The sequence below is a fragment of the Solanum lycopersicum genome, chromosome 2, assembly GCF_036512215.1.
Source record: "Solanum lycopersicum chromosome 2, SLM_r2.1".
Classification (NCBI taxonomy): Eukaryota; Viridiplantae; Streptophyta; class Magnoliopsida; order Solanales; family Solanaceae; genus Solanum; species Solanum lycopersicum.
Window position 1 is genome coordinate 60914138 of NC_090801.1, and position 101920 is coordinate 61016057.

General features: G+C 31.9%; 9 protein-coding genes, 2 long non-coding RNA genes and 3 other non-coding genes across 16 annotated transcripts; 7 read left to right on the forward strand and 7 right to left on the reverse strand.

Moving 5' to 3' along the window:
* Positions 1 to 6254: 6254 nt before the first annotated feature.
* On the reverse strand, positions 6255 to 8993 carry LOC101253044 (uncharacterized). The gene is made up of 2 exons (XM_004232662.5): positions 8480 to 8993; positions 6255 to 8041 (listed from the first exon to the last, which is right to left on the reverse strand). The coding sequence occupies exons 1-2, from the start codon at positions 8798 to 8800 to the stop codon at positions 6461 to 6463; spliced, it is 1902 nt and encodes a 633-aa protein (XP_004232710.1). The 5' UTR covers positions 8801 to 8993; the 3' UTR covers positions 6255 to 6460.
* Positions 7960 to 8865, forward strand: LOC138341824 (uncharacterized). Its single transcript, XR_011214756.1, has 2 exons — positions 7960 to 8099; positions 8391 to 8865. It is a non-coding gene; the product is annotated as an uncharacterized lncRNA (long non-coding RNA).
* A 5953-nt stretch (positions 8994 to 14946) lies between the features above and the next one.
* On the reverse strand, positions 14947 to 16623 carry LOC101253648 (peroxidase 42). Its single transcript, XM_004232664.4, has 4 exons — positions 16262 to 16623; positions 15981 to 16169; positions 15686 to 15851; positions 14947 to 15597 (listed from the first exon to the last, which is right to left on the reverse strand). The coding sequence occupies exons 1-4, from the start codon at positions 16475 to 16477 to the stop codon at positions 15188 to 15190; spliced, it is 981 nt and encodes a 326-aa protein (XP_004232712.1). The 5' UTR covers positions 16478 to 16623; the 3' UTR covers positions 14947 to 15187.
* A 5729-nt stretch (positions 16624 to 22352) lies between these two features.
* Positions 22353 to 24231, forward strand: LOC101253342 (ATP synthase gamma chain, chloroplastic). Its single transcript, XM_004232663.3, has one exon. The coding sequence runs from the start codon at positions 22877 to 22879 to the stop codon at positions 24008 to 24010; it is 1134 nt and encodes a 377-aa protein (XP_004232711.1). The 5' UTR covers positions 22353 to 22876; the 3' UTR covers positions 24011 to 24231.
* A 9202-nt stretch (positions 24232 to 33433) lies between these two features.
* On the forward strand, positions 33434 to 50607 carry LOC100316882 (starch synthase III). Its single transcript, NM_001247694.1, has 16 exons — positions 33434 to 33673; positions 34100 to 34157; positions 34254 to 35789; positions 35934 to 36148; positions 36350 to 36620; positions 37048 to 37223; positions 38216 to 38323; positions 38955 to 39064; positions 39733 to 39838; positions 41083 to 41253; positions 41778 to 41906; positions 45759 to 45941; positions 46348 to 46479; positions 46574 to 46685; positions 47979 to 48102; positions 50230 to 50607. Exons 1-16 carry the CDS (start codon positions 33548 to 33550, stop codon positions 50363 to 50365), a joined length of 3693 nt encoding a protein of 1230 aa, NP_001234623.1. The 5' UTR covers positions 33434 to 33547; the 3' UTR covers positions 50366 to 50607.
* Positions 50608 to 54470: 3863 nt separating this feature from the next.
* Positions 54471 to 54938, forward strand: LOC101252739 (protein S40-1). Its single transcript, XM_069294394.1, has one exon. The coding sequence runs from the start codon at positions 54471 to 54473 to the stop codon at positions 54936 to 54938; it is 468 nt and encodes a 155-aa protein (XP_069150495.1).
* Positions 54939 to 58801: 3863 nt separating this feature from the next.
* Positions 58802 to 58887, reverse strand: MIR171b (microRNA MIR171b). The gene has a single exon (NR_107993.1). It is a non-coding gene; the product is annotated as a microRNA MIR171b (primary transcript).
* A 4872-nt stretch (positions 58888 to 63759) lies between these two features.
* On the forward strand, positions 63760 to 66670 carry LOC101251945 (autophagy-related protein 8C). Of its 2 annotated transcripts, none has more exons than XM_010318288.4 (6): positions 63760 to 64101; positions 64237 to 64298; positions 65299 to 65354; positions 65448 to 65500; positions 66185 to 66303; positions 66376 to 66670. In XM_010318288.4, the coding sequence occupies exons 2-6, from the start codon at positions 64262 to 64264 to the stop codon at positions 66480 to 66482; spliced, it is 372 nt and encodes a 123-aa protein (XP_010316590.1). In that variant the 5' UTR covers positions 63760 to 64101; positions 64237 to 64261; the 3' UTR covers positions 66483 to 66670. The 2 variants fall into 2 exon arrangements, with proteins under 2 accessions (XP_010316590.1, XP_010316591.1); XM_010318289.4 differs by having other exon boundaries at positions 63856 to 64101; positions 64192 to 64298.
* A 441-nt stretch (positions 66671 to 67111) lies between these two features.
* On the reverse strand, positions 67112 to 68117 carry LOC101252247 (uncharacterized). Its single transcript, XR_182478.5, has 2 exons — positions 67637 to 68117; positions 67112 to 67563 (listed from the first exon to the last, which is right to left on the reverse strand). It is a non-coding gene; the product is annotated as an uncharacterized protein (transcript).
* A 583-nt stretch (positions 68118 to 68700) lies between these two features.
* Positions 68701 to 71363, reverse strand: LOC101251642 (uncharacterized). Its single transcript, XM_004232659.5, has 2 exons — positions 69503 to 71363; positions 68701 to 69264 (listed from the first exon to the last, which is right to left on the reverse strand). Exons 1-2 carry the CDS (start codon positions 70889 to 70891, stop codon positions 68896 to 68898), a joined length of 1758 nt encoding a protein of 585 aa, XP_004232707.1. The 5' UTR covers positions 70892 to 71363; the 3' UTR covers positions 68701 to 68895.
* Positions 71364 to 74506: 3143 nt separating this feature from the next.
* On the forward strand, positions 74507 to 74578 carry TRNAG-UCC (transfer RNA glycine (anticodon UCC)). The gene has a single exon. It is a non-coding gene; the product is annotated as a tRNA-Gly (tRNA).
* Positions 74579 to 81417: 6839 nt separating this feature from the next.
* Positions 81418 to 89055, forward strand: LOC101251350 (arogenate dehydratase/prephenate dehydratase 1, chloroplastic). Its single transcript, XM_004232658.5, has 11 exons — positions 81418 to 81964; positions 82925 to 82992; positions 83133 to 83225; positions 83315 to 83515; positions 83736 to 83816; positions 83881 to 83976; positions 85948 to 86025; positions 86099 to 86188; positions 86268 to 86335; positions 88060 to 88141; positions 88635 to 89055. The coding sequence occupies exons 1-11, from the start codon at positions 81676 to 81678 to the stop codon at positions 88689 to 88691; spliced, it is 1203 nt and encodes a 400-aa protein (XP_004232706.1). The 5' UTR covers positions 81418 to 81675; the 3' UTR covers positions 88692 to 89055.
* A 1014-nt stretch (positions 89056 to 90069) lies between these two features.
* LOC101251054 (lactoylglutathione lyase GLX1) lies at positions 90070 to 95273 on the reverse strand. 2 transcript variants are annotated; one of them, XM_004232657.5, is made up of 9 exons: positions 95030 to 95273; positions 94670 to 94794; positions 94469 to 94593; positions 92649 to 92713; positions 92360 to 92572; positions 91207 to 91254; positions 90987 to 91094; positions 90468 to 90620; positions 90070 to 90358 (listed from the first exon to the last, which is right to left on the reverse strand). In XM_004232657.5, exons 2-9 carry the CDS (start codon positions 94786 to 94788, stop codon positions 90308 to 90310), a joined length of 882 nt encoding a protein of 293 aa, XP_004232705.1. In that variant the 5' UTR covers positions 94789 to 94794; positions 95030 to 95273; the 3' UTR covers positions 90070 to 90307. The 2 variants fall into 2 exon arrangements, with proteins under 2 accessions (XP_004232705.1, XP_010316588.1); XM_010318286.4 differs by having other exon boundaries at positions 94670 to 94791; positions 95030 to 95178.
* LOC138341825 (uncharacterized) lies at positions 94009 to 94463 on the reverse strand. The gene is made up of 2 exons (XR_011214757.1): positions 94324 to 94463; positions 94009 to 94249 (listed from the first exon to the last, which is right to left on the reverse strand). It is a non-coding gene; the product is annotated as an uncharacterized lncRNA (long non-coding RNA).
* Positions 95274 to 101920: the final 6647 nt, after the last annotated feature.

The window sequence follows — 101920 nt, forward strand, 5'->3', positions numbered from 1 at the left end:
ACTAAGCTATTAAAATAGAAAATTAATTAACCAACTAAGCTACTGAGATAAACAATTAATAAGACGATTCCAACTAAGGATGTTTCGTTTTGTCAATTTTCTATGTGATTTATGAATATATATATATATAATCTAATATAATAGAGACAGAAAGACAACATTTTGGTTGGCATTTTTTGCACAGAATCTCATGAAATGCTGTTGTAGCTCTCTAGCTAGTAGTGATTCCCATGTGATTATATATATATATATAAGAAAAATGAACATCATTACATGAGTATTTGTCTAACTATTTTTTTTTCGTTTTTTAAAAAAGAAAAAATAATCTTAATTACTTAATTAACACTCTACTAATTGAATCATGTGAATGGTAGACTTGAAAATAAAATAAAAGACTTGTTATTATTCTAAAACATCAAATATTTAAAAATTAATTTGATTTTGCTAATATGGCATACAATATTTGAAACTGATGACTATATAAGTCAATCCATCTTTTATTTAAAGAAAATATGTTATCACTTTATGATATTGTGAAAATTCTATCTTATATTTATCAATCACGATTATTTTTTCATATATAATGAAACATGGTGTAAGATCCACTTTTCATAGTAACTATTATTGTATAATTGGAAATTAAAGAAAGCGCTAAACAGTCAACTTGTTCATCGACCAAGGAGACATTGCTGTCTTTTCAGTTAAAATTAATTAGTACTTTGTATATATTAAATACAAATTAAGCATATCTTTATTGATATTATTTGATGGCTATTATTATTTTATTTGATATAAAGGAGATCTAGACATGAAATGATTGTACTAAGGTTGGATGGTTCATGTTCTATTTTAGGTGTGAAAAGTTGGAATTGCTTATTAATTTAAGAGATTTATTGTACTAGTCTAAATAATTAAAAATTAAGAGGGGCATATTTATATTTATAATTTTGCTGAAGGGTTTTTTGTAATTATATGAGCATATTTCAGGGGTTTGTCAGAGTGTCAGTGAGTCCAGCCAATTCCCGTGTGCCTCTCTGATTCTAGAATCTACGAGACTACGGACACGCGCTTTACCGAAGCGTGTGGGCAATCTCTTTTATCGGATTCTTCTTATTGATTCCATACAAAATTAAATATGAAAATAAATAAATTATGCGCACATTGGTTTGTTGCAACTTTTTAGTAGATTTGTTCGACTAATTATAATTTTTTTTGTTTTAATTTAATCTGTCTAATTTTTAATTTGAGTTAAATTTTTATGAAATAAAAAAATATTATTTAATTTATTGGTTTTATATTAATGGTAAGTAGAATATATATATTATATATTAATCTTGAACAAAAATAATTTAATAAAATTATAGAATTTTTTAAAAAACAAATATTCTTTTTCAGATATCCTATATAGCGAATCAATTAAATTTTTTTAAACATAATAACACATGAGTTATTCTTAGGTTGCACGAAGAAAAACAAAACCTAATCATTTCTATAAGAAAATTTAGAATTGATCAACTTCAATTTATGACTCCGTTCCTAACAATAGTTACACTTCCGTCCCGAATCTATAATATATACCCCGAGTTTGCGCGATTGGCAAAGAGTAATATTGGTACAGTGATATGGTCTACCACCAACTTATATAGCCCTATACCTGCCTACTGTTTGTTCTGAGAAATAAAATCTCAAGGCTCGGTGATATTAGATGTTTTAAACTTATTGTTTTTGACTAAAAATTTAGGGTTTAAATTTTAGAATATAAAAGCGTCTTTATTGAATTTCAAAACTTTATACATGAAATGTATTGTAAGGGGAAAATAAATAAATAAATAAATACGAGAGCAAAGAGAGTCTGGAGCTTAAAAAATATAAAATATTAATAAAAATTTTAAAACGATATATAAAATTTTATATTAATTAAAATGGTAAAGTCGCTGAAATAACAGCGATTTCCTCCGCTGAAAAAAGCAAAATCGTTGCTACTACAACGATTTTTGCAAAATGTAATTTTTGATATAAAAAAATATTTTCAAGAAAATCGCTGCCTAAGCACCGATTTCATTTTTTAATAAAAAACAAAAAAATTCAAGAAAATCGCTTCCTAGGCAACGATTTTCATTTTAAAAAAGAAAATATTTTTTAGGCAGATTTTCTTGAAATTTTTTTATTTTTAAAAAATGTTAATTGCTGCCGTAGTAGTGATTTTGCTTTTTTCGGCGGAGAAAATCGATGTTGTTTTAGCGATTAGTATAAAATTTTATATTCCGTTTTAAAATTTTTGTTAATATTTTATACCTTTAAGGCCGTAGACTCGAATAAAAAAAGGTAAATGAGTAGTCGGAATCAAATAATGTGATGTTTAGCCAAAACAAGGTGAAGATGAGATAAAGAGGAAATGGATATTTATCCAACACAGTAGAGTAGATAAATTAAATTGTAACAAGTAGGCTGGCACTATATATAGGTGGGCTCAAATCTCTAACTCATGATCAATTGTTTTGCATGCCCAACCACCTGCTTCGCCTTCAATTTTGTCCTAGCTATATTACAAGTCTTTTCAAGCGTGATCGAACAACAGGAACAACAATTCAAAATTCATCAAAACAAATAATCACACACCAATTCAACATTTGCAGAGAAGCCAACTGCTAAAATAATTGTTAAAGTCTTTAACAATATTAGTTAATTATCATAAAATTAACTGACAATTACAAAAAAAAATGTTAAATACTATTATAAATAGACATTTTATAACAATTAAGCTATTATAAATAGATTTGTAGAGTGGATCTTATTTTATTTTTAAAAAATTACAAAATCAACTGGAGATACCGGATCTACTTGTGCCCGATCAAGTTGGCTTGTGTATGCATATGCAGTTTTAGCACGTTTTACTTTAGGAACGGATCTATAATATTGAAATATAATTCAGTAATTTTTATTTAGATATTTATGCATATTAAAAATTTTACTTAATATTTTATAAGTTATTTATAATAAATTTAATAACTTATCTCGTCGTAAAACCTAAAAAATATAAATTATTTTTTAAATTTTGAATCTGATCTACTCTTATTCCCCTATCCTCTTTGCATAAGTGATTGTTCCATGACATGAATGCTAGGCTGTACTTTCCCTTTGGATGAATGACAAGTTTCCTCGACCCCATTTCCACTTTGTTAACAATATATATATATATACCTGGGGTTAAATATTTTCTGCATTTTAAATTATGTAAATTTTGATTAATAAATTTTATATAAAATTATTGAATTGGTCTAATCGAATTTAATCAACTTCAATAGTTAATTGAATTAGCAGTTTTTTCTAATATTAGAGAACTAAATATATTTAATAAATAGTACTATAATAATGAAAAATTATATGATCAAACATTATTTCTTAAGTTTTTTCCCAAATATACTTGTGACCAAACGGATCCTAAAATATCCTAGAATAGTTACTGAAATTGTCTCTTCTCATGATTATAAAAATAGATATTATAGACGGTTCAAATTGTGTTTCTTAGCCGCATTAGTTGATGAATATGAATAATATAGTTATATAAATACTAAACTATAGAAGATATTTGAATTGACAGCATAAACAATTAATTAATAAAAGGTAATGGCAGGTTCAAAGATTCCATTTAGATTAATTATTAATCATACGACAATGTCCACTTCATATATAAACCTTAATAAGAATAAATAAATTAAATTAGAGAGAATATTATCCCTTTGCAAATCCGAAAAAAGATTAAAAAGTAATGCTACTTTATTGAGAATATAATCACTCTGTACGTCAGGCTGCATGCCTTCTTTTAAGCTCCACCATTGAATTTGCATTTAAGACATTTACCTAATTATTCTTCCCCTTTTTTTTTTAATAAACTTTAATAAATTTCTATTTTAGTTAATTAGTAGTATTGAAAACGTAATTTTGGTATGCCATTGTCTGAACAAGTTGCAAATAACTACCTCCAATTTGGACAGTGAATCATTTAATATATTAAATTGAAGTTTGATCGAAATGAACACCCAATTGCATTACCATAACAACAATATATGCATAATTTTATGAAAAGTCTTTTTTTCTTTGATGAAATGCATGAAAGATAGACAAAATAATAATTAATACAATGAAATAAATTATATTTGTAATTGTAGCAACGATTACAGTATTGAAACTCAGTAACTACGTATTCTCACTTTATTAATCAAATATAATGTAGTTAATTATTTTAGATAAAAAATTATCGAGTAGAAATACTTTGGATAATAATTAACTTAGGTGGCTAGGGGTTAGAGACGAAGCTAGTGTTAAGTCCCTTTCTATGATTAGGTAAGGGTTTAGATCAAGTTAAATGTGTTTGCCTAATATAGTACGATTAAACAGTACTTACGTAAAGGCATAATGTAGCCCCTCCTGGATTAGCTAGACTTATATATTTTATTTTAATTTTTTATAATAATTGCCACTATATTTTTTTTATTTTTTATTTTACTATTTTTGGTATATTCTGTTAATCACATTGTTCTGCTACAAATCGAAATACTTTTGACCACATTTTAGGTTAATAATAGCTTTTGCACTGCAATCATTCTAGACTTTTTAGAAAGTAATTTAATCCTTAGCTTGTATGTCTGTTAATTGATTTGATGTTTCATCGAATGTGTGTTTGTATCTCTATCATATTGTATAGGACTCTACAAGATGCATTCTACTCAAGTTAGGACTCTACACATTGTGTTCAACTCAGATAACGATTATTTGAAGCTTCTCAATCCTAAACCCTAATGTATGTCTGTAAAAAAGTTATTAAAATTTCTTAAAAGGCATCTTGAAAATTTCATAAAAAAATTAAGATCTCGAATGCTCCACAATGATGGTTTGTTCATAAAGAGAAGTCAAATCTAAATGATCCTAGTTCGTGAAATATGTGGCATCGTCCTAGTTCGAGAAATACTCGGCCCTCGAATCAATGGATAAATCCTAGGAGAGTAGAATTGATGGATCAACAGAATTGTACCCGCTATCTTAATAAAAAAAATTTACGTTTCTTCATATTTTATTTGTATGGTTTATTTATTTTCCATATGTTTAAAATTTATCGTAAACACATATATAGTTCTATTCAAATTTCATTCTGGTTATGATAAATTAGAGAATCTAGGTTCGAATTCATAACTAATTGTCTTGCTTTGTTGGGGCTCGATCCAGACCGTCCACATTCTAGTTTCTTGACATGTTTGAGCCTTCTAATATGATTTTATTCTTGGTTCTTAAAAATTACTTTCATTTCAAACCTCGAATTGTTCGAGAAGACCAGATCCATGAGCCACCTGTAGTTGGTTAGGCTAAGTTTTCCGCTCCACCTCCATCGTCATACTAGGCCCAAGTCACGCCCACCATGGATTATGGCCCAACATGAACTTCAACCTACAAGAGGCCCAACTCACTTCCACCAACTATAATTGTTCAGCACATTTCATAAAACCAAATATTCAAGTAAATGTTAAGTCCACACTGAAAATTTTCCAAACACTACCCTTCAAGTATCAACTGAAAAATCCCAGTTAACTATGGATTTCACGGTTTTCGTGATGAGGAGGTTTAAAAGATTGACAAAAGGATAGTAATGTAGTTGCTATATACTACTTTTTATGCGATATATTTTATTTTTAGAAAGTCAAATAGTTTAAATTTTGATAAAAATATTGCTCATGGAATCTTTCATTTTATAAAAATGAATTACGTAAAAAGTACTATAAATCACAAATATACTGTTTGGTTGTATCTCGATGTTACATAAATTGAGATAAAGAGAGTAATTTTTTCTTTTTCTTCTGACTCAGCAATTCCGCAGTAGGTACTGAAGAGTGTCCCACCTGGATTGTAAATAAATGATATGCTAAATTCAAGTAATCTGAGACATGAAAGATTGGGGCATGGGTGTCACCAGAAAATGATGCAAACAGAAGCAAGAAAAAAAGGTAAAAAACAATCAGCATCCAGCCACACATCATTGTGCTGGTGAATCATCTCAGCAGTCTACAAGAAGATATACTATTACAACATGGATATCTTTTGTGCCCCCACCCTTAAATCATGGGTGGGGACAAAATCCACAGTGAATGAATCATTTTCATTACTTCCATTAGTAAAGGCATCACTAGGATGTTAAGTCCAAGAAATAACTGCAGTAATAATATCGATCGAAGAATAAGATAATGATAGAATGACACATATAATTTTTGAAAATAAAACATATTTCGTGTAATTTTAGGGTGGATACAGTTTAATGATATCTAGAAGTTCATTGAAATACTTAAGAGGCAGCAATGAAGAGACAAAACTGTTACAGCAGCTCTTTACCATGTGAATTCAACTACTAGTTCGTGAGATTCATGAAGTTTATACAATTACCTAAACCAGCAAACTGAAGCCATCCTTCCACCTAATTCAAGTGTTTAAGCACACTGCGCAATTGCGATTTTTGGCTCTGAATTCTAGCTTCCAAAAGCTTGGACTTCAAACCATGCTTCGGTATTCCACGTGGCCATTCAATACATCCTTTCATGGCTCGAGCAGTGTGTGGATTTCTTGGGCCACCTGAGCAGCAGTGATTCACAAAATCTTGGTAGGCTAGTGCTCTTTCAGCTGGTACATTCTCTGAAAAAACAACATCCACATTAGACGTTGATCCATTTGAAAATCTTCCACTATCATCGACCGAGATTGTTTTACAGAAGTCCTCAGTTGACAGTGAGGATCTCCAAAGCTTGCGAAAAGATGATCCTTTCTTCTTTGGTTTTTTGGGTAATACTAAGGAGATGTCACTAGTCTCAAAATCCAGAGAACCAGATTGACCAGTGTTCTGCTCATGATTCACTTTGCCACATAAAAGATATCTGCCCCGGTCAGTACAATTGACAGAATGCTCAGTTTCACCAACAGTATAATTCGAAAACTGACCTTCAACTTGGGTCACTGTTTCTCTACCACTTTCATCTTTGCAACTCTGGTCGTGATCAATAACGCTATTCAAACATTCGCTGCTGGTGGTCATAGCACATGTTTTACTAACCTCAGTACCAACAATTTGAATTGCAGAGGAACGACAAGGAGTACTATAATCAGCGAAGGTATTAGTTCCCAGTTTTGACGCTTCACATATAATAGAACCCTCATTAAGTGTATATATGTCATTTAATATTGGAGAGCTTGAGCAGAACTCCTTTGTTTCTTGGATGTTCAATGAGTCAACAACCTGCTTGACCACTTGCACTTCAATTAAGTCAGTCATGCCCACAGTTACATTGTTAGCTCTCAAAAAGCTCTGAAGTTCTGATATAAGATTACTCATCAGGCAATATTTTTCTTCTAAAAGTAGTTTTGCATCAATCAGCTTCATTTGAACCCGTTCTTCGCGCCAAACCTCAGCCAATTGAAGCATTTTTCTCTCTTCTTCCACTTCCTCCTCAAGTCTGGCACTTTCACGCTTCAATGCTTCAATTTCCGCTCTGTCCTCTTCAATCTCCTTGACTAGCTCATTGCACACATCCTCCAATAACTGTCGAGATTTTCTTTCGTTCTCATAATCATGCATATATTGTCTCGAAGATAACTTTGAATCAGCTAGATCAACCAGCAATTTGGAATTCACAATATCCAACTGTTTAGAGTTTCTTCTTTCTCTTCTCAAATCATCTTTTAAGTGATCAACTATAGCATGCATCTTCTGACATTCTTTTCTCATCCATGAGCTTCTTTCTTCATTCAGCTTCCTCGCAAAGTGTTTGAATTTCTTTCTAAGACGCCTCCTGTCAGCTTCTAGCTCTTGAATGTGAATTCTTGCTCTTATTAGTTCAACTAATTGTAAAGCAGGAGCAAGTGAGGTAGTAGCAGTACGTTGACGTTCATAAAGCTTTACAAGGTTGTTGGAATGATTTACTTCTCTGGACGTTTTGAAGTGGCCAGGATCCCACTTTGTAGCTCCCTCCATCACAGATTTAGGGATTGGTATCCAACAAGGGAGCTAGCAACAACGAAAATAATCATGCAAATGGTCAGAAAGTCTGGATTTTCTTGAAACGGTACAACATATTTAGATATGGTTAGAATTTCAGTTTTGGCTTCCTCGAGATGGTTAAAGGAAACAAGTTTCATTGTCTCTAGATGGTTAACATCTGTGACCTTCCTCCCTTTTCTACTTTACGTAAGTTGATTGTGAATAATTAAACTCACAATTACTAGTAGATCATCCTCACTATTAGGTGATCAATACCCTAGACATGTCTGTTCGGATGCGCTTATAACTTATCACTTATTCTTTGGCTTATAAATAAGTGCTTAAAAGTTTTATTTTCTTGTGCTAAATTATGCAGAATATCCAATTCCTCCCCACCCCCAACAATCAAACAACCTGTGGGAAACAAGAACAAAATATTTAATTCAATCACACCTGAAAACTTACCGGATGAATCGAACCACACTGCCGCTTCATGCCGCCAGAACCGCCACCAGCCGAGTCGAACTCCGCCGCCAAATGCCACAAGCCAGCGGCGAGCTTTCTGGCAGAAACACCCATCTTTGCCCCACCATTAAAAAACTCAAATCCTCTGCATTCCATTTCCATCGAAGGGCTATTAAACTTACTCACCAAGAATTGATTGGCTGAGGCTGATCCACTTCCACCCTTTACCGGAGTTCTTGTTTTCTTCCGGCGGTGGTGCAGCTGGTGATCAGTAGTCAACTGACAATCAATTGAACTAGCAAACCCATCTGTGATCTTCATTTTTTATTTTTTTTTTGTCAACAGAAAACTTTAACCCATTTGGAGTTTGTAGAATTGTAGTGGCTGAGACTTAAGTGTGTATATTTGCATTATGAATGAGTGTGAAACAGGGGAGAGAAGAAAAACAGAGGAGGGTGGTGGGACTTATGGAGTTGAATTTAATAAACATATAAAAAGATTGACAATTCCTATGACTGGGTGTGTGATGTTTTTTGTCCTCATACGCCAACCCCATAATGTTTCAGTTTTCTTCTTAACTTTTTGTGCACGTCTAGTTTTTTTTCAAATTCGTCTCATACGCAAATTGGATTTTTCCTAACTTTGGATACCCAAAAACAAGCTAATAGTATGAATAACTTTTTATTTTTTTAGAAGAAACTAATGAAATATTATAAATAATATACTCTCTTATTCAACAATAATTATCCACACTGTTATAATTTTATTATACGTTGAATATAATAAATATAATATCTTAAATATAAAAATTAATGATAAATTAGCAATTTCTATTTTTTAAACGACATTAATATTTGTCAAAAAATAATCACCTCGACAGGAGCAATTTGTCTTTTGATTAATTTTCTTTTTGATATGTCCTTTTGAATTTTTTTGATAATATTTTACCTTTTAAACTAGAGAAAGTAACTATTTTATAGGAGACATACATAATGTTGTAAGAGATTGATTGAGGCGTAATAAAATGCATCAATAGACTAGAACAAAAAAATAATAGGTCCACCATTATTTTGCGAATAAAATAAGTTAGCGTTTGATAATAGATTTTTAAATATTTTTGATAAATACTATTTAAGTGAAAATTTGGGTGAAATTTTACCATATTTTTGGCCATAGTATTTGGAAAATATATTTCAGTTTATTACAAAAATATGATATATACCCATGAGTTTTAAAATTTTCAAAACTAACCATAAGTTTGTATTACGAGTCAATTGGATCTTTTTTACAACAATAACAAATAGTGTCCATGACACTAGAGCAATTTGTTAATTTTGAGTGAGTGCAACAAGCATTATTTCATATATCGTGAAGTCGACAAAATACATGACTTTGTTATCTTGAGCCGATTATTCATCAATAATCATATTATCATTTCACATTCACCGAATATTTCATCACTAGTTTGAAATTAATGTAAAAAATTATGTAATACAACGTAAGCAACAATTATAGAGGGTGTTTTTGTAAAATAAAAGTTTGGGGTAAACTTTCAACTTTTAAAAAATCCCAAATAATGAGATTTGATACAATATTAGAAAAAATTAGTACTTGAAAATTTGAGATATTTATCAAAAATATTGACCAAGTGTATGAACAAACATTATTTATAAAAAATTTTCCCAAACACACCTTAAAGTTTGAGTGTTTCCATATTCAGAGTGTTTTTTGTAGTAGTAATAATTTTGATGAAAAAAAGAGGACAAATTCCTGTTGGTGCTAATTATCCTCGTTACAAGTTAATGATTCATGCCCCCAAATAGCTAAACGTTTATGATTTTATTCGTTTAAGTTGGTAGGAAACAAAATGATTATTCGTAATAGAACTACTCTTTTCATTTACCTTAAATAGAAAGGAGAAAAAGTGCCCCTTTGGATGCTTAATTTTATGTGTTTTTTGCCTTGAAATACTTTTCAATTTTTAAGGTGCCTGGAAGAAAAGTTAAAAAATGATTTTAAGCCTTTATTTTTAGGGTAATAAGGTTTTAAAATAAGTTAAAAGTCAAAAGTCTATATGCTCTATTCATGACTTATAATTTTGATTTATAAATTTTTTTGTAAGTCCAAAATGGATCACGTGAATATAACACTAATTTGGCAATGTATGTCAATTATGCACATAAAATTGCTCGACCTTTTATTAGTAATACTTGTTTTTATTAATAAAATAAAAAATAAAAATAATTGGCATCCTATAACCGTTATCAATTCTCCATCATTTTAGTTGCTTATAAACACCTCTTCCACCGCTTCTCTTTGTTTTGTTGTCATTAAAATTTGGTACATTTTCGATTGTATATTCATGTATATCTTCCACATATATCATTGTATATATATGTATATATTTTATCTTTTCTTTCATTTTTCCTGTAAAATACTCAACTTGTTATTATGATGTTAATTAATGTCTTCACCCTAATCACGAGAGACGAATCGGAAAGTGCTACAGAGGACTAAGGTACCAGTGTGGTAATTAATGACATTTGGACGTAATACTATGCCAAATGTTATCACCTCTATTGCAATCTGCGTAATACTCTTTTCATAATAAAAATCATTTAAATTTTTTAAAAAAATATTGATTTTTAATCACATAATATCTAAAAATTATTTTTTTTAAAAAAAAAAAAAATTCTTGTAATGGAATAAAATATCAACTTTTAAAGTGAAAGTTATTCGAGGAGAGTAATTATCTCATTCAGAATCAATGTGAAACTTTGACACCCTAAAAAGCCAAGAACTAAACGTCTAAAACGTAGATAATATATTATCGGCCGAAACATCAAATGAAGAAAAAATAAATTAAAAGTAAATCATCTAATTATGACCATAATAAGAAAAAAAATAGGCTGGTTCAATTCCTTGCAGATTGTAGACTTACTAACATGACTTTAGCCCAACTCATCAATATTAATAGGCTTGGACAGATGGGCCCTTTTTAATCTTTTTCTTTTTGGATAATTCACATTTTTATGTGCCTCTTATTACCTAACTCCAACTTCCAAAATACGACTAGCTTGTCATTAATAATGTAAATACACTTAAAAACTGTATATATTATGGTAATGATTAAGTGTGTTTGAGCTTAATTAAGATTTGTTCTATAGTTATAATATAAGAAAATCAACGACCTCATCCACATGGACAGCAAACAGTGTTAAATCTCAAAATGATGAAATACTTCAAGGTTGACACTACTAATCAACTCTTCTTTCTACCAACATGGATTGTGATGCACTGATAAGAGTGTTTCATCCTTAATCAGAAGTCTCGGATTTGAGTCTTGGGAAACTCTTGTTTCTACCAACATGGACTGTGATGCACTGATGGGAGTGTTTCACCCTTAATCAAAAGTCTCAGATTTGAGTCGTGAGAAACTCTTGTTTCTGTTTTTATGCTAACTCTTTCATGATATAATTAAGAAGTCGAACGGATAGTATCCATGGTGCCATCGGACCTTTATTAAACAATTTGGATAAAACTACTAAAGTTAAAAGAGAAACAAGAAAAGTTTGATCAATTTTAATACGAAGATGTTTATCATAGAAGAAAGAGTTTTATCCGCGACAAGTGAAATATGTATGTATTTAATTTGATGATCCAAATTCGAATTCAACAACAAAATATTGGGACCACGTGGAGTGCAATTCATGTCCGTAGTTTGCCCAAATTGTATCTACTTTAGGGATTAGGCGTGTGTCTCTAATTTCTTGATATATAATACCTTTGATATTTTCTTTTATTTCTATTAAAAATAAGAAGAGTAATAGGTCTTATAATAATTATTTTTTGCTAATTCTAAATTTCTTTTGACGTATGTTCTTGGATTGACTCTGTTAATATCATAATTACTTTTTAAAATCACTTTAGATTGGATTATTTCTCTAAATTTTTTTGATACAAAAAATCAGTTATGGTTATGAGCACTTTAAAAACGTTAGGAATTTTATTCTTAAATTTGAGAAGCTAAAAAAAGTTGGAAGTGAAGTTATGAGCACTTTTAAAATGTTAGAGAGTGATACATTTCATTTTTCAAGAGTCAAGCAGTTTAACTTTGATCGAATATTTGCATATGGAGTTTTCAAATATTTTAAAATGAAATTTATATATTTGTAACATAAAAAGTAGGAAAAAGGGTCAAATATACCCCTTAACTTTGATTTATTATCTAAATTTTACCCTCGCTGTTAAAATGAAGTTAATTTTACCCCTCCGGTTACTAATTTCACCAAATTTACCCCCATTAAACAGTTGACCCAATTTTTTTAAAAAAAAAACCCTAATTTCTTATTTTAACCCAATAACCCAACCCCATTTAAAATAGGGAAAATTGTATATAATAGCAAACTAATAACCTAAAATAAATGGAGTAGCTAGGGTTTGTTTTAAATGTCCTCCATAGCAAACGTTAGCCAAAGTTTATCAGGCGTCTCTCTCCCAAAAATCTCGCTCGCCACTCTCCCTCTGCTCGCCTCTCTCCCTTTATACACAGAAGTGTATAAATTCTATTTTTGTTTTGTATAAAGTGAGAGGAAATTGTATATACACATGTAAAAACATATATTTTCGTGTTATACACTTAATTATACAATTTACAAACATTTTACTTCAATTCAATTGTAGACAAACGCAAATTTTATACAAGAGAAAAAGACCAAAGAATTATACAATTGCAGTGAATTATAATTTTCTCTAGCTTTATACAACAGAAGTATATATATATTGTGTTTATGTTTTTGTATAAAACGAGAGAAAAACATATATCTTCTTGCTATACACTTATAATTATGTAGTATACATACATTTTAATTTGATTCAATTGTATGCAAAGCAAATTTTATAAAAATATTGCAGCGAAATAGGCCGCGAATTATAGAATTGTGCATTATACAGTTGCAGTGAAATAGGATAGTGAATTATACAATTGCAGCGAAATAGGCCAGCGAATTATACAATTTAGGCCAGCGAATTATACAATTGTATATGTATAGCGAATTATACAGTTTTATGTTTGCTATGGAGCGCAATTATGTAAACTTTGCTATAGCATACACATCCACATTCTAATCAAAGTAATATAAGTCACAATAATTGATAATTCAAAATGTTAAAAGATTCTATGAAAAAATTACGGTCAAAAATACACTTGTTTAAATCTTGAAATGCGAAAATTGTCACATAAAATGGAACGAAGAAAATAAGTTTTTTTTTTTTTACTTTTAAGAATGTTTGACAAAGTTAAAAATAAGTGTAAAATGACTTTAAAAAATAAGACTCTCACTTTCTTTTTTTTTAAACTAAAAAATTACTTAAATTTAAATTTTACTTTTTAACTTAAAAATTATTTTTTTAAGTTAGTCCAAACGGGTTCTTGCTGGTGTGTTTAGTTGATCTTGATGCTAACTTTAGTTCTATAACTTTAAACAGAAGGCTTTGGATATTTTCAGTGACATCTGTACTATATATCAACTTACTAATAATTAAGGTCCAATAGTAGCTAAATCAAATCAATCTAATCAGAAAGAGGGACCGTCCTACTTAAATTCTAAATCATTTTCATCTAATATATTATATACAATTTTCTTTAATCATTGAGCTTAGGGGATTGAAATGCAAATATAATGTCTTGAAGTTAAAAGTGAAAATTTATAATAACATGAGCTATGTTATTATTATTAGCAAGCAGGAGTTATACTTTTTCTATGTCAAGAAGCAAAATAATCCTTTTGAATATTTCTAGGAAGCTATTTGACCTATAAGGAGAGTACGACTAATTGGCGATTGATAAATTCTAAATATAAAAGTAAGAATTAAATTTTAATACGGATATCAAAAACCAAAACGAAAGATAAGAATCTTGAGAATTGATAACACAAAGAAGTCAACAACAGCAATCTATTTCTTGAATATGATGTTCTTATTTCCAAGCCACCTGTCTGGTTATTTTTGTTAGGTATTAATATAGCCATATTAAGTAGTAGTAGTAGCATTTACCCATCTTCACTCCTATGCAGCATTCATGGCCCTCTTTCTCTTTGTCCGAACCTCAATATATTATCATTATAAATAATTTGTTTTAGCAGCCATGACGTAAGTGATGACATTGCAATTAAAGGAACTTATTTTTACTTTACTTTTAAATTTTGTAAAATGATTTCCATCCAAAAATATGAGGGTCCTAATTTGCTTTTCAACTTTTTTTTTTAATCATTGGATTTTACCTAAAGTTACTGGAATCTTTGATTACACTGCTAAAAATTGAATCGTATAGTCGATTTTACGGAGCGGGTTCATGTACAACATGATTATCGCAAATATATGGGGTCGAGTAGTTTCTTGATCCTCTTAATTACACGAGCCTCTTATCCATTCTCATTGAATCAAAATGTGTACTCTTGCACAGTAAATAGCAACAAATTAACACTTGTTTCATAACTTAAGAGGGTAGCTAAAATAGTGAAATTTTACAAACAGTACATGGAATGTAATGAACATGGTCATGTCCACTACACAAACTTACAACACCAAGAAACTAAAACCATCTTATTCCTACTATCATTTTTCACTGTTCCCTCGCATATAAATACACAAAGGAAGGGGGGGAAAAGTGATAATGAGTACAAGCACATAAGAAAAAGCAGGATTGTTTTAGTGGAGCTTGTTGGCAAGATTACACTGCTTTCTGATCTCACCTTTTGTCCCAGTAAGTGGATTATTCTCAGAAAGAATAGTGATGGCTCTTGCAAATTCCTTGAAGAAATAATTTTGGCTTTTTGCCATTTTCTTTACATATGGCTTAGTCCTCTTGTCCATTGCTAGTTGATGATCAACTAACATTAACCCCTTATTGTCCAATATGTTCCTGTAGTAGTTGTTGTCTAGAACCATGGGCGTGCCTCTGTCATTTCTCACATATTGCACAGCCTTTGGGTCTGGAATTGGATCAGGACACTTCTTGAGCATGTGTGGTACATGCTCTGGGTTCAATTGAGGGTCTACTTCTGGATATAAACGGTGTACCAACTTCACACAGTGTGTTCGACCCACACTGTGTGACCCTGTTCAAACAACACCAGATTAAATATTGTTTAGACCCAAACTATTAACTGAGAGCAATTTTGTTCAATGTCGTGTTGGCTATAGTACCTAGCAAGGCAACAACTCCAGGGGTGTTGATTCCAATGTTAGCAAATCTTTCAAGAACAACACTCATGCTTTCATTGTGATCTGGGAGGTGCTGTTCAAGAATGTCTGCTCTGCTTTTTCTTCCATCTCTTCTTCCAGTTTTGAGAGGAATGTGTGGCCCTCCTAGCTATGTACAAGACACCATTATACATATTAGTACAAGCAATATTTAACTAAACCACTTTTCAGAACCAAATATCTAAGCTTCTCAAAAATACATAAACAAGTCCAGATCTACTACAAAGTAACAACTTACAGCAACAATACCATCTCTACCAGACAACACAAGAATATCAGCACAAGAAACAACACCAGGGCACTCCCTTTCTACAGCTTCTTTAATAGTCTCAATGTATCTGAAATTTCTCATACCAAAACTCCTGTCTGTCTCTTTCTCAGACAGCATCCTCCTTGTTGAGTCCAGCAACAAGGAAGCATCACATGACTGTATTTAAAAATAAAAAAAAAGAACAGTAAATTCAACATCTCCAAAAAGGGTGTCTAAAAATGAAAAGAAAGTTTCATTTTTTTTAGTACCTCAACAAAGCAGTCATGGAATATGTTTCTTAGCCAAGAAAATGCAGTATTCTTGTGGCGTTTGTAGAGAAGTTTGACTTGTTCTTTGATGATTTCTTCAGCTTGAGGGCAAGTGTCCTTGTAATAGTCCATTACAAGGCTAGGATTTTCCTCTGCAAAAACAGAGGCAGCTGAAAACAAGAGAATAGCAAAGAAAAAAAGATGTTTGGTAGCCATTTTACTTTGCTAAATGGTCAGTAGAGGTTGTTCTTTGGATGATCACTTAGATACCTTCTTAAATAATGGGAGAAAGTGCCTAAAATGTCCTCAAAGAAAATGACCTCTTTCTTTCCACTCAAGAATCAAAGTATTGTACACGCGTCGGACCCATGTGCTCTAATATTCATTAATTTATTACATTAATTTATTATGAAATATACATATATATATATATTTATACAAAAATTAAAAGAAATATATATAAAATTAATATAGGACATCTAATGAATAAATAATTTAATTGGTCTGATGGTTCATCTGTTCATGCTTAAAATTCTTTTTGTGTTCGTTAAATCGAAGTCTATAACTTTAAAATTCTAAATTCGCCACTTACTGCTGGTCTCTTATCATTTTGCTTCTCCATAATTAATTTTTTAAGTTGAATTAAATCAATATAATATTATATAAGTATAATTTTACTCATTTATTTTGTAAAAAGAAAAATTTAACATATTATAACTAAAATGTGATGGAGCGAATAGAAATGAATATTCTTCAAAATCATGAAACTCACACTTTATTTCCCATGATATTTTGTATTAATATTCTATTTTCACAAAATGGGATAGAGTTAAGTTTTACTTAAAAATTGTATTGATATATTATTTTTGTTATTAATTTGACTCAAAAAGTATTTTCTAGCGAAAGTTCTTCGATTTTTGAGAGTTAAATTGAACTCAAGAAAATAAATTACTAAAGACTTGTTGAAATTTGTTATTTATTTATAGTTTCTTTTGATGTTGTCTGTTAATTTAATGAACAACTTTCACATATAGCAAATATAAAAATTATGATTGTATATTATAGATATAAATTTCATAATTGCACTTCATAGCAAATTTTATGTTTGCTATGCAATTTTTGATTTATATAATTCACTACAAACATCTAATTTTATAAAAATTGTTCAGCTTTTTAAAATTTATTTATACATCGTAATTTGTATAATAAAAATTGTATTCGTATAATTATAAGTGTATATGACAAAGTATATCTATTTGTATTTGTATATTCACTTTTCTCTCGCTTTATACAAACACAAATACATTTTATATCGAAATATATAAAATGGCTAGTTGATACCAAAAATGACTGATTGTATACTGAATATCTGAATCAAAAAAGGAAGTGTTTACTATAAATTACAATTAAATAAATCATTGCTATAACATTTAATTTAAATTAATAATTTATTATTTTATACCGTTTTCCCTAATTTAATTAGGCTTCACTAAAATATTAATTACGTATTTTTCAAATCGTTTTCCCTGGTTCAATTAGGCTTCAGCTTCACTGAAATACTAATTGCGTATATTGCAAACAAGTCTTGAATTCAACCCAACATTTGATTTAATATTTTTATAATAAAAGCATTAATATATTATATTTTAGATTCTATTGAAGAAAAAAAATTAGATACTGATAATAAAGTCATTTCACTACCCTATAAATTATGGATGATATGCGTACCATTTTTGTCGTCTTCACGGAAGACAGTGCTTGAAAGTAGGAGGAATCGTCACATGATATTGCGGTTAAAGATAAAGAAAAAACATCAAAATCAAAAATGTATATAAACATTGGAATTCTACTGAGTGTTAGTATTCACCGATAAAAATTTGATAAGCATAATTAGATTAAATAATGTTTAAAAAATTTATAAATTTATGTTATGTATAGTGTAAAATAATTTATAGTTGAGATCAATTTAATTATATATTTATTTTAACAATTTTTTATTTTATAAAATTATCAAATAAAATAATTAAATGTGGTTTAGCTAATATTTTCAAGAAAAAAATAAGACTGATGGAAATATACGGATTTCTCGATTTTTTTACTTGTCAAACCTCATACTTGTTTTGGATTTTTTAAATTATTCTAATTTTAAAGAATTTGATACTTTTTGAAGATTCTGATAAATTTATTTTTATAATTATTTGAAAACATCAAAATAAATTTTTTCTTTTGATGTATTATCATGTACTTTAATTGAATTACTATTTAGAACTCAATGATATTTTTAAGTTTGACCTATTTTTATAGATTCTTCGGAATTTGGAGAAAGCATATGTGATATTACTCTTGAAGAAGTTTAACGGGTAAAAAGTCAGGAAGTTTGCATATTCCAGTCAGTCTTTTTTTTCTTCTTGAAAATTTTAGTTTGGTACACTTAATTGCTTTACTTGATAGTTTTAAAAAAAATAAAAAAGTTGACAACTTTGTTATTTTTATTAGCTATTATTATAATGAATATGTAATTTAAATAAATTTCAACCATAAATTATTATATAGTACACATAACATAAATTTATAAGATTATTGAATATTACTTAACCTAATTATACTTAACTAAATCTCTATCCATATTTACCGCCCATGAAATTTCTCTTTCTTTAATTAAATAATTCTAGTCCAATCCTCAAACGTAGCTGAGAAAATTAGATTAAAATTAAAAAGAGTCGCAGAGTTTAATAATTTAAGTATACCAAAATTAGATTAAAATACAAAATTGATGTAAATTCAATATTTTTTGTTCAAATCTAATTTGAAACGAGAAATTGACTAGTGATTTAATCCTTTGCTGGAAAGGAGAAAACAAAGAGGTTGGAATCATATTTGCATGGACACTTGTACGTGAAATTCTAAGTGGCAAGTGCTACTCTCTTTTTCCAAATTGTTTATCATATTACGCTTATTAAAGTAAATTTACTTAATTTTAAAGGTAAATTAGATTACAGTAATTCGATATTTTTTAAAGAAATATTTTAAAACTATATAAAAAATATTATAAATTACAATTTTTTGAATATTAATATGATGAAAAAATATACTTTAAAATATTAGTTAAATTTTTTATAATTTAACTCTAAAAATAAAAATCAAAATAAATAATATCGAACAAAAATATTAGTTAAATTTTTTATAATTTAACTCTAAAATAAAAATCAAAATAAACAATACCGAACAGAACAAAGGAGAAATATATATAAATATATATATGGGGTAGCCCTCATTAATGGTGGTTGACAAGGCTTAATCCATGTGGGGCAATCAATGGGTCATTAAGAAGAAGAAAATAAGTAACTTAGGAAGCACTGTCTTTACTCTTTGATTTATCCAAAAAACGAGACATGCATTATTGACTAGACATTAGCGGGGGACGAGATACGATCAAAATTCGAGAGATATTTTAATTAAATTAAGATTTTATTATCTTATAAATTTTTTTAAATTTTATATATTCCTTTATTTATATATATATTTTGTGATTTTATATAATTAAATTGCGTAAAAAAATATATAAATACACACCAAAAAAATTTACAATACTATAAAAAAGAAAAGATAAAGTACATTAATTTTAAAAAAAATTAATTACGTTAAAATTTTATTAGAGATTAATAGATAAACTATCACGGCTAATTGAAAATGTTGTTGAGTTGAAGTGGATGAGCACCGACGGTGTGATGTGACATGAAAGTGTCCTACATTGCTCGGTGCTCACGCAACGTAGTTGACCCTACTAAATACGATAACAATATTTTATATTTAGATGTTTATTCATTCTATATATATTATTGCTCTTTGTAATTAATTTTTACAATTTCTCATGGACTTGCACTTGCAACAGTTCAATTTATACGACTTTCGAAGTGTGTTTGTAAAAAAAACTGAAGTTCGTCTTGCTACTTTTCAATTATTTTGGAGAAAAAAAATTTGAAATATGTTTGAATTTAATCGAAATTATTGTAACATTTTAAAACGTTGACAGAATCTATTATCCTGAATTATTTAATAGTGTATTTTAAAGGTATATGTGTGTCTAGTGTCTATGTGGAGAAGTTACTAATTATAATGAATGATGTCCATACGAGCATATATAATACTTTAAAATACACTATTAAGTAGTTCAATTGTTCAAAAGAGTAGAAAATTCAGCTCAAAGTTTGAAATTGTTACACTAATTTCCGTTAAAATTTGAATATATTTTTCAGATTTTTTTTTCCATTACTTTATAGAATTTTTAAGCTGGGATTATCCTTCAACTACTCTTGTATATATTGACTATATATATTAAACAACAGCCATAAAAGTGGCTACCTGGTATAAATTTATAAAGATTTACATTAAATATCCATTTTACATGTGTTATTTAAAGCCTAATCATTGTTTGAAGTTTTAAAAACTTGGTCTCAAGAGGGTTGCTTCAGACAGCAACAAAAAAAGTGGTTTTTGCTTCCTTTTTTTTCAAATAAAAGTCGATACTGTTCATTTTCTTTTATTCGAATCGAATTAGATCCTTGAATTTTGATAACATTGAGGAGTTCTCCAATCTGAATTTTAATTGTCCAAGACTAACTTCAAAATTGAAGGATTGGAAGTTTTTCAATTTTAAATATACGAATATGACAATGGTGCTACCAAAGCTAGCTTTAAATCCAAAATGACTAAAGTTTGAACAACACGTGTGATATGTTAATTTCAAATATTTAGATTTGAGTTAATTGACGTGTCAATCCCAACTTCAGACTCGTATGCAAACGATTCTCAACTTCAGTCTCACAATTTTGAGCCTGGTGTAAAGTTAATTATGGGTGTTAAAACCTGAAAAGCTTTATGAAATTGGCCATTTATTTAAATAAGTGTACTAAATACGGTTACTGGGCCCTTTCATGGAGAGCCAATTTCTCATGATGGATTGTTTACATACATAATCGTTTCAATTGGGCCCTTTCTTTTGTGGGCTGGCTTTATAAGAAGCCCAGAAAATTATTTTGTATTTTAAGTACATTTGTTGCGAAAAAGATTTTATTTTGTTTTCCAAAATGTTTTTTATGTATGATGTTCAAGGATATTGGTTTTTTACCGTTATTCCAAATTGGTAAAATAATATTTTCATACTGTACAATTTTTAGTGTTCTAGAGTACAGATTTTGTTTGTACGTTATCCGAACTACTCACGAAATGAAGTCAAATATTGCATAGAGCTAAATATTTACATATTTGAAAATCTCAAACGTTAAAATTTATTTTTAATAACATGAACTTATAGATATAAGAAAGACATGACATATTGACATGTTTAGAGTAGTAGTCCTTTCACATGTGCCAAAAGTAACTCTTCTTTGTAAAAATTAAATTTTCAATCAAACATTAATCATATAAACTAATTTGAAGGAACTAGGAAGTATAATTTAACAATCAATAGCTAAAATGTCACAATTTCTATCTAATACCGTGAAACGTAGAGATATCTAAAAAGTAAATAGGAATACAAGATCTTTTTAAAATAAAAATGGAGTCATTTTCCAGACCTTCACGATACTCATCAGTATAACAAATCAATAAATTAGCCTTTTGATTTAGTTATTTCCTTCGAACTCCTAATCATCATAGTAATCTTGTAACATTATATCCTAAGAAAGCTCAATTATGACATTGAACTAATAGCCATTTACAAAAATTCGACTGCTAAATCACTCTAATTTTATTTCAGTAGGGAAAATAACGAGAGAAATGATCTTTTATAACTATTTACAAATTGAATAGAACTTTTTTTTTCTTCAATTCTTTTCAGATTTCTTACGTGTAAAAATGAAGATCTCTTATAAAATAGATATAAAACTAAAACTAAATTTGTAAAGAATTACAACAATCGCTTCTCAAAAAAAGAAATGAAGAAAAATCTCAGAATCACAAATGAAGTGAGGAATATTCGAACAGAGAAGTCATTCACTTGGGTCACTGTAAGAGACCTTACGCTGATGACCGCAAAAATTCTCATCAATATATCTTTATTTACTAACAAAAGCTTTATTTATGTAATTCCAACTTTGTGAAATTTTGGGCATCTTTACTTACCAACAAAAGCTTTCCAACACATGAACATTTTTCACAAAGAAAATGAAAACATTTACTCTTGAACTACTACATTAACCATTATTTCATTTTTTATCCGTATAAATACCTACTTAATTTTGTCCTCTTAAATAGGACTGATATTTGAATCATAATTTTCACACACTTCACTTCATTGGGTGTATGTCATAAATGAATTAATATATTTTTTAAAAAAATATAAGTAAGAAAATAAAAAAAATCTTACTCTAGGGCAAATCAAAAATTTTTCTTTCATTCACAACCGCAATCTCAACGGTCTAAATCCTTATCCTTAAACCTGATCCGATTGGCCCTTCCCTCCACCTCTCATTCCCTCCTTCTCCCTTCACCCCACACCACCAAAACACCCAAGATTTCCACCATTCTGATAAGAATCCTCAAAACAAAACCCAATCTTTATCCCTCCCACTTCACTCTTTGGAGCAGCCACATTCCTGAGCTAAAAGAAAAAACATGTCTTGTTCAAATTTGACAATGTTGGTGTCCTCAAAACCATCTCTTTCTGAATCCTCTGCCCTTTCTTTCCGCTCTGCTGTCAGCTCTTTTCAGCTTCCTAACCACAACCTATCAGGCCCTTCAAACCCCTCAAGATCATCATCAGTTATCCCTGTCCGATGTGGTCTCCGTGATCTGCGTGATCGAATTGACTCTGTCAAGAACACACAGAAGATTACTGAGGCTATGAAGCTTGTGGCTGCTGCTAAAGTCAGAAGAGCACAAGAAGCTGTTGTGGGTGCGAGGCCTTTCTCTGAGACTTTGGTTGAGGTACTTTACAACATCAATGAGCAGCTCCAGACAGATGACATTGATGTACCACTCACCAAAGTAAGACCTGTCAAGAAAGTGGCGTTGGTGGTTGTCACCGGTGACCGGGGTCTTTGTGGTGGTTTTAACAACTATATCATCAAAAAAGCTGAGGCCAGGATTAGAGATTTGAAAGCTCTTGGCCTTGATTACACTATTATCAGTGTTGGCAAAAAGGGTAATTCTTATTTCCTCCGCAGGCCTTACATCCCTGTAGATAAATTTCTTGAAGGAAGCAATCTGCCCACTGCTAAAGATGCTCAGGCCATTGCTGATGATGTTTTCTCATTTTTCGTGAGTGAAGAGGTTGACAAGGTTGAGCTTCTCTACACAAAGTTTGTGTCTTTAGTGAAATCTGAGCCAGTCATTCACACCCTGCTTCCATTGTCACCAAAGGGAGAGATTTGTGACATCAACGGGAACTGTGTTGATGCAGCTGAAGATGAGTTCTTTAGGTTGACAACAAAGGAAGGGAAATTGACAGTGGAAAGAGATGTCATGAGGACTAAGACAACTGATTTTTCAGCAATCTTGCAATTCGAGCAGGACCCTGTTCAGATTCTTGATGCCTTGCTGCCACTTTACTTGAACAGTCAAATCCTGAGGGCATTGCAGGAGTCATTAGCCAGTGAGCTTGCTTCTAGGATGAGTGCCATGAGCAGTGCAACAGATAATGCATCTGAATTGAAGAAGAATCTATCTAGAGTGTACAACAGACAGCGTCAGGCAAAGATTACCGGAGAAATATTGGAGATTGTTGCTGGAGCAGATGCCTTGGTTTAAGCATATCCCCTGCAATTGTGCTTCTCTGTAGGTACAATAATGAAGTCTAGACAATTTTTATTTTCTGCTTCTCAACCTCGTACAGACTTTGTGCACAAGAAGAGAACCACATTATATTTTGTACACAAGGCCAGACCAAACCTATATTTGTATGTCAATTTTTTTCTGCTATATTTGTAAAACATGAATTATTGAAAGCCTGAAATCTTCAATCCCTCGTATAGCTTTTCTACTTCATAGTGTCAAACTGTATAGACCAGTTAAAGCACTCTTATTATAGTATAGTGTATCCTGTCTTTATAGTTTCACCAAGAAATACATACATAGATTAAATATGGATACACCACAAGTCTAGCAGAATAGACTGATTTCATCAATCACTTTTAGAATCTGGCTTAAGTTTTCATGGATTTTCCTCCTCTAAGTCTTGGTGATAAATCTGCAGCCACTGTAAGATAATCAGCTGCTATGAGATTTGATAGGACGATGAGTCTACATTGCGAACTTCATCTTTGACCTTAGTCTCTTCCATTTATTGGTAGATGATGTAGGAACATTCTCAAGAGAAAGGTTGAATCATGCCAGAGTGATTTCTCTCCCATTTTAAACATTTTATATGTTTAAACGTTTAGAAATGTTCAAAGGTCATCATTGTTCTAGTAAAGCTCAATTTTTTATCCTTCTTCCAAGCTTTTACCTTCAATTGGCATGCAATTGATTTCTTGTGCTGATTATTGTACGAGGGTTATTCTCTGATAACTAAATCCGGAACAGTTATTACTAAGGAAATAAACGTTTGGGAGAGCAGGTGGCTGACTACAATGTATATGCCGATGCTACTACAGCATAGTAATTACTATCTGGATCAACAGAATGTGATCAATGTCAAAAACAGAGTAAGAACTGCCTGGAAATTCAGGCGTGCTGCTCAACTTTCACCACCGTGGAAAACAATGTAATGACTTTCTAATTAGATCTGTGTATCTATATAGAACTAAAGGGGATGGAATCCAACTTCATTAAACTACCACATCTCAAAATTTGCATAAAAGCTAGAATTATCGAAGCCAAGTTATGAAGTTAAGATATAAAAGTAAAATGTGAAAATTCAAACACTGAAACAAACCATTAAATCCTTTCCTCGCAAGGTCATTACACAAGAAAAAGCCTTTAAGGCCAGGGGCAATGAAACCTGTCTTGCCATGTTGCTCCCACACACACACAAGGAGTATGAGGAAATCATTATGCATTACTTCAGTATTAAAGTTTCCTATATAGTGAAAAGATACTTAAGAAAGCTATCTCCAAGGGTAGCTCTAAATGGTTTTCCACAAATTAACAATTGGATAACTTCTAGAGGAATCTACCATAAGTATTTGTACATTGCCTTCTTTACTTAAGCTAGGGGAGTATTAACTAATCACTAATGTTTTTATAGCTGTCTTTATAGTTTGTCAACCAAAGAGAGATCCACTATTATGCCCACATTCTGTTCTCATTTGTGCTCTTCTGAAAATGCTAATATTCCACTATTTTCATCCTTACTTGCATGGCTGAAGATACGAACCGGCATAATTATGAGATCTAAGTGAAGAACAAAATAAAGGTGGGAGAAGGCTCGCATAGGATTAGATGTCAACCTCCATCCATTTCAACTTCTAAATTAACTGAATCGGCAGAAAATTGGAAAACCTAGTGGGAAATTATGTTTGATGAAGAGTATGGCAGAGCATATATTTCTCCTTCGAACTTGCTTCTATGCTCAGATTTATGAATCTAAAGACTTCTATTCCTCAGGTCATATTATCCTGAATTCTTGAAGCACGAAGAGGTTGCAATACTTTGAAGAGAAATCATTCAATAAGAGCATGGTTATATTTGCACAACTTTATCAAGCACCAGAAGTAATCAATATGCATGAAAATGTACATGAATTCACATAACTACCTGATTATAATTATATCAAGTCAACAAAGAATCAACTAATTGTTCATTTTGCCATATTATCCTAGGCAATAAATTCTCCAACAGAGACGCATAGTGACATTAAATGCATTTCCTATCACTACATCCGTTTAACATAAATCAAACTAGTATTAACGAAACATTAAACACAATTAAGAACTGATTATAAGTATGAAACAACACAATCCCCTCTCACAAGAATTCAAATTGGACTCACAGTCAAGTCAATTAGGCATAAACAAAGCATAACATATCATTATATTTATGTTCTAAAAAAAAAACAAATCCAAATCCAAATCTATTCTTCGTCGTAATTCAAGGTAAATACATTACTTACATTCATCAGAAGCCACATAAACTTTACCCACAAATAAAAATAAAACAGGTAATATAAGAAAAAAAGTTCAATTTAAGAAAAACCCTTTGCTGTAGTAGCGGATTATATGGTAACGAGAGACGGGTCATAGAAAATGGGTGCAACTGCACTGAGCTTCTTCCTCTGAAGGCAGCAAGGGCGGTTGCTCTTGATCTTCAAATTAAAGCAAGGAACGCTCTCCATGATTGGTGCTGGCTGTGAAACTCCGATTCCTGAATCGGATGTTTGGTGGTTCATCACAATTAGAGTTTTAGGATTGTTCAGTACTTTTGATTTAGCAGTGATTTTGGAATTCCTGATTTGGGCTAACGCTCCTGGCTTCAGATATGTATAATACGACGGCATTGAAGATCTCAAGTTTCTGCTTCTCATCTTTGATTTCATTTTTTTCTTCTTCTGTATTTGTGGGGAAGAGCGGTTTTGGATTTGGATGAAGAAGGGAAAAGGGGGGGTTTTGAAATAAGGAGGTTGTAAAAGCGGGAAAATGGTGTTAGGCGGGTCACTAATTTTATACCAAAAAAGACCGGCTAAAAGGCGAAAACTTTGTGCCGACATTTTTTGGAATTTGATACTTTAATTTCCATATTTGAATTTATTTTTGAGATAACACTAGATGTGCTGTTTATCTTATTATTTGCATTTAATATTATTTGAATCTACAAAATTTATATTTGAATTATTAAGTCTACTTTTTATAACTATTCAATAAGAAATAAATATTTGAATGTTAAACAATAATAGAATATTATTAAATATTTATTTAAGATTTTTCTTCAAAAGAAAATTACCACTACATTATTCACTTTTAGTGTTATTGCTCACAATTATCCATTACCATCACCCATAATTATCATTATCAACAATTACCATCAATTATTACTACGTATTACTAATTATTTTCACTATTCACTGCTAACCAAAATCACAACAATAGCTATCGAAGTTATTAGCAATTATCCTCAATCATTACTATGTATTATCAGTATTCCTTGCGTATTAGATATTACTATCATTCACCACTACTATTAATTGTCATCACAAATCACCGTCATTAGCCAATACTAACAATCGTCATCACTAATCAACATCATTGTTAATTGATATGCTTGAGAAAATAAAAACAACTTAATTTAGATTTGATTGGTTAGGTTCTAAAATATTTTTTTCTTTAATAAGTAGTTGTTTTCACGTATAAACGTAAAGTTTGTTGTGTCGAACACACAACTTCTTTAGTGGATCTGCAAGTGATATAAAGAATCATTTATTCAGAAAAAAACAAAATGAAGTATATCATAATCATATCTCATCTTTACCCTACCCCCTCCACTCTCTTCATTACCCCTGCCTTGTCATTTACCTAAATTATATGTTATTTCTAGGATATTATTTTTTATTATTCACCGAATAGTCGAAAATAAGCATAACGCTCGTTATCTTTCTGAATTCATAATAGAATGGTATTAGTGCTGACTGATGCCATACAACTCATCTCCAAATGAACCAGAATAACACCACAAAACAGCACATGTTTTCAAAGTCATGTAGAAATAATCGAATCAGCAATAGGTGTATGATTCAAAGAGAATTTTTATGCATTGTGGTTTTTTTTAACACAACTTCGATAGACGAGAGGTGTGAAGCAATCTAGGATTAGATGATACCAGTATGACTTTCCATGGGCCTAAATGTGGGACAGAAGCAGAGTATGGAGATGAACTCCGGTAAGATATTTGATAGTCCATCATAATGGAAGATAAAGAACCCACACCACTAAAGTTATTTAACAGAAGTTGTCAAGCTCAAAAACTTAACTACTCAACTATAAGATTCCTTCCTCACATGGTAATACTAATAAATCAAGTTCCTCCAGCACATGGTAATACTCATAAAACAAGTTCAAAGGCAGGCTTGGGATTTGGGAAGGGGTGAATAGAAAATGACAAATAACTTTCTTAATCTTACTTCTGCAAGAAGCTTTAGAATCCTATGTTAGCTTGTCATTGCTACATCAGGTTGCAATTAAAGCTAACAACCAATACATCTTTTACCTATAATGAAATGGAACAAGAAACATACCAAAATGGGAAGACATTATCAGTTGAAACTTGGGTACTAAACATTTTATGCTTGCTGCAGAATGTTTAATCCATGAAAGCAAAAATGTCACATCTGAATTCTGATCTATGCAAAGACGCAAATCTCTAGAATTTCAGATGAATAAGACCTCCACAATCATAACATTTGTCACTCTATACTCATTAGAGCCAAACAAGATAAAAATCAAGCTAGAAACTGAGAGATTGATCCAATGATCAATGAACTTAACAGCAGATATGGAGGTTCAGAAGAACTTAATATATCATATACATTTTGTCCCCTCAGATATATATTTGGAGCAAAACAGGGCAAACATAAAGGTTTATCCCATTTTTAACTCAGGTTCAGGGTCAGGAACAAGAGAATTGAAATAAACTATGTTGATCTTGATAGATCAACTCTAAGTGAAAGGTAGAAGAGAGTTACTAAGTGACTCCAAGGAACAAGTAAGAATAATCTCCAAAAACTACAATCACCGCAGAGAAACTGAGATCCAGAACAGAGCTTAGAGCCTTTACTAGATGCAAACCACACTATTAATGTTTCAGTGATACCCAAAATGGTATGCAAACGTGTAATTCATGTAGGCAATAAAAATCAACGCTACATACTTGATCATGTAGACATTGATCAGCAGTCAATATACTGAGAACATTAGCAAGATAAGCCATTTCAAGAGAAAACTTACTCTGTAATCTATTAGAAGAAGCAAAATCAGCATACGGTGTGTAGTTATGAGCACAGAGTAACCAAGCTTAATGGGGAAACATAGCTTACTATTGAATATTTACCAAAAGCATTGATTAAACAGAGGTTCCCAACAAGTCTGTCCATTGCCACAAATGCATCAAAATTGCACAACCATAAAGTATTTTCTATACAAAGAAATATCACTTCAATAAATCCAATATCCTTTCATGAAACATAACTCAATACTTGCAATAAAGTAACTGATGAACATTAAATTATGCCAGGTGAAACTCATTCAAGACAGAAAAGATAACTATGTAGATCTCTTTATTCATATGAACTGTATATTTCTACATCTTTTGTTTGTTGAAATGAAAAGAGAATGTACTGCAAACGATCTTCGCCCCACTTACCGACATCAATACTAGGCCCCAAGAAAATAACCAAATTAAAATTTTTGAAGGGGAGAAAGAACTCCCGATCTAACAAAGATACACTTTTTTTTATGTATATTTTTTCACTATAACTTACTAATCTGAAACCCCAATAAGATCAACAGCAGACCGGGGTTGAAACTGGAGGCGTCTCACCCAACTGAAGGATCAAGAATTGGATTCAGTAAAAATGGGCGCAACGGCGCTGAGCTTCTTTCTCTGGATAAACCGAGGCTGGCGAATCCGGATCGATGAATTGAAACAGGGAAGGCTTTCCATGGTTGGTAAAGGAAGGGATGAAGGTACCACCGAAAGGGGTATGTGCTGATAAGATTGAGCATTTTTCAACCTTGATTTAGCCGAGATTTTGGAGTATCTAAGCTGGGCAAGTGCACCTGGTTTCAAGAATGTGTGAAATGATGGGGTTGCAGATCTGGAAGTTCTAGTTCTCATGGAGGATTTCATAGTTTGAGCTGAAAAAACTTTGGATATTCCTATAAACCCTAGAAACAGAAAGAGAAAGAGGAGGACTGTGTTGTTTGGAGATAAGAAAGAGAGGGAGTATATAAGGGTTTAAAATGTGGAAACTGAAAGGCGGGAAGAAAGAATGGTAGGCGGCTATGGCGCCGTTTGGGCTTGGGCTTGGGATGGTAGCTATTACAAGTGTACAAATATAGCCAAATATGGAAGGTTCATTAATGAGAAAATTTGAGGAATAATAACAAATACAATAGTCGTATTAGTATTTTATAGCTATAATTTTGTTATTTACATTTCACTGTCATATTTTATTTGTTATGGCGATTTTAAAATTATACAAAAAAAAATGTAAAACAAAATAAAAATAAATTAACTAGACCCAGTTTTGTATATGACATTTGAAATTTTATTGAAATTGGGTATTATGTATTATGTCATATACAGAATTTTGAAATTGGGTTTTTATCTAACTGAATGTAAATCGATAAAAGGAATATCATATAGTATTTAATTAATAATAGATTTAGTTGGATGATTTTATTGATATAAACAGCTAATTTGATTGATTTTATTGATACAATTTTTTTTAATAATTTTACTAGATAAATTCTCAAAATTGAATAATCTTTTACGTTATTAGCCCAGTATATGTATGTTCTCTTTTTGACTTGTCAATTGTATATGTATAGTAATATATCTGTGAAATTTGTGTATAAATAAAATTTTGTAAATAGTGTATGTATGTGTACTTTGTGTCAGGCTTAACAATTGTATGTGTATACTTATGTATAAGTGAAACATGTATATATATATATATATATATAATCTGCATTAGTAAAACTATATATATTATAACTAAATAATCAAAAAATTTGTATTAATGGAAACTCTATATAATTAAAAAAAATGACTTGAGGAGAGATTTTAGAAGAAATTGAAGAAAGCAGGGAGAGAAAAGATAGCGAAGGAATTTGTAATAAAATAAATCTTATGTTTTTGTATATGTGTGTCCCTAGTTGAATGCCAAAAATTGTGTAACATTTGTTTGTTGCGAAACAAAAATAAATGAAACAATTGTTATATTATTTATTTGATTTAAATGTTTGCTATTATGTAAAATTTGTTGGGCAATTTTCACATATAAATAAAAATTTCATATTTGTATGCTATAGCAAAGTTTGCATAATTGTGCTTCATAACAAACATAGAAACTGTATAATTCACTATACATATACAATTGAATCAAATTGTATAAAACAAAGTGTATAAAACAAGAAAGAGAAAGATACTTGGCAAAGAACTGTATAAAAACGAAATATATAAAACAAATTGTATTATTATAAGTGTATAGAACGATTATATACAATTTGAATCTGTATAAAATGAGAGAGAGAAAGACAAAAGAGACTTGACAAAGAATATACAATTGAATTGTATTGTATAAAACGAGAAAAAGAGAAAGGCAAAAGAAACTGGGCAGGAGAGTATTTTTATTGTATAATTATAAGTGTACAGGACAAAAATATATGTACTTGCATGTGTATATACAATTTTTCTCACGCTTTATACAAACAGAAACACAATTTATATATTTCGCTTCTGTTTGTATAAGTGAGAAAGGCGAGCGAGATCTGAAAGAGGGGAACAAAAATATATATATTTATACAATTTTCTCTGCTTTATACAATTAGAAATAATTTTTATACACGTGTGTTTGTATAAAAAGTGAGAAAGCGAGCGAGAGACTAGAGGAGAGTGGCGAGGGAGATATTTGTTATAGAGCACAATTAAATCAAACCCTAACTACTCCCTTAATTTAAGGTTATTAATTTACTATGATATACAATTTACCCAAAAATATATTTAGTTAAAGTTTGGATTGATTAGATACTAGGTGAATTTGTCCAACCTTCAAATTTCCAAAATATGTGAAAATTTGGAATTCCATCCCACTATGTTGAGATTTCAAAAAGAAGGAAGTTTTTGAACTCCAACAAAATGTGTTAAAATTTTAATTGTAATTTTTAAAAATCCAGCACATTGTAGGATAATATCATGTTATTAGTTAGTAAACATAAAAAAAAGAAAAAACTGTAGATCTTTTTTTGTAGATCTACATAGCGAGGAAATAATATACTACTACTTTCATATTGGTAAAGAAAAAGTAAGGGGAAGAATTCCGTACTTATTTTGCTTTGCCTGCAAATTGCAATAAACTATTTCATTAATATACTTATTTGACTAAATAACAAGAACAAAAAAGCAAACATGATAAAAAGAGCTGTAATTAAGTTTCTGGTCCACTAATTTTGTTATTTTCCTTAACTCAAAGGAAAAAATCTTCAATGTCTTATAGTAATATAAATAAAAATTTGACGTTCTTTTTTTTTTTCCTTTTACAAATCAAAACAATAAAAGGGCTATAGTAGATCTTGATATTGAGGTATTTCAAGAGTGTTGCTACTAGATATAAATGGTGTTTTTTTTTTTTAATTTTGTGAAATAGAATTTATCTTCTATCAATAGTTGAGATCAGATATTTCCTTGTTATTATTAGTTAGAATCTTGAACTATGCAAATTAGAATAAAATTTTTCTTATTTTTAAATGATAAAAATCTAACATTAAATAATATCATGTTTCGCGTAATTAAGGATTATTTTTCAAAACTTTCGCATTGTTCAAAAATAAATTTAGCTTTTTTGCACAATATATAGGAAAATTTAATCCTTCTTTCTAGTTTTGTTTGAATTTTAGAATTCTCTTCTTCCTCCTTTCTCTCTTCTACAATTACTCTGCCACCCATCACCCCTTTTTTTCTCCTTCTTCCTTAAACAGCGCTATGCAATTTTTTATTTTATTTTCCCTCATTTTTTATAATTCCAATCAAATTGAATAAAATAATTTTTTGTTTAACATATAAATTATAATGGTATAGTAGTATATATTATTTTATTAGTATATATAAGTTAAATAAATCCAACTCAAATAAATTTAGACCACTGCTATCACTCTCTAGACTCTCCATACCCAAATTTTGTCACATCCTTTTTTTTTTCTTCTCATTTCCAAGAAAAAAGAGCCTATTATAATTTTAAAAAATCCACGTGTCAATATTTAAATTACCACCGTCTTCATATCCAACCAAAATATCCCAACCGTCCGATTTTACAGGTACAACGTAAGCAAAATAGAGAGCATTACACAGAAACAACATACTTCTGGCTGAAATTTGTAGGACTCCTCCAATTTGTTATCGCAGTTCGTAGAATCTCAATAAAGAGTATTATTCTTGATTTTTTAATAGATTTTTAAAACCCCATTAAAGCAAATACCTATATAATTGCAGCACAGATACAGAGAGAGAGACGTAGTGTGTTGATGAAGGAGAAGAGAGATACTTCACATGGGATGTTGTATTTGATTCTGTGGTGAACAAGAGTTTTATAAAGAACATTCCTTTTTCTTTATTGCTTGGTTCTTGGGTGGGTCAGCCATGGATGTTCCATTGCCACTGCATAGACCATTGAGTTGCACAAGTGTCTCCAATGCAATAACCCACCTCAAGATCAAACCTTTTCTTGGGTTTGTTTCTCATGGAACCACAAGTCTATCAGTACAAGTAAATTTGTCTTCTAATCTTCTCACTGAAAACTGTAGTGTGTGTTGTATCCATTTGCACTAACTTGCGGACACATGTAGTAATTATATTAGCAGTTTTCTTGATTTTGAATTCACCCATGTTTCATACTCCCCAATTTCGATTATAATTCTTGCATATATGGAGTAATTTGAGCTCAAAATGCAATCTTGATTGACATTTTCTTATGGGTATTGGAGCTGCGCATTTTGTGTTTACTTGACATCATCAGTATTTGCATATTTGTTGATTCTTGGTGTATGTTAGTGGTCATGGTTCCAGTTAGTTAACTTAAGGTAATTGTTCTTCAGAGTTATTGATGTTATTGGTATGCCAAGTTTATGGTTTCCACCCTTAAAGCAATTTCGATTGTTGATAGTTCTCTTATACCTAATGCTACTTTTGCAGTCTTCTTCATGGAGGAGGGATGTAATGGTTACTGGGGTTCCATTTCCATTTTGTGCAAGTGAGGGTTCATTCCTATGGTTATTTAGTTGTAAATATTGGTCTATGATTGATGCTTGCTATTTGTCAAACTAACTGGAAAGATTGTATTCTGTAGATTTCTCGGGAAGAAGACGGAGAAAAGTTTCAACTCCTAGGAGTCAACAATCTTCACCTAAGGGGTTTGTGCCAAGGAAGCCTTCAGGGATGAGCACACAAAGAAAAGTTCAGAAGAGCAATGGTGATAAAGAAAGTCAAAGTACTTCAACATCTAAAGAATCTGAAATTTCCAACCAGAAGACGGTTGAAGCAAAAGTTGAAACCAGTGATGATGACACTAAAGGAGTGGTCAGGGACCACAAGTTTCTGGAGGATGAGGATGAAATCAATGGTTCTACTAAATCAATAAGTATGTCACCTGGTCGTGGATCATCTCAATTTGTTGAAAGTGAAGAAATTGGTGATGATGACAATGATGCTGTAAAGTTAAACGAATCAAAGAGATTGGAAGAGAGTGATTTTCTAATTGATTCTGTAATAAGAGAACAAAGTGGATCTCAGGGGGAAACTAATGACAGTAGCAAGGGAAGCCATGCTGTGGGTACCAAATTTTATGAGATATTGCAGGTGGATGTTGAACCACAACAACTGAAAGAAATTAATGCTGGGAGTGTTGAATACACAGGACCTGTAGCAAGTAAGCTATTGGAAATTACTAAGGCTAGTGATGTGCAACACACTGAAAGCAATGAGATTGATTACTTAGACAGTAATAGTTTCTTTAAATCAGATTTAGTTGAAGAGGATGATCCATTAACCGCAGGAACAGTGGAGACTGGAGATTCTTCTCTAAACTTAAGATTGGAGATTGAAGCAAATCTACGTAGGCAGGCTATAGAAAGGCTTGCCGAGGAAAATTTATTGCAAGGGATCAGATTATTTTGTTTTCCAGAGGTTGTAAAACCTGATGAAGATGTCGAGATATTTCTTAACAGAGGTCTTTCCACTTTGAAGAATGAGCCTGATGTCTTGATTATGGGAGCTTTTAATGAGTGGCGCTATAGGTCTTTTACTACAAGGCTAACTGAGACTCATCTCAATGGAGATTGGTGGTCTTGCACGATCCATGTTCCCAAGGAAGCATACAGGGCTGATTTTGTGTTTTTTAATGGACAAGATGTCTATGACAACAATGATGGAAATGACTTCAGTATAACTGTGGAAGGTGGTATGCAAATCATTGACTTTGAAAATTTCTTGCTTGAGGAGAAACGGAGAGAGCAGGAGAAACTTGCTAAAGAACAAGCTGAAAGAGAGAGACTAGCAGAAGAACAAAGACGAATAGAAGCAGAGAAAGCTGAAATTGAAGCTGACAGAGCACAAGCAAAGGACGAGACTGCAAAGAAAAAGAAAGTATTGCAAGAATTGATGGCAAAGGCCACAAAGACTCGTGATATCACCTGGTACATAGAGCCAAGTGAATTTAAATGCGAGGACAAGGTCAGGTTATACTATAACAAAAGTTCAGGTCCACTATCCCATGCTAAGGACCTGTGGATCCACGGAGGATATAACAATTGGAAGGATGGTTTGTCTATTGTCAAAAAGCTTGTTAAATCTGAGAGAATAGATGGTGATTGGTGGTATACAGAGGGTAAGTGGGGATTTTATTATTATAAGTACTTGCACTTCTTTTAGTTAGTGCTTGCATGAGCTTCCACAATTATACTTTGTCTGTCTCCTTTTATTTCTTCTGAATGTTCGGCTACACTCTTCTGAGGAATGTACTTTTCTGCAGTTGTTATTCCTGATCAGGCACTTGTCTTGGATTGGGTTTTTGCTGATGGTCCACCCAAGCATGCCATTGCTTATGATAACAATCACCGCCAAGACTTCCATGCCATTGTCCCCAAGCAGATTCCGGAGGAATTATATTGGGTTGAGGAAGAACATCAGATCTTTAAGAAACTTCAGGAGGAGAGAAGGCTTAGAGAAGCCGCTATGCGTGCTAAGGTTGGTTGTAATGTTCCACTCAAGGTTAAAACTGATTAAGTGGATTTGATGGGTCAAATTTAGATATTCTGTTGTTGTCCTGTTATTCCAAAAGAGAACAAAGACCTCCTAATTTTTTTTTTTGTCTATAGAGTTCTCCTGCAAGTTATTTTCTTATATTACTGAATTCCATTGCTTACCTCTCATATATGTTTCTTCCAGGCTGAAAAAACAGCACTTCTGAAAGCTGAAACAAAGGAAAGAACTATGAAATCATTTTTACTATCTCAGAAGCATGTAGTATATACTGAGCCTCTTGATATCCAAGCTGGAAGCAGCGTCACAGTTTACTATAATCCCGCCAATACAGTACTTAGTGGTAAACCTGAAATTTGGTTCAGATGTTCATTTAATCGCTGGACACACCGCCTAGGTCCATTGCCACCTCAGAAAATGTTGCCTGCTGAAAATGGCACCCATGTCAAAGCAACTGGTTAGTTTTCACGCACTCTGATGTCAGTGTACAAACACTACAGACTGTTCCGTCATCATAGCTTCAACTAGAAATAATTTTCTCTTACGCTTAGTAGTATCTTTAGTATTAAGTATAATTTGAGTTGCAGTTTCTTTCACATATATTTCTCTATTTTTCTAGACAAACGGAAGTTTTCTCTGTAACCGATAGCTAGAATGCTAATTGTCAGCTGAGATGAACATCTTGATATGGGATCCGAGACCTTAGGATTCTAAGAAGTAAGAAAGTAACTTAACTCTCTAATGCATTTATGTGGAGTAAGTTTGAACAACTGATGTATGTAAACATTTAATTACATATAAATATCAATTTTTGTCAAATAAAAACTAGTCTTATCTGAAAAACATCTTCACTTTTGCTTTCCATCTGGCTACTTATGTTTCAGTCAAGGTTCCATTGGATGCATATATGATGGATTTTGTATTTTCCGAGAGAGAAGATGGTGGTATTTTTGACAATAAGAGCGGAATGGACTATCACATACCCGTGTTTGGAGGAGTCGCTAAAGAACCTCCGATGCATATTGTCCATATTGCTGTCGAAATGGCACCTATTGCAAAGGTAGACTTGGGTGATTCCAACTTCTGTTTTATGCTAAATATAATACTTTTGTGCTTTAATTGATACTTCTTCACTGCAATTCAAGATCTGAAGATGTTTCTGTTCCACCAAGGACTATTTGTGCTTAATCCATAGTTTCTTGTAGCTACCTCTCCCCTCCAAGTTAGGTAAAAGTGTCACTTGCTATGCATTTCTAGAGTTGTAAATTTTCCGATGTTTGGCAGTTACAGGCAAACAGTTAGTCAATAAAGGCAGTCCATTTTAATATAAATGATACTCTTGTGCCTTTTATGGTTATTTTGCTTTGAGTTGACCTTTCTCATCAAAAAATGTTTATTCTTTAATATTTGGGGGAGATGGGGCTATTGGGAACTGTAAAGTGAAAAAAAAGGATAATGTTTTCCTGTATTACTTTTTGACTTTATATTAATTTTTTATTTTCCTATTAGTAAACCCAAGAACTATGGAGGATTTTTTTGAACCTCAAAGGCATCTCGTGGACCATGCCCAGGAAGGTCTCAGAGGCTTTAAAGAGTTGGGAGGCATCAGGGATGAATGCAAAGGACAGAAATAGATGGAGAATTATCCGTGCTATATATGGTGGACTATTTGAAAAGAAAGGAACTCTATGTGTTTTAAGAGCATAGAGAATAATGTTCAGATGGTCAAGTTAAACTGCATTTTATTGTTACATTTCTGTATAAATGGTTTCAGTACAATCGATGTACTGTTTTGTGATATAATCCAAGGATACCTATTTCGATTTCTCTTTATCTATTCGGGATAACGGATAGATTCTTGGGTGATAGAATTAGAAGAATCACTAGTTAGTTTAGTAGAGGCAGTGGTTTTACATAGTAATGTAAAGATGGCTATTTAGGAACAAAAATTGAGGTTTACTTTGAATACATTCAACAAATTCTTGTTCATTTACATATTGAAAGGAGTGATTCTATTCCAGCTGTTATGTTGTCATTACTTTGTTTTTGCAGGTGGGAGGCCTTGGTGATGTTGTTACTAGTCTTTCCCGTGCTGTTCAAGATTTAAACCATAATGTGGATATTATATTACCTAAGTATGACTGTTTGAAGATGAATAATGTAAGGTTACTGCTTCATTTTACCAAGTCTTCTCATTATTCATCACTCAACTTCCACACACTGTGTCTACAACCCAAGTAGGCTTCTCATTGATACTTACAATAGCTACTTTCTTGCACCAATATTTTGTTAATAAAAATGAAAAATAATAGCCTTGGTCGTCCTGCCAATCACGTGTAAATGTGCAACAGCTGTTATCCCCATTCTTGGATATCTGATAAAGGTACAAGTCTAAATGCTTCATGATTTCAAGAGAATATTCAAACACAACAACATACCAGTGTAATCCCACAAGTGGGGTCTGGGGAGGTTGGTGTGTACGCAAACCTTGCCCCTACCTTCTTGTGAATGTTCAAACACGATTCCTATAAATCATTCGAGTTGTTCATGTATCACATACTTTGACTAGTATTTTTCTTTTCATCTGTAAAATATAGTTATATTATTTACCAGCAAAAAAAATATGCCACGGAACATGTACATAAAAGCTTTTACATATTGTGTAAAGAGCTCAAAAAGTCAATAATGGCTTCTGCATCATTAAATGAAGCCATGTTACATTGATAAAGAAGTAGTAAGGAGATACATACTTTCACTAATATTATTGCATGTTGCTATGTATTCTTATTAGGTGAAGGACTTTCGGTTTCACAAAAGCTACTTTTGGGGTGGGACTGAAATAAAAGTATGGTTTGGAAAGGTGGAAGGACTCTCGGTCTATTTTTTGGAGCCTCAAAACGGGTATGCTTAATGCGAAAATGATGCATAATGTTTTTGTTTTATCAGAAAAAATAAGTGAAACTTGTTGTTTCATGGTTTATAATCAACTTTTGTATGTCTGTTCACTAATCAGTAGCTGTTTATCATAAAGTAAAGAGAAAAGTAGAATGCAATCTAAAGGCAGTCCAAGATGAACTGCTGATCAAGCTCCGTTATCTACTCTCTTTAGTTATCTCGCAAAACAAATAGAAGTATTGCAGCCCTTTTCTCCTAAAGCTTTCTTTAGTTGAATATTAGAAGTTTGTGTGTTCCCTAAATGAAAATCTCATTTCCTGACCATTTTCCTAATTTATATGTTGTTGAACTGCAACCGCCATCACAGGAGTTGGTGGTATTTCTGGAAATGATAGTAAAGAATGGAGAATCAATAATTATATCGAATGACTTACAACTGAATATAGACCCTGCTTCCATCAATTTATTTCCTTTTAGGATCAATGTATATATATACGCTGTTCCACCTTTTCGATGCTTTTATTGTAACAATATAATGGTATGTAGTACAGCAGAACATACAATCATATTCTCAACTATGTGTGCCTGTTTTTTGTTTTCTTTTGATCAAGCATAGGTGAATTAGGCATTTTGGATGTCTTCATAATTTTAGTGCTTCATTATTGTTCTTTTAGGTTATTTTGGAAAGGGTGCGTATATGGTTGTAGCAACGACGGTGAACGATTTGGTTTCTTCTGTCATGCGGCTTTGGAGTTCCTTCTGCAAGGTGGATTTAGTCCGGTATGTTCCAGATTATATCAATATGCTAATTCTGAGGTCTCATATTTTCTTGATTCCTATTTCTCCAAATTTTAATCTTATAAATTTCTTAGGATAATAGCTTATTTGGGAAAGCTATAAATATTTTCTGAAGGAGGCAAGTCGATTGCAGATATTTTATTGTAATAGCATCAGATTCAAATTTTTATGTCAATGAATGAATTGCTAATTACCAAGGAGTATAACCAAGTCGTTTTAATTATTTTGTAATGTGTGTGGTTAGATGTGAGAAAATGGTGTTTTAGAATTCATGAAACTTTCTTTGAGCTAATAAAGATGGTGAAAATGGTGGTTTTGTAAGTTATGTGGGTCCCACCATTATATTTAACGGTTTTGGGGTAAATTGTTAAGTTTAGGATAAAACACTAAATTGAACACATTTTGTCATACATGAAGGACAATTTCAATCACCTAGAGTATTTTAAGGACCAAAATAAAGCAACCCCAATACATTGAGGACCATTTTGATCATTTTCTCTTCCAGATTATATCAATATGCTAATTCTGAGGTCTCATATTTTCTTGATTCCTATTTCTCCAGATTTCAATCTTATAAATTCCTTTGGATAATAGCTTATTTGGGAAAGCTATAAATATTTTCTGAAGGAAGCAAGTCGATTGCAGATATTTTATAGGAATAGCGTCAGATTAGAATTTTTATGTCAATGAATGAATTGCTAATTACCAAGGAGTATAACCAAGTCGTTTTAATTTCTCACTGAAGTTGTTGGATTAATTGGGTCTGCGACATGCTTCCTTGGTCCCAAATTAACTTCTTAAGTTCACCTCGGAGGATTCAAATTGCGAAGAATTCAACAATTAAATTATTCATGACTTAGTCTTTTACAACCAAAAGCTTGATTATTTGATACCATTTTTATCATAATTTTTAATAAGACCAACTATTAGTTTCCAAAGTGTAAGTTTGAGGTGAAATATCATTCTCAAGACACAAAATTAGACATTTTGACCTCTAAATTCAAATTCAAATTCAAACATCTAAAGTGGGAGGGACTGTGTACTACTTTCCTCTTTCTAAATAATTTTCTTCCTACATATTACTGCTTGCTACAATGAATGGGAGCTTTTGGGCACTGAACTGAGGATCTCAAATGTTTCTGTGAAGTGATACGGTTTCTTATATTTTCTGTTGTTGAAATGAAATTTTATTTGCACGTCTTCTCCACTGTTCATTTGTCCGGCAGGATATCATTCATTGCCATGATTGGTCTAGTGCTCCTGTTGCTTGGCTCTTTAAGGAACAATATACACACTATGGTCTAAGCAAATCTCGTATAGTCTTCACGATACATAATCTTGAATTTGGGGCAGATCTCATTGGGAGAGCAATGACTCATGCAGACAAAGCTACAACAGTAAGTGCTTCTATCACCTTTACCTTACAAATGGCTGTTTGTGCTTGATGCTGTTGTCTGTGGAAAAATGGTGCTACGCATACGCCAGAGGCTTTTTGTAATTTGCCAGACAAAAGTTCTGGATTTGAGTTCCTGAAGGTCATCATTTTGTCCAGCTTCCTATTTGTCTCATGTTTGTTTCGCCTTTTCATTTTTCGGAAGAAGATTGTAAATTGCACCCCAGGGAAGAGGCTCTATTTAGCTGCTTTCAGAAACTAGTCTAACAACCAAACACTGCCTGAAGGCCTTCAGCTATGGACGCTGTTGGAGATAAAAGTAAGACCAGACAAAATAAATCTAAAAGGAAAAGCTACACGAAAACATGCTCTTGAAGTATACATAAAGAAAGTGTTATGGGCACCAAGTATACTTCTTTTTTTTGGTTTTATCAAAAAAGAAAAGTATCCTTCTTTGTTTGTTTTAGTGAAACTGTAAAAATTTCTCTATGAAAGGTAAAGCTGTATCCTAATAAGATTTACATGCAGGTTTCACCAACTTACTCACAGGAGGTGTCTGGAAACCCTGTAATTGCGCCTCACCTTCACAAGTTCCATGGTATAGTGAATGGGATTGACCCAGATATTTGGGATCCTTTAAATGATAAGTTCATTCCGGTAAGTTTTCTCGGCTTTTCTCAGTTATTATATCACCTATAAGGGCACACATTGGAATCAGTTCATGCTTTCTTCTCCCCCTTATCTCTCTGCATATAAACTGTCCAACTGCAATTCTTGAAAGTGACCTCCACCCTAAAGAGGTTATTGTAACTGATTATTGGTCAACTGTGGAGTGCAAGGATATCTGATCTCAAAAAAAAGAAGCTTAGTAGTCAACTTACCTTACTTCTTTGCTTGCAAGAAAGGTTGTACAACTCCTAATGCTCTACATAGAACTCTACAAGAAAACTGTTGGATATGCAGAGAATATTTGATCATGAGCAGCAACAACAACACACCCGATGCACTTCCACAGGTGGGTTTGGGGAGGGTAATGTGTACACAAACCTTACCCCTGCCACCTCTACCTTGTGGAGGTAAGGAGGTTGTCTCTGATAGAACCTCGGCTAAAGGATAGCATTTCAAAGATACAAAATGAAGAAGTAACAGTAACAACAACAAAATAATACGATAACTGAAGCATAAGAAACAACATATAATAGAAAACTATGAGAATAATACTACTAGTATGGAAGGAGAAGAAGACACGGTGCTCCAAATACCACCCAGCCTATCCCACAGTAAAATGAGAAAACGGTCAACTACCTACCAACATACTACCTTAATCTGCAACATCCACATCCTCCTATCTAGATCATGTCCTCAGTAAGTTGAAGATGTGTCATGTCCTGCTTGATGAAAGAATCCAGATTCCATACTATGATGTGGGCTGGGGATCTTTCTTCTCTTTCTAAAAGAGAAGATAACAATCACTGGATGTTTGGGCTGCCAGTGCAAAGACATTAAAGCTTTTGTGGATTTTTACCTCATTTTAATTAGCCAATTTCAGAACAAGAAGGCTGCTCCCATTGATACCCAGATATTGTCCTATTTTTGTGTGTAGGTGCATACAGAGGCGACTTTAGAATTTTAAGCATGGGCTATTTGACAAGAATATTGTTCTCTAAAGTGGCACTTGTTTGATTTCTTGTGTATCTGTACATGAGTAGACCAGACCCTTCCTCAGCTATGCTGTGATTGCTGTCATTAGTTGTTAATTTTTTCTATGACCACTTCATCTGTTAGGCTTAGAATCTTTTGGTGATCACTACATTTGACTCTTTTAACTGTGTTAGTCTTTTGTGTGTCTTGGTGATTATTCCTTCAAGTAACTTTTGGTGTGATTATTCTGAAGCTAGATGTGCACTTAACTTGTTCAGTTGGAAAAACTTCAACTACTGTAAATAGCACTGAACAATTTTTTAATTTTGTTAGCACCCTACTCCTAGCATGGTCTTTCTCATGTATTGGAGCTAACACACTTCTTTTGCATCTTTTGATGACTTTTTAATGAAATTTCTCACTTCATAGAAAAGATAGTGTGGAGAAACTGCCAACCACCTATCTAGGCATGCCTTTGGTAGCAGTCATGAAGCCTTTGAAATATGGGACGGTATCCCAGAGAAGATTGAAAGGAAGCTATCAAGAAGACTCAGTATCTTTCTCGAGGGGGAAGATTGATTCTTGTAAATTCTGTTCTTGACTCTTTACTCACTTTTGTGATGTCCTTATTCCCAATTCCAGCAAAAGTAGAAGAACATTGGACAAGTTAAGGAGAAACTTTCTATGCGAGGCAGCTATAATTTAGTTAACTGGAAGACCGTAATCCTTAGCAAAGATAGAGGGGGGCTGGGAATTAGAAACTTGAGATTGCAAAATGAAAGTCTGCTGAAAAAGTGGTTGTGGAGGTACACTGAGGAGGGAAGTGCTCTCTGTAAAGAGGTGATTAAAGCTATGTATGGTGAATTAAGCCCTTGGTGAACAGAGAACACAGTTGAACCTTATGGTGTGGGAGTATGGAGAACAATCAGAAACCTGTGGCCCCAAATGGAAGCAGAATTGTTTATCAAGGTGGGAAATGGCAATAAATTAGATTTTGGAAGGATATTTGGATAGAACAATCCTCCCTTAGCGATCTCTTCCCAGATCTCTTTCAAATCTCTGAGAATCCTGATGCTAATGTAAATGATTGTTGGACAGAACAGGGATGGAATTTAGTATTTAGAAGATTTCTCAATGATTGGGAGGTGGAAAGGGTTGCAGAGTTGCTAGGGAAGTTAGGTGAATGAGAATAGACACAAATGCCACAGACAGGGTGCTATGGAGGCACAAAAATGATGGTCTTTATACAGTTAGCAGTGCGTACAGAAGAGGTCTCCAACTGATGGCAGGAGATCCAAACCATCAATGGAACTATTTTTGGACTACAAAAGTGAAATGTTTCACTTGGCTAGTGATAGAGGGTTTGTTTAACACAGGAAGTATTACAGAAGAAGGGTAGACAAATGGTTCCCAGATGCTTTTTGTGCAATTTGACAGGAGAAACAAACAAATCACCTTTTCTTGCACTGTAACTTTACCAAGCAAGTCTGGAATTTATTTCTTAGCATTTCAAATCTGAATTGGACAATGCCAAAACATACATCAGAGTTGCTGAAGAGCTGGGTAAGGAGAGGAGGCAGCAAGAGCCAAAGGAGATGGTGGAGGTTAATACCATCATGTATATGGTGGTCAGCTTGGAAGGAAAGGAATGGTAGATGTTTTGAAAATAGATACAATTCCATTCACAAGGTCAAATGGAATTGTATAGTATCCTTACCTTTTTGGTGTAAACAGTTGTGTATAGTAGATACAGACCAGATTGTAGATTTGATAGGAAGCTTGTAACTAACACTTTTTGGTGGAGACAAGCATGCCCTTAATGCTGAAGAATACAATCTTACCAGTTTCAAAAAAACAAAAAAAAAAAGAAATAAACCTTAGACCTAACACAGTCCCCAAAGCTAGTTCATGAGATGAGGATTCCCCAAGATCATAAAAGGAGACATAATCCCATCCCAAAACTATATCAGACTCTTAGCACTCACACTCGCAATAGTGGACATTTGGAGCTTGGATAATAGAACATGGGTACCCGACATCAGGTAAACGAAGAATTGGAATGGGTCTGGCTCACCTAACTCAACCCTATAAGTCAGCTAATGAGGTAAGGATTGCCCAATACCATATAAAGAGGCAAATATTCCATTCCATATCAATGTGGGACCCTATCAAACAGTTTGTGTTAGCACATAATACACCTCCAGTAGTCTTACCTCTGAAAGTTATGATGTTTATCTACATTTATTGGTTTGCTATTCCCATCATCCCAATATGAGGGTGTTTTATAAAGACTTTGAAACTTGTGTAAAACATGCCAGACATTTATGTGGCTATAAATCACTTCATTAAGGGTAAAATGATTTTTTTAAAAGTTAAATTGTATCTAAATAATTGGTAGTAGAGGGTCAAACGAAAACTGGTGGGTGACGATTCCAGCATGTATCTGGTGGACACTAAGGAAGTAAAGGAATGCCAGATGTTTTGAAGAGTAGCAACATTCAGAGATAAAGCGTCAGAGTCTTAGTTTGCTGTATTTTTGGTGTTAACAAGAGTTGGGGATATAGTAGCACTAGTTGGCTTCATATGTAACTTGTAAAGTTCTTCTATTTTTGCAATTCTTAGATTCTTCCTCATCGTTTCTTGGATGATGAGTTTTTTGTGAATACAAAGTTACCATTGTCTCCAAAAAAAATTGCATCTAATATAAAAAGGTTCTTCTTTTTGGGACACTAAAAAGGGAAGTGTCACATATATGGAGTATTATATTTGGTTATTGTGAGGTTCATTCTTATTGTAGCTTTAAGTTCTTGGATCTTAAATCATGTTTATTTGATGGTTGTCGCACTGTTGAAATGCATGCTATTACAGATTCCGTACACCTCGGAAAATGTTGTTGAAGGCAAAACAGCAGCCAAGGAAGCTTTGCAGCAAAAACTTGGACTGAAACAGGCTGACCTTCCTTTGGTAGGAATTATCACCCGCTTAACTCACCAGAAAGGAATCCACCTCATTAAACATGCAATTTGGCGTACCTTGGAACGGAACGGACAGGTATTTTCTCTGAAGGTGTTCTTAAGTTCTCAGATCCCCCCTTCTTCTTCTCTTTTGCTTGGGGGAGGGGGGGACTATGGGGAACATACTCATCTTCAGCTTTTGGCTGGTCGAGATGTTGCTATATGCTCTGATAATAACTAGTGTAATTTTTTTTTTAAAAATCATTTGGTTTCGGATGTCATGTCTAGTTTGTATATAGTAACTGATTACTGATCTAAGATGCCAGAGAGTACCTGTTTATTATTTTTTACTTTAAAAAATCCAGAGAACACCAGCTCTTGAATGTTTTCGTTACCAATTTTTGCATCTTGTTCTCTCAAGTCTTATTCTTAATGGAGTCCCATTTTAGAAAGTCTATTTTAGCAGAATGGTATGATCTTCTATTGACAAAAAGCTCTGACAGGTAGTCTTGCTTGGTTCTGCTCCTGATCCTAGGATACAAAACGATTTTGTTAATTTGGCAAATCAATTGCACTCCACATATAATGACCGCGCACGACTCTGTCTAACATATGACGAGCCACTCTCTCACCTGGTATTGTTTCTCCTTTCCTTGCTTGTTGCATATTTTTGTCTTCAAGCCTTATGTGTACCTTTTTATTATATCATTCCTTTTGATACAATTGCAGATATATGCTGGTGCTGATTTCATTCTAGTTCCTTCAATATTTGAGCCATGTGGACTAACACAACTTACTGCTATGAGATATGGTTCAATTCCAGTCGTGCGTAAAACTGGAGGTACCTTTTTCTTATGACCTATATTTTTAGAAATTTGAATATCTTTCCATGGTGCTGCTTGCTTAGTACCTCTCTGCCACTTGCACTGTATGCTCAGATATGAAGGTAGAGCAACTCACTCTAGCGAAGTTTCTCTCTCTCATGACCATAATGTTCCCTTTTTTTAATGATGTGACCATCTTTTTGGAACTACAGGTGCATATATATGAATGACTATTTTTGATTTGGTTGAGCCATAATTAAATAATAGCGCCTTTTTTCAAAAAACTTACTTTCAGATGAGGTAGTTACACAATTCAACATGGTGGCAAAGTTGATAGAGCTTTTGGGATCATGTTCCACTACTACCCATTAAACAAAAATAAAGTTTAGTATCACCCATTATCAAAAATCAGAAGGTATCTCTGCATGCTTGGACCATCAGACCCTCATGTATGAGAACAACATTATAACCATAATTCATAAAATATTACTTAATAAAAGAAGACAATAATTCCTTATTAAGAATAAAAAGAGACGGTAATTAATTAAAAAAAACTGTTTTCCCCTAACAATTTTTAAGCTTTTAGATGTGGAGATTACTGTTATGGTCCCCTGTTATGGATCTAATTATGGGACGCTGCAAGATAAAATCTAAAGTTCTCTTTTTTCTACCTATAGTGCTGGTTCATTAAGCTGCGATCTCTTGAGTTTGAAGTACTCAAAAACTTGACTAATTTTCTGCTTAACATTTCACTGAATCAAATACATTAAATACAACACTGAAACAAGGAAAATAACTGTCTACTGCCTACTACAACTGAATGAGAAAGTGGAGAAATAACCTCCTACTGCAACAACTCCTACCTAGAAATAGGAAAAATAAATAACTAAAAAGCTGTAATAATCTACTACAAACACTGCTGGACAGAAATAAAAAATAAGTAACTTATAAGCTGAAGAATTCTACTTCCGAATTTCCTTAAATATTCCATGTGTAGACCATTGGTAGACTAAAAGGGTGCTAACAATCATCATACACTACAGCAGTTTTCAGTCTCTTGTAACATTGCAACTGCAGATATTTATGCCGATCAGAATGTTTTAATTGTAGTTTCCTCTTTTAGTAGCGAATTTACTTGATGTTTATTAGACTCACAAAAATTATTGCATTCTCTTGAATTAAGTGGGAGAACAAATATTTTTTGCACATGGTAGAATTTTCTTTTGATGCCGTTGGCTTAGTTATTATTTAGCAGATCCTAATCATTTTCTTCTGAATGTGTGTTCTAACCTCTGCATTCTGTATATTAGGACTTTATGATACTGTATTTGATGTTGACCATGACAAAGAGAGAGCACAACAGTGTGGTCTTGGACCTAATGGATTCAGCTTTGATGGAGCAGATGCTGCCGGAGTTGATTATGCTCTGAATAGGCAAGTATAGTTGCTTTGTTTCTATTAAGGTTTTTTAGTCTTTTAATTTTTAAAGGGAAACTGAAGCAAGTGTGATGGCATACACATATTGAGAGATCAAAGTCTAAAGAATGTTGCAACAGTTATATCTGAACTCTTAAAATCCTGCCCTATTTTCCCCTATTTCTTTTTCAACAACACCAGACATAAGGATCTTTTCCTCCAAATTTTCAACGTATCTCCTTAAAAGATGTGAGGACTGGACAGCCCTAGCAGACTTCTATAAACTTGCTGAGATATTGAATTTTTATCAATTCAATTTTTTAAAATTCTAATTTGAGGAAAGGAGGGATACAGGGGCGTGCTGTAACAGGGAAAGGGAGAACAATCTGGTAATCTGTCTTCAGTTTCAGAGTTTCCATTTTCTTATGCTTGCTTACAAGAGAATGAGGGAACAACTTTTTTAACAAGAGAAAATGACCAAAAGAACTATTCTGAATTTTTTTTGTACTGAAAATAACCAATTGTTTTCTGTTGAAGTCCCAAGAGGAATATGCTACTAGTAATTCTCCCCTTTCTTAGTGTTAGAGAATACACTTGTCCTTCATATACTGTGTAAGGGTTTCTTAAGGGTTTAAGGTCCTGGGGCGCTCCACCCTTTCATTGAGGTTTTGGGTTGGATGTTCATATTTATTCGCATGGTATCAGAGCCATACCCGTTCCTACTCTTTGTTTACCTAATGGATGGCCCCCTATGTTATATCGTCCACGCTCCAGATGTCCAGGACTAAGTTTACATGTCTTTTTGAGCAATTCTCGCTTTATGAGTTAACTTTTGACGTTGAATTAGGCCCTAGGTTTGTTTCATTTAAATTGGAATCAGAATTAGATCAATCGTTATCTTTGGTTTTATCCAGTTTTGTGCTCTCATGTATTGGCGTCCAGACTCCATCTATCCGACCTTGGTTGTGCGCGGGAGTGGGATGTGTGTGTTTGCGTGTGTGTTAAGTGTCCATACTGGTTGAGGATCTGCTTTGTCTCATTATATGGTTTTGGACATCTCATGGGCTATCTTTTGAGGGTGAGGTAGGCTTGAGGTTCATTTTCTTTACATGCTAGCATAGCATGTTGTCCTGCTCGATTTTCTCCTCATACTCTACTGCTCAGGGCTTTTCTCTCTCAAAGAAGTCCATGGAGCCACTAACAATGCTCCCTGGTGCCCCTGTCCCTTCCCTCTCATTGGCCTGTTGGCCTAACCAGTCTCCGGATACTTTAGGCCCACTTCTGTTGAGCCTCCTCTTGAGCGTCCCTCCATAATAAAAATCTTTAGTCCATGTGTAACCCAAGAACCAAGTTACACATGTGAGAGATTCACCTTTCACTTTTCTCTTGTAAATGCCATGTGGCCTTCAAATTTACTCTCTTCCTCCTCTCGACTGAAGAAACTCCAGGAAAGCCACTGTCTTAGTGCCCCTTCTCAATGTTCCCAGATGGAGAAAGAAGAGCAGCACAAACCATCTTAAAATTAGTCGACATTCAGCTACTTCTATGAGGATCCTCCACCCAATTTATGCTATCTTTGCATCCATATGATATATATAAAGAAAATAATTAAGCCCAGTCATCGTAGCAATGATGGATTTTTCACTGTGGGCATTCAGATCGTAAGCGTCCCAGAGCTGAACTTCAATTGCAAGAATGATTTAGGAAAGCTCGATGACATTCATGGTGGAACCATCCTACGCTAGCCTTGGTGATTGCGGCACTTGGTTACTTTTATGGGAATACATTAGTTTGGCGATTTGCTTCTCATTTTCTTGTTTCATTCTTGAGAATTCGAGATCATTCGTTATTATAAGCTTTTTCACGGGGAGACGTGGGGGTGGGGGGCAGTGTGTTTGCTGTCAAATAGTAGTTAGTTTTGAAAATAGAACTGCTCAAATGTAGAAAAAAACAAACTTGTGGATAAGCATTGTTATTGGAAATGACAATATGAAGTGTGGAACTTGGAGTGAATTGCCATAACTGCGGGTGGATATATTATTTTTCTTTGCACCATGTTTTTCCATCTTATGCAAACCCTAAGATGCATACTTCCTTCCCCTTCTCCTCGTTTGTTGATATCTCACTTACGGTTCTGTGTTTCAGAGCTCTCTCTGCTTGGTACGATGGTCGAGATTGGTTCAACTCTTTATGCAAGCAGGTTATGGAACAAGATTGGTCTTGGAACCGACCTGCTCTTGATTATTTGGAGCTTTACCATGCTGCTAGAAAGTTAACGTAGTTAGTTTGTGAGATAGTAGCAGAAAGATTCACGAGATCTGCAGTCTGTACAGGTTCAGTGTTTGCGTCTGGACTGCTTTTTATGTCCTATAACAAAGTATAAATCCTGTCTACCCTGAGATCGATAGCAGACAGTACTCAGTTCATTTCATTTTTTGTGCAACATATGAAATAGCTTAGCATCTAATAATGTAGTCTATTGATGTTTATTCGTTTTGGGAAGAAATGAGAAAATCAAAGGAAGCAAAATACTCTTGACTTTGGATACTATTCATACAACATTACTCATGCAGGAACTTAAAGTTTCATACTCTTTTGCAATTTGCTTATCTATGTGTACTTGCCACGCGGTATAACCTTATTTGCTTGACAAGTTTGGGACTGTGAGTGAAAACTACTACACCAGGTATTTCACAAAGCTTAAATATCAATGAAATAATCATCATTTGATGACACATTGATGTCAAGTTGAGCCTAATTTTGTTACATATTCATTGCACTGTTGAATAGATGATGACAGTATATACAGCAAAAGAATTCAGCAATGAATTTCATGTTCATACTAATTGCTGCACTTGGAGTCAAATGTATCAATTATCTTCTTGCTGAAAACCAAGGAGCTAATTGGCCTCCTTTTAGAAATTAGAACAAGATGAAAGAAAGATTTTACAATGTAGCTTGTCAATCTTGTTCCTATAACCACTTAAATTTGCCTTCCATTATAAAGAAAGATTTTGTGCTAAGTGGTGAGTGAGTGTGACTGGATTGGAATTGGACAGTGATAGAGACAAAGAGCATTAGCTTTTGTCCCCACTTATCTTCATAAATATTGAAAAAGGTAAAATAGGTACATAAAGGTGAAATGTGTTTTATGTTCATTTTTTTGTTCTCAATGTTAATCCCACTCAAGTGCATACTTGAAAAATGAAGTTGTCTAGATTTTGTCCATTCTAGCTCCTAATTATGAATCCACTTGTAGTTCATTTCTAACTTGTTCGGTATTGAAGTATAGATAATATGAAGTGTAAGCTTACAAAGTTAAACAAACGATCACTTTTTAGTTTGATCGATGCTGAATGGGTGGAAAGTTTTATTAGGATTACGAACACTAGGCTCGTTAATAAAAAATTGCAAGATTATATATTTGCTTTACTCTTAATGGTTGGTAAATATAAAATCATTAAATTTCGGAATCTGCCGATTAGGATAATTTATTCTATTCTCTTTCCTAAATTCTAAACCTTATCTTAATATTGACATTCCAATAAGAAGCTCTTCTTTCATTAAACGTGATTAATTATTTGATATTCTTCAACAAGTGATCAACTTTTAGTGTTTAATATTAAGATTATTGCGTGCTCAAGAAGGAATTTTTAATCACACGAGTTGATTTTCTAAACGACCCGTTAATCTTTGCTAAATATCACATTTTGTGAAGTAAGGGGGAAATTGAAATAAAAAGTGATAATAAATGATTTCTCAAACAAATGCAGTTTCCTAATTATTTAATCTTGTGATTGTTAATGGGTGATATATATAATAGACATAATACATAAATATGCCCTTTATCTTGGCTTCAAATTACATTTATGCCCTTCAATTTTTGGTGTGCACAAGTAGACCGTTAAACTTGTATAAAGTTGAACAAATAGACACACATGTCCTACATGTTATTTTTATCCTACGTGGTGTCTTACGTGTATTTTGCCGTGTTTATTTATTTAAAAGTTAGATTGTTAAAGTATCTGTTTGTGCATTATGAAAGTTAGAGGTCAAAGTTAAAATTTAAAGCCAAGTTTAGAGTCCAATATGTGTATTATGCCTATATAATATATTAAAATATTCTTGATTTTATTTATTTTAAATAAGTCACCAAGGATATTAAAAATATTTTTTTAAAAGAAAGAAGAGAGAGATACTTTTCTTTTAAATCGACTTAAAAAATAAGCAAAATGAACAAATTGAAATAAAGATTAGCTGTGTACCTTTTTTTTTTGGTTGTTGGAAGATGTGGATCTGTCCTCAAGGTGCTAAGATTATCCAAAATAGACTTAAAAAGTATTGTGATCCACACTTCACCTTTTTTTTTGGAAACTAATTATATAATTCTAAAGTATTAATATCATGGACTATGTCATGTGGTCCAAATTATACTAATCAATCTTTACTTGTTATGCTCAATATCTCACGAATTTTAGAAGCCAATTTTTTTTTTAATTTTATCATAAATTTGAATATATAATATTTGATTTTTTTGTAAAAATATTTGTTTAGTTTGGAGATTATGTGCATGTAGAAAGTAGAAACTTAAAATAAAATGTAAATTTTGTAATGGTTAGTTTTGATTATTGGAATCAGGTAGATAGTTATGATAAAAAGAGAAAAATTGTAACAACTCTAATTTTACAATAAAATAGTAAGATATTATCTATTAATACTGATCAAAAGGATTACATTATGAAGGTACAACAAAAGGGAAATTGAATAAAAGTTATTGTATTCGCAGGTAAGAGTGTAGCTAGAGTTCTTGTTATGGAGCAACTGAATAATAATTTTAACCAAAATTTTATATTTGTACTAAGAAATTTATCGAGAATGTGTAAGTAATTTATATTCAAAATTCAATTAGCAAATTCAAACTCCATAAACAGAAATTTTTGATTTTTGACTTTTCTCACGTGAACTCGTAGATCTACCTCTGATTCTACCCCTAACTTTACCAAGGATGAAAACTACATTTCAATCGAATTTATTTTGTCAAAAAATTACACTTGTTACTTAACTAGAATGAGAATAATTTCTTTTTTTACACTTCAATAATAAATTGGTTAAGTGTGTTTACATCTCAAAAATTAGTACCTAAGGTAAAATTATTGGCTTTTGCGCCAATGTCCCGTCCCATAATAAGTGTGATAGGGCTTCATTGGTTGGTGGTACGCTGTGGCTGTTTCAGTAATAATCCCACATCTCAGGACACTCACTTTGCTTTTTTACTTTAGTTGTTTAGGCAACAATCTCAAAACATTCAATTTTTCGATACAGAGTTTAAATACGTATCTACAATATAAACTTTCTTTACTAAGTAGTACATCACAAATTATATGTTTTACTTTTAGATTATCATGCCACGATGGAAGTTCATTACACATAAAGTAAGTTTTAACCTATAGTTTGTGAATTTTAAAACTACAGTGCATAAATCTTAATGAGCTATAAGGAAACTATAATAGTACTAAATGGTTAAACTCAATTTTCTAGGCCCCTAATAAAGTTGTTTTCACTCCCTTATGAAAAAGGGTTTAATGCAAAAGCTTAGTTGGCTCCTGCTACCCGTATTGGATAAGACCTCAGAAATCAATGAAAAGTTAGCTCAACCAATAGTTACTCTACACTTTACCCAATCGATATTTACCTGTTTTTTTAAGAACTCAATAGTATTGATTGATGCTTATGTACCCTTTTATCCATCCACATACATACTAACATATTTTTTTTTATTTTTCTGTGAGGTTTCATTTGCTTAAATAAATATTTCTGTCTTTGGCTTTCGGTTTCAAACTGTTAAAAGAATGACAAAAGTCCCACATCGATGATTAATGAGATGGGTGAACTCTTTATGAGGCACGTGTCATGGAAATCATTTTAGTACAAACTTTTTGGCTTCAGTTTCCAGTTTTGAGGGTGATCAAAGTTACAAAACTCATATTTATCAATGCAAAAATCTCTGTGGTGTTTGTCTTTTTCCTTGTGATACTGTTGCTGCAGGGGACTTGGTATTAAAACCAGCTATCCCCTTGAAATCTGTGATCTTCTTTCTTTCTCATAACTCTAAAAAAAAATAAAATATTCACATTTTTTTTTCCTTTGTTTTTTACTATTCAAAGAAAAATTAAACTTTGTTTTAGAGCAGAGGAAGATTCCTTATACCATTCTGTTTTATCCTCTTCTTTTTTTCTTAATGATTCCTCAAAATACCAAAAAACAAACATCCCTTTCTCTTAGCTATAAATAGTTGTTAGGCTTCCCCTTTTTAGTACTTCCACCCTAAACAAAAACCAAAGTCCCAAACTTTTTCATTCTTTAAGAGATCTAATTAGAACCAAAGAATGGATGAGTTTAATAGCAACAGAAACAGAGGAAAAACAGAGAAAGATGGAGACTTTGAAGAAGAAGATGTATGGGGTTATGTGAATGAAAGAGATTCATCAACAGTGATTCTTCCAAGAGGAAAAAGTACGTCGCATAAGTCATCATCTTCATCAAGTCCTGTTAAGATTCCAGAATGGTTCAAGAATAGCAATAACAAGAAATCAAGAAGAAGAGTTAGTACTATCATAACAGAGGATGATTCTTCTTTCTCATCAGTTACTTATCCTGGAAATGTCGTGGTCGAAGAAGAAGAAGATGATTATGGTGATGGAATAGTGCCACCCCATGAATATATAGCAAGAAGAGTAGCAAGGAATCAAATAGCTTCATTTTCAATGATGGAAGGTGTTGGAAGGACTCTCAAGGGAAGGGACCTTAGCAAATTGAGGAATGCCATTTTAACTAAGACAGGTTTTTTGGAATAGCTAGCTAGCACCTACTTAGTATTATTATAAGTATAAACTAACAAAATTAGGTCATCCATTTTTCATCAATCATCACATCTTATTATCATTTAGTTTAGTATCATAAGTTCTCATTATGTTTAAAGTATGGCCTTCTTATTTTTAGCTCAGAGATGCAATTTTGGGATTTTTCTTTTATTGGAGAAAAAAAGAAAAGCAGGCTCTGGGATTTTGTTTGGGAGGTTTATAGGAGTATATGCTTTTGTATTCGGTATATGAAATATGAAAGAGCGGTTTTTCTATTTAGTAAGTAGTATTTTTTTCGTTTAAAAAAGGATATTTTTTTTATTCTCTATGAAAAAAATAGTAATTTTTTTTTGTAATATTTTAATTTCAGTTTTACAATCACAACATCAAAGGGTAATTTTATACTTTTCACGTAATTTTAATTTAGGACTACTAAATTCAAAAGTTTTCATATTTTTTTTTAAATTCCGTATCAAGTCAAACTATGTCATTTTATTCATTGTAAAACGGAAGTACTAATAATTGTAAGTGGTTGCTTTGTTTTGTTAAAACTCAAACTACCAAAAACAAAAAAAAAAGTGACACTTGCTTCAATTGGGTTCATATCATTTTTACTTATCCATTATTTTTAAAATTAATTTTAATTAGTTTAAATATATTACTCTTTTCGTTAAAAAAGAATGATTTTTTTTTACAATATTTTTATTTTAACTTTTCACGTCGCATGTTTAAAATTACAAGATTAAAGGACATTTTGATATATTTGATATAACTTTAATAAAGAACCATAAGATTGAAATTAAAAGTCTTTTTTTCCTTAAACTCGTTCCAAAGCAAAACAAGGTCATATTTTTTGAAGCGGAGGAAGTAAAAAAGACTCGTAGCAGGCTCTAATGAACGACCGCAAAAGTCTTACGCATTGATCAATTTTATTTTCTACATATGTATTTTCTGGTAGTAACATTTGTTCAATCATAAGTAGTTTCTTTTCTCAATTAATTAATTCAAATGGAATGTGAGATTTATTCGTGATATGTTATGTATCAATTCTATAAAAAAAAAAAATCGAAATAAGTTTTTTGAAATAACAATATCTGATAGGAGACATTATAAGTAAAAGATATAATATTGAATGAGATAATTGATTTCTTTTTACCAAACATATATTCAAAACTAAATAGCTAGTTAGTATTAATTACTACTTATAGTATTAAATAAGTAATAGGTATAGAGAACCTAAGAAAAAATAAGATTCCTAATTGTTGATAGGCAGATTGATGGCCTCTTTGATTAAAATAAAAAGTGACGACGCAATTACTATTAGAATTAAAGCTCAACTGCCCTATGAAGTATGAACATCTTAATGTTCCGCCATTTGTATACTTGTAAGTTGTAACAGTATCAAATAATTAAATTTAATTTGATTATTGTAAATAAAAAGTGATTACATTTTTGAAATTTGTTTACTTTATACTGAGGGATGATAAAATCATTTTAAACTTTAAAAGTATAATAAAAATGTTTTTCATAGTTTGTCTTCTATAAAGGTCATTTTTATATTGTATCAATATCTTCATTTCTAATCTTATCTCTCCTAGTATGTTCAAAATACTTAAACCGCCGTTCTTTCTCTTTGATTGACCTGCGTTCTAAGCCACATTTCCATATCAGCCATTGGTATTACGTTGCTGAACTTGCACTCCAAATATATATTTATGTCTAGGAGGTTCTACTATACCTAAACTCTGTAGGCTCTAAAATTTGTCTCCAAATCTCCAGCTTAACCTTAACTCAGGCACGCGTCTCATAATTAAAACTATGTCATAATTAATATGAGACATTTTTCTAAATATATCGTGTCAATTCATCCTTCGTTAGAGTCGAAAGTGCTCACCACCAAAACCACCTGCTCAGACCAACGATCAGTTCCAGAAAATGAAAACAAACCCAAATTTGAAGAAACTTAGCCAAAAAAAAAATTGTCAACGATCACCATACATTCATCTCTCCTTCATACCACAGCCCATAATCCTCTAGAACACAATTAACACATAATAAGTAGAATAAATGAATAAATCGATTAAGCCATAACCAAATATGTTGTGTATATTAATGTATAGCGGGTGATTATTATAGAAAAGCATTCATATCCCCTTTCACAATGTATTTAAAATAGTTATTGATCTTGTCTTACAATTTCTCCTTATATTCATATAATAATATACTTTAACGAGAAAATTTTATAAATAGTCATTATAATAAATTTAATTAGACTATTTAGCTATAGTTTGCATATTTACAGGCGATTGCTATAACTTAAGCATAATTTATAGGTAAGCTTATATAATTGTCACGTATAATTATTTGATCAGATGGGCCCCGCAATAAACCGAGTTGTTTGGGCTTTAGTTTAACGGTAAGTGCGAGACGAAAAGGAAGACATAGTTGCAGGAATAGGATCTTTTGATGTTATAATTTAAAATTTAACCTCATTAAGAAAAGTGCTATAAAAATAACTTAAATATTTCGATAATTTGTTAAAAATACTGATAATCATCCTGACTTAAGTAGAAATTTAATTTAAAAAACGCATTCATTCTTCGTAGTTGATCCAAATTTACTCCAACTAGCCTTATAATGTCAATCCAAACAATTTTCAATTGTAGATTCAGTTTAAACTTTCAAAAATTAATACACCAACTTATTTTTTCTTCTGCAAATTAAAATAAAGCTTAATAATAGAAAAAAATTCATAAGACTTCACTATATTACAATTAAGAAGATGAAAAAACTTAAACATACCAATTCAGGAAAAGAAAACAATCAATGGCAATAACTTTTTACTTTAGGTATATAGCCTATAAGAGGTTTAAAAAATATACTTATATTACAAATTTTCTTTTTCTTGCATTTTTATACAACTTAACAAATTTTCTAAAAAATGCTTCTTTATTAGAAATAAGCACCTTTTAATTTCATTGTGTTAGTACGTCAAGTTACGTTGTTCATTATTTATTACTCCCCCACAAAGGAAGATAACTTATTATCATGTGTGTAAATATTGAAATTTTACTATGAGTGATGAGGTCAAGAAAGCATATCATAATCATAAATCTTTTCACCTACTCAACACTTTCTTCTTCTTTTTTTTCAAAAGTAGGCAACCTTTTTAGCTCCAAATCATTTAATTCCAACAACACCCATCTTTATTTTTTTGTGCTACTTGCATTATTTATACCTACATATATAATACCATAACAACATACATATATTTGTTCAAAATAAATTCCAGCATTGAAATTTTATAAACAAACAATAATTAGTTATCAACTCAACAGAATGATAATGTTTATAATTATATTAAAAAATAACACGAAGAATAAACATGAATGCATGAATATCTACGAATAGAAAAATAAAAAGGCTAATTTTGAAATTAATGGAGATAATATCTCATCTTCTAAGATATTCCAACAGAAGACTTTCTTTTATTTTCTGGAAATTTAGACAAGAAAATCTTGTTACTTCGTCACGATCAACATTCCTTGTCATCTTAATTATTGAGATCCTATCTCAAAATAGATATAATTAAATATATGTTTAACTTCTATACACTGATATGATAAAAAAATATTTACGCCATTAAGTTATTTAAAAGGCGCACACACATGATATATCTCTAAATAAGTCAAAATAAATTTGTTTACATTTCATTTTTCAAATATATATATAAAGAGAGAGAAAATTGATCTGGATTTAATTAGGAAAGGGCGGACAAGAAGCTTCAAAATTCATTTAGGAACTAATGGAAAACAATTAAATAGACAAAAAAAAATGATATTCAACGTTATAGTAATACGTGATATTGGCACGGCTCAATTAAATAACGAAGTTCTATATATAAAGAAGTGCGCTTTCTAATTGAACCGCACCAATATCTCGTTAGAAGAATTAAAATAATGTTACCTGCATGATATGGAAGCAAAGATTAGGCAGCAGATTTTAATAAGTTAGCTGAAGGGAAAGTGAAAAGGATGGGAGGATATATAGATAGACAAACAGGAATTTTTGAGGAATTAGAATAAATATAATGGTAGGGAAGTAGTTGGCATATCTTAGTTGTAATCAAGAATATTATGCCTTCTTATATATACATATGGTCCTCCTCTCTCTCTGTATATAAATATAACTTAGACGATACCTCTAGAGCTGTAACTTGATGAGGTCAATCTTTAAAATTTTCTTAGCACGTCGAATTTATTATCTTTGTAAAGGAGTTTAAGTTACGTCAATGTCTAATGATTTACACCATAAAATTAGGTTAAATGTTGTAGACTTGAATAAAGTAACCTATCTTATTTAATATTTAAAATTACAAATTTCATATTTCACAATGATTTTTATCCTTCTTTAAATGACCTGATAACGTAAAAGATGAAATATACAACTTAAACTCTTTTTAAAAAATATGCATTTAAATTTAATATTATTGAAATTTTAGTAATTATTTAAAAGCTCACATAAAAGAATATTAAATTTGTCGAATTTATTGCGTTGGTGTTACAATCACTAGATATATATATATATATTTTTTGCTCGAACTCTTCTATTAACCTAGTAAATTTAAAAGAAACGATGGAGTAGGGGGTGGAGGGGATATGGGAGGAACAGACATTGAATATTGCCAACAACCCAACAAGAAAAAGAAGGTTGGTATATTTACTCTAAAGCTAAGAAGCGATGAAAAAGCTCACTGAAGCAATTCTATAACCTTTTTCCAATTGCATTTATTATACTTAAATAAAATTAGAAAAATGGCATTTCAAGAATCAATACTATGAGTTATGACACCTAATATTTTTAATTTTGAATTTCAAACTTCTAGCTAGCCCACTTTTTGGGTTGTTGTTTACTTTTACGTATTTAATTTTTTATGATAATGATATTAATGACGTATCGATTCAATATTTTAGAAAGAATTATATTTTTATTTAAAGGTAAATCTTATTATAATCTTAAAATTCATAATTAGTGGCAATTTTTTTTGATAAATTTGTTGCTTTATTTTATTTATTTATTTTAGAATACAGTCCAAATTTTGTTATGTTATAAAGTATATATGTATGGCATATTGGAGTCCGGAGCCTAATGGGTATAAAATGTTAACAACAAATATAAAACGGTATATAAATTTTAAATTTAACCAAAACGACAAACTCGCTGGTAGTGCAACAATTTTGCTCGCCGGAAAAAGCAAAATCGCTGCAACACGAGCGATTTGCTAAATTTAATTATTTTTTGATGATTTTTAATAGGCAGCGATTCATCTTAATTTTTTTAAAAATTATTTATTAGAAATTTAAAAATAAAATGCAAATCGCTGCATAGTGTACCAATTTTTTTTAAAATTATTTTTTTTAACTTAAATCGTTGCTGTAAGCAATTTATTCGGAAAAAAAAATTGTTGCCTTTACCACAATTTAAGTTTAAAAAATTGGTACACAAATCCCTGCCTAGGCAGCGATTTGCTTTTAATATTTTTTTTAAAAAAAAATTCTAATAAGTAATTAAAAAAATCTATGATAAATCGGTGCCTAGACAGTGATTTATTAAAGATCATTAAAAAAATTTATTTTGTAAATCGTTGCCATGACAGCGATTTCATTTAATTTTTTTTTAGTAAATCGCTGATGTTACTAGCGATTTACCATTTTGATTAAATTCAAAATTTATATACCATTTTAAAATTTTTATTAACATTTTATATTCATTAAGTTGGGGACTCAGAGGGTCAATTTTTGTAGTAATAGTATTGTTTACAAAGGAAGAATTGAAGAGGTTTAACCTTTTGGAAGAATTTATTAAATGAGGGTTTTCACGTGAAAATTCTGAACAGCATTTTGCCTCTCCTTTCAAAGTATTGAATGCTCAAATATAATGACAAATCCTTTGCTCTGCATATGCATTACTATAGAGATGCTGCCCTCTTTTATTTTGTTAACGCGCTATGTGCATAGTTAAAATTCAAGTTTTAGGCGAGTTCTGTCCGATAAGCTTGGCTTAAAGAACATGAATGAAACTTTTGAATCTATAACCCCACTTTTAACGATCACCTTTGCGGGTGCATTATCCTCTTTTAACTATTTAATATTTGAAATTCATGAATTAAGATTCAAGTTGAGTAGACCATACTTAGCAGCTAAAAACTCTCATTTGAAAGATATTCAGCTCCCAAAGAAGAAATGACTGGTTTCTAGCTATGTTACCGCATCCCCCGCTATATGGTGACGTTGTTAATTATAAGTGCTAATTGACAGGGGCTGAGCTAGGTTTTTGGCCAATATAATCATATATGTATGATTTATTCATGTTGGACGTTCATATTAAAATTGTCCACACAGAAGACTCTAGTCCTGTGGGTGCATGAGGCAGGTTGTTAAGTCCGTGTCTGGGCAATCCTCTAGCTTTTGTGGTTCAATCCATTAGAACCGAAACATTTGAAATTACAAATCCTACGTTGCACGCTTGGACTTACTCCATTAAGATAAATTATGTTGCTATACTAAGCCAAAAAGCATTAGAGAATTCTGAGAAGCAGTTACTCAGCTCTTGGATATTGGAGCAAATATCACCTTTGCAAAGCAAAAGAAGACCATCTCCAAACTTAATTGTACAAGATACATTCTAACCAACATCAGTTGTGATGCAGTGTTGAGGTTACTTGACCCTTAACTAGGAGTCTCGGATTTGAGCCTTAGATGTGGAGAAAATTTTATTGAAAGCCCGTTCATCATTACTCAATTCAGATTTAGTCGAGACTCTAACGTGAACTCCTAATCTAAGGAGGGAAAAAAATAAAACAAGATACATTCTAACAAATCTTGATTGGAATTTGAAAGTGCAAACTAGTCATGTTCTTCAATATCTTCTGTCATCCGTTAAAATACTCAAATACTTAGCTAGCGTTTGGCCATAGATATTCAAATATTTTTGGCAAATATTATTTGGATGAAAATTTGGGTGAAATTTTACCATGTGTTTGGCCATAGAATTTGAGAAACATATTTCATTTTTTAAGAAATATGATTTATACCCATAAGTTTTTAAAACTATCAAACTAACCATAAATTTGTATTACATAGCACAATAGAAATCTCACGTAACAAGATTTATGACTTCCGCAACAAATCAACAAGAATCATTACAGTAAATATTCGTATAGTGAAAAGGTCTTGGTACAAATCATGGTAATGAAAATACAACTAATATAAATTCGGGGAAAAAAAGAGAAGAAAACAAAAGGAAATAAATATTGCAATCATTGAAGAACATATGCTTTCTCATCTGAAAGAGTTCAACCTATTCTTTAATATAATCTTCCCACATTTTATGAACAATCTCTTCTCGATGAGCTTACATTTTCGAATCAGACGATCGAGAAGATGAAGCGATGTTGTTACCCTGAGCCAGTAGTTCGTCACTTTCATCAACAACCATATCATCATTTTCATATTCATTGAATATTCCATCACTACTTTGGTGTTCACGTAAAAAAATTATGCAATACAGCGCAAGCAATTACTATTTTCACTTGCATGTCACATTCATAATTGTTCATGCCTTGTCTTAGTATTCTGAATCTACTTTTCCATGCACCAAAAGTCAACTACATTGCGCAGAGAAGTATGTTTGTAGTTAAATAACTCTTTTCCATTCTTAGGCTCTCTTTCACTTCCTCGGTAGTCATGCAAATGATAGCGCATTCCAATGAATGGAACTAAAAATCCTCTTGTGTTCCGTAGACCAGCATCAACAACGTAATATTTATCTACCAAAATAAAATAAATGCAATTCATGTTTTATTTAGTAGCTAGTTCATTAAGACTAACTGTAATAAAGGAATGTATGAAATCAAAAGAATGCATGTAGAAGAGAGCTAATTGAATTGGTTGGTGTCAATAACTATATTGTTTTTGTAAAATAAAAAGTTAAGGGTAAAAATTGAATTTCTAAAACTTTCCAAATAATGAAATTTGGCCCAAATACTAATTTTTTCTAGAATTTGGGAATTTAGAAAATTTGTCAAAAAAATTTGCCAAATAATAAAAAAGTGTATGAACAAACAAAATTTGCCAAGTTTTTTCCCAAGTTTTACTTGCAAAATTTATGGTCAAACGGGCCCTTAGACATAATAATAATTAATAAATTTGTTGTTTACCCTGTTTTTTGGGTTCAAAATTAGGGTTGACTTGGACTTGTCAACTTGAGTTGATTGATTTAAAGTCTTAAACATTTATTTTAAGCCCTAAGACCCACTAATTTGCCGTTCGACGAGGTAGCTACATATTTATGAATCAAATTAAACTAGCACCTATAATCTAATTAATACGATTTTGAAACAAGTTGATTAAAAAATTTATTCTTTTTTTGGCAATTGTATCTATCTCTACTTATAGTTCACTTTTATTTGTTACATTTTGCTTGTAAAATCAAATTATATGATATTTGACCAACATTTATATATATATATATATGTATCCTTTTTTGGCTATTGTAGCTACTCTCTATTTTGTAGTTCACTTTTATTTGTTATATTTAGCTTGTAAAATCAAATTATATGAAATTTGACCAACATCTAAATATATATATATATATAAAGAATTACAAAACAAAACTTGGCAGGTAATAAAAAGTAACAATAAGTTATTCTAATTTATATAGAATTTATTTGAATTTATACATATTCTTTACTTAGACTTTGTATGTGGGAATTGTAAAACAAACAGGTTAGGTACCACTATTCTTATTGCTTACCAAATAATTAGATTAGAATTACTAGAATATAAGGTGACCAAAACATATCCTACTAGAATTACTAGAATATAAGGTGACCAAAACATATCCTCACTCTAAAGCCAATGAGTCTCAAAACGGCACCGTGTTGACCTTTAAAGACACCGCACGACCTCGTATTATTGATCCGACAAATTCTCACCGAACAGAGTTGGAAGCGAAACAAATACTTGTAAATGGAGTTTCCTTGTGAATCCAAACTTTCTCCAATTCATTAGCAATAAAACCTCTTCAATTTATCCCCTTTAGATACCCAGAAATTGTTCAAAAACCCTCTTCAATTATTCGACTTTCTTCTTTTCTGGTACGTTTTAAAGATACCCTTTTGCGTGAATTGAACTTTTTGATGATTTCTATTGTTCATTACAATGTATATTTGTGTGTAATTTTTTAGGGTTTTCTTGGATTCTGGTGGTGTTTATCTGTCTGAATTTTGCAGGTAGGATCAAAGTTTCAGTCTTGTCATGGCCAAAAGTTCTTTCAAGCTTGAACACCCTTTGGGTAATTGTTTTTCTTTCTAATTCGTTTTTTTTTTTATTGTTTTACTTATACTACAAGAAGTTTCATTGTGTGTATGGGTTCTTGTTTATGTGTCTTTCTTGAAGTTTCTTGGATGATCATAGTTTAATTATTTGTTGTTTCGACCATGCTGAAAAAATCCTACCCTTCCTAGAACCCCACTTTGTGAGATTACACCGGCAATCTAGTTGTCATGCTGAAAAACTTGATTGGGTATTGGGATCATTCCTGGGATATGTTGTCGGGTTTCTTGATATTGATACGCACTTGCCCTCTTGCATTCAAGTTGTTCGATGTTGTTAATTCTTCTGGTGATGTTTTTAGGTTTCTAAACTTGTTTGATTCTTTATATGGTGAGGCAACCATTGAGACATGAACTTTTTGGGGTGCATATATGAACTGTTTGAAGGTGCATATACGAGGTTTATCTCCCTTCATTGACATTTATACTTTCTAGTGCTTGAAGCTTGTTTTATACTTTCTAGTGCTTGAAGCTTGTATTTTTACAGTTTAATGACCTTCTCTGGGAAAAATCTCATACTTGAAGCTATTATCCTGTTATATTGGTCTATGTCATGTTTTTATTCTATCTGAGTATGGCGATATCTGGTTTGAGAATTTTGGGTTGGAAAATTATCCTTTGAGTGTTCCCTGTGGCTTGAGTCTCCAAAAAAAGTTATTCAGCATGCTCTCTTGGAACAAGCTTATTTTACATTTATGCTATTGTCATGTTAGAGTTAGCATTATTGGCTTCATTACTTTATAAATACGAAAAATGTGCTATTCTTTTGCTGAGATTTGACTTATTGGTCAAAAAAAGTTATGTATTCTTTTGAATTATAAGTTTATGTGCTCGAAGGTTATTTTTCAACTTTTCCAGATTTCTCCCGAGTGTATCCCCATTTCTTGCAAATATCAAACAAAAAAGCAAGTATTTTGTGGTGTAAATTCTGATGATTCCAAAATTTGGTTTTGGTTATAGAGAGGAGGCAGTCAGAATCTTCTCGCATCCGAGAGAAGTATCCTGATCGAATTCCGGTATGATCTTTGTTATCCCAAGAAATTCTTGGCATTAAGTCACACGTAGTACTCTTTGTAGCTTCTCTCTGACATTCATGTTTCCTATTTTAGGTGATTGTTGAGAAGGCAGAGAAGAGTGATGTCCCTGACATCGATAAAAAGAAGTAAGTTGCTACTTTTCTCTTTTACTTTATTTATGCCTTAGATGTTCACTTTTTAGAATCAAGTGCTTTTCTGAGCTTTTATCCTAAGGTAATTAAATCCACAAAATCCAGTTATATTTATTGTGTTTTGGCATGTGATGTAGGTGTTGCATCATTTTGATCAACTCTTTGGTTTTTTGAAAACTGGAATATGCATGTTTTTGCTGTCTTGTTTGTCATAATTAGTCTGAGATAAGGATTTTTATCATGGGAATTCGGTGGTGGTTATACTTTATGAATGCTGCAATCTTCTCAAGATATCTTGATATTCTTCTTTCTTACCAATTTATCAGATGGGGGGAACTGTTTTTAATACCAATAACCATTAGGAGAATCGGCCACATGGGTTGGTTGGAGATGCTATGCTTTCTTGATAAATTGAAAATACAGAATTCAACTAAGGTGTTGTCCTTACTTGAGGTTCTTGTAACTAAATGATTGTATGCATGTCCTCACTTTCTTTCCATGTAGAAATGGAATTGTGTGTGGAAATTGCTGGCGAGAATGTCAAGTGTTCGTTAGTGGTCAAGGTGTTGATAGCATCCAACACTGTTGTTGTCTTTTATGGATCTAACACATGAGGATATAAGTTTGAATTGCTGTAGCTGCTCTAGTAATTCTCAATTGTCTTAACTTGTGATGCAGATACCTTGTCCCAGCTGATTTGACTGTTGGTCAATTTGTTTATGTGGTGCGGAAGAGGATCAAGCTCGGTGCTTCAAAGGCCATCTTTGTCTTTGTCAAGAACACTTTGCCTCCAACAGGTAAGCAGAGAGATGGTGTTATTTCATTTACTGGTTAGGATTGTTGTATAATTACATCTTCTTTCTTTTCAGCTTCTCTGATGTCTGCAATTTATGAGGAAAATAAAGATGAAGATGGATTTCTCTACATGACATACAGTGGAGAAAACACATTTGGGTTCGTTGAGCTTGGAAATTAATATCTCAAATGTAAATCTGACATTTCCTTGATCTCATCATGAACAGTTAACTGTAGTTGTTGGTTTGCATTCCACATAAAATCAAATTTATATTCCTCTTTGGAATATCCTTATAACTTACAGATGTTCAACTCTTGATCTCTTATCTTATAGTGCCTTTCGTTTAAATCAAGTTGATCTTTCTATAAGTAATACTTACTTTTCCTTTTACTGCATCGTTTGACTCTTCAGTAATCGCTTGTACTTGCTGTTGATTTGGAAGAAAAGCCCATAGTTTGAGTTTGGTGTTTGCCAGAAATTATAACCTTGCCCTTATAGCTAAGATCAAATCTTGCTAGCAATTAACTGATGTTTTGTTTCTTTTAAATCATGTAAAGAACACCAAACCTTAGCACCCAAGGGCATGGTCTAGTGTTCAATGTAGTGAGTAGAGAATGATGGGGTCTCAGGTTTTGTTCTCAGCAGAGACGAAAACAATTATGTGATCCCTGTGGAATTATGATCAATATATTTGTCCTTCGCACAACTGTATATGTCCCAAGTATTTTATATTCTTTGCTTACATCTCTTGGTTTTGAGATGTATGCTCTGACAATATTTGTACTAGTGTACTTTGATATCTAATACTATTAGAGAGAGAACAATTGTAATTACCTTATTAGTAATCTGATTGCATACATATTCTTTACACCATGACCTTAAACTCACCCGGAAACAAACTACTACCAGGAAGCATAACAACGCATAAATAGACATGTTTGATCTGAAATCCTCTTACAGAAGGCAAGATAAAGATTAGATAATCCTTGATCCTCCTCATTTCATGAAATGGAGGGATGCTTCTTCTGGGATTTGCTCCTAACCCATTTGATCAACATGGAAGGACCATTTTTCACTTTCTGTGCACCAGCCACTGCCACAGCTTTGACTTTGCCAATTCCTGATGAAGATGAACTAGTGGCTTTCTTGTTGTTTTCACTGTCTTTGTTGCTTTTATAATAGCTGTCATCTTCATCCATGGCACCTATCCCTCCTGCACCCCATTGATCTGCCCAACTTGGTCCATCACTAGCCATAAATCCTGTCAACAACACAATATAAGATGATTTTGTAAAGAATAAAAGAGAAAACAGAGAAGGGGCTGGGGATTTTACTTTATTACTGCTTGTAAGTGGTAGAACTAATAAGAGGAGCGCCCAAGGATAAGTCTCTTAAACCTGTGTGTTCCTTTTATAGAAGACTTGCTAGCGAACTCACAAGGTTACTTTCTCTTGAAGCAAACATTATTTATTCTTCTTTGGAGAAAAGGTTCTCTATTATCACCTACTTAGCTATATTGTGAATGGTTGTGTATAAAAGTAGAAATTAGTGGATGAAGTGGAAGGATTTAGTTAACCAAAAGTAAGAGTGATGGTTTGTCTTTTCCTCATATGATAAAGCACTTGCTACAAAATTGTTGTCCTCTCCCCCAACCCCACTACCACTCATGCTTGCTTCCTCATCTAAGTTTTGGATTGAAGTAGTGTTAAAACACAAGTCATAGTATATGTGAACTAGATAGTGTGTAAAATTCTCCCACTGAATAACCTTTTTAAAAGAACTTACACAACTCAATTTTCTATAAGAAAAAGCAACAAGAGTGCCTAAGATTTTCTTGGATTTGAAATGTCTTTGCGACAATTCTGGATTAAGTTACAGGATAGAATCACAAGTCTGTTATAATGGAAATTCTCAAAATTTATTCCTTCACTTGTTCTGGTTTTGCAAGATAGGTCCCAATGTACAAAAAAGTTAAACCATGAGTTCCCATTTTATCATACCATTGATTTGAGAGACAGAGAAAAGAGACGTATAGTAAAAATTCGTTGACATAAAATTGATGTCAAAATGATTGAATACACCTGTTTTGACCTCTTAAATCATTAGTGGTTGTTGCTAATTATTGAAATATATACACAAGTCAAAATATCTTTGCTTTGTCGGAATAAAAAAGAAGAGGATGTCTTTGCTTTGAGCAACAACTATTATATGTTAAAACCCCACAGTTACATGACATTGCAAAACTCGCAACCCATCAACAATATTTGCAGGCCTTTTGCTCCCACGCCATAGTACGTACTCTTCTATATGATGATAAAAAAAATGCAGCTTTTTAAACCTAAAATGATCACCTTCGATTCAATAACTCTGTATCAATGCGATAAATTCAACGATTCGATTTTGAGAGACTCAGTTGAATGACCACTATGAGAATTGATAATCCAAGAACAATAGTATAGGAGATTCAAAGTTAGATACTCCTTAATATCTACAAACTATACTAGAAATTAGCAAGTAATAGAAAGAAAGAAAAAAAACAGAGTAGTTGATCGAATCACATCAAATGTTAAAAGAATTACTAGTATTAAGACAGTCACTTAGTTCTCCTAGTAGACTTGGATTTCTTCATTTTCCTATTTTTCACATCAAAACTACTCCAACTATATCCACCAGGTATTGCAAATGGCTCTGCCTGTTGTGCTCCATTGCAGCTCTCCTGTGGCAGCTTGCTAGTTGAACACGACCGGCTATTGCTCCTCGACAGCCACGAAGATGACGATGAAGACAATGATGAAGGAAGGGAATAATAATTGTTTCCTGAACTTTCATCCTCAGTATCACCACCATGAAGGAGGTGCCTTGGACTTGAAAATGGAGTGTAGAACTGTTCAATGGGTTGTAACTCTACAAACTTTGTGAATGTGATTACTACCCTCACTGTAGGGACCACTGGTATTGCCAACTGTCAATCAGTAATATAAATTATAATTAAATTGGGTCCCAGGAAGGTTCTTTGCGTTGAACACTAAACAAAAAAAAAAAGTGTGACAAGGAGCTGAAGCAAAACAGACACTTGGGCATGAAAAGAAGAAATAAAGAGGGAAAAAACACAAACACAATATCAAAGCTTTCATCAGAAGAAATGAGAATCTCGTGGGACCTCTGAATTTCGAATGTGAAAAATCAATTTTACCCCTTACCTTGACTGGAAATGTCCCCGGAGGGAACTTGGTGGTTAACAGCTCTCTCATTCGTCTAACGGCTTTCACTTTGTTCGCTAATATGTCAAGTAACGGCAGCAACTCTTCCGTCTTCAACGGGAATTCCTCTGTTAACCAAACGGACGGTTTAAGGCTCTTCACATATTCCTTCTCCTTCGTATTTGGCGGTGGTGCAACCGGTATCGCCGCCGCTCTCCGCCGTGGTTCCGGAATAATGTCAACGCTTCTTCGAGAAACGGTAACGTAATCCCTTTCCTCTCGAGTGAAACTGCTGTGACGTCTTTGTTTGTTACTATCTCCGACGGAGGTAGCGGCGGTTGAGACGCTAAACCGTGGATTCTCTGCGACGAGGAAACCGTCTTCGGAATCCTCTTCTAATTCTAAGTCTAATGGCAGAATTTGTTCGCTTTCAGCTGCGGAAATTTTTCGCGATCGGAAGCTGAAAACAACATTATTCACATCATAAACCCTGGCTTTCCATTCTCCGACGTTCTCTGTTTTGTCTTGCCCTCTCCAATTTGTTCGGCCAACTAGTGTTGATTTCGTCACGTCCATCCCAGGACGATACACACTTGTTTGATTACAGAAACTCGCAACGTCGGAATCGCTCAAAGGAGAACCAGCATTCTCAAAAGCATCATACATTTTACGGTCATCGTGGTTCAAAACTAGCAATGAACCAGCCGGAATATCAGACTTCCGGTCACCATCACCGAGAAAGAGAAAACTCTGATTAGCTCGCTGAACTTTCAAGCCGTCATAACCGGCTAAAGATGTATCTGCTCGAAGATTACCATCGCGTTTCCAGATCTTGTACGTATCAGAAGGCGCAATTTTTCCAACGAAGGGAACAATCGAACTTTCGAAATGGAAAGAAATTTCCATGTAGAAGTCACGCATTCTGCGGAGAACAGCAACCAGTCGAGGTAGACGGCGGCGCCACTTGTACCAAGCACCTAAATGATGATGCTGTACCAAAATTGAAACGACATCGGAGCATCTCCGCATAATAGCTTCCTGTAAAGCATTCCAACCAGCAGCATTCTGAAGCGAAATGTCAGCACCGGCAACGGCTAGTGTCCGAGCAGCATACACGTCATTCAAACGGACGGCGAGGTGTAGTGGCGTTTCACGCTTAGGGTTGTCACGGCGGTCAAGTACGGCGGTGATTTTTTCAGCGATTCGTTCCTGAGCAAGCGAGTCGGCCTCAGTTTGTATCCGAGTTGGATCTGCGGGTCGAGGAAGAGAAGCGACGAGTCTGCTTAGAGTAGAATGATCTCCTAAAACGACGGCGTAATGTACAGGGCTATGAGCGTAATCTCCTGGTTTAATCGTGGTGGCCGGTGAAGTTGCCGCCGGTGTGGACATTTCACATGAAAATGAGAATTGGGGAAAGCAGAATTTGTCAGGGGTAAGTAAATAAAGGAAAGAATGGAGTATGATTCTGGAATGGAATGTTATTGAAGAACGAGAAAGGTAAGGGCAAAGTAGTCCTTTTCTGTATGGGCTTCATTAGTACATTTCTTCAGAGAAAGGGGAAGTAAAGAGGACGACTCAAATAGTGTGATCCATAACTTTTTCAAAATTTGAACAATAAAACGTTTTAAAATTAAATTCATACTACTATTTTTTCGAAAAAAATATGCACCTATTAATAATAGTAATTAATTTTCTTAAGTAAAAAAAAGGGAGATAATATTCTAATGTAAAGGGTAATTTAGTCTTTCCACAAAAGTGTAGTACGCCAAGTACTGTTAGGCGAATAGGCGCGACTTTCGTGGATACTTTATTTATCTGAATTACGGGGATGCGATTGATATGAATATTTTATTCAGGTTTTTGTGAAGCTTTTACAGTTTCTCTGCTGGTTCTTTTTTGTCCTTCACTCCAGTTTCTTCTTATTTTGGAAATATTGAAGTAGTATCACATAATTAAAAAAAACTATAAATTCTAATTACTAATAGATAGAAACAGAGATTTTAACCCTTAATTAAGTGTGAATTAAGATTTCCTGTGAAGGGAATTTATAAGAACTATTTAGTTTGGCTAACTGCAATTTTCAAGTTAATTTCCTTTTCAGTGTAATAAATACTTTTACTTATTAACACCAAACTCAAAATGTCTTTGTTCAACTGTTAAACATAAGGTAAGCTAACACACAATTCCCCTTCTAAATGGAAGGAAAAAGAGCACATCAAAGGTTTAATTTAATGTATCGTAAGGGTCCTCGCTCCTCAATCAATGACAAATCCAATTATGATTTTGCGAGTTCAATAGAACTACTACATTTATATGTAGTCTAGGTAAGGCTATAATTTAATCACAAAACCCACAACATACAACACATTAAAATTGGTTAAGTTTACTTTATTTGATATTTTATCAAAATTAATTAAAAAGAGACAATTATATAGTATGACAAAAATTAATAATATAAATTAAAAATAGTAGCTACCATTTAATTTATTTGTATTCCATAGCAAATTGTTTGTCAGTCCTTCTCTCCCTCATATTCTTGCTAGCCACTCTCCCTCTCTCGCTCGCTTCGAGTCGCTCGTCTCTCTCGCTTTTATACAATAAAATTGTATAAGTCGTGTTTCTAATTGTATAAAGCAAGAGAAAATTGTATATACATATGCAAATACATTTATTTTTATCTTATACACTTATAATTATACAATAAAAGTACTCTCCTGCTCAAGTCTCTTTTGTATTTCTCTCTTTCTTATTTTATACAAACTCAAATTGACACTTTTAATTATACAATTTGTTTTATATAATTTTCTGTCCAAGTCTCTTTCTCATTTTATATACTTTGTTTTATACAATTTGCTTCAATTATAAATGTATAACGAATGATACATATATATATTTACGATGGAACATAATTATACAAACTTTACTATAGCATATGAATATAAAAAAATCAAAAGGATGGTGCAATAATTGAAGTTAATAGAGAAAAATTGAAAAGGGACCTAAGAGTTGACTGGTCGGTGTAGGACATAGTGGGGTTTGTTGTGTCTATAACAGAAAGAAACAAACTTTATTCAAGGGAATTATAAAAGAATGTATCGCAAATATAGATATAATTTCTTCACCCTTAATGTTACGTATAGTAAAATCAAATTAATCGAAAAGAATTGAACAAAGGGGTGTCTGGGTCAAGCAAGACAAAAATCTAAACTGGATTTCCAAATCACAAGACAGTTGCCAAATTTCCTTTGATTGAACACATAAAGCAGTTAACATTGGTTTCTGAGCAAATCCCATGGATTTGTGTGCATTTCCATTTTTACAACTAAGATTTCTTTTTTGACTACAATACATTTTCTTCCTTTTAAAAAATAAAGAACTCGACCATGGTGTCCGTGTTACTTTAATTTTACCGTTACTATGGAATAAAAAGAAGTGAAGTTCACAAAAGAAATAATATAAACACTATGAACATATATATATAATTTAACAAATTATACACAGCATGTTATTTACTAAGTTATCGCACAATGTTATGTTATATGTTGAAACATTACATGGTGTAAAGTACTATACAAAGTTGATATACATATATTAAGAAGTTAGACATGAAACATAACATGATGGTGTAAAGTGTTATACATATTGATTGATTGATTATAACAGCAACATAATTAATGATTTGAAACTTTTCACTAGATTGGGCTACTAATAACCTTTAAGAAAAGTGTAACCAACTGCGCTAAAATATGTTTAATAAAATATATTTTTAATTTTTAGAATTTTTTTTAAAAAAATATCAGGTCAATGAAATTCAACGAATAAGAAGCAAATAGCGTGATTGGGTGCTTATCATATTTGAAAGTAGGAACTCATTTTAGTTTTTCTATTTTTTTTAAAATTTCTCACTCAATATTTGATATCTACATTGAAGTTTGACTAAATTTAAATTCGCGCTCAATGCCTCCACGTTAGGTGAATCCATATCTAGGCAAGACATTTGAATTTCACTAATAACTAGTAATGATGGGTTCTCTAGCATATTTCACATTTATTAGCATCTAAATATTGGTATTTAGGAAAAGCATTCTTTGTCCTTTTCTTTAAATTGTTTGGCAAAAGGGAAACAAAAGTTCATAAAATCTGATTTCGTCCATTGCTTTCAATTTTGAAGAAGTTGAAATTTTATTTGTATCGTAATTAATCGATATAACGATATACTTTTATGGATATAGCTTTGATCCAATCACCTTTTGACTCATATTAAAAGTAGTCATGAGTTATATGTACGAATGGGGCAAGGAGTAAGCATCCCTTTCATAGTATTCCCAAAAAAAATATTTTTTAAAGTTAATATATACTAAAGTCTTAGGTAATTTAATTTGCTACTTCTGTATAGAAATTGTCAAAAAGATATCAAATTCATGTTGGTTTTTGTTAATAGAGGTCGAGTTTGTCAATTCAATCTACTAATATAAGGTATATTATCAATTTTGAAATGTTGAAATTATTTTACCAAGCATCTTGTTTCACTATATTTTAGTACATCGACTTTTAAAATGTGATTTATTACCATTTTATATGTGTGTTTTTTTGAGGAGAGAGGAATTGTTTAGGTGATAAGCATTCTTCATCTTTGATTCTAATATCGTAGATTTATTACTTAGTTGTGCAATTGGAATAACTGTTGCATTTTATTTTTCCTCATAAGTTGATCTATTCATTGTTGCTCCTCCAATGCTTATAAATTAAGCACATTGTTTTAATTTTTTTTTGTCTTATTTATTTTTAGTATATTCAGAAAAGATATTTATTTTTTATTGATAATTTTTCAATTTCAACTTTCTTCATGCCATGTTTAAAACAAGCTTAAGGTACATTTTGATATATTATACATTTAGTTTAAAATTACAAGATTCAAAAGTCTTGTTTAACTTTAATCAATTTTGCGTCAAACAAAATCTTGAGTGTAAATAAAATAGATATTTCGAATGAACCATCGTACAAGCGTTTGTAGTCCAACGGTTAGGATAATTGCCTTCCAAGCAATAGATCCGGGTTCGACTCCCGGCAGACGCACTGTTTTATTTTTTTATACTAAACTTTGGTTTTTGTTTATACCAAGTAAAAGAGGAGATAAATATGGACTTAAACCATTCTTAACAATATGTAATTGTCATACCAAATACACACTTTAACTTACGTTTAGTAATGATTATCGATTTATTGAGTTCATGAATAAAATATTTTTCTGAGATAATTTGATTATAACCTTATAATCATGGACTCTATTGATATTGTTACATTTCATAACAAGTCTTTTGATGATCGATAAATACATATATATACCTTTCATAAAAAAAAAAAAAAAGTCCCTAAGGTCCCCTATTTTCTCCTTCTCCTGAAAAATGTTCATGTTTTGCGCAAGTTGACATAAAAAAAAGATAAATTTTTGCTATAAAAATTAATTGATAACTTGATAAAATAATAACTAAGTTACATATTAATTATCATATACTATTTAAATCCTGCATTCTTATTTAATTAATTTTTTTCTATTTTATATCAGATTTGCTATATTTTTCTGTAATTCAGAAACTTGCCTTACTTAATCTCTTTCGAGATAAAGGTTCTTACAGAATCAATATATAAGTGAAGTTTTCATTAATTATACATGAATCTCGAAGGGGTATATATATAATTATTATAATGTGCCATCCCTTTCAATTCGAAAGATGAAATATATTAGCTATAGCTTAATAATTTGTTGAAATTCAATGTTTGAAAACATGAGGACAAATCTTAATAATTGTCTAATTAGACACATGACAACGACACGGTTGGTGCTAAATTGAATACTCATGATTATCAAAACTATTTAACTTTATTCTTCTCACTTTAATTTAACCTTAATAAAGGACTCTTATAACTAGCTTCAAAAATAGCTAGCGAGTTCAAGATCACAAAATTATTAATTTCAAGAATTTTTTTACTCATGATTTGAAGTTACAAATTTTTATTTAGACATGCAATTTGGATATCAAAATTAAATTGTTATTTTTTCTTCATAAACATGAAAACCTTATAAATGAACGCATCATAATTTTTCAATAAAAAATATCATAATGCATCACATTAATAAACGTAATTTTAAAAATACCAATAAATGAATAGTAGGTTATAAGAAGCCATCTATACATAGTATGTCGTATTTATCATACCATATTAAAATTAAATCATTATAACGTAATCACATATTACAGCTCGTATATATATACATATCTAAATCACAATAATGTAGGAGGCCTTGTTTTGTGGGTTTAAAGAGGTAATTATGGTTTTACAAAAGTAGCAGTAAAGTAAGTTGGCTAATTATTTTGCAATAAACAATGAATTCTTAAGCAAATAATATCGATTTCAAATCAAAGCTTCAAATTGCATAATCAATCACTTACTAAAAGCATTTACTATGAGCCAAAAGTCTTCTTTTATACTGAATTATTTTGAATTTATATATATACTTTTGGAACTATAATACTTTCCCTGTTTTCTTGTCAAGTACATAAAAAATAATCATCCAAAAATATTTATTTAATTTAAAAAATCAAGAGATAATTTATATATCGTGTTTATTTTACTATATTAAATACAATACATTTCCAAAACATAAACTTAATATATTCAAAAGATGATATAATATTATTATCTTTATTATTTATATAATGTATAACTGTTGTTGAACGATGGGGGTATTAATTATGACTAATTTATCCTACATGGAAGATATTGATAAAAGATTTTCAGGTTTGATAGGATCAGGAAAAATTTTAGTACTGAATATATAGGATGTTTAGGTGAGAATATAATTTATGTTAAAGTCAATATAATAAATTTAATCCTGATTATTTTAGTTTATGGCAATACCAAACATCGGTGATTGTTTAGTATGTTGTATGTACAATAAAATCTGAAAATAATTTATGTCATGTTTGATTTTATGTATCAACCAATCTTGAGATTATCTAATATAGAATGTGAGATGTACTTGTTTATTACATTCCATGTATACAAGGTCGCTTTGTATGTAGGGGTAAAAATAATAATATCATGATAAAATTTGAAGTTTTTTTTTTATCTCATGTTTGATATAAAGTATCAGTCAATTTTAAAATGATGTTTACTCCAACGATTCTATTAAAATGATGAGAATATTCTTCCGCATAAAAGATGAGATTAAGTAATCCTATAAAATATTTTAATTCATCAAATATCTTTGCTTATACTAGATTGCAAAAAGATTTTCGTATAATATACCTAAAAGTTCACATTGGTACAAGAGCATGGCTAATGATGTTAGGATTTTTATGATCGTGAAAACATAAACAATTTATGTATTCATAAATTTTATCAATTATTCATGATCGTGGAACTATATGATTTTCACATAAAATTATTACTATGATAATTCAGTCAGTAATACATACTCGAATCAGTCATAGTGATATTCAAGAATCTTGACTTGAATCGAGCGAAAGTTTTATTTTCTTTTCGTTTTTCAAAAGTTGTTTCTCTCTCTTGCCTTATACTTTATGAATAATTTTGATGGATAAGACTATAACTTTATGGCAAGAAGAGGACCATTTAAATATATTAGAGTGTTTTTTCACATTATTCCCACCATTCCATCGTGGTGAATAGAGAAGAAAATGGATAGTTTTAAAACTACCAAGTAACTCCCCACTTAATGGGTATAACTTCACATATTTATCCAATTAGAATTAAAATTTACTTAATAATTAAACATTAAATCAAAACAATATTGACGTAAGTTAGAAAAACTAAACACGTAGGCCATAAAAATAACAAATAATTCTAAATGCTAGTAAATGAACTTATAATAATGTCCTTTTCAAAATTTTGAAAAGACTTTGAAAGCATAATGTGGCCTCCAAAACCTTTTCAATATCTACGAAAATATTATTTGAAGATTAAAGTAAATGATTTATTTCTAATTATTGATTCAACTTTATTAGAAAGTTAGTCACTACCTTTGGAATTGATATTGATATTAAGTTAATTGATTTGATTGACAAAAAGAAAATAAGTTATATAAATAACGTGCAAGTGTTTTGGTTTGTTTGTGCCAAACGGCCCGAATAGATAGATGAGTGAAGAGAAAAGGAAAAATACATTAAAAAAAAAATAAAAAAAAATTGGAATTTGATTAGAAAATTTACTTTAGAACTTAAATTATACGGATGTTTAAATACTCTTTTTAACATTTTTAAAGTGAATTAAATACAATAAACCCTAGGGGATTACATGGCAAAGAGAGTGAGTTCACTCTCCTAATAGCGTGTGAAGGAGTTAAAAAAGAAAAATAATATTACAAAATCATACATATAATATTTTTGCTTTTTGAATTTTTCGAAGACGAAGGCAGTGATGGTAGATCTTTTCTCCGGCTTTGGAGGTATACCAAATAAGACACGAAAGAAAGAGAAACGAGTTGATTGTTGTTGTTTTATTACTCCGTCTAAAAACTTCGAAGCTCACTATTGATGGTGTTTTAAGGAAGAAAGTGATGACGAAATGGTGATTCAGTTGTTTGTTGGTGTTTTGGAGAATCTAGTAATGGTACTTCGGCGGTAATTTGAGACTTTCCATGAAAGGAGTTTAGATGGTGGACGTAGTTGAAAAATATAGAAAGAGGAAAAAATGAACATTGAAAAATTAGAAATGGTGAAGAAAAGGGAAGAAGAAAGATGAAAATAAAAAATGGGTCCAATATTTTTTAATTTTAATTTAGAAAATGCACTTTAAATTAATTAATTAGTGTAAATTAATTTTAAAAAGTATTAAAGAAAAATGGTGAAAATAATTAATGACGTGGGGCTGATATGACTGTTGTGGCACTTACATGGCTATGATGTGACAATTAAGAGTGGGATAATGATCTCAGGATAATTTTTAATTCATATTAAAGATGTTAAGGTGAGTATTTAAACGCCCGAACCAAGTTCAGATTCTTTTTATGTATTTTTCCAATATATATATATATGACGTGTTTGATAAGAAAAATAGAAAATAGTTTTCAATTTTTTTTGAGTTTGATATCGAAATATCTAGAAAATATTCTTTTGTATTTTTATAAAACAAGTTATTTAAAAATGAGGAAATTGACTTTTTCTAGTAAAAGTGGGAAAAACACATTTTACATTAACTGTGTCCTTCTCATAATCCCGTTCTCCAACTCTTCTCATATTCACCTTCGCCCTTATTGCCCTCATAACCCAACCTTTGTATGTACTCCACCTCTCATAAAATTTATGTAATGAATATTTGAGTACACGTAATTTGAACAAAAATATTTTACATGATATACATGGTATCATATATTTAAATGCTCAATCACAATCTATCATAAGTATTTAAATGAAATATATTTACAAATTTTGCTACGATGTTTTAACCCTCGAGAAAAAATAGGTATTATATGATTAGTTAGTTGGTACTTTCTTTGTCTAGAATTGTTTGTCGCTTATTAAAGTTAATTTGACTAATTTTTAAAGATAAATTAGATTAAATTAATTCGATATTTTAAATAAAAAATGATATTCTAAAACTATATGAAAAGTACTATAAATTACATCTTTTTATATTAATATGATAAAAATATATATCTTAAAATGTTAGTTAAAATTTTTATAGTTTAACTCTAAAATTGGGAGGAAGTATGTCATAGGTCACAGTTCACAAGTCACAAGAAGAATTTTGCTAAGCATCTTCCGACTTCCACCAAATTCCAAATAAAAGCACTAACCAATGCACTGCTCAAATATATATATATATATATATATATATATATATATATATATATATATATAAAACTTTTGTTCATTAGCCTTGTAAAATTTGTTTCCTATATGACTTTAAAAAAATGTTAGCACATAAAACCCAAAATTGAAAGCCTTGATGATAACGATATGATTGTAGATTATCTCTTTTCAACCGCACAATATTAATATTACTTTGTCTAACATATTAGTATTACATGCGAAATAGTATTAAATATCTTAACCATATGATTAACTTTCAAACTAATGGTAAATTAAAGAACGAACGAAATATCTTATAAGTTCTTTGAAGAGAAATTATATTAATTTGTTTACATCGAATGTTTAAATGATCAAATCATGTTAGTAATTTTGTTATATGTAAGTAATTTAATGAAGTGATCATAATGTATATTAATTTTAAAATGGTTTCGAAAATGCTAGAAGTTTTTGATGTACATTTAATTTATTCATTTGATATAAATATTGAGTGTGAACGAATTTTCAGGTAATTGTGAAATAAATTTTTAGTACTTGATACTGAGATTTTACTAGTTTATTCGAAGGGCTTTTGAATTTAAAATTACCAAAAAGAATAGGTATAATATATTAAAAGTTTATTTTACATTTTAGTATTATTAAATCAAAGACAATTTTGAATATTTATTAGGAAAAAATAATTCAACTCTCTATTTTTATTTATTTAAAATAAACGTAAAAATATATATGATTGCTAAAAATTTAAATCGATATAATTACCAAAAGTTTTAATCTATATAGTTATAGATAAGAATGGAGAGGAAAATACCTTGGAGGAAGACAATATGTTGAAAATACGGTTGAAATCGAACGAACATGTGAAGAAGAGATTCACGAATCTCTAATGTGAGAGGTTTGAGGAGTTGATTGATTATGAATAGTTTCATGAGATGTAGAGGTAGGTTGAAAAATTATTGGGGAGGATCAGAATGATTAGACATGACATGACGTAATATCAACTTACCAAGGACATGGCCATGTAGATGAGATTGTGGCTGAGGATACAAGTTAAAGTGAAAAGTTAGTAGATAGTAAAGTGTTGTCTCACTTCGCTTCACAGGCTAGTAATAGTATATTATTTAGAGAGTTCCTTCACTACGATGAGAGCAACTTTCAGTAATAATAAACATACAAACATTAATAAAGAAAAGCTTTACTGACATTAGTTTTATAATTGCCATTAGAATCAATATCGCTAAAAACTTTAGGGACATATACAAAAAATGTTAATTGTCGCTAAAAATACATATTTAATAATAATTAAATTATTATCGTTAATTAATTACCGCTAAATCTTTCACTTTTTTATGCAAGTGTTTGTCCTTTGGTGTTTGTTATTAGCTATTGATTCTTTCACTTCAATTATCTAACCATTTTGTAGTTACGTTTTTTTCTTTTATGTTTCTTTAACAATTTTTTTTAAGAATTATATCACGATTTCTCTACTCGTCTATCAAAAATAATTTTATATCTTTTAAGATTCAAGATAAACGTAAGAATTAATTACATATATTTTATCTTTCTCAAACCTCTAGGAGATTGGATATGTTGTTATTGTTGTACCATCTTATTTTAGGAATATTAAAAAATACAATTTTAGTTGACTAATTAAATTTAAATTTACCTCTGATTTGTCACGTGACATAGCAAGAGTTATCAAATTCCTATAGAAGTATAAATTCGAGAGAGATATTCTTAATAAAAATTTAAGGGTGTATATTACTTATATTACAAAATTGTGAGTATAAGTTCAATCGATTAAATAAATAAATAAATATTTAAAGACTATTAATAATTTAAAAATAAAAATTAGTCATTCATGGTAAACTTAGGATTATTTCCAAACTAGTCTGTGTAGAGTATTACACTCTTAACAATCACCTTACTAGAAACAATGAGCTTAAGTACATTTTATTACTCTTTTATTTTTAATGATGAAAATAAAATCTGATACCAGTAGTTAATACTAATAATATACTATTATTTATTACTTTTTTCCTCTTTTTGTTCAACACAATTGAAATTAATGTAACATTTAATAATCTTTTTTCTGTTCAACACAATTGAAAACGTGTTGCCAACATTCTGCTTACCTACTGCCCCACCGTTTCTTCATTTTCTCCTCAGTTTTTCCAAGAATCCGCCTTTTGTATTAGGATTGAAGTTTTCATATAGAAGAAGAAGAAGATAAAAAAAGAAGCATACAGCAGTGTGTTTTATGTTTGTGTGTTAGAAAGAGTCTGATGTGTCTGAATTTATATGCTTATTATACACATTGGGACTATTGGTAACACTTGAACCATGGCTTTGAAACTTGTGCCAATTTGGGCATGTTGTACCAATCAGCAGCATTGTTGTACATATCCTCAATCTTTGAAACTGGGGTATGGGTCTAGGCTTTCTGGATCATCTTTCTTGAATCTCAGAGCCCATAAGAAATGGGAATGTTTGGTTTTGTTATCCGAGACTGAAAGAGCTATCACTCCTGTGGAAGATGAACAGCCATTGGCACCACCTGGGGATGCTTCTGTTCAAGAAGCCCAAATCATCCAGTCGAAAGGCTTTCATAGGGATTTACAATCTTTACCAAGTTAGTTTTTTTTGTTTCTGTCAATGTTTTGTTAATTTAGTTTGTGTGATTTCAGAATTTGTTTTAATGTCTAATAGGGTTTTGAGACAAATTTAGAAATATTAATGAAGTACTTTTGGTGGGATTTTAACAGAATCAGAAAAGACTTGTTTATTTATTTCCTTTATAGAATGCTAAAAATGGAGGTCTTTTGTGGTTAATAACAAGTTCGAATTGGATGAAAAGATTGATCTTTGCCTAAAGTTGTATCCTTTTTTAGTTCATGTCATTGTCTTATCTTAAAAGATCCAATTATGTGTGTGATAATTAATTAGCTATCTTTTTATGGGCTCTCTTACATTTTGTACATAACATGTGACAGTCTCTGCAAGAATCTCCTAATAGTGTGTTGCCAGGGTGCAAAAAGTCGGAGCCACGATTTTGAGTTTATGGATTGTAGATCCTTGACAAAACAGTTTCTTGGGTTTTGGATAAATTTGTACAATTAAGTGAATGTTTAAACACAAATACAGGTTGTGGGCAAAACTATAGCTTCTGCCGAACACATAAGCATAACTGTAGTTCAATTCCTGCTGAGTGCCATTTTTGCGTCATGGTGTTTCATCCTGTGACATGCATTTGACATTTTTCTCCAAATTTGTTACTTGGTGTTTTCATCATCCACAAAGCTACTTACTAGGGAATATAATTTCAAATTGTTGCCTCTGTTGACTGTGAACAAGAAAAGAAGTATCTGGTAGAAAACATTGTGCATATTCTGTAAATGGCCTTGTTTGGATTTCATTTACTCCACAGCTATCATGGAAGATAATAGGTTAAGGTAATCTATATTTCGTCATGGATGAAACCTTAAAAAAAACTTTTGGCTAAATCCAATGCAACAAGTACTTGGTAAATTCAGTACTTGTGCTCCATTTTGTCTACATCATGAGGCACACGTTCTTTTTTTGCTCATTGCAGAACCCTTATCTGCGACATATCTTTCTAGTGGTCAACATGATGGTTCAAATGTGCGAGTTGCTTATCAGGTAGACAACAAAGACCTCCATGCTCTTAACTTTTAACTCATTTCTTAAGTGAGATTCCTTATAGACTAATCTTCTCTTAACTTTTTAACTCATTTCTTAAGTGAGATTCCTTATAGACTAATCTTCTTTATCTAACGTAGGGAATTCCAGGTGCATATAGTGAGGCAGCTGCACTTAAAGCATACCCGAAATGTGAAACTGTCCCATGTGATCAGTTTGAGGCTGCATTTAAGGTATTTTTTTTGTAAAACCAAAGTGATTTTGTTCCTGAAGATATTTTGCATCTTTTCACACCTTTATAGTATTAGTTCTCATTTCTCAGGCAGTTGAATTATGGTTAGTAGACAAAGCTGTACTCCCGATTGAAAATTCAGTTGCTGGGAGCATCCATCGTAACTACGATCTACTCCTTCGGCATAGGCTGCATATTGTGGGAGAAGTTCAGTTGCTTGTTAACCACTGCCTTCTGGGCTTGCCAGGAATCAGGAAAGAGGAATTAAAGCGCGTCGTGAGCCACCCTCAGGTTATCGTTTCATTTCATTATTCAGAAGAATCTGATGTTTCTCCTTGTTAAACTAAAAAGATGTAGAAATTATTGGATTAGCTTTTGGGTTGAGTTAGACACGAGCTCCTTTTTGATAAATTAAAATAGAAACAGTTACTTCCTTTAGTTTTGCACATAGAATTTATATTGCTTCCATTTCTACTTGGTAAATACTAATACAACCATAACTTGCTTTCAGGCACTTGAACAATGCAACATTATGTTGAATGAGTTAGGCGTTGCAAGGCTCAGTAGTGATGATACTTCCAGTGCTGCACAGGTATTCCATTAAATTTTCTCATCCTCGGCGGGTTTTATTTCCACATTATTTGACACCTCAACAGATAGTCGCATCTGAAGGGAAGAGAGATACTGGAGCAGTTGCAAGTGCTCGAGCTGCAGAGATTTATGGGCTCAGCATTCTTGCTGAAAGAATTCAGGTTAGGATTTTGCATTTCTAAGGTTCTCCCTTTTGTATTTACTCGATGTAACATTGCATCTTTTGAAATTGCACTTGACTGTCTTTTTAATAATTTATTTCTTGAGCCATGTCACCAACGTTGTGGGCACTCATGACTTGAGAGTATGGATATCCAGTGCGCTTACACGTTCATAAAATAACAGCATTTTCATAGTTTGCATATCGACCAATAACTTTCTAGAAGATCATCGCTTATCTTTGATATGGAAACCTATGATGGTTTCTGGTCTTTTCGTTTTTCCTCGCTGTAGTTTAATCCTATGTAAGAACTGTTACAAAATGTGATACGTAGTTTCCAGAAGGTATAGTTTGCTGACTTTGCTCACTCCTTGTCTCTATCTTCACATGGAACCATAAGCAATTTCAAGATTAAGAGCTAGCAACATGGATGGATGGATTTTTTTTATTCTTTATTCTTAATTTATGGATGGGATAGAATGATAAAAAATCAGATCATGAATAGTTATTGATTTAATCTTTGGCTTATAAAGAAACATTATACATTGTACTGCTCATTCAGACTGTAATGAGCAGCAAATACATTTCCTTTAAGGAACTTGCATGGTGTCAAAATTAGGATGTTTTCATTTTGATAAACCTAGGAAAATAAAGAATGATTTTTCAGAAGCAACTTCAACTGTGAACCAGTCTGCTAAAATATTTTATACCTGTTCGTAAGTGTTTGGGCTCAAATCCACCCATGCATGCTTCGCCTAGCTGGTTGTGAACCAGAGAAATTAGGAGTATGGTAGATCAATGGCCAGTGAAAAAATAGTTAAACCACGAAGATGGTGATTGGGGTTTGGCAAGGTTATTCCAGGATCACCAATATCTTCCTTGTCATAAACACAGCACCAATATAGGTAGTTTGGTTGCAGATAATAATGGTTCTAAGTTTTGAGTTCAAAATCATAGCTGTATTTGAAACTTTTGAGCGTCATTTTTTGCTGTGTTCTGCTGCAGGAGATTAGGGGAATATGGTACTCTTATTTCTACATGATTTTCTCCTTCCACTACTGAGTTTTTCTCTTCCTCTAATCTGCTTTGGATACTTTGAATGGAATTATGTGGATTTCAGAATATGAAGAAGAAGCCTTGGTTTGTGCAGTTACAAGATAACAATTAAAATTTGTCTGGATGGGCCAGTGTTGACAAAATAGAAAAGAACTTAAAAAAAGATGAAAGGTCTGCTGGAGCTTTAAATGCAAATAAAGCGTGAACATCAATAAAATAACCGCCAAGGGAGAAAAAAAAATATAACTGTTTAGTTTAAGGCTAAGACGACACTGAAGCACTCATTAAGCAAGATGGAAGTGCTCAACACGTTTTGAGCCTCGCTTTAGGGCTTAAGCACGTCTTTGACAATAATGGGATGGGCTAATAGAAGTTTTAGCATGATGCGTCTTTGTGTTTATTATTACGACTGCCTTATAAATCTAAGTCGGATCCTCCAAAAATGCCACTGCACACGTGTCGAATTGTAAACCTTATCCCCATCAATGAAGTTGAATAGTAACTAGTAAACTTTGAATATTTAACTAATTAAACGTAAAAGGTCGTCATAATTACACAATAATCAATAGCCATTTAACTTAATTAAATAGAAATCGAGTCAAATTATATTGTTGACCAAAACTATTACAATAATTCTGTCAAGTCCTAAAATTTATGTGATGACGAATCTGGCCTCTAGATCTACACTTGTATTGGCACCGAACATCATAGTTTATTAAGGCAGTCTGAGAATTAGTTCTCAACCATAGAAGATATTTATAAGTCTTTTCTCTGCTTTTGCGTCTTTATCAACTTGGTTCTGCTCTTGACCAAGCTGGTGCAGCTAAAAACTGCAAAGCTATTAGCCAAATATATTTGCTATAATCTGCTGTGAAACTTCAGTAATGTGATTTTTAATTGCATGACCAATAACCAGGATGATCCAGATAATATCACCAGATTTCTGATACTAGCGAGGGAGCCCATAATTTCGGGAACTGATAGGCCATATAAGGTAATATCATATTCTTCTTCATTGAACTTATTTTGTTCATACAAAGAATTGATGTTCCCTTTTCATTTTCTAGACTAGCATTGTCTTCACTTTGGAAGAAGGACCTGGAGTTCTATTCAAGGCCTTAGCAGTTTTTGCTCTGAGAGAGATCAATTTAACAAAGGTATTTCTGTTGGAAAAGCTTTTGTAGTTCCCTTCTCTAGTTAAAAGGCTCTGATACATGTTCTGTTGCATTCATACAGATTGAAAGCAGACCACAAAAAAAGCGCCCTTTAAGGGTAGTAGATGACTCCAACAAAGGAAGTGCCAAGTGAGTCTTAAATCTGTTTATTGCGCTAAGAACCATGGAATAGTAACTGAAACCATGTCGGCTTTGTTTCATTTGTCTTTTCTGCTCTGGATATCTTTGATTTGTAATCCCTGGTTCCCATTACCATTATTTGTTGCCACTATTCAGTTAATTTTTTTTAGAAATATAAGCTTGAACTCCCCGTGTATGAGTTTCGCAAAGTACAGCTAACCCCACATCCAAATAAAGGAGGGTTTCAGTGGGTTAAAAGACAATGTAAAATTTGATGTATTGAGTTTGATGGTGTCATTCTTGAATTCAATATTGTTTGTGAATCCTTTAGATGTTGAATTCGTGAATAGAGTGGAATGACTATATTGGGTTCATCACCGACTCCTACTAGTTTGGAATTGATCATAGTTGATTGATTGATGTAATAGTTCTTCAAAATTCAAAGTTGACTTTATGCCCACAACTTAGCTAATTTCTTCTTAAAGAAAAAAGAGATTTCGTAAAAATCATCTTTTTGGGTGTGTTTGGTAGGGAGGACAGCATTTTACAGAAAATGTTATCTAATTTACCCGTGTTAGGTTGGTCATAATGTTCTGAAAAATATCTTTTTAGGAAAATGACTTTCTTGGTGGGAGTAGGGAAAACAAGTTCCATAAGCGGCAATGCACGCTCATTATCTCCGCCACACTCCTAACACCCCAACCACTCACCCTCCAACCCACCATTGTCCCCACACCCATCCCATAGTATTTTCCTAGATTATGTTTTAAATGTTTTTAGAAGAATTTTTTTTGCTTACTTACCAAACAACAAAAATAAGTAGTTTAAGAAAACATTTTCTAGGAAAACACTTCCCGTCTTAACATTTTCCTTTGTTTCATTTGCAATTGTGAGAAAAAATAAAAAATTATTGTAAGGTGTATTTAACTAGTTCCCTCCCTCCCTACAATATATTTGTTATTATGACCTTGCCCCACTCCATGACCCACACTACTTCAAGGTTGTGGTTACTGAAGCATGTAGATAAAGCAACATAATTTGGAGGAAAGATGGATCTTCAAATTAGTGAATTTAGTCCTTTCGTCTGGTATAGGTATGATATGCTACTATAGAGGTCCTTGATAGCATAGTGTACTTCTAATTTTCTGTTGTCTAACTTGTTAAAGTTATATGTATCTATAATATATGGCTTTATAAATTGTTCAAGTGCCCAAGGCTTAGCCAAAAAAGAAGAAAAAAATAGTTCAAGTGCCTTGAAAACAAAGGGTATCTATCGCACAAGTCATTGAGATGGCTGTGTTTGTTTATCCTTTTCACTTTGCTGGGGAAGAGAAGAGTGGAATTGGAAGTTTTGAATTTGTGTTCATCCTTGTTTAATAGAAGAAGCAAAAGAATTAGAGTGGATAACTGCACCCATTAATGTGACCATATTTAGTTACTCACCACTTCCTTTTCAAACTATATATTTATTTCACAATACAACCTTCTCTTTATTATAAAATCTTCTTCTTTCCCACTTTTCCAAACCATAGATGTTGTTTAGTCATAGCAAGATTGAAAAACATCCAGTAGCTCCAGTCCCTTAATTTTTCTGGCTGAAGAAACAAGTGCAAGATGATCCTTTATGTTTACACACCGGCACATGTTGCCTCTTCTCATGGCTAGGGTATATTTGAGGTTGGCCTACTTGTGTTTCTGTGGAACTTAAGAAAGTGATTAAATTTTGATGGCAGGTACTTTGACTACCTCTTTTACATTGACTTTGAAGCATCGATGGCAGACCCTCGTGCTCAATATGCTCTTGAGCATCTTCAGGTTAGTACAACAATCTCTAATATGACCCCTCAGCCAGAAAACAAGTTGCTAAGGTAGCTCTATTACCATTTACATGTGTTGTCTTGTTGCTATCTTGTGCCACCTGTTCGTCACTTGATCTTCCAAATGCATTTACTATTTATTAATATCAACATCAGTTGTTGCCTTCTTGCCTTTCTTGTTTTTAGAGTTCTTGGCAACAGAATTGATATCAACATCATGTGCTATTTCTTTGGTTGCTCATTCTATTCCTTTTTGTGCAATAGAAACCTGTTGGTATGTGTATAATAGACACACACACTCACACATATTTCCAAATGTGGACAGTGCAGATTCCTATATCCGACCCCAACTTGGTTTGGGAATGAGGCATAATGCTGTTGGCTTTCCTCCTATTTGATATCCTCTCTTTGCAGCTTGTATATTATGGTCTGCCATGCTGGCAGAATTTGAAGACCACGTCTCTAAATCTCCTAATGTTTCTTCAATGCAGGAATTTGCAAGATTCATTCGAGTTCTTGGCTGCTATCCCATGGACAAAAATCTATGATTGCTTATCTTTCAGAAGTATATTATAGGAGATTCAACTTGTAGAGGAGTTGTTCAACTTAAATTGTTGTATGTGTATTATCTGCTGGGAACTTCCAGTCCAGTAGGCCATTGTTGTGCCTGCCCTGTGCTCTCATATTCTTTCCATCTGCATTTTAGAAAATTTGTTGGTTCAGTTTACACCCCACCCCCTTATTTTTCTAGGCTAGCTGTTAGCAAATCTCAGGATAGCAATGAACTATTGCTTCACCTGTAGCTTTTGTCCAATGGGCAAATTGTTTATCTAGAACTCTCCCTCCCTTTGCTGAGAAAAATGTTGATGTATCCAGGGCCCTTGTGTTATACATCTTTAACTTCAGTGCTTATATTCAAATACCCCTATTATGTTTATGTTATCTATTTAGGCCCTATTTAGTGGAGTCCGAAGCCTTAAGTGGAAAAAAAAATTGTCAAAATTTTTATAGGGATACAATAATTTCTTTTTTAACAAAAGGGCAAAAATGCTATTGACCTACCAGCGAATTTGTCAATAAATAAGGGCAGAATTAGTAATCAAGTCTTATAAATCTATGTGAAGGTGAGAGTTGTTTGTTGCTTATGTGACATCCACATGGCGATTAACACACCTCTGTTAATAATAAGGGTAAATGTGATCCAATATTTTAACACGAAGGTATTTTTGAAGCAAAAAATAGTGGAAAAGTAATGTGAGCTATTTCCAATAGTTCAATGATAATTTTGATCCTTTTCCGTTACTTAATTAATCTAAATAGATTTGGATTATTAACATCTGTAACAGGTTTGTAACATCATTTAGACATCTAATTTTTTACAAAGATGTCAGTGTACTCCCCAACCATTAATTTTTAGGCACAATTACCACTTTCGTCAGTCACCACCCTTACTGTCAGCCACAACTACTGCTTTGCTTTCATTGATCACCGTGCATTCTTAGCTACAATTACCCATCAATTAACCACCAAAATCACTACTCAATTGACACACCCTTACAATCTATAGCTTTCAATTGACACACCCTTACAATCTATAGCTTTCATCTCACTATTATCACTGTATATCGTTAATCACTATCATCATTAGCTATCATTATCACTATCAATTACTATAATCACTACCCACTCGACACACACAATATATATTTTTAAAATAATTTATTGATATAACATTAAATTAACCGTTTTTAATCGTTAAGTATTTAAATGTATATTGAATATCCAGACATTTAAATCTTATAATAAAAATAAATGAGACACTTGATTGTTTCTCTGTCCAAAATTATTTCGTACGGTCCTAATTGCTAACGCAAAAGATGATATATAGCCATGATGAATGAAAGATTTGATGTCTGCACTTGCTGATTGGATAATTTCATACATACACAAACTCAAAAGGTGAATAGGAACCAGCAAGACATACTCAGCAAGTTAGAGATGTCAAATTCACATTGTAACACACGAAAATGTCTGGAGAAGTGCTTAAAGGAGTAGTTGATTACGGTACTAGACACATATGCATTAGTCTGCATGTGAAGATAAACACCACAGCAGATTATTTATTGATATCTAGTGAAATACGAACAAGCATCTTCTTGACCAGTTACTTGGACGATTCTAGCTCCTTCAGAAAATCCTTATTGTCAACCAGCACCTACGCATAAACGCAACACACAAAGTGAGCTCATATCCCATTGATTACATACATGCCTTGGAAAAGGACAGAAAAACAATGATACAGCCTGTGATAGCCAGACACTTACTGTTTTCCAGCCATCTGGATCCAGAAATGAAGTTATCTTGGTGTTAAGTCCAGGAATTGATCCTGGCTGTCTAGTTATCTTTCCTCCGAGCTCTTGGATAGCAAGATTGACAACCTTCGCGCTTTTGTAGACATCATCAGTGCCTATTGCAATCTGGAAGAAATCACATGCAAGTTTAGCCTAAAAGATGTTTGGAATAATTACATGGTTAACCGTTGATCATGGGGATACCAATGACAATTCCAAGTGAATTTCAATCAAGAAAGAGAATATAATGTTTTTACAATATTCTAAACTTTGGCCAGAAAACATGGATTCTCTCTCTCACACAACCAAAAAAAAAAAATGAGAAGAGGAAAGAGAGAGCCAAGAGCATTGGATGATCATTCCTTGAGTGAGAACAAGGAAAAGGATCCGAGACTTGGTTGGAAGGTATTCCCCGAGCAGTACGCCCACATTACTCAAAAAGGGGACAAAAGAATTGAAAGGAGGAGAAAATATGCATGCTAGTAAATCAACCTGTGCGTATGCATTTCCCTTTGTGTATTCAGTCACACCATAGTTGTATGTCAACTCAATAACAGTCGTCTCTTTCTCTGGAGCATATCCCATCATAGCAATGGTATACTGCCCAAGCATAAAAGATAAGAATTAGTTATTGTACATGTAATCTGGGCTCCAAGGCTAGCAAAAGAAAAATCAAACTTAGCTTATAGTTTCAAAAAACAATCAAGCATACCTTATGCTCTGGTCTATCAACTTTCTTCACCACTTGCATCCCAAGTGCCTGCATTCAAAGACAAGCTCTGTCAAACCACAAATTGCACAGTGTGCCTGTAGATTAAAAAAATACAACATAGACAATTACATTATGGCCCAAGCTGATGTGTATTCATGTCTAAAGCCATCATGCGTACAACACCATTACAAAGAGCAACAACTATGAATGCATTGCAATTATCTTCTTTCGGAATTCCAATCACAGTGGGTATACCTTGGACATATTTGAAGGGTCACATTGATTAAGGCTTGAGAAAAGTAACAGTTTAGCCCCGTAAACATGTTTAACCCAATGCTATCACTATATTGATTTGAAATAAAAGAAATTATTGCTCATTGTTTCAAGAGAATGGAGTGACAGATGAAGATGTTACTCATAGGGTTAACCAGATGATTCTAACTCAAAAGGGTTAATCAGATGATTGAAATGGAAAAGTGCTACTGGGGTGTTATGTGATAAAAGGATACCTACCAAAGTAAAAGGTCAGTTCTATAGAATAGCTATAAGACCGGCTATGGTATATGGAGAACGCGGGTTGTTAAAAGTCCAATATATCCAAAAAATGAGTGTTGCGGAGATGTGGATGCTAAGCTGGATGTGCGTTCAAACCAGATTACAAATGAATGCATTTGCCAGAAGCTGCAACTATTACACATTGAGGATAAATTGCTAGAAGGTCTCTTGAGATAGTTTGGACATGTTCTGAGTCAACCTATTGATGCACCGGTACATAGGTGTGAAACTATGGCAAGTGAAGTGTTAGAAGGAGATAGGTTAGACCTAAAATAACATGGAAAAAAGTTGTTTCAAAAGACCTGCAAATGTTTCGTATCAATACAGACTTAGCAAAGGATGGGGCACGATGGAAGAAAAAAGTTCATACGGGTGATAGCTACAACTTGTTTGGGACTTGCTTAGTTGTTGTTGCTGCATTGCTTTTGGTGTATTGTATAAACTAGATTTGAGACAAATGCATGTGTCCATAAAAATGACAAGCATCTTCTTTTCATTTCATGCTGGAAATTTCTGTCTGAAGTTTGCATTTGGCAAATCAAGGATATAACACAAAAGGATATCTAAAAAAAGAGAAAATATAAATAAGAGATGTCACCTTTTCGTAGAATTTGATCGCACGTTCAAGATCCCCCACACGAAGCATCACTTGGCAAAGTGGTTCAGGAGTAGACTCTCTCTGGATGATTTCAAATAGGTAGCCATCAGGATCTTTGACAAAAGCAATAACACTAGATCCACCCTTGACAGGACCAGGCTCCCTTGTGACAGTTCCACCCTTGGCCTTTATCTCCTCAACCAGTTTGTAAACCTTGAGAAAAGGAGGAACAAAGCTCATTTAGAAGAAACAAATGGTGCGCATAATTTTGCTTACAAAATTTACTTACATCTGGTGTGGCAATAGCAAAATGCCCAAAGCCGGTTCCGATGTCATACTTATCAACTCCATAATCTGTACAATGGTATCTATGTAAGATTTGAAATTTACGCTTCAAGGTACAGTATATAATTCATTTATTGGTGTTGGATAATAGGTAAACTATTTATTAAAATCTATGCTCCTTAACTAAATGATGTGCCTTTGGTTCAGTAAAATCAAGTCACCTCCTGGCATCCCCTTCTCCACGTGGCTCTCTATTGGACCATATACTGAGTATCCTAACAATGTTATGCATGCTTCATTCTCCAACTCTCTCTCCACCACCCAAAGAGAACCCAGAGAACAAACCAAGAACAACTTCTAAGAGCTAAGAGGAAGGAAGAAGCAGCGGATTAGCGACATCTAAGACTAGTTTCGCTTCCTTACTCGCTTACTACAGCTGCTTATTTCCTCTTATCGACAAGCAAGGAGTTTTCTCACCAAATAGCAGCTGCACCGATGAAACAAGGGAGTTCTTTCGCAGAGACAAGGGAAAACAATCATTCAATGAGGTCAAAGAGACGTATTTCGAATTAGAGTAAGGGCACGCTGAGACATTCCTTTTCGTGCTTTCGATCTGCTTACTTTGAATAAAGAGAAAAAAAAGAATAGATAGGCGGAAAGGCTTTACACAAGACCACAGAGCGAGAGAGAGCGCCTTCGCTTACCTGCTTAACCGTACCCTCCTATCGTACCTATATAGCCTTTCCTTCAGTTATATCCAGTTTCAGTTCTGCTTCCAACTACCGATGGGAGAAGGCTTGGACGTATAGCAAGATTAAATAAGAGGTATTGCATACGGGAATGATATATGAAATGACAGGTTGGAAACAGAGCTGGAGATGAGCGCTAGCCAATGGTTAAGACTTCAGAAAGCACCTTAGCAATTACCAGTAATGCCCCTATCGACCTCAGTCTTGTTTTTTGCTAGCTTGAGTTCATAACTTTACTATTTATCATTAAACGTAGAATATCCCGACTTCGCTAGCCAGAACGAAATGGACATATGAGCGATCGATTACGAGAGCTCGACCGATCAGACCCGAAAGAAGAGAAAGAAAGGTCAATCTCCGAAAGGCCTTCGCAGAGCTGGACCAGAAGCTTCTCAAGCTCAAGCATTTACTTTTCTAGTTAGAGACCAACGTCTTGGGACTAACGTCGGATCCGCTCAAGGACCTACTGGTTTAGGTAAATATCTAATGCGTTCCCCAACCAGAGAAGTCATTTTTGGAGGAGAAACTATGCGTTTTTGGGATCTGCGTGCTCCATGGTTAGAGCCTCTAAGGGGTCCAAATGGGTTAGACTTGAGTAGGTTGAAAAAAGACATACAACCTTGGCAGGAACGGCGTTCCGCGGAATATATGACTCATGCTCCTTTAGGTTCTTTAAATTCCGTGGGTGGTGTAGCTACCGAGATCAATGCAGTCAATTATGTCTCTCCTAGAAGTTGGTTAGCTACCTCTCATTTTGTTCTAGGATTCTTCTTCTTTGTAGGTCATTTGTGGCACGCAGGAAGGGCTCGTGCAGCTGCAGCAGGATTTGAAAAAGGAATTGATCGCGACTTTGAACCTGTTCTTAACAAATCCATGTAATTTTAAGGCAAAGGAGTTCTAAGACAATAGGCTAAATCTCAACGCTCGCACCTTCTTTAGAGGCTTATCACACGGCATGAACTCCATAGAGAGATGACCAAAATCCTTTTCTTTCATGGAATTGATAAGGGAGCTTTCTAGAATTGAGAATCAAAATGTGTAAGTTGTAACAGACATATAAAAGCTTTAAACTTACTATATGTCAACTCAACCACAAAGTGAGACTCTTCAGGGCCAAAACCAAGAAAAGCATTCGAATACTTCTCCTCTGGAATATCTCTCTGCCTCAACAATTTCATCCCAAAACATTCTGTGTAAAACCTAACAACAATAAGAAGATACTATTACTATCTAACCAAGAAAACAAGATCAACACTTGTAACATCTAACCACCTACTTGATGGTACGTTCAAGGTCACCGACACGATATACAGCATGCAACATTCTGCGCTTATCTTTCTTTGGCCACTCCAACAACTCAGTACTTGGTACAGCTGGTGCACTTGCTTCCGCCATGTTCTACTACAAATAAAAATTGTAGATTCTAAGAAAGAAAGAAATCTCAAAACAAACAACAAAGAACACAAATCATACAGAAGTATCACTAATTTTTATCACAAAATCCCTACAAATCTTCCAAGATGAAAAATTACTCAAAGCATTTACTAGAAACTCTTTACAATGCCATCAAGAATTGAAGAACAGAGTAAAACCCTAAATTAAAGAAAAAAAATATGTAGAGAGAGGAAAGTGTTACCAGATTGAGAGAGAGTGAGATCAGTCGTGGTAAAGTGAAGAATCGATTTGAACAACCTAGAAACAAGAAGATGCTAATTTATGCTGAATGAATTGTGCTGTGATCTTACGCGGTCGGTACTACAGAGATAGAACACGTGGTTGAATATTAGAAGGTGTTGTAAGAGAAAGGTGAATAAAAAGACGGAAAACCCCATAAAGGCATGAGATGTCAATATTTCATTGGATAAAATAAACTAATATATGTTTCTTCTTAAGTTACGAGTGGCAGTATTTAACACCTACTACTTCTGACGTGGCAGCACAATTGTCGTGACTTAAGGGTGTGTTTGGTACCAAGGAAAATGTTTTTCATCGAAAATGTTTTTCTAGAAAATAAGTAGATTTTGAATTTTTTTTCTCATGTTTGGTTGGTGAGTAGAAAATATTTTTTGAAAATGATTTTTAGTGTTTGATTTATGTATAAAAAATGTTTTTGAGAGACATTTTTTATTTTTACTAGGGTAGAAAATAATATGAAATTAAAAATATTTTCTAAAAACAAATTTTTTTTTTGGTGGGGAGAGGGGGTAAGAGTGAAAAAATAAAAAATTGAACTTTATAGTATTTTTTAAAAAATAAAATTAATTTTTTGGTGGGTGAGGGGTGAGGGGAGGAGGGGGATAGGAGTTTAAAAATAAAAATTTGAAGTTGAAAATAATTTAAAAAGCAAAATTATTTTTTTGGGGAAGGGGTGGGGTTGGCCGCTAAATTTAAAAAATAAAATTTTAAAATTGATTTTTTTGAATTGTTGTTTTTCCCGCAAAAAATGTAATTTAAAATTGAAGGAGAGTTTTGGAAAATGTTTTTTTTTTTAATTTTTGAAGAAAAGTCATTTTCCTTAATTTTGAGGAAAATGAGTTAATTTGAAAAATATTTTCCAAAACTTTTTTCCTAACCAAACATAAAAAAATTAAAATATTTTTCAAAAAATATTTTCCTTCATACCAAACGGACAAATTTTTGTTAAAATTTGAAACTCCAAACCCAATAATAAATATGATGCAAAACTCTCTTTTTTCCCACTATTTTTTCATAACACATCATTAAAAAAAATACTCAATTGTTAATATATATATATTTTTATTGTATTATTTCTATTAAATAATAATATTTAGTGTTGTATTTTGAAAAATAATTTAGAAATAAATATTTAATATTGAGTATAAAACATGAAAAAAATAATTATTTTTTATTGATATATAAAAAAAAAAATATTAAGAAGGAAATACTTACTTATATTAAAAGAAAGGTAAATAATGAGAAAATAAATAGAAGTTTAGTTTCTGATTCCATCTGATTATCGATTAATATTTATCGTAGAATCTTACATGTAATTACTTGATAAATGATATAATTGTCTAAATATTTTCGAATTTAAATTGTTGTGTTTATTAAGAAGGAAGGATTGGGCCATAACATAGATATTTTGGGCCAGAATTCTAATATGTTTTGTGCCATATGAGCCTGATCTGTTAGCACCGCTTAAGATCGCATTTGAATTAACTTAAAAGCTGGTTAAATATATTTTCAAATAAATATTTAATTTATAAAAATATTTAATAATTATAAAGATATTTTTAAAAAAGTTAAAAATAACTTAAATTAAGTTAGAAAGTATTTAACAAGAGTATAAAAAACTTAAAATAAGTTTAAATAACTTCAAATAAGTTAACTGCTTTTTATATTTTGACTTAAAAATGATTGAATTATTTTTAGAAAAGTTTCCTTTATAGATTTACATAGGAAAAAAAAAGATCTTTTGTCTATTATTTTTAGATTTACTAAGGCAATGCAAAAGCTAGCTTAAAATCAGCTCATGAAACAACCCAAACTTGTTCCTATCCAATCTTTCAACTCAAATAATTTGATTCTTTTGTAATCAATGTTCACTTAAATGGAGAAAGGCCATTGACATATGTTATATCGAAAAAGTCTATCTATTTTTATCTTGTTTTTTATTTTAAAGTTTTTTTTTTTAATTTCAATTTATCTGTTTCAGTTTTAAAAATTTACATTTCAAAGACATTATAAAATTTTTATAGTCATATAAATATTATAACATGTTAAAAGAATTCATAATCATTCAAATTTATGTCGTATATATTGAAATCTAAAAAAAAAATTATAATGAAAAGGTAATGAGTATCAAGTTGAACAATATTATTCTTAATTAAGGTGTCCCCCTCCCCTAAAATCCCAATCATGGATTTCCATGATCTTAATAGATGGTGGAGGCAAAATTAAAAGTGCTTGTAAGTAACCCTTGTGAAATTCTAAGGGGCAAAGACTTAATATATATTCTATGAATTATTATGGAGTAACTTTTATTAGCTAGTGGGCACTCCATAGCCAAACGTATTTTTTTCATTATTATTATTTTTATTCTGATACCTGACGTTGATATTACTATTAAAAAGACTTGTTGTGGGAAAACATCTATTATTTTATTATCATAATGATAAGAATATAATACTATTGTCGTTTACCATATCTTTTTTTTTTTTTCCAATTGTTTGTGGGTTAGAATCTTTGTTAGATACTGAGCATTTTGAAAGGACATCTAAAAGTGACCAATTGAATAATAGTTGTGTATTTTTATGCTTCCTTAACGAGATATATCGATTTTGAATTTGAATGTGTAAAATTTTTTTGTTAGAAAATGTTTCTAGTTGAATGGGTCTTATGCGGTGTAAATTTAAAATAATTAAATTTTAATATAATAATTTTTTATTTATTTTTTAAATATTTGAGGAGAGAAAAAGATAACGATATTCCTTCCTTTGAATATACTCACCACACTTCTTGGTTATGAACAACTTGGAGGAAATTCACTCTGCTTCTTGTCTTTTTAGGGTCAAACTAAGTGGCTGTTTGCCACAGTTTCCAAATATTTCCTACTTGTTTGGAGTTTTGCGAGGTAAAGTTAAATGATAAAGTTGTGATTGATTATATTTTTAATAAAAATATATTATTCTATGTTTAGATGTGCTATAATATAATTTCAAAAATGAAAAATACATTGGAAAAGAAGTTGTACTAGTTGTTTCTCAAATTTTCAAGTATATCTTTTAAGTTGGATTTATAAGTTTTATTGTTGAACAATGTTTTATAAATAAAATGAAAAATTATGTCGAAGAAAAAGTTAATTCACTTTTATGCCCAAATGGGTTCTAGTCTCGAGTCCGAAGTTAAATGTATACAAAATAGTAAAATTCCTAAAAGTTCAATAAAAACGAATACGAAATGAAAAGAGCAATATTCAGACAATGATGATAAATTCTATGTATAAAGTTTATGTCATAATATAAGTCTTACGAGACTCAATAAAAAGAACACACAATTTAGAGTCGTGTATCATTCAGTTCAATCCAATTTTAAAATTTATTAAATTGATTTATTAGTTAATAGTTTAGCATGTTTACAAATCGATAATCAATAAATTTTTAAGTCGGACTGAATCAAATATGCAACCCTAAATTGTCTTCTTTTTTTTACATAAGAAAGATATAAAGAAAATTGTTCTTTATATATTTATTCATGTCCCTATATCTTTCTCCTCAATATTATCAAATTATATTAAAGAAACTATTAAATTTGATCACATTACTTACTTTTATTTACACACACAAAAAAATATATAAAAACATAACAATAAAATGATTCAATAAATAATAAAAAAGAAATAATTCTTTTTCTAGAAGTAGCATCGTTCTTCTATACAAGTAAAGGCTCCTGTCAAATTAACTTTGTAACTCATATTAGAGTGAGCTTCAAACATGAAAAAAATCTAATAAATTAGAAAGAATTGAAGGAATGTACTAGTAAGACTCATTCTAATAAGAGCCATATACATGGAAATTTTAGTTATAACATTTCAATTTTTAGTTTAAACATCCATGATAGGACCCATTAAAAGAAAGAGATAAGCAAAATAGCTTTTGAACATATATAGATTGATTTTCAAATTTGAAACAGTTGTTTAGATCAATTTTAAGTATATTATTGTAATTTTTTTTCCACTCACAAAGACTTCTATTTTTTCAAGTATATATATATATATATATATATATATATATATATATATATATATATATATATATATATATTCAGACATAATTTAATTTCAAATAACCTTGTTTTTTTTTTTTTTTTTTTTAAATATGATTTCATTTCGAACACATTTTGTTATTTCAAAAGTGTTGGATTCTGAAAGTGATTACAGCGTGATGTAGAAGTTTACAATTGCAAATCTTTGAGATGGTAAATTAGATGAAAAACAACCCTATTCTAAATAACATAATATTATTAGAGGTTAACCAAATGACCTACATATTAAAAACTAATACAAAAATTATTAAAATTGTTTAAGGAAAATCTCTCCATAAACAGTTTTCTTTAATGACTATATTGTGGATGTTCTTGTGTTATGCTATAATTAATTCATAGATATCCAAGCTTTTCCTTTAAAGGAAAAATAAATCAATTATAGAAGAAAATTATATTTTTCTTTTAGAAAAAATTCAAGCAATTATGAAAATATTTAACTTTTTTTAAGGAAAAAAATATACTTCAAAAAAGGAATAAAATAAGGCAAAACCCTAACACAAAACCACTATCCATCAACATCCAAAATTTAGGGGAAAAAAAAAACAAATCCCTCAAATGCAATTAATTTTTTTTAAATATTAAATCAAGTCAAATTAAATTATTAATTAATTTTTTTCTGATTCAACTCAATTTTTTTAATATATATATATATATATATATATATATATATATATATATATATATATATATATATATATATATGTTAATTCCGGACCAGTTATCAAAATGGATATTGTAATGCATATATACTTATTTTTTACCATATAAATAGCCAAAAGTTTTATACTACCTCATATTGAACCAAATGATTGTGTTGATATAAACTTTCCCCAAAATATAGAGTCCGAAATTTAAGTAAGCCATAAAAATTTAAAAATGATTAAAATAAGTCATTATTTTAGTAAGTAACTAAAATAAACTTAGTGAAGGAAAAAGTTTCACTTTATCTAATTTTCTAAACGTTTTCCGTTAGTGTCATAAAATGTACTTTTAATATATAACGAAACTTTTTCTTACACTTTATTAAGTGTAAGAAAAGTGAAACTTTTTCTCCACTTCATAAAGCGGAAGAATATCTTATACTTTCTAAAGTGGAAGATTTGTAAAAAATTATTTTACCTTTTCACCTTCTCCTTCTCCCTCTCACTTTCATGACTTTCAAAGTTTTTTTTTTCACTTTGAAAATTAACATTTGATGGTTCCAATCCGACAGCTGAAGCGGCCCCACACTAAACAAATCAAAATTTCGGAGTAGCACATTCGATAACATAACAATTCGATCCTACAAATTATATAAATTAGATACTTCTTTAACATCTCATATTTTATTTACTTTGAGTGTGTTTCATTTTTCTCATCTTATGTCTAGTCTAGTATCATTTTGCCTAGCGGTTCAAATGGGTCAGTTGAGTCTGTTGTGTAAGTAACCGTGTTTTTGTGCCACCCATTTTCTGAAATGTTATGAAGTTCTAATTTTGATCACTTTCAATTACTCAAAAGGAATTACACTAAATATTTTCCTTTTTCTCATTCAATTCTACTCTTTTTCAGTACATATATAATCAACCTGTTAGGAAAAAATAGAAAAAGAAGTCTTTAATTCTATGTGCATTCAATTACTATATTGAGTTAGAAAAAAATCTTTAATTCGAAAGAAAGAAAAGGAATTACACTATTGGATTTGTACTGCAAAAATAATATTTAGACTGAATTAGACCTTTCCATCTCATGTTTTTTACTTCTAGATGAACACTCAATACATTTGTTCATGCCGGCATTTTTTAACTTTACCACGTACAACGTGTCTAAAGTACCATTTAGATCCCATCAAAGTACAAAAAATAAATAACAATAGAGTATTATTTTTATGTACATAAAATGTGTCTAGATCCTTAAAAAAATTGACAACAAATTTTCTAATATCAAATCAGTCTAATAGGATGATTAACGCCATATATATAGGCTTGTTTGTATAAGAATTATCTCAATCAAAGTTTCATATATTAATTCGATACTCGATAGATATTTTTTCAAAATTGAAATTGCACGAGTGGTTATATTCTTATTAATTCAATTGGTTAAATTTGTCCCCAAAACTGAAAACAAAATTCATCAAACATATAGTCATCCCTCAATTGTTCCAATATATGGTTCCATCTCTTTCTCTTTAGATATATCTTTCTTTTGGTTCTTTTTTTTTTCTATTTTATTTTTTTATGGTTGACTCGACAAATAACACATTGAATTGACTTGCTGAAGTTAGAGATTCTTAAACTCTCGTACAATTATTTGTTTGAAAATAGTTTACGATTTAATTTGTCAAGATATAATTATACTAAACGAATTAATATAATTTTTCTTACAGTATATAATGGAGCGTGTTGTGATTTCTGGACAGATAGATCGTACACTTCTTTCTCTCTCAGCATGAGAATAAATCAAAATTGTTACGCAAATGCGAAATACCATTTAGTAGCCTTATGAGGACGGTGCACATGAAGGATGCCTGAAATTTATTTCGTTTGCACCAACCTCATAAACGTGTTGAGGAGACCATAGACTTTTTCAAAAGAACCCTCCCAAGTACCATAGACTTTTTCAAAAGCCCACTTGCGATCAAGATAGGCCTTAATCTACTTATCGAAATGTCATATGCTTTAATGATGACTATTTGACAGTCTTTGAAGGGAAAACTGAAAAGTAATAATAATATTATTTATCAAATAAAAAATAAATATTTTCT

Coding starts and splice junctions, on each gene's coding strand:
- LOC101253044 (XM_004232662.5), bottom strand. CDS start 8,800: ATGAAGATCACAGATGGGTTTGCTAGTTCAATTGATTGTCAGTTGACT. Junction 8,042..8,479: donor AGTGTGGTTCGATTCATCCG/GTAAGTTTTCAG, acceptor CGTTGTTGCTAG/CTCCCTTGTTGGATACCAAT.
- LOC101253648 (XM_004232664.4), bottom strand. CDS start 16,477: ATGGCTACCAAACATCTTTTTTTCTTTGCTATTCTCTTGTTTTCAGCT. Junction 16,170..16,261: donor TCCATGACTGCTTTGTTGAG/GTACTAAAAAAA, acceptor TTTTAAATACAG/TCATGTGATGCTTCCTTGTT. Junction 15,852..15,980: donor GTAGAGATGGTATTGTTGCT/GTAAGTTGTTAC, acceptor TCTTGTACATAG/CTAGGAGGGCCACACATTCC.
- LOC101253342 (XM_004232663.3), top strand. CDS start 22,877: ATGTCTTGTTCAAATTTGACAATGTTGGTGTCCTCAAAACCATCTCTT.
- LOC100316882 (NM_001247694.1), top strand. CDS start 33,548: ATGGATGTTCCATTGCCACTGCATAGACCATTGAGTTGCACAAGTGTC. Junction 35,790..35,933: donor TGATTGGTGGTATACAGAGG/GTAAGTGGGGAT, acceptor ACTTTTCTGCAG/TTGTTATTCCTGATCAGGCA. Junction 39,839..41,082: donor TGCAAGGTGGATTTAGTCCG/GTATGTTCCAGA, acceptor TTTGTCCGGCAG/GATATCATTCATTGCCATGA.
- LOC101252739 (XM_069294394.1), top strand. CDS start 54,471: ATGGATGAGTTTAATAGCAACAGAAACAGAGGAAAAACAGAGAAAGAT.
- LOC101251945 (XM_010318288.4), top strand. CDS start 64,262: ATGGCCAAAAGTTCTTTCAAGCTTGAACACCCTTTGG. Junction 64,299..65,298: donor CAAGCTTGAACACCCTTTGG/GTAATTGTTTTT, acceptor TTTTGGTTATAG/AGAGGAGGCAGTCAGAATCT. Junction 65,501..66,184: donor CCTGACATCGATAAAAAGAA/GTAAGTTGCTAC, acceptor CTTGTGATGCAG/ATACCTTGTCCCAGCTGATT.
- LOC101251642 (XM_004232659.5), bottom strand. CDS start 70,891: ATGTCCACACCGGCGGCAACTTCACCGGCCACCACGATTAAACCAGGA. Junction 69,265..69,502: donor CGGGGACATTTCCAGTCAAG/GTAAGGGGTAAA, acceptor ACTGATTGACAG/TTGGCAATACCAGTGGTCCC.
- LOC101251350 (XM_004232658.5), top strand. CDS start 81,676: ATGGCTTTGAAACTTGTGCCAATTTGGGCATGTTGTACCAATCAGCAG. Junction 81,965..82,924: donor GGATTTACAATCTTTACCAA/GTTAGTTTTTTT, acceptor TGCTCATTGCAG/AACCCTTATCTGCGACATAT. Junction 82,993..83,132: donor ATGTGCGAGTTGCTTATCAG/GTAGACAACAAA, acceptor TATCTAACGTAG/GGAATTCCAGGTGCATATAG.
- LOC101251054 (XM_004232657.5), bottom strand. CDS start 94,788: ATGGCGGAAGCAAGTGCACCAGCTGTACCAAGTACTGAGTTGTTGGAG. Junction 92,573..92,648: donor TTGCTATTGCCACACCAGAT/GTAAGTAAATTT, acceptor CCTTTTCTCAAG/GTTTACAAACTGGTTGAGGA. Junction 90,621..90,986: donor AGGGAAATGCATACGCACAG/GTTGATTTACTA, acceptor GATTTCTTCCAG/ATTGCAATAGGCACTGATGA.